The sequence below is a fragment of the Saccostrea echinata genome, unplaced genomic scaffold (assembly GCF_033153115.1).
Source record: "Saccostrea echinata isolate AGI-Se365-2 ecotype Australia unplaced genomic scaffold, CSIRO_AGI_Sech_v1 ptg000054l, whole genome shotgun sequence".
In the NCBI taxonomy this organism is placed as follows: Eukaryota; Metazoa; Mollusca; class Bivalvia; order Ostreida; family Ostreidae; genus Saccostrea; species Saccostrea echinata.
Window position 1 is genome coordinate 45,302,536 of NW_026889803.1, and position 141,955 is coordinate 45,444,490.

The 141,955-nt window shown below is 32.7% G+C and overlaps 1 protein-coding gene, 1 long non-coding RNA gene and 2 pseudogenes across 2 annotated transcripts; all 4 read right to left on the reverse strand.

Annotated features, from left to right (window-relative positions):
• Positions 1-5,490: 5,490 nt before the first annotated feature.
• On the reverse strand, positions 5,491-6,595 carry LOC133205705 (uncharacterized). Its single transcript, XR_009723644.1, has 3 exons — positions 6,557-6,595; positions 6,022-6,070; positions 5,491-5,534 (listed from the first exon to the last, which is right to left on the reverse strand). It is a non-coding gene; the product is annotated as an uncharacterized LOC133205705 (long non-coding RNA).
• Positions 6,596-58,503: 51,908 nt separating this feature from the next.
• LOC133204929 (protein O-glucosyltransferase 2-like) lies at positions 58,504-73,729 on the reverse strand (annotated as a pseudogene).
• A 15,418-nt stretch (positions 73,730-89,147) lies between these two features.
• Positions 89,148-107,692, reverse strand: LOC133204930 (protein O-glucosyltransferase 2-like; annotated as a pseudogene).
• A 10,247-nt stretch (positions 107,693-117,939) lies between these two features.
• LOC133205884 (protein O-glucosyltransferase 2-like) lies at positions 117,940-140,774 on the reverse strand. The gene is made up of 10 exons (XM_061341772.1): positions 140,414-140,774; positions 133,825-134,030; positions 133,168-133,379; positions 132,185-132,262; positions 131,290-131,462; positions 126,990-127,224; positions 126,638-126,847; positions 126,379-126,468; positions 122,351-122,467; positions 117,940-120,180 (listed from the first exon to the last, which is right to left on the reverse strand). The coding sequence occupies exons 1-10, from the start codon at positions 140,617-140,619 to the stop codon at positions 120,163-120,165; spliced, it is 1,545 nt and encodes a 514-aa protein (XP_061197756.1). The 5' UTR covers positions 140,620-140,774; the 3' UTR covers positions 117,940-120,162.
• Positions 140,775-141,955: the final 1,181 nt, after the last annotated feature.

The window sequence follows — 141,955 nt, forward strand, 5'->3', positions numbered from 1 at the left end:
GATCGGAGAAAAATTGCCCAGATTAATATTAATATTTTCAAATACACGTACTTTAGATGTTTTATTTCCACATTCTAACTAAATATACTAAATATACTGGTGTCATTTCGATACTTGTTACTCGATCTTTCTAATGTTGGAAAAGATAAAAATCTGCTATCAAATTTTATGACCTTAATAAGTTCTGTTTTTATTCCAAGTGTTTAGTTTCTAAAAAGGAAAGTAAACAAAAATATCCTGTTGAACGTTTTAAATGTGAAGTCAGGCAATTAAACAAATATAGTTTATGATCACGTTTACAATCAAGTTTCCTTATTTGTAATGACCATAAGTGTGAAATGACACTCCCCGAAGGAAATCTGGCATTGTGGTGGTGACGGGGGTGTTTGATAGTCTTAATGACAGTCGGGTTTGACAGTCAAACACAGGATGCTCTCAATCAGTGATAGGGAAAGAAGATAACAAAAAAAAAAAAAAAAAAAAGAGAAGAAAATCTAAATCAATTGGACATAGCAAATATAACAGTCTGAAGTACATATGAAATTATTTTCTTTAAATATTTTCTACGTTACTTTACTTTTAAATGTTTTAAAATTAAAATTTATGAATTATTATGACCTTTACACATGTGGGCCTTTATATATATATATATATATATATTTAATTCAACATTGGGGAGAAAAAACAAATCGATATATCTGCTTTGTGTACGTTGCAGTTGAAATGAAATTTGATCATATCTGATACGGTATATAATTTTATCATAAGAACTGCTGTTTCTTCATAATCTTAACCTCTATCTTGATTGAATTTTCCTCTAAATCATTAAATCCGTATCTATGTATCAATCTCGTACACTTTAGTACTACATGTATTTGACAAAATATATGTCAGTGTTTCTTTTTTATTTTGTTTTCAATTTTACTAGACATAAAAACATCAAATTTTGATGGTGAGAATTACCTGGTTTTTATTTTTGAAAGATATTAAGCAATTGATTGAAAAGATATGCTGTTTATCACATAGAAATTGATTTAAACGAAGTCTAAGCTATAAATAGAACATCGAGCTATTAAGTCCTAAATCAGCAGCTGAACTTTTTCAATTTACTGCCAGATTCTTAAATGCGTGTCTACGAGAAAACCATGCAGAATGCTATGAAAGCAAGTTTTTCAAAATTTCTTGAAACTTTGCATACAAAGTGAGATCAAGGTCACTTACTTACTGCGTAAGTTTGGTGACGTCATTTGATTTGTTACCATGGATACAGGGAGAATTAGTTTATCGTCAGCCTATTTCTATACCCAGTAGGGAAAAATAACACCTTTTGTACATATTCTGTTTGTGTATAAAAAAATTCCATAATATCTTCATAACTAATGGATTTAAGGAATTAAAACCTTTGAAAAAAATATTTACAGAATTTTTTTCCACATACCTTTTTGAATGTGAAGAGCTACGAGTGCAAAAAGGTCACGATAATTGTAAGAAATAAAGATATTTGAATAGTCTGCAGAAAAACAGCTATAAAATTCCAAGAAACGCTTCCATTGATTTCATATTTTTAAAAAGTGATTGTTTTTAAATATATTATTTAGTATTAATGGGATTTTGGTTGCAAATTTAAATTAATGGAGTTTTCACTCTTGTAAGTGCAGAACTGCAAGTGCAAAAAGGTCACAATAATTCTAAGGGATATTCTGTAGAAAAAACAGGCATAGAATTTCAAGAGACACTTCAGTGATTATATTTTTTATCAAGAAGTATTTGTTTTAAGATATTTAAGTAAAAATAACAGGCAATTTGGTGGCACATTTGAATTAGTTGATTTTTTCACCTTAGCAAAATTACACTATATCTGGGTAGAAAAGGCATACTGGACTACTGGAGTGATTACATTTTGAACATTAAATCATTTCAGGCACATGACCTTCAATCTTCATGACTGAAATTAGCTTATATTTATCCAGAATGTCACAAAGATGCATGATTTGAATATTTGTTTAACCAGAAGTCTTTTTCGAGACTGTAGCTCTACTGGTTTGTACTTCTAACAAAGGAAGAGATAAGTAGCAGTTGGACTTGAAACTTTGCAACAGAAATAAATAGAATAATGATCCTTGATTTGGTCTCTTTTCATGGAAATCTGACTAAAACTAAAGGGGGAGTAGATTTTAAAAGAATTTTACAGAAATTTCTATTTTAGTAACCATAGCAACACCGTTCATCAAAATCAAAATCTGATAAAAAAAATTATGTATCTCAGTGTACTTTACTTGTGTGCCAAGTAATATTGAAATCAGACCAAAACTGTAGGAGGAGTAGCTTTTGTTGACGGACAGACAGACGACCAACCCCTTACTATCGCATAAGGTCTTCTGGTCTCTAACCAGTAGAGCTAAAAATCATGAGTTTTTGACAAGGCTTAATGTATTATAGCAATGAACTGGCTATACATGTAGCTATGGGGCTCATTTTACAGGATCCCTTAGCATGAAAATGCACATTGCAAAAACTGCAAATACATAAAATTGCAAGTTTAACAGAGAGAGTGTTCAAAAGTGTGAACACATCAGTAAATAAAATCCACTTTTTCACAGTGTTGCCCAAATTTCATACAGTTCTTCATTGCAAAAGTTGTTTTTAAACATGCAAAACATTTTATACAAATGCTGATTTTGTTTGCCCTAAAATTATACAAATGAATGAACAGAACAAAGTTTATGTCTTTTTTAATATCATAAAGTCATAAAAACACAACTAGTATTTAAATGAAATATTTGACAATGCTCAACTAAATTCCTTCAACTGCATTTGAAAAATACCAAATGTATCATGTACATGTTACTTTTACATAGAAAATTTAAAGACAGCAACATTATAAAAAATTTTATTACTAAGATGATCTCTAATTTTAAATTGTCAAAAAAAATTAAAAAAAAAAATTAAAAACTCATTTGAAGCTACTACACTGAAATAAAGCAAAATAATAATATTTGAATTAATATAACAAATAATGGCTATGCTGTTCTTAACAAGATGATTTTTATTGATATATCATTTGTATTCCTTTGAATAACTTTGATCCCCTGTTATGGCCCCCCTATTCTCTGGGGGGGGGGGGGGGGGGGTCATGATTTGAACAAAATTTGAGTCTACATTACCTGAGGGTGCTTCCATTTAAATATGACTAATTATGGCTTTGCTGTTCTTGAGAAGAAGATTTTAAAAGGCTTTTTCCTATGTATTCCTATGTAAAACTTTGATCGCCCATTGTGGCCCCACCCTACCCCTGGGGGGAGGGGGGGTCATGACTGGAACAAACTTGAATCTTCACTACCTGAGGATGCACCCATATAAAAATGACCAATCATGGCTTTGCTGTTCTTGAGAAGAAGATTTTTACAAATTTTTCCTACGTACATGTATTATATGCAAAACTTTGATCGACCATTCTGGCCCCACCCTACTCCCAGGGGTCATGATTGGAACAAATTTGAACCTACACTACTTGAGGATGCTTCCTTTTAAATATGATCAATCATGGCTTTGCTGTTTCTGAGAAGAAGATTTTTAAAGGCTTTTTCCTATGTATTCCTAAGTAAAACTTTGATCACTCATTGTGGCCCCACCCTACCCCCGGAAGTCATGATTTAAACAAACTTGGATCTACACTACCTGAGGATGCTTCCATATAAGTTTCATATTTTCAAGCACAGTGGTTCTTGACAAGTTTTTAGGTGATGCCATCAATTTTTCACAAATTCATGATTATCTCCCCTTGGAAGAAGGTGTGGCCCTTCATTTGAACAAACTTGAATTCCCTTTACCCAAGGATACTTTGTGGCAAGTTTGGTTGAAATTGGCACAGTGGTTCTTGAGAAGAAGATGAAAATGTGAAAAGTTTACAACCACGACGACAGACAATGGACATATTTCGATCATAAAAAGCTCACTTGAGCCTTCGGCTCAGGTGAGCTAAACTAAAGTTTCATCCTTTTCTTTTGGAATGCCGTCGACAGCTTGAAGCATCACTTCTGTACCTTGGCATGGTGCAACAGGCCCTATTGCTAAATGTACTGACATATGTAAAATATTCCTGAACAGTATTGCAAATAGTCCAATTTCTGAGATACTTGACACTTTAAGGGAGGGTAATCTCCATTTGACAGGATATGCTTTGCATGATTGAACAATTTATGCTGAGATCTTTCATCTTTTGACCAATTTAGATGCACTGATGATATGAATTCAAAATCTGTAAAAGCAATGACAAATTGATGTTTGAATTAAAGTTCATAATTGATATTGCAATAATTATGATAATCAAAGAAGACATTTTAGTACAGTAAATTTTCATTTATACCCAAAAGCAAAAGAGCATGTATTTTGATGTTCTAAATGACATTGGGAATTAGGGAATAATTTCAATTTTACAACAAAGGGACCTTGGCAATGCTAGCCTGAATCACCTTTATTTCCTATTTTGTAAGATATCCAAATGCCTTAAATGGCTAATTGAGTTTAATGCAAACCTGCAAATGATCCAAATATAAAACAAGCTAATTCAGAGAATTGTGGCCCCCACTTATGGAAAAAAATGAGGATGGAAGAACTGGACAAAAAAAACATGCAGATGGAAAAAGAAAAAGGTCAACCTTAACCTTTCAGCTTTTGGCCTTAAAGTCAATTGGTGTCTTTTTTTATTAAAGAAATAAATTCAAGACCTCAAAGAGAACCAAAGTTATCACCAGGACATTATTTATTGCAAGATATGAATTTTTCAACTAAACCTTTTAAGGACATACGCAACGTACCTTACCTACTGATAATTTTTCAAGATATTCTTAATTTAAGATTATAGTGCCATCAGATGTTCGTAGACAAAAAATCAACAAGCATTACCAGGGGTTTTGAAAAGATATCAATTGATGAAAATTCTTGTGTAATTCAAAGAAAAATATACAAAAATTACTAAACATATATTCAAGATGTTTTGTTTATCCAAACTTGTTTTAGAAGAAGTGTACAATGGCATACATAGACATTAAAATGTAGCACACAGTTCCTTTAAGTATTGGAACTCTTCAACTCCAGGGAAAAAGACAATAAAGTTCAAACTACGTTGCGTATGTCCTTAACTTTGAAATCAAAGGGGATTTCTTTAAGTCATTGGGAATTATGATATAAAATTTAACAGAAAAAGCTCAAGGGAAACTAAAGTTATTATTTGAATTTTTTTTGTATTGTAGGAATTTCCAACCTTGACCTTTTGACCTCAAATCAATAGGGGTCTTCTCTAGGCTGTAAGGAGTTGTGATATGAAATGATATTGCAAATGCTCAAAGGCTTTAAGAGATATTGTTCCCAAATTAAAGTGTTATAGTACATACATGTACAGACAGAATGACCAATGGACAGACCAATAAACATTTATTGGGGGGTTGGGGGGTTGGCGGCTGTTACCTGCAGGTATTAGGTCATATGTTTTCTGTTATGTCCATGACTTCCTCCATTTTCCTCCACTCTTTGCTCTGTAAAATAATTGAAAAAGCCATGAAGTATATATACCCTTATACATTACAGTTAATGCTAAAAATGCTAATGCTGAAACAATTTGAATGAATCATAATTAAATAATTTTAAAGCTCAAAACTTGAACTATATGGACTGGACTTTTCAGTTTATCAGTCACATATTCAGGCATCTTCACCATTTGCACCTATCTTGACGTAAATTGTTCTTTGTTATTTTACTTATCGATAATGTGATGAGCAGTTACATGTATATTATCATGATTATAGTAACTTGTATGTATACATTATAAAATGTTAACCACATGTACAAACTCTGGTTCATGTCATTGAACTGCATGATAACAATGTCCACTTAGTTATATTTTTCAGTGTGGAAATGAAACATATTTGTTAATTTTATTTTTTGAGATATTAAACATTGACATTATCTTTATTATTATGTAGTACCTTAAAAATATTATATTATATTACAGTAAGTGATCACCTGTTTGGTTTGATTCAATTGTTGCCTTGTCAATAGGAACACATTTCTGCTAAAGAATAAACATTAATTTTAATATTAACTATACAATACTTAATAATCCTCATAGTTACATGAATACTTATAACCAGTTATGTACACATAAAATGAAACAGAAATCACACTTGAGATTTTATTTTTAGAACTAATTCAAAATAATATGCAATTGAAATTTTATTTCCAAACAGGATTGGATCATTTACATGTGAAATCTATCAATATTATGAAACTATTGAGTGTAAAATCCATTCATCAACATTTACTGTAGAATCCTTAATATATGTGAGTACTAAATATACTCGAATGAGAACAAGAATTAACAAGTGGACTGCTGCTCAAGAGTTTTCACTTTTTACATGTATTTCAGCTATAACATAATAAAAGCAGGTAATTTTGCTTCATAAGTGAAACTTGATGTATAAGCTACTGAGTAAATTTTAGAAATAATTTGATAAAACTTTTACATATAATTATAAACACACAGTATATGTATATGTACCTTTAAGCTCTTCCTTCAGCTTTACTTCCATACTGATTTTTTAATGTGTGTTTCTATACATCTTTTCCATATACCTGTAACAATTAGGAATCAAATTAGTTGATAGATATAAATCATCATAGATTGGACATGTAAGTTGTATAAACTTGATATCAATAGGTTTTCACAAACTATAAAGACAAAGTCAGTAAATATTTCCAATTATGATATCACTTTGTGATATTATATTTACATGTATAGGGTTGTCCTTAAGACCTGTGGGACTGGGGAATTTCTTCACCTATAATGACATAATTCCCCAATTACTCTGGTATTGCCCTCTCAACCCTCACTAAGGGGAGGAACCCCCAACATGCTTTTTTTTTTTAAAAATCTGTTTCATTTCTTATTGACAACCCAAATATCATGTACAGTGTCTCTCTGAAAACTTTAAGGTCAGAAATTAAGTTAATTTCAATGGTTTAGCAAAATTCCTTAAGTTTTTAAACTGCATAATGTTCTTACCAGTTCCAACAGGCAAAACCTCATTCAGCTTGACCCTCTCGGTTAACGGGTTTGCATAATAGCGTCTCCCCTATCAGGTATGGGTGACAACATGTTCTTTTTTTCCTTTTCCAGTGCAGACCAAGTATATTTCTGTGTTTGACACATGCATGTACATGTAGGTATGTTTACAGAAATTAGACTGTCCAAGTCCCATAACAGCTGCATGGTTCAAGATGGTTAACGATAAGAAGCGTTTCAGGGACAGAAATGTCTTCTGTGCTACATTTAAAATACCTTGTATATTCAGCTGAATCTATTTTACAATCTTTCAACAAAGCTAGAGCTCTTTTATCATAATATTGTCCTTAAATCAACACTTCATCTTTTCGTCTGCCATTAAGACATCACACTTTTAATTCCTTTAAATAAGGAGAGTTCCACTAAGGGAGATAATTTTTCTAATAGTTTCAGCCAACTTCAATCTATTTTTAAATTAGCATAATGCCATTTGCAACCAAATTCCTTTTAACTATATATTGATTTTGAAGGATTTTTGCAATTAAACTGATATTTATAATGTTTTAAGCGTTTCTTGGGTTTTTACAGCATTCTAAAGATAGTGGTATTTTAAACACATTGATTTAATCTAATTTTAGACCCACTTTTACAGAATCAGTGTTGATAGAAGGAATTAAATAAAATATTTCTAGTTAGAGCACTTCCTTTAAATTTATTTAATATGTAACATATGAATAAAAGTGCATTTTTTCCTGCAATTTTTTTTCTCTTAATCTATGGGTGTTTTTCAAAATATTTTCATAAAATGTGCTAAAAATAGAATATAGGGCTATAATAGGGATCTCCAAAGGTACCTGACAGTTTTGATACCGTGATTTATTAGAGGACACATGATGCTAATCAGAAACAATAAAATCAGTCAAAATGATCACAATGCCTTTCATAATAAAATTCGGATTTTGCATGGTTTTCTCGTAGACACGCATTTAAAGAATAAGAAATTTTGACAAGTTTAAGTTTGATTTAATCTGTGAGATGTTTAAACTCTTTTTTTCTGGTCATCATCCCGCGGAGAATAATTGCAGTGGTCTGAGTGGCAAGGAATCATGGGGATAAGACATCGATCAACCAATCGATGAGTGCGAGGAAAAAAATATATTAAAATGTATACTTTTGATTTCAATACCAGACCGACATGATCCCTCCATTTTTTTTTTACCATATGGATATTCAAACTTGACATAAGATAAACAATAAAAATATCTTTCACTTTCAAAATTGGTGCTTAGGTGGCACCGCTAGAACTAAAAATTTCCTTGAGTTGATTTTTGGAGTTTCCTGATCCTTATCAGTAAGCAGTACAAATTGCATTGCGGTTTTAACATATTTTGTTTACCATCAAACATCTTTAAATTTAGATCATTTATCTAACACACAAATATAGATAAAAATCTCAAATCTTTCTCAAATAAGGACACGATATGTGTCTCTTTCTTAAAACAAACAGGCAGAAGATTGCAAAAGCCATTGTTGCTTAGATATATACATGATGGTGAACAGACGAGATAACGGGCTGGCGATAAGATAAGCTATTATGACACATGCGCGACCGCGTGTGTCGGTAAAATATGGTACGGGGAATAGTCAGTACTCAGAAAGCACAGACAGACAGACTAACAAACCATGTATTTATTCTATGTTTCTTGTATCTTTTTATCAAATATCAAATAGGCGATGGATTTGATATTATCATGACTTTTTAGTTATAAGAAAGGTAGTTGACAAGTTTGGAATTGACGTTTTTACCCATAAATACCCCCCCCCCCCCCACACACACACATTAGACGCATATTTCTAGTGTATTCCGATAAAGTTTGGTTAAATTTTAAAGATTTGTGGTGGAAAAACGCTAAAAAGCATATATATATACAATCCTTAAGATGACGCCGTTCACAATATTATCGTTTAAGATTTTAGCGAAAATGAAACAACTTCTCGGAGAACGTTTACGAAATTTATAGAAAAAAATCATCAAGACTGAGTTCATGAAATATTATAATTCCAGATTTTTTTTTCTACCTTAAAGAGATGAAATGTTTGCTCAATAAAGACATTAGTTGGACAAATATTAGTAAAATCTTTCATTTACAACAATATTTTATTTATTGATAAATTTATTATTCAGTTTATGAATCATGCTGATCGTTGAAGGTTTTGAGTACGACATGTGTTCCCCACACCCACCCACCTTTTTGTTTGAATTTTAGCGGATGAGCGGAACATATAGATATTTTTTGATTTGTTTTGATAAAATCAGAAAATAATTGTTCAAATTTCTCTTGATAACCAAGTGGAAATCCGTTAGTTTAAATGATACTTATTGAAACTAAAATTATTTCTATTGTAACACAAGATAGAGAGGGGGGGGAGGAGAGAGAGAAGGAGAGAGACGGGTGACGGAAAAAAATATAATCGAATAATTATTCTGGGTTATTACAAGATTAAAAACAAAGTATACCAAATATTCCATTAACTTCGATATTTTTCCCTTTCGTTGTTTTTTGTTTGTTTGTTTGTTTGTTTTTGATTGGGTTTTTTGATGATAAGTGGGTTTATCTTTTTTTTTCTCTTCTTTTTGTTGAGGGGATTTGGGATTTTTATATTATAATTAACTTTAAAATGTAAATTTAAAAATGTAGTGTATTTAAACCCCCAAGGTCATAAAAGAAGATTAAACCAATTGATTTGATCTGCAATGTGCCCATTCTTGATGTCTAGATGCATGCTTAGAAAAAATCTCTGTACTGCTAGGAACTCTGTGGCAGAATAGTCAAGTTAGGAAAAACGGAAAAGAAAATGTGCATATTCATTCGAAAATATTAAAAAAAAAATGATAAAAAATTCTGGTAATATATATACAGGTACAAGTCATCAAGACTATCATCAATGATGTGTATGCGTCATGCAATCTAATATTACAGCACATATTGTGATTTATTACAACTACAAATATGGGCGGTGCAATAGAATTTTGAAACCCGTTTTTAATCCAGTTCATACCCTGTTCCTTCATTGTTTTTACTTCATATATGAATAGAGCTGTCGACCTAACTAAAGTACAGTTTGAATAAATTAATTCCCTTTTCTTCATAATATCTCAAATCATGGGAATTGCGTAAAGGAAAATTCGGATAAATTGATTGTCAAATGCAAAGATATTATCAATGGTTGAAATTGCACCAAATTTTCTTTTCTGACCCTCGAACAAATGGACTTCAAGATATTTCGAAGAAATATAGGAATTGTTTGTTAAGAAATAATACTTTTGATGGAACTTCGCTCCATGTTTTAATTTCCAGAAATGTCTTTATCATGCTGACTCATATTAAAAAGATATACTTTATCAAAGTAGAACTGTAGCTCTCTGGAAAAGGAAATTCGGACTCGCAAAAATATCATGATGCAGTGTTAGACTTGAGTCAGAATGTGTACATTGATTTAAAGTTTTATTAAAAAAAAAAACAAACATAAAAATTGAGATGCTATTAAAATTGCTTTCCTTTCAAGATGTCAATTTTAATTTTCAAGTGTCAATTTCCAATAAATATTCATTTTATGAATTACAGAATTTTTCCCCTAAGTCTTAGACTGATCCTGGGGCCTAGTCAGAAATTTTCTTTCCCAGAGAGCTACAGTTCTGCAGCTATCTAGGTAGGAAATTTTTATGCCAAGTATTTTCTACACTGAAATATAAAAAATAAATGATAAATAAAACAAAAACAAGTTAAAGACCAAATAATCCAAAGGGCATTAAAAATTATCTACCAGTTCATATAATACATGTAATAGTTTGTACTTAGTGGGTTGGGATGCCCTGTCAATGTCTCTTGTGTAATATTGGTTATTTTAGAATTTTCAGAATCTTGTAAACAGTCCCTATGTGGTAGGGATGGGGGTGGGGGATGTGGTCTAAGTTGTGGAGGGACACCAGACTGGGAGGGACCCACAATGAAAGACAACTTTTGAAAAGCTTCCGTGATTGAAGAATACATTATTTGACTTACAATGTATATGTTTAATAACCATTATGATGTGTGTAATTAAGTTGTACTGCTAAGTCATTATAAAAGTATTTAAGATAACGTTTGACCCACTGAAATTACTGTAATAAACCTAATGTGAAATTTGAATAAAAAAGCAATCTCCCTTTTTGATAAAACACGAAATTTGATTTAGTTGTGGACGATAATTTTAACTTATATGGGTGCATTTTATTAACAGTCTGTTACGGCGAGATAAACTCCCGTTCAGGTGGAACTATCTCTACTTCAGATTGTGTGTTTTGTTTCTTCCCCAGATAATCCCGACAAGGTGACAATCTTGTTGGACCGTTATCAAGAACCAAGAGAGGGGGCTCAGAAATGGTTTCTCTTCTAAGATTAGATGGGGGTGACACAAACCTTAGTTCATTCAATTCATAAGATGATATGTTCTACTGTCGCAGACTGATAGATTAAAATTAAAAGAAAAGATTGTAGATGAATCTAGATTACCCCGAAATGTCAAAGATAATCAAAGAATTATAAAATTTGTAATATCTGTTTAAAATATATAAATGGTCTCGGTTTATTCCATTTATAACGAAAATGAAATGTTAAAAAAAGTTAGTAAAACACACAAGTATGATTTCCAGCTCAATTTTTCCCAGGGATAATTTTAAAAAATGAGCAAGGAAGGAAAAAATTCTACCATCGCTAAAGGAAATCTACAACTAAATATCTAACCATGGAAACAAGATATAGTTTGATAAGATTACTTTCAAAATGATTAAATTGATTTAAGTTTAATCTTACTTTCTAGAAATGTACATATATATAAAGAGGATAAAGTTGAATACTAGAGAAAGAAAGACATACCTTCACGGGCAGTAGATGCAATCGTAAAGAAAAATCGGAATGTTATTCTTTAATATTAACTTGGATCCTGCAGTTTATTGCCAATCTAAGTCTATCTTATATAAAAGCCGATATAGATAGGTGTGACACGTCACCATATCATTCATTAAAGTCATTAATGCATTTACACCAGATAAAAACGTATGATATCAGATTAATTCGGAGGGAAGAATTGTCTATCAATGCTGATGCATATGACCACTGAGGCACAAACCGACGATACCGATGATTAACGCGATAACATTGTTGGAATTTCATTCTTCAGCCGTCGGATAATCATCGATTGAACGATGGTCAAGCAAGATGTTCTTTCCGTTATAATAAGGTGATAAGTTGCGAACAGATCTTTTCTTCTCAGTCCTAATATCAAAACAGAACATACGAAATGCACATCGATAGAGCGGTTTATCAAGGTCGGCAATGCGTAGACATTAATTATAATGACAAAAGTTAAAACCCATTATAAACCACAGATTAACATTGATTTTGTCGGTTATCTAAACAATTTGAATTAACTAGATGCGAGGACAAACTATTCAGCACTTTATGTTATTTGGCAGATAAATGGCGGCCTTAAAAAGTATGCAGAGCCTTGTTTGGACACTGACGCATGAGATCCACAAATAAAAAAATTGAAGTGTAAGAAAAGTATATGTGAAATTAATAGATAGAATCTGACACAGAGGTGAAAAGCTTTACCTTATCTCATAATACTCTATTATAGTTCTTTTGGTTATAGAAATAATAAAAGGACTTACAGAGTTACTCGATTTTTAAGAATGTAGCGATTTCCCTCCACCTAAAATACGAATGTCGCAATCAATGAAAGCAAATTTTAATGTATTTTCATAAAACAATATCAAAGATATTGGTCAAAGAAAGAAATTGAATATAAGTAATCTAAGGTTTTACCTGGCGTTGTGCAGTGACAGTCTGTAGATACTGAACGCACCCTTTATGGAGTCCGCAACTCTGTTTCCCGTGATATCATTAGAAAGTCCATCTTATCGCCAGAAGACGGAGTATTCAATTTTAAGATAGCCTTATCGCTGTCATATTTACTTATCTGCCGTGGAAGTTTGTGATCACTTGTCCTTTTTAGATAAGTTTTATAGCGTATTGATATATTGCCTAGTCCTTGTCGAAGTCTGATACAGACCGGCCAAGCGGTGATAAGGACGAGATAGTGGGGAATATTTCTGTATCACCGATACCAGGATAGATACTGATCTCGCATATAGTCAGGCCAGTTTTGGCGCCATATGCCTGATTCTAATATCAGTAGTTATCGCGAACTGAATTCTTATCTCCGGAGTTCCATCGATCGGAACACCTTTGGGTGTGTCCCCCATCCATCAGGAAAAAGGGGTACTCTGGAGCTTTTTTAAACTTTCAGTTTCATACTTTCTTTTTACTGATAAAACTCGGCTGTTTACAGAATATGTTTATGTATGCAAGAAGGTATATGTTCATTGGAGCTCAAGTATCTTCCATCTTTTATTGATTAAACCTTATCTATTTGGGTTGCAAAGATTATAGAAAGATTAAAGTGTTTTTGGTTGAGGATATAAAATTTGCTCAGGTGAACAGAAATTAAAATTTATCAATTTCTAACAGATCAGTAGGTAGTTAGTACCCTAAGATTGCTACTTGTAATCAGATTTACCTCAATGAGATGTTCTTTTGTCACTTTTTGTCATGTCGCTGTTGGAAGCAGGAATTATTTTATAACACAGTCGAGTCATATGGAAGCACAACGTCAACTTACTGTGTTTCCGTATAATGATGGCAAAAAGCTACAGTATGACCCGCAGCACTTTGAAAAAATTACGCACTTTGAAAAAATTTTTCAAAGTGCGTTAAAATTGGGACAAAATCAACGCACTTTGAAAAATTTTTTCAAAGTGCGTTAAATTTGGGACAAAATCAACGCACTTTGAAATTTTTTTCAAAGTGTGTTAAGAGTGTACATTAACATTTTTTACCATGGAGACACTTAACGCACTTTGAAAAAATACGTATAAAACAAAAATTCTGGACTTAGATTTTAGTAATAGACAGCAATAATTTGTTATATTTCTTCCGAAGAACTGATGAATTGATCTACCCTCATCGAGAACGAGAAGACAGGTAGAAAGTCCCTCAGCCCAATTCTCTATCTTTCCTACACAAAAAGATGTACATGTATTTACATAACTGGTATGAAATTGATATTATTTCTCTCAATAAATTCTGTGAATAAATTTGAGTTAATTTAAATAGATAAAAAAGTTGAGATGAGTATTCCTGAAAAAAAAAAAAAATTACGTACCCTATTATATGAAAGAAGAGAGCTGCATAACCTTTATTCAAAATGTTTCCACAATGATTCCTCAGAAAAAGGCATTTACGTGGTTATTAAAACATACTATTTAACTTGTCTAGCGTTTTTATGATATAAAATTACAGATTTAGAAGTAATCTGACTGCATAACTTTTTTGAGAAAAAGCCTTAGTTATTAGTGAACGAGGTAAAATTTCAGTGGAGTGAGTAATGTGGCTAAGGTTTATTTTCTTACTAATCAAACAAATGAGTCAACCAATGTTTCATATATGTTCACAATAGATAGATAGATGAATATGATAGAAAGATAGATGAGAGAGAGAGAGAGAGAATTTTCATGGAATGGAAAAATCATAATTGCTCCCTTTTCACTAAGAAAAATGCGATGCTTTAAGTCACTTATCGACATCTATGTCTACCGAACTTATTCTGGATAAAATTTAAAAAAGAAAAGAAAAACAGGAAACGAAACTGTGCTATTTAACAATCATTCTTCCATTATTTGTAAATGACCCATTTCCCTTTTAAAACAGTCACGAGAACTTTGGAAACAAGATAACTCCTAAAAATTTTTAAAACGTCTATATCTCAGATCCTGACGTCATCATTAAAAAGTCATCCAACCAGGTTCAAATAATTATTTATCATATCTAAAATTTGCAAGAAAATTGACCAAGCCGTGAACTTTTTTTTTTCAAAGTGCGTTAATATGGTCGATATTAACGCACTTTGAAAAGAAATATTTTTTTTTTCAAAGTGCGTTAACGTGGTCCGAAAATTAACGCACTTTGAAAATTTTTTTCAAAGTGCGTAATTTTTCAAAGTGCGTTGTAACAGACCCGACTGGAGCTTATGAATAAGCAGCAGAGTATGGCTAGTCGATTTACATACCTAAATGCATTCGGAAAAAATATATCTCCACATTACGGAAATATCTCTTTTTATAAAGAAAAATCTCCTGAGAAATAGAGATATCTCAGAAGAAATATCTCTCGATTTTGAGAGATATCTCTTTAAGAAAGATTTGTTTGTTTGTTTGAATGTTGTTTAACGTCCCTCTCGAGAATTTTTCACTCATATGGAGACACCAACACCCGCCGGTGGAGAGCTGCAAATTTTGTCCTATACTCGGCACTTACGGCCATTGAGCAGTGAGGGATCTTTTTCGTGCCAACACCTACTGCGACACGGGACCTCGGTTTATACGGTCTCATTCAAAGGATGGGTCTCCACGTCCCACAGTGGGACTCGAACCCGTGACGTAAGGATCAACTCCTTACGCCGCGACTCTAGAGCAGACGCTCTAACCACTGCGCCACGCGGGCGACTTTAAGAAAGAAAAAATATCTCTTTAAGAGAGAAAGAGATATCTCTCTAAGACTGAAAGAGATATCTCTCTTTGAGAGGTATCTCTTTCAAGAGGTATCTCGTTTATTGAGAGAGATTTCTATTCTATTTAGAAAAAAATCTCAAAAGTTAAAAAGATATTTATGGAACTCCTTTTTTTAGCTTATAGAGATATCATTCATTTAAAAAGAGATATTTCTCTCACTCAGAGTGGTATCTCTCTAATTTAAAGAGTTATCCCTTAAGCAAAAAGAGAAATCTCTCTTATTTAAAGAGATATCTCTAAAGCAAAACGAGCAAAAAAAGCCAAAAAAAAAAATCTTTAAAAAACACGTAGTAAGAATGGCTTGTCATAATAGAAACTTACAAAAATCAAAGAGATTATTTATTCGAAAAATAAGATATCTTTAAATTACAGAGATATCTCTTATTTTACTTAGAGAGATATCTCCTTTACCTAGAGAGATATCTCTATAATAAAGAGATATCTCTTTTACTTAGATATCTCTTTTACTTAGCGAGATATCTCTTAATTTCACTTAGAGAAAGTCATCTTTTTCACTAAGAGATATAACTCTTTCTCTTTGAGAGATATCTTTTAACGTTATATAGACAACTCTTTCAGTTAGAGAGATATATTTTTCACTTAGAGAGATACCTCTTTTACTTTGTGAGATGTCTCTCCAAGTTAAAAAGATATCTCTCTAAATGAAAGAGATATCTCTCTAGGCTTGTCATTCGTACCAATCGAAGGAGTAGGTTGAGAAGACCCGTGCTACATACCATTCCAGGCTTTCGATGTATCAACTAATGTTCAACAAATACCGCTTTACTGGTGTAGCCTTTAGTCCCTCGTCAAAATATCATCATAAATTATATTTATTCATTATTCAAAGTCCTAGTTACATGTGTAAAATTTCGCTATAAGACAAGCAGAAAAAATTCCTGAGATCACATTACAATCTAAACATAGAAATCAGTATAGCACAACTACTTGCTGTACTGGTAACAAAGGAAAGTTTTTTGCAACCAAAACGTTGGCTGACGTATACAATTTTAATGAGCTGATTGATATATGTGTTTTGGATTTTTTTTTTTTAAAAAAAATCTTTCTGTATAAAACAATAATATGCCCCTGTCAATGAGAATTTAAAAACATGTAAAAGTTAATGAGCCTAAATGATGACAGAATAATTTCAAAATTATTATTATGTTTTATTTTCAATATTTCACCACGTTTGCAACGTTTTTTTGTCCTGCCCTACCACAAATTACAAATCAATATTTGTGCATATCACTGAGCAGAGATACAGGGCCATTCACCTTTCAATCAAGCTTCAATTCATCCCAACCGTCACGGTAGCTCAGTCGGTAAAGCGCTCGCTCCGTGTTCGGTAGGTCGTGAGTTCGAATCTCGGCCGTGACTGACCTAAGTCGATAAAAAATGGGTAGCAACTGGTAGCAACTGTTCCTTCGCCATGCACTCGGCACTTTGAAGTGAAGGTTGCGGGTCCTTCGGATGAGACTTTAAAAACCGAGGCCCCGTGTCACGGCAGGCGTTGGCACGATAAAGATCCCTCACTGTTCAATGGCCCTGAGTGCCGAGTAAAGGTCAAAATTTGAAGCCCTTCCCCGGTATATGGTGACGTCTCTATATGAGTGAAAAATCCTCGAATGGGACGTAAAACAACAATCAATCAATCAATTCATCCCATGTTTTCTATGGAAATCCTGGAAGTGTGATTTGTGATTTTAGCTGTATTGTATTTCAGTGACACTAAAGTGTTATATAAATTAATAAAATGTTAAAGGGAGCCACAACCTTCAATATAACGTAGTATTTTTCTAACATTGTTGGATCTCAGCCAATCAGAGAGATGGGAATTATTCAATCATATATATATATATATATATATATATATATATATATATATATATATATATATATATCGAATTTAAAAGTCGAGGTGACAGAGTTACACTCTCTCTGATTTTATAAATAAAGTACACTGTATATATACTAGTAACCAAATTTTGTACATGTATTACTTTTCTATTGGCTTCTACACAGCGACATCAGATATTATTGGAAGTGTACATGTTTATCAACGTTATTATGTTTGGCAGTTACATGTAAAATATACAACCATATATAGTTTAAATCCCTCATAATCATCCAGCTGGTATGGTCGATTATAGATAATATTAAATGTCCGTATATTTTGCGAGGAAATGTCCATTGGTAAGGGCCTTCTATACACTGAATCAAAATATTATTTGGATATTGAGAAAGTTATATTGCATAAAAGTATAAATAATTAGCTTATGTATTTTATTTTCAACAATGGGTACATGGCATTTACCCCCAAGGAAATTATAAAAAGACATTGAAATATTGACGAACAGAAATCACTGTTGTTTACTAAAGTGGGGAAAATACATGGAAATAAAGTGTTCAGTTTAATTATCTTGGACTATTCAAATGTTTAGAATGCTTGCACTAACTACAGATTGAGTAATAAACTGTATATTTCAATTTATTTAATTTTAGATCTGAGGGCATATTACTCTAACTCCATAAAAATACCAAAGAATCAGAGCTCTTTAGTGTGCAGTGTATAGAGGGTTCTTAATCGAACATATCGATTTAATGACATGATCGAAAAATTATTTGAGTTTTACAACTGTGTAATTGTTAAGATGCAGATTCAATGTTCTCAGCACAGAAGTACGATAGCCATGATTTGACAACGTACAGCGAGTGTAAAAAGATTCCAAGGGGCATTATGTCGAGGTGAGACTGTATCAAATATACTCGTGGCATAGAATGTTTAAGGTATTGCATCTTGTTCTTCTTAGCATACATGTATAAAATGATCGAAGACTGAACAGTATATAAACGTCAAACAAGTCAAATACTCAGCAAAATCGAGAAATTAAATAAAATACTGCTTTCCTATTCATTTTTTTTGTAACTGGGCATGGGAAAGGGGGAGTCACAGGAGGGGGGGGGGTGCCCCCACTAATTCTGCCGATATAACATACCATAGAAAATATACCTAGTTAATTTATTCTTGGGTTCCCTCAAAAATAACGTCTGATGACCTTTTTTTGCTTGTCAGTAGTGCCCCCCCCCAACTGATAATATTTGGTTGTCCCCCAAAGCTGAAATTGCTCCTACGGGCCTGATGGGTGTGTATTATGTATTAAGCTCTGTATTCCCAAGGGGAAAAAGCGTTTACCGCTATTTATAAATCTAAATTATATAAATGTGTGAACAAGCGATTGAACCTATCGACAAAAGAACACATGTTTTATGTTTTATGAATTTTCCGGAAAAAAGAACGATACAATCAGTGGAAACTTCACTCCTATTCTGGAGAAGGCCAAGTGATGATTATTCAGAAATATATTCTTTTTATACTTTACCTGAAATTTCATATTCAATAGGATATACAGTGAAACACAGCTATACAGAATCACAAGCTGAAGTTGCTCAGTGATATCCATAACATTATTTTGCATCACTTGGGAAAAAATATCAGGACTTCAGTAAGCATGAATTCACTAGATTTGTGTTCGCTATAGACACAATATTTTTTAAATGTCATAAATAATGATCATATAATAAAATGTCGTAATAAATATATTCCTTGTTGAAAAAATAACAACTTTTATAAAACTCGCTAAAAGTTCCATTACGAAGTCTTATGCTGCACTAGCTGTTTTATTTTTTTAAAGGCCATGACATTTTTAATTTATTCTCAAAAACACACTCAATTTTTATGCACTTAAAACACTTGTCTTTTCTTTCTTAAAGTTCTGTAAAACTATACAATGGTCTTACGATGACTAACCTAGCATATACAGGGGTAGACAAATAGAATTTTTCAGTACTTGCCCTCGGACAGGTTACCATCGTAAAATTACTTGTCCTACCAAAAAATATGCTTGTCCCACTTTTTTCTTAATTAACATAAAATTAAAGCATTATCGTTAAACATTAAATTATTTCTCAACTGATACGTACACTGCATGGAGACGAAACTAGAAATAAAATCGCTTAATTTTTTGCACGGAAAAATTTAGGGGTAAGTCTTGTTCCAGGGAGATTTCTTAGCTTGTGCAGTGCGCATAATTTAAACTTTTCTCTGTATTACTTTAACATCCCAAAAATACTGAAAGAGAAAAAAAAATTTTTTTGAATATTATAAAGTATTTGATTATGAAAACCACCACTGCATGTCGATTGTGACTTTCAGTGATCGCCAGTCAACAGCTCCAATTTTAATATCAGTATAACACGTTTGTACTCACGGCATGAATTTTTACATTATTTTTAACAATACCTAAAAAGGTCTAAAATCCTCTTCAACTTTTTTGACATGGAATCGATAGCTGCTATGTTTTACGTCCTGTGTGTATTTTAACTACACATAAATGGGTAAATTCTAGAGGAGTTCCGACCGAGTATTCGATGTAGTGATGAACAGCAGCGAAAAACAGGTGCTCTACTGTGATTCATTACATTTCAACAGCGATAAAACAAACAACATTTGATTTTTTGTTAACTGGAGAAGCACTTGTCCGCGGGCAGGTACCACTTATCAAATAACTTGCCCGCCAAACAAAATTGGTTGTCCCGGGCGTCGGGCAATGCTATTTGTCTAGCCCTGATATATACACTTAATTGATACCAATAAGTTTTGAATATCGCATAAAATATTTGATTAGATTCTGATGTTACTGTAAATCCTCCATTTACCAACATTCAGGGTAGGTCTGGGTATTGGCTAGATATTTCGTATTGTGATATACTGCGGTATTTCTAACTGTATTGTGATATGTGTTGCAATATTTTCAACGAAAATTAAAATGGTATTTCCTTCTTTTATTAACTTCCATTTACATGCATTTACATGCAGAATGCACATAACTATGATAAATGACCAAGAAAAAATGTCTTGTTGATTTAATTACAATTATCCACTGAAAAACGCTCACTGCAACAGCTTTTGCTTTGCTGTGTGGCACGATTGAAAACGTTTCTGACAACTTCTACTTTATATTTTTTGTTATAGAAATCCGAGTCCAAGCATTATGCCGGTATATCGGTACTACAAAAACGCATTGCAATACGATATTTTTTTTTATTATCGTACTGCAATGTACCGGAAAATAGGCATTTTTGTCCAGCCCTAATTCTGGGGATTCCTTGTTGCTTTGAATGCTATGAGTGACCTATATTTTCTCAGATAAATGTTAAAACAGGGATCTCAGAACGAAGTCCCGTTCTGTATTGCGTATAAATTTTGAATCTCAAAAAGGAAAATTTTTAAAATCTTAAAAATGGAAATCACCTTACCCTAGATTAAAACAACATGCAGAGTATGGATATCAAAACAGCAGAGTATGGATATTAAAACAACATGCAGAGTATGGATATCAAAACAGCAGAGTATGGATATCAAAACAGCAGAGTATGGATATCAAAACAGAAGAGTATGGATATCAAAACAGCAGAGTTTGAGTAATAAAGCAAAGTATGGATATCAAAACAGCAGGGTATTGATATCAAAACAGCAGAGTATGGATATCAAAACAGCAGAGTATAGATATCAAAACAGCAGAGTATGAGTAACAAAACGGCAGAGTATGGGTATCAAAACAAAAAAGTGTGGATATCAAAACAATAGAGTATGGATATCCAAACAGCAGAGTATAGATATCGAAACAGCAGAGTGTGGATATCAAAACAGCAGAGTATGACTATCAAAACAGCAGAGTATAGATATCAAAACAGCAGAGTATGGATATCAAAACAGCAGAGTATGGATATCAAAACAGCAGAGTATGGGTGTCAAAACAGCATCGATATCAAAACAGCAGAGTATGGATATAAAAAAAACAGAGAATGAATATCAAAACAGCAGAGTATAGATATCAAAATGACAGAGTACGGTAATTAAAACAGCAGAGTATGAATATGAAACAGCAGAGTATGGATATCAAAACAGCTAATTATTGATATCAAAACAGCAGAGTATGGATATTAAAGCAGCTGAGTATGAGTAACAAAGAAGAGTGTGTATATCAAAACAGCAGGGTATTGATATCAAAATAGCAGAGTATAGATATCAAACAGCAGAGTATGGATATCAAAACAGCAGAGTATGGATATCAAAACAGCAGAGTATGAGTAACAGGGAAAGTAGAGTATGGATATCAAAACAATAGAGAATGGATATCAAAACAGCAGGGTATTGATATCAAAACAGCAGAGTATGGATATCAAACAGCAGAGTATGAATATCAAAACAGCAAGGTATGGATATCAAAACAGCAGAGTATGGATATCAAAACAGCAGAGTATGAGTAACAAAACAGTAGAGTATAGATATCAAAACAATAGAGTATGGATATCAAAACAGCAGAGTATAGATATCAAAACAGCAGAGTATGGATATCAAAACAGCAGAGTATGGATATCAAAATAGCAGAGTATGGGTGTCAAAACAGCATGAATATCAAAACAGCAGAGTATGGATATCAAAAAAGCAGAGTATAGATATCAAAAAGACAGAGTATGGTTATTAAAACAGCAGAGTATGGGTATCAAAATGACCGCAGTAGTGTTGTCATTCAGTTGCAATATTCAGTTGCTTTAAAATATGCTTCATCAGTTTGCTATCTCAGGGTTATCGAATGCTCTGATGACTTACTACATGTGTATATAGCATGAATTTCTATGACGTTTTGTCAATATATATGCATTTTTTCATAGGGTTTCACATTTCTTAAATTTGAATTCACGTATAATAACTCAAAAACGCCATAACTATATTCAAAGGGCGATCTTGATTCCAGATCTTGATAAATTATCATTATTCAAAAATATATTGATCAATCGAAATTTTGTTTGTTCAAGACAAAGATCATTGTGGTACCATGTCTGTATCTCTTTTGTGGGCTACCATGTATAGATATGCTGCCTTACATGGTGACGTCACAACGGCACAGCCGCCGATGTCACCCTGGAGATAAGGGGTGCACAAGAGATGTGTATCTCCTTGAGATATTGACAGTTGTACGGGGAGGTCATTGATTGTGATAAATGAAAAATTGCAAATAAATTCATCATTTTGTAACAGCTGTTTGGCATGGATCACATAGCGGCCTCGAGGTCTACATTTACATGAAAATGTAAAAATGATATATATGCAAAATCACGATGGATTATATATATTTATAAAGTGATCTTATTTAATATTAGATTATAGACGTAAATAAACAGTATTCATCTTTCTAAAGAAAAGGTACAAGTAAGCATATGAAATACGTTACTTTTTTCTGATTTTATGTTATTTTTCTGTTATTTTAATTATTTATACATCAATTGCATTTCAGGGGTCCGTTTTACAAAGGAACTTACGACTTACGACTAAGTTCAAAATTTAATTCTGCTTATTACTTCCTATTTTACATTTATTTGAAAATGGTTTTAATCTTTTTTAAAAAGAACCTAACAGTATATTTTTATGCTAGCAATTTCAAACAGAATCATCAATTTTACAAAATTTTATAATCAACTTAAATTTTAGTCTTAGTCGTAAGGTTTTTTTTTGTAAAACGGACCCCTGGGCTTGAAATTGGAACACTCGAAAATTTTGCCTGTTTATATTGATAAATATTGTAATACTATAATGATTGCTTAATAAAAGAGAAAATACCAGTCCAGGCTTTCTCTTCCCTAGAATTTTTCATTGAGCTATTTGACATTATGAAAACGTCCAAAAATTGAAAAGTTTTTGATAAATAAAGAAAAGATAAGTACACGGAAGAAATAAAGTCCAAAAATAAAAAAAATCTCATATCTTTAATTCCTGGCGTCTGTGCGATCTGAAAGTAAAACATGATAAAGCTCTTGTTTAACGCCAAAATTAATAAGTATTTTTATCAGATTCTCGGAAAATTATGCATTATACATTAAGGAAATAAGAAAAGATATGTACAATAACTTGTCCAAGGTGCCATTTATTTTACTGTAAATTAATGTCATATCTAGTTTGAAAGTTTTTTATACTAACTAGGAATTATACATGGCAACACTTGTTTATCACGTAGAAGGTCGTCGGGTTGATATTGGTCGAGAGTTAATTGTTATGGGGTGTGATATAGATTTTGACATTTAGTTTGTTTTATCATATATCTGAAAATAGTGTCCAGAATTTAAGGATGCGTTTTTAATCATCGATTACTATCTGTTTCTCATCATTCATTTTATCTAAAGGCAATGCTATATACAGGGAAATTTTTGTCTTTGTTTTATTTTCGTCCCTTTCGACCTCGTCGCAAGTGGGCGAATTTAAAACGGGACGAATTCAAAAAGCACAGCATTATTTCTTTAATACAACTGTGTATTAACAAATTTAAAACGGAGCAAAACCGTTTATAATTATGGAAGGCGAAAATAGCACGGGGCGAAAATAACCCTGTATACGGTACATTGATTCTATCAAATCACTCAGTTTTTTTCAATTCTTCTCTCTAAAGATTCCAATGTTCTCTTCCCCATTTCTAACTCTCTTTCTATTTTTCTGTTTCGTTTGTTTGTTTTTCTTCTTGTGTAAAAATGCAAAGCAATATCTCCGTTTTTCCTACCAGCACGGAAAGTCAATTATAATGAACAAATTTGGCGCAGTTTCTGACCTCTCTATAGACTTTCGGTGCAATTTTGGGACGCCTCTACACCTTACATGTTTAGAAATCATCACTTCCGGTGCTTTCGACGTCAGCACTAGGTATTGAGGACGTTTTTGGTTCACTGCATGTTTTATACAACATATGCAAATTGTGGCAGGGAGTTATTAAATCAATTTTGAAGCTAGATCTCACCCTACGAGGGTAGGAATAGTGTAGATATTGATTGAAATCGAGTGTGAACCGACCCCCCCCCCCCCCCCCCCGGAAATCAAAGATGGCGAGTGCCAACTCTTGTTGTTGTTGTTTTTTGTACATTAATATTATTTTTTTTAAACTACAAATTTTAGCGATTTTCGATTTTTTATTATAATCAGTGAATTCAAACACGCACAATACACAAAACACACTCTCCAGAAACCGAGCCCCTATGGAGAAAACATCTTAAAAATAAGATCCGTTTAACTTTAAATATTCTTAAATGACTTAAAAGTGCAAAAAAAAAAAAAAAAAAAAAAAGAAAGATTTTGAAAAAACTTACATATCAAAGTTTTTAATTCTATGAGAAATAGAAAATTTATATCATATGTCATATCAATCCAATTGACCAAAAATGATACGGATCATAGTATGTAATATATTCTTTATACCATGTATAAATGATACACGACTATGTAATAGACATGTGGGGCCCCGTTATCACTGCTATTTAAGGATACTTAACACGTTTCCTTAGTTCGAGAAGACGGAAGAATGAAAAGCAGATAGAAATACGGAAAACAAGATATGTGATAGGTGTGATATAAATATGAATCTACCAAGAATGTATAATAGCAAACACAAAACTCAATATATCATTGACAGTAAATACGATGACATGAATTTATTCTTATAAACTGCAGATGTGAATAATCTGAATATTGAACACAGCTTTTCACGTGGATTAATATTTATAGTTTAAAGTTTATAGTTTAAAGAAATGATTCTCAGACTACAAGAAAAAAGCAACCGTGTCCACGACTCTTGTCTAAATACATGTATTGCTATTTTACATGGTGCTGGAAAATGTAATGAAATGTTTTAGTGCAATTTAAAGTTACAACTTTAAGAAAACATTCTTTAAAAAAAAATTCAAAATAAATTGCTTCTCTGTATAAAAAAGATAAGAAAACATTCTTTTAAAAAAAACCTCAAAATATGTTGCTTCTCTTTATAAAAATTAGTTCCTATGATACATTTGCACAAAAACTACATGTATCATACCCAAAGTGCAAACAATGACGATTGTGTTTGGCTAAAATTAGGTTAATACCTCTGCTATTGAACAACAATAGTTCTCACCGCCGCGGTGAAAAATATGGACGCTACCTGGTCATGCTAAACTTCGGAAAGGATTCACACACCGCGGTTAAATATGTGGGAACCGAGTTGACTGTACATGTATACAGTAGTTATTCTTCAAACAGACACACACACCAGACCAAATACCTAATTTCACTGACGGATTTTAATCTGTTTAAAGTACTGATTTTGCGTAATTATATTCAATTGAATTTATTACATATTATTTTCAATCAAACTGCACCTAAACACCAGAAAGATCATTGATTCCATTTGATCTTGTCACGATAAGTTACCGTCTAAAACGCATCACATGTACATGGGATTATCTGGTGCCAAAATCACCGGGGCATCAGGTAAAATAGCCACAGAAAAAAAAAAGAATTTAACCCCGATGTTGAAAAAGCAAAAATTAATACAGTGAATAACCTGGAATTGTAGAGTACCGTCTTATTTAGAAACTTCATCAAAATTCATAGAAACATACCGAATTTTTATATATCAAGGAACAATCACCGACTAAAAGTTTCCTGATAATCATTTGTTTAATTTTACTTAATTCATAGCATGATAACATCAAACATTTTGCATAATATTGACAAATTCAAATTCCCTACCAGTTTTTATTTCAGTTTACGCGCGCGATAATATCACATATTTGGCATTATTGGTTTCCAACCTCTTTGGAATCTTAGAAAACTCACAAAAAGTGTCAACTGGATTTTTACGACGTCATCCATAAGAATGAATGTTTTCCGTATTTGTCCGTGTAATTAGGCTTTCGTTAAAATGTTTTTGATTATTCACCCACTTAAGCACAGGGGATAGTAGGTGTAGAACGGAGATCAGATTGCAGCAGATCGTATCTACAAAAAAAGGCTTCTAGTGCGAGTATGAAATGTGCCGTACTCATATTATTAATTGAATTCGGTAATATTACAATTCAACAAAACCGAGTCGGAAGAAGTCCCTGGGCCCCGATCATATGATCGGATGCGGAATCAGAGGATAATTTGTTATCGGAAAAAATCTGTCGGATGCTGTGTTTATTTTACATACTCGTTCGTTCATATTCGTATCTTGCCATCTAATTTCCATGGCTACCAAACGAAACAATACTCTTCTGGGACAGATAACAAAAGATTTCTCCGATACGCGGCGCCTGATTGATCACGTGATAAGATAGTCCTGTTGATAAGCTCTCTCAGTCGGTGAAATCGATGTTGATAAGACGCTTGCACATAAATGAAAAAGATGGCAGAGATAAGTATGCTGAAACGAATTTCCATATAGTCCAATCAATACAAACTTAAGATGGAGAACGCGATATCGAGGCTGATATCCGTTTTGGAAAAAATGAATATTGGAAAGCTAAAACAGCCAACCAAAAGATAACGAACTGAGCAGTTGGCTTAGAACGTATGGGGGACATCAAACGTTTGCCTCGTCATTGTTCAAAAAAAAAGAGAGAAAAAATACCCAATCAGAATCATTTTATATCTATTTACAGTCAAATTACCATAAGTACTAAAAGTAGTTACAAATTATCCTCATGGACATTTTTTTTTACTTTAGTTAAAAAAGGTGGGGGTTCGTGGAATCAAAGTGAGCTGGGACAATTTTTTTCTTGTAGCGGGAAGTCGTTTGGATTGAATAAATTCCTGCGTGGAATAGAAGAGTCAAAGATGTGGTGAATACAACCAAGGGATTGTTCTACAACTGACAAAGATTCAACTCAGATAAATAGTATTATCAGTAATGAGTACAGCAGGATGACATGTATATCAAAGGCTTGTCATCACTCTGTTTCAGCTGTAGACTAGTGTGATTGTATCAAGCTTCAGAGTGCTAATCAATAGATTAAACTACAAATTAGTACAGATTAAATTATGGATTTGATTCTTCATAGATCGACTTTTAGGTCTACGCTTGATGAGATTGTGAGAAGTATATGTATACGCACTTTAGTACAGAACATAGTCGATATGTATTTGTAGTTTGTTTGGGAGGTTCGATCCTGATCTTTTAATCTCTATGTTATCTGTTACAGTTTTCTGTATTTTCATTTCTCTTTGATGTTTTAAAATCGTTAGAAATATGTTTTTGTTATTTTTTGCTGGAATTCTTCGCCCTTTGGGGTCCATGATAGCTATGATTACGCGTCGAACATTTACCTTGTCGGGATGAGCTTTGGTGGGATAATGTAACGTTATCACCAACCTGTACTTGTTTTTCAATTACTTCTATCTTCTCCAAGATAAAAAGGATGCTTTCGAGATATTTTTATCATTTTTCATCAATTCTAACAGATATAATTTTAATCTCTTTTTTTCCTTGAAAATATTTGGACTGAATTTATCATTTCATATCTGAATCAAACACTGATTTTAAAGGCTTTAGAGATTTCTTCTGTAACATAAATGTTGTAGTTTATTTTAAATGAATTTTTTAAATTGATATTAATGCACGTGACGCATGTGTTCTCGATGACTCACTATTTTGATTTATAATTAAGACAGTTTTGTATTTATAAGTCCCTTCATTGACATTTTTTTCAGAGGAAATATTTTCACTTATGACCTACTGATGACAACAAATTAAAAAAAAATATATAGCAATCTTTAAAGTGAAATACGTGTTAGCTATAACTTTTACATATCTCTTTCTTAATTCATTTGATGGGAATGTTTAAAAATTACTGATGTTTTATAGAAAATCAACTTCTTTGTGAAAATGCTCCAAATCTGATTGTGCAAGGATTGTGAAATGTATTAGAAAGGAAATTCTTCAAAATCCTTTGTCAGTTTTGAATATTTTTAATATTCTCAACAATCAAAATGAATTTGAATTACCATATTTATATTGGATTTCGAAACTTCATAAAAATCCTTACAAACAAAGATACATAGCGGGTTTCAGTAAATGTTCTACCAAGCCTCTCTCTTTGCTCCTCACTAAAATATTGACAGCAGAGGAGAAACTTCAGGAGCACTGTGCAACAATATATTCGAGAAGTAGTGTAAATCAGATGTGGATACTTAAAAATTCCAAGGAAATTTTGGAAAATTTGAAATCTAAAAATTTCTGATTGACAATATCTATCTGGTTTTTGGAAACAAGGTCTTCCAACAATCCGTTGGAATTTCCATGGGTACCAATTGCGCCCTGTTATTAGCAGACCTATTTTTGTATTCATATGAAGCAGAATTTATTCAAAATCTTATGCATAAGAAAGAGAAAACACTTGCTGTGGCCTTCAACTCGATATTTAGATATATCGACGACGTATTATCAATTAACAATAGTTATTTCCATTCATATGTCGACACGATATATCACAGTGAGCTTGAAATAAAAGATAACACAGAGTCTGACACATCTGTTTCATATTTGGATATTTTACTAGAAAAAGACTTTAATGGTAATCAAACAACAAAGCTTACAACTTCCCTTACTTATGCAGCAATATATCCTCGTCACCTGCATATGGGGTTTATATCTCTCAGTTGATTCGATACGCAAGAGCATGCTCTACGTATAAACGAGGTAAGTTATTGACAAACAAGTTGATAAAACATGAATATCAAAAGTCTCGTTTAAAGTTTCATTTCTTAAGTTCTCTGGTCGATACAATGACCTTGTCAGCAAATACAATCTATGTTAAGTCAAATGCTGACTTACGTTTTTCATACTAATTGCTAGGCCATTATTTACACACTTTTTCCGTTATTTCCCGATCATGACAAGGAACACACGGCAGGGAATGCTCACTCCTTCATGACATCTGATCCCACCTCTGCTGTTTTAGAGGTCCGTGTTTGCTCTCCTCCTGGTTTGTATTGTTTGAATGGACTTCTGAGCTGGAATACTGTTCGTTATCTCCATATATTTTATTTTTCACGTTTTGCGACTTTATGATCTTTATGTATATATTTATTAGTCTGTAAGATCTTGCTAGTAAAGAAGATCTTTTTTAAAACGAATGTGTTTTCACTGTATATCAATTTTATCTGAATCTGCATGAATCCCTTTTGCAGGGGTCATGGAATTCAATATCTAAGTTGAGGGACCTTTGTTTGTTTATCGTATAGATTGATGCTACAAAACAAATTCAAAGATGAATTTCATTTTCAAAATATACTAAATGTAGCTCCGCCTGGGACCAGAATCTTCAGCATATTTAAATGGGTAATAAATTTCACAATTTATGTTGAGGCATACATGTGCTTGCTTGTAATAGCTATGTACTACATTGTCTCCTATATGCCTCGTAGTAAAGATTTTCGAAGACGAAATACAATGTTTACTTATACATGTATATTGCTTTAGCTCCACCCTAAGGACTGACCCATTGAACAGGGTTCATACATCTTACAATTTAATGTTGAGATCCCCTTGCTTGTTCAGTTATTGCCATGCACATTACTTGTTATATTAGTAAAGATGACTAAATTGTTAATGATGAAATGTGACTTGACTACATACTGCATAATAGCCCCTCCCTACAGCCTGGTCTCCTTGGGCAGAAGTCGGGAATTTCACAATCTATGTTGAAATCTCTCTACTTGTTATTGCTATGCAATTGGTTTTCTCCTAGAGGCCCGTAGGAAGCAATTTCACTTTGAGGGGGCACAACCATACATTTTCAGTTGGGGGGCTCTATCAACTACTCAAATTCCTTGACAAGCAAAAAAAATTAAAAAAAAAAAAAGGTCATCAGACGTTATAATTGAGGGGGCACAGGCATATAGTAGCTATGTTTTCTATAGTATTCTACATATCGGCAAAATTATTGGGGGGGGGGCACAGCCCCCCGTGCCCCCCCCCCCCCCCCGGTTCCTACGGCCATGTTCTAAGTGCTGGCTATTTTGACCATGAAATACATTAACCACAATATACTGCATATATCCCCAACCTGGAGTCTGAACGCATTGGTTAGGGGTATGAATTTAAATTTTGTTTTGTTGGAATTTGTTTGTTATAACAATGCACTTTGTCAGTATGTCTTCTAGATGCCAGCTTGTAAGGAAGCTGTTTAACATAGCATAATTTTAAGCATTTTTGCCCAACCAAAGATCCTTCCCAAGTTTCATAAGAGCTGTATGAAACTTATAATTTTGGTAGTCCTTCACATCTAGAGGTTCCACACTAAAATTGATTGAAATGATCAGCCCGGAAGTTTCAGAGAAATCAAGAACGTTCAAAAGTTAACAAAGGTCAATGATAGCAGTAGTCACTTGAGTGACTAAGGTGACCTTAAATATAATGCACATAGAGGGATCTTTAGTTGTATACTGAACAGTTATGACAAAGGAAAAATTGGAACTGCAATGCATATTATCTTCATATTCTTATATATATATATATATATATATATATATATATATATATATATATATATATATATATATATATATAAATTAATAAATTTTGCAAATAAACTCCGAAAGGGATGCACCAGAGTTTTTACTTACTCCTCTAAGAATACACTAGATACAATATGATGTCCGTAAACTATATTTAGATTTCACTCGCATTGTAAGTATCGTACATTAAATTAAAAGTCTGCTTTTATTTTCTATAAACAGCCATGAAATAGCAAAAACGTGAGTACGGTGGTGTTTCCGGTTGGCGGATCTAAGCTTCTGGCAATTTTCAATGAAACTGACAACAATCGATCGTTTATTTATTTCATAAAACGTCATCACTGAATTATTCAATCAAAACTTGATTTAAATGACATAAAAGAAATAAGTTGTGATAACCGATTATAAAGGGAAATGTGCAAATTATTTTTGTCATTCACCGATCTTAATATTGACGGAAGCCTCTAAAACATCATATAGCATCGAGCCCGATGTTAAAAAGAAAAACGAGACAATCGTAAGAAAAGCTTATGTGTGAATGGCCATTGAAATAATGGTAAATCATTGATAACACTATAAGTTGTGAATATATTTATATATCGAAAGACTATTACATATATGTAGCAGGTTTTCTTAATAAATTTATCGGTAAAATGTGTATATATTCCTCACTGCTTACATGAAAAGAGAAAAATAATGAATAAGATATTGTTCAAGTACAATTAAAGCTGTAAAATTTTGTGCTTTAATCAATACATTTTACTTTTTCTGTTGTTTTTTTTGTTGTTTTTTGTTTTTGTTTTTTTTTAATACATTCTTTTGTGTCAAATACTCGGCCTATTCATAGGGCTTTAAACAATTAAAACTGAGCTAATTTTTACACAGATACTTGATGGTTTATATATATTTATGAACCTTATTGATATGTATAAAAGGTAAAGTACATTTTTTACATATCAATAAGGTACATACATATTTATAAACCAAGACACAAGCACCTGTGAATTTTACCCCCTCCCCCCCCCCCCCCCCCCAAAAAAAAATAATTTATCCTTGACGAAAATGAAATAAGAGCATACAATATATCCATAACATAGTATAACAGGTTTCACAATAAACATCAATGAATGAAATTGTAATTTTTTTCAACTTTTTTACAAAAAGGGGGGGGGGGTGGGTGGAGACGCACATGCGGGATTTTGAACAAAGTATTTCTTCCTGCTATAACCCTGTAGGCTGTCAGTAGAAACTACAATATATTTTCTATCGGTTGTGGTTTAAATTCAATTCCCCGCGCTTGCGCGGGATTTCATCTAGTATATATATATATATATATATATATATATATATATATATATATATATATATATATATATATATATATATATATATATATATATATATATATTCAATGTAACATCTGTTTATCAGACTCTTTCCTGAAAAAAAAAAAGTCATTTAATATCAGGAGCCCAAAAACTTTCCACTATTTCTCCAAAAGAGTCATGATTCTTTTTATTATTATTTTTTTTTACGAAAAATGAGTACTTGTTTGTGTTCTTTTTCATGTTCAAGTATTAAAAGATAATATTACATTATCTATTCTAGGTCAAACCAAATACATGTAAGTCATGTGACATTAATATCTGTGTTTGTCCTCCAGCATGCATTATTTGCAAACATCTACACATTTCTGACCTGCTCTCTAAGGCAGATGACAACTCTCAAGCAAATTTGATTTAAAGGCATCTTTGGTTTTAGGAAATTCAATTGTTCCAGGGGCCAAAACAATCACCCAAGGTCCTGCTCTTTATCATCAGAGTTCTGTCTTCTTTATTCCCATAAAAACTTAATCCATATTGTGGCCTAAACCTAACACCAAGGGATCACTACACAGCAGTATTTGAAACCACACATTTTTCCCTGCATTTTGAGCTTTTGGCTCAGGTAAGCTAAAAATGCACCTTTTAAAGGTAAGGGAGGTAAATGAAAAATACATGCACTGAAAATACGCATGGTCATTTGAAGATTTAAGAAATGAAAAAAAAAAGAAGAAGTTTTGATTCAGTTTTATATAATTTTAAATCTATAGAGTAGTAAACAACAGCAATGGAATAAAAACTGTAGAACTAGGAATACATGGGCCACAACACTCAACTGAGAAAACACTCACCCTGGTCCTGATGACTATGACCTCAGCGACATTAAAGAAAGGATGTTTATAATTTAGTCCGATTATTTTAAGCCTTCCTATTCTAAAGAAAAACATTTTTAAAAAAAAGTTTTTTCTTTCAGATTCAAAGAGAAATTACCACCTATTTTTGCCCCTCATTAGATCTAAGGTCGTGATTTTAATAAACCTGAGCAGTACAAATCGGTATTTATACATACATATAAAATGAATTACATGCACTGGTATCATGTTGTTCTGTTTTAGTTTTCCCCTCAATGTATACATGTATTATCCCTTCTAAAGCCCAATCCCTGGAGACTATCATGTTGAATATTTTGAAGAAGAAGGTACAGTTTGGGCTTTGTTGTGCCCTAAAAATTTAATGTTTTCAAAAAGTTATGGTATTGGCTTAAATATGAGTTGAGTTTATGAATGTGATAAATCATGAACGAATACAGCATGAAGGAGGACCATTCTGGAAATATGACGTCATTAATTTGGTACATTTCTAAGTTTTTAACAGAAAAAGCCTCAAAATGACTAATTTCTGGGGTTATTTTCCTTCACAAAATAGTGTCCACAGCCGTCGCCCACTGTAATTTTCGGATATGTTGTGTAAAATCCTTTGAAAAGTCATATTTCTGAAAATCTTCGTGGGCGATGCATGTGCTCTATATCATCTGAGAGAAAATTTAACTGAAAAATGATGTCTTCTGCAATTATTTAAGAAAACTAGAAACTCATTGCGAGCAATGAGAGGTCTTCCGTCCGATTTTGAAAATAAAACGTAAATTCAAGCTGAAAAAGTGAAAAAAAAAATCAGACACTCTGGAGATTTTACACTGGTCGTCAGCGTGAAAATCCAACGCACTAACCATTACACCATTTCAACTCCCGCTTCAAAGTGAAAATGACGAATATCAAGAGTTTGGATTTATCAATTCGAAAACAAATTATATATTTAGTATTTTGAAAAGAGGCTCTCTTTACCCTACAAATATTACAGAAAAATATTGAAGTTGAAAAAAAAATTTTTTTAAATTCGCTTCCGGTAGCGACCGGAACTAACGACGACGCATGAAAAGGTCCCTTCGCCAATCTAGAAATCATGTTCTATCATCTCTTAAAAAAACCACTCAACATCATTTATAAAGATGAAAACGTAAATTTAAGCAAACAAATTAAGGATTAAACCCTGATCGCCTTTGTGAAAATTCTATGGAAACCACTATACCAGCGCAATTTCACCAGCCATCATCGATGTTTACTTTCTATTATTGCCTGAAGTAACGAGCGTCAGGGAGGTTAAAAGTTTTTTTTATATAGTGCGGAATTATAGAATAAGAGCTAGCTAGACAAATTTTGTGCAAACAGATTCACATCGCAATTCGTTACTTGAGTTTAAACAATCACAAATAATCTATTACTGATGAACTGATGATACTGTTTACTTCCTTTATTCTTTGTGTATTCAACTTTTTATTCCATGCAATTCCATATACCGGTACTTGTATTTCATACAAACGTGTCCGTGTAATCTTTTTCTGCACTTCTGCATCAGACCATTTTTCTACTGTGAAAGAAGAGTCACGATACATTATTTTGCACCAAAAGTCACGAGTAATTCTTCGCGCCTACTCTTTGAAATGTATGTTCTATTGAATGGTCTCCATTCTCATATCATTGTGTGTACCGTCCAAATTACTCATTTTATTGCATTTGGAGGTCAGAGTATTTATGTTTCCAAAGACAGATTATCCATTTCATAATCTGCCAGATTCAAAAAATCCTTCATATTTCATTGATCCTTATGGTAGTTTCGTTCAACAAGACACTCGGCTGTGTCCGTAAACTCCGACCTGCCAATCGGCAATCCTCGACTGACTCCGCTACGCTACATACAAGCCTCGGAAGTGATTGGTGGAGAAATATGCATCAAATCGATTACATTTCTCCGCCGGAAACTGCCTTGTAACTCATTTTATATTTTACTCTATATTAAGTTCCTCAAACATTTTTTTCTCTTGTCTAATTCTTCCTTGTATATTGGTTTTGATCACAACATCATGTAAGTAGTCTTTGAAAGCAAAACATAGTGTTGGGTGTGCTTCAAAGTAACTCCGACTTCTAAGGTATAACATTTGGAGGAATTTCAAATAAGATCACATGACTGTATCAGCAACATGGCAGAACACCATTGACGTCCGCGAGATTAGTGTGCGAGGAACGAGCCATCCGAGGAGCTCCGAGTGCCGACTTGCTCGTCGGAGTTTACGAAGACAACCGCCATTTTGGACCCGCTTCAAATTTTAAAATGCGAATATCTAGAGTTTGGATTTATCAATTTTTAAACAAATTATATATTAAGCCTTTTTGGAAATGCCTTTATTAACCCTACTAATATCAAAGAAAAATATTGAAAAACAAAAAAGTTCGAAAATACAACTTCTTAAATTCGCTTTCATTAACGACCGGAAGTACCGACGACGAACGAAACGTCGCGTCCCGGCTAGGATTTATCAAGATTTATAATCCCTGAAAGTTTCACATTGATATCTTTTATTATCTGCGGACAAAATGTCTTTATAAATTCAGGAAATGGTCCGTAACTTGGCACCGGGAGTGATTTTCCAAATAATCTCTCGGATAAAATAACTTCAGATTACAACACAATGTTCCTGCAAATTTCATTAAAATCCATCGAGTAGTCTTCGAGAAATTGCGTGCACAAAATTAGATGGTCAGAAAAAAAAAAAAAAAAACTAGAGCAAAGCTCGTTGCAAAGCAACGAGTAGGTCTTCCGTCCGATTTTCAGAAGCACTGCTTGTAAGATGGGTAAATGAAAATAAACCATTCGTTAAAAAGAAGGCATCCAGACAAAATGATGTCGATCTGTATGTTGTATTTTTATGATTCAAATTTATTCTGATTTTTGTGAATAAAAGCAAATTAAGACTACTTCCGGTTTGACCGGAAGTGACCCCAATCGACAGAAAATTCGGTCGGAAGTCTTGGGTTAAGTAAATCATTTGATTTTATTTTAATATCTGCAGAATTAGGTCATTTATGGTTACTTCCGGTTTAACCGGAAGTTATCAAAAGTGACGATACTCGACAGGAAATACGGTCAGACGTCCTTTGTATTAGGTATAGTTCAATTCAATGCCGATATCTATGAATAAAAGCAAATTTGGACTACTTGCTGTTTGGCCGGAAGTGACGTCATTGGACGGATTTTGACGATCTCACAAGCTCCTACTTGTCATTTTTAACAACTTTGCTTCTTTGATGTATAACAAATTCTTAATACTTTTGAGATATCGTGGAAAGACTTTCGGCCCCTCTAGATCCCTTATTTTAGTGTCCAGCCCCTTTTCCTAGATATCATTTAAAAGATCTTGTTATTCTGCATTATTTTTGTTCCATATGTCTTAACAAGATATTTTAAGGTAAAAAGATATACAAAATGTGTTAGAAATTTAGAAATTCTCGATATGACTATTTTCGGGCCATAGCGAGCGTCGGCGCTTCCTACTTTCGGCGGTAATGATATACAAAATTCACTTCTCCATAGGTTGCTCTATCATCACTGAAAATTTCATACTTCTACGTTTAGTGTTGTTTTAGAAAACTGCCGGACAACGTGACCCTCTTAAAATCATAAAATCGCTGAAATCTCCGAACCGGAAGTGACGTCATCAAAATAAAAAAAATATATGTCTAGATTTTTTGATGCTCTATCAGACCTGTAAATTTCATGAAAATCCCTTGAGCCGTTTCCGAGAACTCGTGTGCACAAAATCGGTAAGAAAAAAACAATAATAATAAAAATAGTGGAAAAGAAACCTAAGAATAACAAAAAGGTCTTCCGCTGAAGACGAAAGACCTGAATAAGAAACAGTAGAATCACTATAAGGTCTTCCGTGAAGACGGAAGACCTTAATAAGGGAAAAGGCACAAGTTCATGACGTCACAGTTAGCCTTTAGGAAGTCATATGAGAAAAACAATTTGTATGTTCTTACTGCATGGAATTTCAACAACTCATAAAGCATGAGTTTTAATTTCTTACATCACTTCCATATTTTTGAAAAATTCTGGGCAAGGTTTGTACTGAAACCGTACCATGTTCTTTATCACATATATTTACTCCTTTACAGGCTATTAGTATCGTTTTTGAAAAGGAGATGAAATATTTGAAAACTTGACAAGCAACCAAAAAAAAAAAATTGTCCAAACTCCAAAATCATATTTTGGTTTGAGGCTGTATGTGAGACTTTGTTTGTTTGTTTGTGTGTGTGGGGTAAGGGTAGGGGGTAGGTTCCAACTTTTTCACAACCAAATGTTATTGATACGTACATTGTATATTACCACATTATCATTATTTAACTATACCGCTTCTACAAGTGGAGGGCCAACCAGCCTTTTAATGAACATTTTCAACAGTAAAAAGTTATGTTTGAGAAAAAAGGGGACAGACCCCCTATACTACGTGCCTGCTTTATACAGTGGATATAGCTCTTAGGATATCGTTTTCATATCCATGATTGTGAAGTCTCAGTGGTTTTTGCGTGAATTAGATCAAGTCAAATACTGTGGATTTACATGTATAAAACAATGTAAAACCTGAAAAAGCTATGTGTAAAACATGTGAAAAAAAGAATCTCATAGAATCTTCCAACTCGTTATGTGTTATTATTCCCTCACACATCGAGTCGGATAAAAAATCATACTCAAACACAAACCATGGGAAATCCTATATTTACCGGGTGGCAGTCTATACAAGATTTACAACACAACAGGTCTAAGGTTAAATTAGAACATCATTAATAAAAAACCTTATGCAGAATATCTTAAGTAAGTAAATTTCCTCTCTGGTCTAGTGGTTATTTAGATGTGTTTTTTTTTCGCAACTTTTTTTTTAAAAGAATTATTGACCTTTTGATTTGGAGCTCCAAGTAAAGGAGATATTTAAAAAAAAGATTTTCAATCTTTAAAAAAATCGAGAAAACGAATAAAATTGGATTAAATGAAACTTACAATTTAATTTTAAGCTTTTTAAGAGATTTTAAGACCATTTTAAGAGAGATAAGGAAAACAATAAAGATTTATAATTTTCCCGAAAGACATTAATTGCTGCAGTCAGCCCGTAAGATATCTTATGAAAATTTGTCAGGGGTCTTACGGCAACGAGTTGACACAGGACCCCTAACGTTGCAAAGATGATGCAAACGATACAATCTGCGTTTTATTCTTTTTTCCTTGTTTTGCACTTTCCTTCATATAGGGGCTAATCTCTGAAAAAAAGCTGTTGCAGAAGTACAAGGTTAAGAACTACTCAAGAATAATTCAGCCTGATACATGTATGTCAGTTTCCTGTTTAAGATTGTTCCTAAAGACGGTAAAGCTTTTTGAAAAAGTTATATTTGTTGAATAAACTTGAATTGTCTTTATTCAGGGATTGAAATAAAGACCCAAAAACGGGGGGTGGACAAACTTACATCTGAAAAGCTCACTTCATTTTTCAGGCCAGACAATCAAAAAAGTTGTTTGATAAAAGGACCAGTGAACTACAAATCTACAAAGCACCAATACATGAATCCAATAATCAACAATATAAAGGGATTCCTATAATTTAAAATCTTTTCAAGAATATCAATGATAAAATGGTTGCAATGTGACATATAATTCTGCAGACATTATAATGCAATGTAGGTTCATTTTTGTTCACTCCAGGGTTCGATCCTCATTTGTATATAGTTTAAGAAGCAATTTAAAAAAATCTTCTCGGCACGACAAGACTATGTTTTGTAAATTTTGCATACAAGAATCATTATGCTTAATCTTCCCTTAAGAATTCCTGCAAGTTTCAAAACAAATTGCAAAAAATGCGAATTAAAGATTGCTAAAGACATGGACTCCGTGCCCAGAGTTGATCCAAATTAAAGTAGGGATAAACGTTTACAAAAAAAAAAAAAAAGTACAGACGTCTTATTTGTAATCTTATATTGATTGGGAGAGGACAGTGCACCTTTGAAATCATTTCTAGATTGAAGGAAGGAATCTTTTCTTTGAAATAAAAGGCAACGCAATAAAAGAGTAATGACCAGGGCCTGTGAACCGGGAAAGAACCCAATATGTCGTACATTTGTTTTCTTAGGGAAAAAATCCACAATTATTTTCAGCTTACGGTACAAAATCAATCTGCTTCTTACTATGCAGAGATCCTAATATCGTATATAGACAGAAAACAATCAAAGATTTATTACCAGCTCTTTAACAATTTATTTGAAAAAGAGATATTTCTTTTAATAACAGAAATCCTTCTTTAACTTAGAGAGATGTCTCTTTAACCTAAAGAAATATCTATTTAAACTTAAGAGAAATTTCTTTTCGCTAGAAAGGTAGCTCTTTAACTAAGAGAGATATCGCTTTAAGCTAGAGAGAAGTCTCTTTATCAACATTAAAAGAGATATCTGTATTACGTAAAGAGACAATTCTCTAAGTAGAGATAACTATAACGGTAAGAGGTATATCTCATAGTGAAAGAGATATCTCCATAAGTAAATGATATCTCTCTTAGTGCAAGAGATATCTCCTTAAATGAAAGATATATCTCTCTAAGTTAAAGAGATATCTTTCTAAGTGAAAGAGATATCTCTCTAAATGAAAGAGATATCTCTTTCTTAGAAAAAATATCTCTCTTAGTTGAGAGATATCTCTTTCTTTTAAAAAGAGAGAGTTTTTAAAAGTAAAAGATATCTCTGTAATTTAAAGAGATAACTTATTTTTTGAATAAATAGTAACAGGGCTCACCATAAAGATTGACTGGATTCAGGATTGCTCAATCCGTCTTTTTAAATCTAATTCAGAATTTTGTAATTGATCGATTTTTTTAATGAGTAAAAGTCAGTTTCACAAAAAATAATTTATTTTTTTTCATTTATATCAAAATTTTTTAGAAAAATTTTTAAACATATAAATTCTTTTCATAGGAACAAGAATTGCTGATTTTTTTTTAAAGCAATGTTCCAAAGTTTCCTGTTAAAAAAAATAATTTGGTCTCATTTAAATATATTTATGATCAAGTCATGAGGCTCGGGTCCAAAATAGTTTTTGTTAAAACCTTTAATTTGGGAATGAATGAGGAATTAATTGATTGATTGTATTTTGTTTAACGTCCCATTCGAGAATTTTCATATACATGTAAAGACGTCACTGTATGCCGGTGAAGGACTTCAAATTTAGACCTATACTCGGCACCTAGGGTCATTGAACAGTGAGCGTTCTTTATCGTGCCAGCCTACCGTAAAACGAGGCCTTGGTTATTAAGTTCTTTTATTATACCTCTGTGAATTTTTTCTATATAAAAATATGACGAATAAACCGGCTATTTTTTTAAACCGTGGAATAGTTTTTGTGCTATTAGCCCATGGTGAAATAGTCATCAAACTATTCACCGGCAGCATTCCGTTTCCCTCGCTTTTCATTTCGAAGCTCTTCTGGTTTTATCCAGATTGTGACGTAACACAAGTAAAGTCGGCTTCGATATAATAAAACACCTATTTACTGACTATCGGCTGCGCCTCGGGAAATAGTTGCTGTCTTGGGGGACGATAAACTTGCTATTGTCCTCATAGCCAGTAAATAGGTGTATACTAGTGCCGGGCGCATGGCGAAGGAATAGTCACTACCTATGTTTACGTCATAGGTTTGACGCGGGTATGACGAACGAGAATCGGACCCAAGCCTCCCGATCACGAAGCGATCACCCTACCAACCCTACCACTAGGCTTCCGTGACCGGTAACGAGGAATTGAATTCACTACATGATACTGGTGCGGATCCAGAATTTTTTTTACCGGGGGGGGGGGGGTTTCCATCCCAGTCAAAAAAAATTCTAACCCAAAAATTTCTTAAGAAGGAAAAAAACCCCTGTAGTATCCATTTCCCAAACGTGAAAAAGACCTATTTCGTGGTGGTGATGGTGGGGTTCACGCTTTCTAAGGGGGGGGGGGGTCCAAAGTAATTTTTTATTTGCTTCAGTATTATACTTTTAATAACTCTGCAAATTCCAGGGGTGGGGTACGCCCCCTTCCCCTCTAGATCCGCGCATGTGATATGAAAGACAACACATTCACCACAAAGAATCTGCCTTAGATAAGAACAAGAAACAATTAAATAAATCAGCATTATTATCTTCTGAATTGGCAAATATTGATAAATTAAAATCATCGAGGAATTACAGTTTAGCAATTACCTACTTTTCATAAAAAATTTGGATCCGGATATTTTTCAAATATGCCTATACAAAACATCTGAAGAATGCAAAAAAAAAAAACTAAAATAAATGGAAAGAAAAGCTGTCTAGAGGATTTAAATATTAAAAAATAAAGACATTTTCATCATATATTATTTCATTCTTTATTACACGCAGGGTTATCTTGTACAAGGCTGCAGACCGATCAGTTTCTTCGCCTATCATGGATGATGTATAGTAACCATAGACTAGGGGTGTAATCATTATGATTGGGGCGATGAGAAGACATATATTAAGTGTAACGAATTTTATTCTTCTATCGAGATGCACCAAGCTGAGCACAGACTAAGGTTGAGTTATATAATATGCGTGCGAGAAAAGCATTTTCACTTTAGCCTGAATTCTACATGCAATGGGAAGTAACAACGACACAGTGCATTTCTTATTATCACAAAAAATGACTGATCACATAATGCAGGTATTTCAAGTGAACAGTTTCAATAAAGATATAAAACCAAAATAAAAATTGCTATTTATCCCCGTGAGAGATTATTGTGAGGAAAATCACAGATCTACAGAAACGTTGCATACATTTCGTATTTATAAAAATCATTTAAGTTTAATTCAGAGTTTGAAATCATCGAACCTAAACTGCAAGTTTAGAAAGCTCATCCTAACTATACTTGTAAGTTTTATTTCAAATGCTATGTTAATATTAACCAGATTTATGATTACGATGATTAAGTTAAATAAATAAAAAAGAAAGAAAGAAAAAAATCTCCCGTTTTTCAATTTCCTATCAGGTTATCATTCTTTGAAAAAAAAATAAACCACTCTGTCGTAGAATGATAACTCATTTTGATTGAATGGATGGCATTTAGGATTAGGACTTATAACCATTAAAACAACAGTGTTTAAAAATCTCGTGAACTTCAATTGCACAATTACCCTCCCGAATAATTTTATGCAAGTGGAAAATTAAAAAAAATATATATATACAGAATAAAGAATGTAGAGTTTCTTAAAGAATATAGATTTTCGATATATATTTTTTAATGTTCATATGATATTTTTAAAGAAGTAAAAATTATGTAAGAAAATCAACATCAAAAGCTCTCTGATAACCGCAGTTTCGAAACCTCCCAATAATTACGGCACATGTAGGGATGAGAATCAATTTATTTTAAATCGTTATCACAACTGCTGTCCTCTTATCATCTTCATTCTCTTGACAAAAAATTCAGAAAACTTTATGTAAGAGTGAAAACAATAAAAATCGCGATCATTCCTCGATTTTGGCGGATGACAAATGATGTCTGGCCTGGCAGGCTTTAGGGAAGATAAAAGACAAGGTAGAATTTGGAGGTGACCCTCTACAGTGCGAAACACTAAATATATAGAGCATATTATTGATTCTGAAGATAGCGTGAGTACCATGCAGTAAGAGATAGCAATATACCACGATAGTCGGATTGTTGATAAATTAAAGAGCCCCCCAACTTAATCCCGAAAAGATAATTTGTGATAAACTTTAAGAAATCATGAAATGCGAAATCGTTTTAAAATATCAAAATTTCCACTGGGAATCGACCGATGTTAGATCTGTGAAATATGCGATGATAAGAAAATGTTCGGTAAGATTTTGAAAATTGATTTCGTTCAAGCACCTGCATATCTCGGCAAAAATCGAGTAATAAGTTTTAGAGGAAAAAAGATAATTTCAAAATTTGAAGATTATTTGATGATTAAGGACGCAAGTACACCCCGAGGGCTTTATGTATTGGACATTAAAGCCTGCGAACTTTATTTACATCTTCAAAAAACTAATGATAAGAAATGTAGATATATAATATTGCTGTGTTGTTTTAAAATCATTAACAAGATAATACACTCTTTTTTCAACAACAGAAATACATCAATTCTATGCTATGAAAGCAAGTAAACTTGAAAACAAATTTACTACATTTGTTCTTCGTTATTCATAAACATTATGTACGCAAATTTATGAATTACTGTCAATTAATCTGTCTTCGCGTCAGGCCTTATGTGCTCAAAGCACGAAGAGGACTAAGTAAGCAAGTAATCTGTCTTCGCTGTTCTGTAAACATGTACTATTACTCCATGAAATTTAGTTACATACCCATATAATTTTGCATATTTTTTATGATGTCATTTACTTAAAAATATTCTTCAAATTTATTCCGTGCCCCAGAAAATTATAAGTGATGTCAATGTGAATTATAAGTAATTTCAAAGTATATAGTGAAATGCATGACTTACACAAGCTTGTTGGACAATATTTTAACGGATATGTTAAGCTCAGTGGATGGCCACAAGCACATCCTTTCCGTATATAACTAGACCTGACAAGTAAGATCACCAAATTGGATTTTAATTAACTTAACTTATTAAACTTTTCTCATGAGATCCAATGCTTTAAATATTGAATTTTTTAAAATTTAATTTAAAGATTTAGAACTACTGATTAAGTCATAGAAGTCAAATTATATTTTAAAATCACTATAATTAATATTCTGACTAAAAACGAAAAATACACTTTTATGCCATTATCCAAATACATGTACACACAAATTACAAATCATATCAATTTAAGATTCCCTTTGAGGTTAGGTGACTATTATAACTAAATTTATAACTGAAAATTGAGAATACATGTTCAGTATGAAGCCATATTTCGCTACATATTTATTTTCTAATTTTTTGCGGAAGGTCAGAATGATGAATTCAAATACATGCCACTAATGTTATTGCATGCGTATAGTGAATTTTCCATTCTTATACGACGGAATTTGTCAGAGTATGATAGCACAAATTGAAAACATTTTTGGGGGGAGGGGCTCTGATAAGGGAGATAACTTCCAAAGTAAGTAATATCCCCCCTTTTTTTTTGAAAATTTTGAATGCTAATTGTACATTGTATTTCAATGTCATACGCATTTTCCAATATCTTCTAACAACCATTGCTGATCCTAGCACACTGGTGTATTCTTAACAAAATGTCTATTTCAATATTATGTATATTTTCATGTACTTTTTTGTTTATCTCTTAACGTTTGTAAACATAACGTGTACATGTACATATGTCACTATGAATAAATAAATTACTAAGTTACTTAATCCTAATTTATCTTAACAGAGTTTATTTACGGAGGCCTTAAAATAGTCAGTTGCATAAGAAGCAAACATTGACATGTTTTCTTTTGCCTATATTTTTAATAGTTATTGATAAGATTTGACCTAAAATATTGGCATCCAGTTTTTAACTCTTACATATTGATATAGTTCTAACTTTTTATAAACAATATTATAAAACTGCAGTATTATATCGTGTATCATATGTATAATTTTCATTTGTACTAAAAAAATATTTTAAAAAAAGATAACTCCTGCTGATGGATGCATTTTTTTTAACAAGCATAGATAACAATGTAATATTCTGACTTAAAAATCAGCGCATTATTTTTTTCTTATACGAATTTAATATGTATGACACTTATGTTATATGTTATTTTCATATAAACATGTACTTCATATTTTTAATTTTATGTTGTGATTATAAATTATTGTCTTCCTAGTCTCTGGAACAAACTTTCTTCACATCATAGTCAGACCTAGAAAGTAAGGACCACTTCGTACTTCATATTGTTTTCCATTTGAATCTATGGACATCTTCAAATTCGAATTAAATAAATAAATTAATTAATTTTAAAAAAAATTAGACAGAATAAATCAGTCATTCCTCAAAAATATATAAATTATTCCAAGAATTTGAGATTAAAGTATTGCTACTTTGAGAAGTTTCCTCGCCTAAACCCGAGTACATATACCGGGCATTTGTGCAAGAATCCTGTGCGCAAAATTTTATACAGATTTACATAGAAAACGGCACAAAGTCCCATATTTCAGCACCAACGAAAAATTACGATTTCATTTCATTATATATCTTTTAAGAATTTATCATTTGTGTCATTTCTATTCAAAATCAGTCAAAACAAATATATCAATCCTAGCATCAATTTTTTTCTTTGTGTTACATGTAGTATCATTAAGAGAGTGTATAGATACTTGTAAACATACCAACAGTTATTTACGCGGTTTATATTGTCAGAACTAATTATTTGTAATTACAACCCCGAATACTGAAGAAATTGTTAGCCATCCATCACAACAACTTTTATATCCCGTTGGGCGGATCTTAGTGGGTGGATTCAGCACTCCGTTATCAGTGACACCTGCGACAGGTGTACTGAGCGTGTTCTTCTCATAATAATATCATGGTCACATTTCATGACTAAAATGTATTTAACTTTGTATTACTGAAAATTATTAACTTATTTTCGGTGACCTCCAAACTACCTGATGCTGTGCGTGATTTTGCAGAAAGATATCCATCTCCCGTGTGTCTACGGAGCAATGTTACCGACATCTTATCTCTAATCCCAGCTCGGCTTGATTTCATCTCGCGACTAACCGAGAAAATCTCTTTTTCCAGGTATAGATGATACACACGGTTGATGAGTCGGGAGACTTTGTTTTATCATATCAATACCTTAAAAAAAATCAATATTTTATTTCCTTTGGTAATTAAATCAAAGTTCACAGGAAAGTAATACACATCCAGTTGCATACATGCACAGTTAACCTGATACCTGAAATCGGTTAATTTCAGTAAATTATAGCATTTGTGTATATTGTTTGAACTGCATGAGTGTTCGCAGAAATTTTTATGATATACTTTTCTCAAAAAAGCATTTCTTTTTAAACAAAGCTTATAAGAAAGACATTTTAAATGATTTAAAATGATTTCGATAAAAAAGATGGCTATGTACAAGGACGTCTTGTTTGACAAACGATATAGCTGGGGTAATCGTGGACTCTACTGCCGAATCTGTTTTTGTGATAAATAAGTGATTAATTAGTTGTTTATTAACGATTAATAAGTTTTATCATTGAAGATTTGGCTCGGTGAAATACGATTAGCACACCTGTGATATTAAACTAGGGGAGCATTGTATTTCATCAGTCACTCTCCGATTGTTCTGTATCAGTGGATTTCAGGCATGCTACTATCTTCCTCCCCCCTTAAACAGATAAAGCCACGAATCCGAAATACAACCATTTGTATACTATCGCAACAATACATGAAGACATTCTATACTAACGATTTCCTATCAAATTCATTTAATTAATGTGCATTTATCTATTTTTGTAGAAAGAAAATGGATGATACGAGCTGTTTCCATGATTCGCATTCCTGCTATGCTCCGATACCGAACTTTTTCACGTCTTCTTATCAGGCGCACTTTCTTTCGATATACATGAAAGCCTGGATTGTGGAAGCTTGGGTGATACCATCGCTTATCAACCTACCCCACTGTCTCACCGCTGCCGTATTATCGCACGATGCAGTTATGAAATGTCTTTTATCAAAGATAGGATGCTCGTCATTTCCTCAAATCAGGCGTGGAGGAATAGATAACGACTCGTAAAAAGATGACTGTTGAATCTGCTCATCAGGACCGAATTAAGCCGATACATGCGGGGGATATCGTCGGTACTGCACGCGCTCGCATGCCCAGTGTAGGAGACATGTCCGTAAAAAAATGATAAAAAACGACAATATTAAAATGTTTCTGCCTTTATTATCAGAACATTAAAACGGAGACCAGTATCTTGTTAAAACAGCGATATCAGGATGCACATAAGACTCGTTTATTTTGGAACCTCTGATTTATGTAACAAATGAAGAAACATTTTCTCATTTACAAGCGATTTAACTTGTAATAAATGTAATAAACAGTGCGAATATCGAGGATCGCTGTTTTCCGACAGATAAGATAGACCAGGCTTTAGAAATCCCCTTATCGCGCTCAATTACCAGTTATCGGCGGTGGTGATTGGTGAACAGTTTTGCCCCCCGATACGTTCCATAATTACGGACTCTAGAGATAAAAATCAAATTTTGACTTATTTGAGAATTCCGAGTGACGTTGCATGACATCCAGGAATGAGATCGCCAGTTATGCATCAAGGGCGATAACTCTAAATTGATGGACATCTGCGCCTATGTGATAGATGGAGAACAATTTTTTTAAATATCTCCCAAAATAATTCTATTCCCGTTTTTTCTATAGTTTCACCTTTCCGCCCATTGCAATAAAATGATACCGCAATCACGAAAGAAGATAGTAATCACAATAATCAAAATTTGGCAAGATAAAAACCTAAAAATAATGAAAATATATCACGTCAGATCATTTATTAAACAACCACAGTACTCACATCATAAATCATATGATTAAAAGAATAATATGAATGCTTGTAATTATTGTTTGTCAATATATAATAAAGACAAATAATAATAAGATTCTCTGTTAGTATTAGCATGATTAGTAGTTAATTTATATATAGTATGAGTCGACGAAGAAAGTGTTATGAAGTTATTTAAGGACATACGCAACGTAGTTTGAACTTTATTGTCTTTTTCTCTGGATCGAGTTTAAGAGTTCCAATACTTGAAGGAACTGTATGCTACATTTTAATGTCTATATATGCTGTTGTGCACTTCTTCCAAAACAAGTCTGGATAAACAAAACATCTAGAATATATGTCTAGTAATTTGTGTATATTTTTCTTTGAATTATACAAGAATTTTCATCAGTTCATATCTTTTCAAAACTCCTGGTAATGCATGCTGATTTTTTGTCTACAAACATCTCATGGCACTATAATCTTGAATAAAGTATATCTTAAAAATGATCAGTAGGTAAGGTACGTTGCGTATGTCCTTAAATCCACATTCCTTCAATATAGCTTCGATGCGACAACGAAAGTCAAGGTACCAAGTTCGACTCCCGGAAATGCTTCATTTTTTTCTGAATATGAAAACATATATAAAAATTTCTAAATTCTTGCCCCCGGTAGAAGCACGGGAGGGTAAATTTTTGCATAACAAACATTGCTTTCAACTGCAACACCTGAAAAGTAATGCCGCGCTCAAACAAGAGTGACGTCACTTTAATTTCGTCACACATCTGGGTTATTTTGGACAGATCCAGCTTCAGAAGTAAGTCTAGTAGTATGCATCCCTAGATGCAATATCCATGCAAGTTTTATCGACATAAAGCTTATATAGTAACTTGCTCCAAAAAATTAAACCTGGTCAATCATCAAGAAATGTACATCAGATCATTTGAAGAAAGGCTCATTATTGTGCATCTGTAGATGTATTTTCCATACAAGTTTTGTCCAGGATTTGTCATGGATTTAACCGAAGCGCCAACGCTAACACCAACTCTGGGGGTATAGCATACGCTTATCGCTACTTCGTCGAGAAAAGCTTAAAAATTGTTACTGGAAGGAGACATGCTGCCTCAAGAATTCAATCCATATTAGAACAGCTGTGTTTAAGTCAATACTACAGAATAGCATACTCTATAATATAATAACACAAACACAGGATTTCTAAAAATAAAATAAAAATCATGGATTTTCTATACTGTTTAGGTTTCCACTGATTAAATAAAAACATATAAAAGGGGTGACTATAATGCACCATTTCAGCTAATGCATGTATACTGTCCCAAATAACAACAACAAACAAAATCTGTAGCCTTTATGTATCTTGTAAAACATTTATCTCATTTATCTCTACCAAAAAATGGAACAAACATATCTGTAGGCCACACACAAATAAAGCTATATGTCATATAATGCACAATATTTGGAAAAAAAATCATAATTTTTTTCAATGTCAATTACATTGCACATGATAATAAGATCCACACAAATACATGTAACAAAAATTAACCAGGACAGCCTAATAATAAAACAAGTCTGAGATGAGAATGAAGCTCTACTTATAGTGGACGGAAAAGTTCACAGGAAGAAACAAGACCTTTCAGTTAAAACTGAAAGGCGGCTTTCAGTGACTTTTCAGTGTCCATTCAGTCACTGAATGGCAGGTACATTTCAGTGACCTTTCAGTTATCTTTCAGTCACAATTCAGGTACCTTTCAGTCACCATTAAGCGGACACATTTCAGTTATCTTTCAGTGACCTTTCCGTCGTCTTTCAGTCGCATTTCAATGACCTTTCCGTCATCTTTCAGTGACCTTTCAGTTGTAATTCAACAACCTTTTCATTGGCTTTTCATTAGTTTATCAGTAATTATTCCTTAACAGTTTTTAGATAAAATTATTCACATCTTTAAATGTTTTTTTTTGTTTCTCATTCTGATAAAATTCAAGTACGTAGAACAGGTAATGGTTGGATGTTCCATTGTCCTTAAATTATTTACTACAATGTTAAATTGTGATTATTAACTACAAAGACGATTGGTGAACAAGGCGGGCGAAGTGCCTATAGTGCGACAAACATGAAGTGAAAAATAAAATCTCAATTATATCCAAAATTTCTTTGATATTTCATCTAAAATTAAAGTATACTTTATGTAAAATCTCTATAATTTACAAAAATCTCACAGACTGAAATTATTTGCCTACGAAATAGCATACACACACTTAAGAGGACAAAAAGGGTCATTTTCTCACACTTTAACAAAATTTTTCGATATGAGTGGGTCTTCTCTCCATTTTTTTGAAAGTTAATCCTAAAAGTTTGCATAAAAATATGCATTTTTTGGTTTACAAAAAAATGGAGCAAAGACCCACTATACATTAAAAGTACACTTTTATGACAAAGCATTCGCATCTTTCCGAAAAATACTTAAGTCCATTAAGTCAAGGGTCATATCACAAACATGATTTAAATGCCACAATTCATCAGGAGTTGTGAAGCTTAGTTGGTAGCGTGTTACTCTCAAAGCAATATACTCCGGATTTTTATTGTTAGGGGTTCGAATCCCACGAATACAATTTTATTTTTGTAATAAAGGAATAATTTTTCCGAGATTTTTTTTTTCTCAGAAAAGTTTTGATGATCATAATTTCATAAATTTCAACAATGAGAACTTTACTTTAAATACTTAATTCACAATTTGAATATGATTTTTTTCGATATCTGAAGCTATAGGCATTCTGCACGCCTTGTTCACCCATCTTCTTTAGATCTAAAATAATTTTATTAATAGTAAAGGTTACAATTCAACTGTGGACTCATAAATTTCAAAATGATTTTCGAAATTTTTTTTTTTCGAATTAGTTGCATGAAAAATGATTTAGAAAAAGAAAACTATTCAATGAGAAAAAATTAATAATGATGAAATATTCGTATCAGAATTTAATTAACGGACACAGAATTATCTTATTTTTTCTTTCTGTAAAATCTTTAAATCAGCGATAAATATTTAATTTAATAAGTTGTTAATTGAATAAACAATCAGTCAATCTGAATAAAAAAATTGAGAATATCGGTCAAAATGCTCTCAATATAAACAATTGCAAGAAAGAAAAGGATTTCTTTTTTTTTTTAGCTCTTATATAGTTTTTTTCAATATTTTTATGTCCATCTAACACAATGTATAATGCAGTTAGTTTTCATGGAAACATCTCGTAGTGAAAGACGAAACAGAATTTATTATTTCTGCCTCTTGTGGAAGAAACTTAATATTGTTAATTTTGTTTCTTAATAGTTAATCGCATAATACGAGTATTTTAGCTTATTAAAATATATTGTTTTAGAATTATTTTACATAATTTTCTAGATCTATAATGAATTTACAACGTTCTCCGAGGTGAAGTTTCTTTGATAAAAAAAAAACAAACAAAATAACATGCGCCCGTAGCCGATAATTGTCATCCCGCTAAGAGATGTGTAATTAATTATTTTGTCCCACAAATCCACGCAATTAACATAGAATATACAAAATGTATACAAGATATATACACATTGCCCAGCTCCTCGATACAACAGGTGAACTGGGTGTCTCAATACGATTTCTACAAATTTATTGATTTTAAATCTGGTAGTATTCCTCAAGACGCCGTGACATAATGGATAAGGTTACAGACTACTACAAAGAGAAAAAAAAAAGGTTACAGACTACCACGTGGGTGGTCGCGGTTCGACCCCAGCTTTCTGCAAGATTTTTTTTTTTTATCTAACATCCACTTTTTTCATTTTTTTTTTATGCCCCCCGTAATCGAAGATTCGGGGGCATATAGTTTTTGCCCTGTCCGTCCGTCTGTCTGTCTGCTGTTTGTCCTCAAAAACTTTAACCTTGTCCATAACTTTTGATTGATTGGTGCTATGGCTTTCATATTTTACATGTGTATTCCTTGTGACAAGACCTTTCTTTGGGTATCATCATATTTGACCTTGGAGTTTGACCCACTTTTGCAAATTTTTTGGAGACTTTAACCTTGGCCATAACTTTTGAACAGTTGGGCTTTCAAACTTCACATGTGTATTTCCTATGACTACACCTTTCTTTGGATACCAACATCTTCGACTCTATGACCTTGACCTTGGAGTTTGACCTACTGTTGAAAAAAACTTTAACCTTGTCCATAACTTTTGAACAGTTTGAGCTAGATATTTCATACTTCGCATGTGTACTCCTTGTGACAAGACCTTTCTTTGCATACCAACAATTTTGACCTTTTGACCTTTGAGTTTGACATACTTCAATTTTGAAAATTTTAACCTTGGCCATAATTTTTGAACAGTTAGTGCTAGTGTTTTCATACTTCACATATGCAATCCTTGTGACAAGACTGTCCTTAAGATACCAACAACTCTGATCCTTTGACCTTGACCATTAAGTTTGACCTACTTTTGAAAAACTTTAACCTTGGCCATAACTTTAAACAGTTGGTGTTAGGTCTTTCAAACTTCACATGTATATTCCTTGTGACAAGACCTTCCTTAGGATACCAACAGTTTTGGCATTGACCTTGACCTTGGAGTTTGACCTGCTTTTAAAGATTTTTAACATTGGCCACAACATTTGAACGTTTGGTTCTAGGGCTTTCACATTTCATGATTATGTGTATCACTTGTGACCTCTTGGACTCCAAAAAAGAGTGGAAGCTGACACATTTGTTTTATATTTTGATTTTTTATGCCCCCGTAATCGAAGACTCGGGGGCATATAGTTTTTGCCCTGTCCGTCCGCCTGTCTAGCTGTCTGTCTATCTGTCTGTTTGTCCTCAAAAACTTTAACCTTGCCCATAAATTTTGATTGGTTAAAGCTATGGCTTTCATATTTCATATGTTTATTCCTTGTGACAAGATCTTTCTTTGGGTATCATCACATTTGACCTTTTGACCTTGGAGTTTGACCCACGTTTTCAAACTTTTTTTGAGATAGACATTAACCTTGTCCTAACTTTTGAACAGTTGGAGCTTGGGCTTTCAAACTTCACATGTGTATTTCCAATGACTAGACCTTTCTTTGGATTCCAACATCTTTGATTCTATGACCTTGACCTTGGAGTTTGACCTACTGTTGAAAGAACTTTAAACTTGTCCATAACTTTTGCATACTTTGTGCTAGGTCTTTCATACTTCGCCTGTGTACTTCTCGTGACAAGACCTTTTTTTGGATACACACAACTTTGACCTTTTGACCTTTGAGTTTGACCTACTTCAATTTTGAAAAATTTTACCCTTGGCCATAACTTTTGAACAGTTAGAGCTAGAACTTTTATACTTCACATATGTTATTCTTGTGACAAGACCTTTTTATGGATACAACAACTTTGACCCTTTGACCATGACTTTGGAGTTTGACCTACTTTTGAAAAACTTTAAAACTTTAACCTTGGCCATTACTTTTGAACAGTTGGTGTTAGGTTTTCATACTTCACATATGCCTTCCTTGTGACAAGACCTTCCTATAGATACCATCAACTTTGAACCTTTGACCTTGGAGTTTGACCTACTTTTGAAAAACCTTAATATTGGCCATAACTTTTGAACAGTTGGTATTAGGGCTTTCATACATGTATATTCCTTGTGACAAGACCTTCCTTTGGATACCAACAATTTTGGTATTGACCTTGACCTTGGAGTTTGACCTATTTTTAAAAAATTTAAACCTTGGCCATTACATTTTAACGTTTGGTTCTAGGGCTTTCTTATTTCACGATCATGTGTATCACTTGTGACAAGACCTTCCCTTGGGCCCCATTTGACCTTGACCTTGCCGTTTTACTTACTTTGAAAAAAACTTTAACCTTCACCATGACTTTTCAATGGTTTGTACTATGGCTTTCATATTTCACAGGTATAATCCTCGAGACAAGACCTTTCTTTAAGTACCAACATTTTTGATTTCTTGACCTGGAGTTTGACTTGCATTTGAGGAACTTTACCCTTCGCTATAAGCTGCCATACGGGGGCATCAGTGTTTCACAAACACATCTTGTTTTATATTCGAAAATAGATTAGTTTAATACCATTATAATAAGAAAACGTAAAATAAATTTTTTTTTACTTAAAAAATAAGCCGATTTTTCAATAAAAAGATACAACTGAAAGGCGACTGAAATGTATCTGTCATTCAGTCGACGGAATGGTAACTCAAAGATCACGGGAAAGGATCTTTTCAGTGACCATTCAGTAGGCATTCAGTTACCATTCCGTCGCCTGAATGGTGTAATTTCATCCTGTGGTTGCATCTGGACCAAAAATATTTTTAGTTTTATAATTAAAGAATTAAAAGGTATTTTTTAAGTTTTTACCAAGTTTTTTTTGTAATAAAACCAAAAACTGTAGGAGAATGTAGCAATTTAAAACATTTTCAAAGATTATTTTTAGTAATCATGGCAACACACATCAGAACCTATAAAACAATAAATTGAGTGAATTTTTGCTTAGTTACTTGTATACCAATTAAGTTTTACTGAAATCAAAGCAAAACGTTTTGAAAATTTGCAAATATTACTATGTTTTTCTATAACCATGGCACCATTTTTCATTGAAAGTAAAAACTAATATAAAGAATTACATCTTATTGTTGTATATCTGGATACCGAGTTTTCTTAAAATAGGATCAGAATAGCGTTTAAAAGATTTTCAGGAAAAAAATTATTGTAGCAATAATTTTAAAATTAATCATCGAAATGAAAATTAAATAAAAAATAAATATAATTATAAATCCTGGAGTTATCCAGTTGTACATTTACACAAACTGTCTTCAAATCAGAACAATACGGTAGAAGGTGTAGCATTTTGAAAGTTCGCTTTAAGACAAACAGACAGACGGATGGAAGACATTTTACAGAAAGACAGACAATTAAGTAGATTAACAACAGACAGCATAACTATTGCACATAAGCTCTTCTGGAACCCGTTTTACAAAAAGAAAAAAAAAAGCTTACGACTAAATCCGAAAACTGAAGTTGATTGTAAAATTCTTGCAAAACGATTCTGTTAAAAATTGCTAACATAAAAATACTTCTCTAAAATTCTTTTTAGAAAGATCAAAACCATTTTCAACATAATGTAAAATAGGGGGGTATTCGCGGAATTAAATTTTGGCCCGTAGTCGTAAATTTTTTTCGTAAAACGGGGCCCTGGTCTTTTATTGGTTCGGTGAAAATGAAATTCAAATGTATTTCTCCCAGGTTTTTGGTTGTCCAGTCTTCTAATTTAGTGTTAACTGTTAATTCAGTAATACTGGATATCACATTTCATCATGTTTCTGCAAAGGAAAAGTTTTAGTAGTTGTAAAAGTGTTAAATTCAGTTGCTAAACTACTGTGAACAAATGTTGAACTATCAGCTATAAAAAATATCTAGTATATAAGTATATTTTAGTACCATCATCAGTTAGATACCTGTGAATAATTTTTCTCTTTAATTTAGACAGTGAAGGTTTGAAGCTAAGAAAATACCTCCCCCGAGGTATTCTGAGATTTGAAAGCTAACGTTTTATCCCGTTGTTATACATATATAGCTGTTGAATTATCTGTGCTCATCAGCTGTGTGCAACTGCTGAATTCATTTCCCCCATTCTATTAATAATTTATGATAGGATTTTACTATCTCATCCCTCACAAGTTCTTACTTAAATTAAGGAAAAAAACCTCTAATTTACTTATGTAACAAGTGACAAGATGTTTTTTATCATGTTGAAAGAGTGGCTAAAATTTTAACCATAGAGCATTTGGGAGAAGTAGAATGGAAATCCATTGCAATGCTTTAATAAGTATACAGTAACATATGTTCATTGCAAAACTGGGTATTCAGATAAACATTATTATCAATAATATAATAATTTTTTTTATTATACGTGTATACATGCATTACATAATAATGAAACTGAATTGAGAAGATGATCATATATTAAAAATGGAATGAAATTGTTGAAGATACTTGTCTTTCATTGTATTTATTTATTTTTTTGTTTTGCATCTAGACAGCAATTTAGCAGGTGGACATTCACTCTGCTACACATGGTGCAGTCTAGGGGAGTTAATTTTGGTTGGCGATTATAATCCAGACTGATAATGCCTCACAACATCATGCTTTGATTCTGTAACCGTGATAACCCAATTCTCAAAATACCCTACATGTTGATTCTATGTTACATTGATAAATGATTTTTATTTCAAGAAAAAGGAATTCAGCACAGAAGCCCCTGTGTTTTGATTGAGACTGTGTCCCAGCCAGCTGAATTAAGTGATAGATAGAATACAACCACTTCTTGTTGTCTAATGACATTGCTGTCATCAAATGATAATAATACATGTAAAGGTTTTGAAATTCTCTACCACAGCTATCTTAATTAAGATAAGGCCCAGCTTAGATATAAACAAAATATATATTTTATAACCTCATTCAATGGAAACAGGTGTTTTAATAAGATATGGATTTTGTCTGTTATATGACAGCACATGCAAAGAAACTTAACTCATACTATTAGAAATAGACTAAAACAGATTCTTTTCGATTGGGAATCCAGAATTTACTGAAACACTATTTACATGACAAGGTAGTAAGTCAAAGTGTAGTGACAAGGGAAACTTCAATCTGTCTTCAGAATGACTTACCTCGACCTTTTTTACTCACTTACAGTCACATCTGGAGTCCTCAGAATGACTTACCTTGACCTTTTTACTCACTTACAGTCACACCTGGAGTCTTCAGAATGACTTACCTTGACCTTTTTTACTCACTTACAGTCACACATGGAGTCCTCAGAATGACTTACCTTGACCTTTTTTAATCACTTACAACATTGTCTTTGTTTGTAAGGCTCATTATATTAAATGTATTTCAGATGAACTTGGATTTAATTCTACAAGTGGTAATCCAACTTATACTCGTAGTTCCCTTTCTAAAGAAGAAATTCTCCAAAATCATATGTCAGTTTTGAATATTTTTAATATTCCAAACAACCAAAATGAATTTGAATTACCATATTTATATTGGATTCCGAAACTTCATAAATATCATTACAAACAAAGATACATAGCGGGTTCCAGTAAATGTTCAACCAAGCCTCTTTCTTTACTCCTCACTAAGATATTAACAGTGGTGAAGGAGAAACTTCAAGAGTACTGTGCAACAATATATTCGAGAAAATCAGATGTGGATACTTAAAAATTCCAAGGAACTTTTGGAAAATTTGAAATCACAAGATTTTACCAAAATCAACAGCTTAAAAACTTACGACTTTTCTACTTTATACACAACCATTCCCCACGATAAATTAAAGTCCAGGCTTTTTGATATAATTGACAGCTGCTTTTTCAATAAAAATGGAACTCGTAAATATACTTATCTTGTCATTGGTCATCTGCAAAATTATTTTGTTCAAAAACATTCTGATTGTTCACACAAGTACTCTGAAGTTGACATTAAAAAGATGCTTGAGTTTCTGATTGACAATATCTATGTGGTTTTTGGAGACCAGGTCTTCCAACAATCTATTGGAATTCCTATGGGTACCAATTGCGCCCCGTTATTAGCAGACCTTTTTCTGTATTCATATGAAGCAGAATTTGTCCAAAATCTTGTACGTGAAAAGAAGAAAACACTTGCTGTGGCCTTCAACTCGACATTTAGATATATCGACGATGTATTGTCAATTAACAATGGCTATTTCCATTCTTATGTCGATACGATATATCCTGGTGAGCTTGAGATAAAAGATACCACAGAGTCTGACACATCTGTTTCATATTTGAATATTTTACTTGAAAAAGACGTTAATGGTAATCTAACAACCAATCTTTATGATAAACGTGATGACTTTAACTTTTCAATCGTCAACTTCCCTTACTTATGCAGCAATATACCTTCATCACCTGCATACGGGGTATATATCTCTCAGTTGATTCGATACGCAAGAGCATGCTCTACGTATGTAAAATTTCTAAAACGAGGTAAATTATTGACAAATAAGTTGATGAAACAAGAATATCAGCTGTCTCGTTTAAAGTCATCATTTCGTAAGTTCTATGGTCGATACAATGACCTTGTCAGCAAATACAATTTATCATTGAGTCAAATGCTGACCGACGTTTTTCATATTAATTGTTAGGCCATTATTTACACACTGAATTGTCGACGGATTTTTCTGTTATTTCCCGATCATGACAAGGAGCACACGGCGGGTGTGACCGGTCGGCAGAGGATCCTCACTCCTCCATGGCACCTGATCCCACCTCTGATGTTTAGAGGTCCGTGTTTGCTCTGCTCCTATTTTGTATTGTTTAATGGACTTTTGAGCTTGAATACTGTTCGTTATCTCCATATATTTCATTACAGTCACACATGGAGTCCTCAGAATGACTTACTTAGACCTTCTTTAATCTCTTACGGTCACACCTGGAGTCCTCGGAATGACTTGCCTTGACCTTTTTTACTCACTTACAGTCTTACCTGGAGTCCTCAGAATGACTTACCTTGACATTTTTAATCACTTATCTCACACAGTCATACCTGGAGTCCTCAGAATTCCTTACCTTGGATTTTTTTAATCACTTATCTCTTACAGTCACACCTGGAGTCCTCAGAATGACTTACTATGACCTTTTTTAATCACTTATTTCTTACATTCACACCTAGAGTCCTCAGAATGACTTACCTTGACCTTTGTTAATCGTTTACAGTCACAACTGGAGTCCTCGGAATGACTTACCTTGAATTTTTAATCGCTTACAGTCACAACTGGAGTCCTCAGAATGCCTTACATGTACCTTGACCTTTTTTAATCGCTAACTTGCACACATGTAGTCCTTTGACCTTTTTTAATCGCTTACAGTCACACCTGGAGTCCTAAGACTGACTTACCCTCACCTTTTTTAATCGCTTACATACAAACCTGATGTCATCAGAATGACTTACCTTGACCTTTTTTAATCGCTTACAGTCACACTTTGAGTCGTTGTCATTCGGCTGTTCTACAAGCTCCCAGGAATTATCTGGCCTTTCAGGCTTGGACACCAACAAGTCAGAAAATTTCTTTTAAAAAAACAAAACAAAACATAACTTTCCTTGAAATAGATGTTGAACATTTAATAATAAAACTGATCTTTCAGATGAGTATTGCTGTATATCTTGGAGTACCACATATACTTTTAGACTACAGTATTTTCGGTAATTTTAACCCCGTTCATAGAAACCAGGGATTTAATTGAAAATCACAATATTTTGTCTAAAACTTAAGATACTGTATATCAAAAACGTATTTGTTCTATTGTGCTACAGAACCTGAAAATGTTCAACCGTTACTCGCTAGTTTGGAGGGACATAGAACACCATAATTAAATCACATGAAAAAGTCTCTCGCGTACACTTTATAAAATTGCAAAGTTTCCCCTATTTTTTGCCATATAAATTAATTGTACTCATGCGAAATTTATTGTGGCAATTGGACTTCATGACCTTATAAGGGAAAAATGTAGTATTTGTTCGTTGCTTATAGTTTTTTTTTTTTTTTTTTACTATTTTGAATATAATTTCTTTTTCAACTACAAAATCAAGTTTGCCCCCCCCCCCCCCCGAAGAAGACAATTTTGACTAAATTTTGAATCATGAATAACCCCCAAAACATCAGAAGTGTTTACACAAATGAAATAATTTCAGAATGCCTGCAATGTCTTCCAAAAGGATAATTGTGTTAAAAACCATCTTTCTTTTTTTAAGGAGCAAAATTATTTTTCTTGTTAATTTCTTGACATAGTGAAGTACATGAAAAAGTTATTTTGATTTCATAAATGGATATAGGCACAAAATAACAATAGAATATAAACTACAAGATCTTTCCCGTAAATATGATTTTTTTTTCAATTTCTAAAATTTTAAATGCGTTTTATACTCAATGATAACTTACATTAAACAACTTCACATAATAGCAGAAAATGTCCTTTGGGAATAAATTATCTCGGACAAATTCTTGAGCATTTCTAGATATTCTCTTTGCCTAAAATTCACATAAAATGTACATGTAGTTAAACAAGTTAAAAAAAAAACAATTGATAGTTGAAGAAATAAAAAATAAATTACAAAAATATCTTAAATTTCAAGACCACAAAAAATAACTAAACTCATAATTTTTGTACGAAATAATTACCTTACCTCCTCATCATGGCTCTTTGCCCATAATATTTTTTGTCGGAGGTCACTGAGGTCCCCTTTGAATGGAATGTAGTGTTTATTTGGCTCTTAGCTCTTGTAAAAATGTTCATAATATGGAGAGTCTTGTTTGAGCACAACAGAGTTACCTCCCATTAAATATGGAAATCTGTAGGCAGCAACAGTGCCATCTAAATTAATCTGATATTTATACTGAAAATTAAAAAGAAAAACACTTGGCACAAAACACAATTCAGTGGACTTGCATTAAATATTTTCATTTTTTTCTCTCTTTTATTTCGAATTTATTCATTTAAGGGTTGAGCAAACAATCAGTATTTTTTGTATGTGGCATGTGCATGCATGCTTACATTAAAGAAATCAAAGAAAGATGTATATTTAACGAGCTCTCCATATTTTTTTGGTTCCTTTTTGAAATAAAACATGCGAGTTAGTGCTGCATCTAAAAGGTGCGGTTCTTTTCGTGACATAACAACGACGTCAAGTCGCTCCTGTCGACTATCCCATCCCCTCCAGAAAGCTTTCTCGGTCTTGTTCTCCCAGGCCACTGTTGTTGACTGGACGGACAGTATGTCAAAATTTACCCTTCGAAACAAAAGGTCATAATTACTACTGTTTCGAAGTCCATTTATTATCACTTATCTTACAGAAAACTTAAATACCCTCTGTTTCTACGGAATGCCGAAATAAAAACGATAATTATAATGAAGTGAAAGTACATTTAACCTATTTCTATTTTCATATGAAGATAATGAACAGTAATCAAAGCTCAAAATCCATTGAAACAATATAAATTGTGAGCAGAGCAAACGCAGCCTTTTAAAAACATTAGAGGTGGGACCAGGTGCCACGGAGAAGTAAACATCTTCTGCGTGCTCCTTGTTATGATCGGTAAACGGAAAAATCTGTCGACAATTCAGTGTGAAAATAATGGCCTAACAATTTGTATGAAAAAAAAAAAATCAGTGAACATTCGACTTAACGATTGATTGTATTTGCTAACAAGGTCATTGTATCGACCATAAAATTGACGAAATGTTTAGTTTGAATGAGACTGTTATTATCCTTGGATGATCATCTTATTCTTATTGTCAATAGCTTGACCCGTTTTAGGAATTGCCCGTACGAACTACAGAAAATGCTCTACTGGGACATAAACTCCATATGCAGGTAATAATGGTATGTTGTTATGTACATATGAGAAAAAGGGGGAAAATGAAATCAAAATGGTAAAATTGAATTTTTTATATAAGAATCATAAATTTATGATATAATCAAAATAGAATGTTAGCTATAATATATGTCTTATATTTTTCGTTACATAAATATAAAGGAAAAAACTTTTTTGTTTTTGACAACAAATCTTTTTTCCTTATTTTGATGAGCTTTAATTTTCTTGCTTTTGCCGCACGAATGACCAAAAAAAGTTCGTCTTCTCCAGGATATGTTATATACAAAAAGATTGAAAAATAAGATTATAATTAACTTAAAAATGAAAGTTACAAAAATTTTACAACTAAATGATCACTTACTTTTCTTCATATTATTTACAGTATATCTTAATAAAGAACAATTATAATTAAATCTTCCATTGGTATCATTTTACCGGGACATCATTTTGAGAGTGGACCAGGTGAGGTCATAGGTTGGCATGACAACGTCCTTGGTGTCATCTGATCCACACCAAGAGAATATTGGGATTGGATCTTCTGCTATAGTTTTCTTCTCAAGTGGCCAATCACCAAGGTTTACCAAGAATTCAGTGTCAGGAAGAACAACCTACAAAACACATTATTTAACTTACCTGTGTGCAGAGCATATGTAAACATAAATAACAGGTAAAGAAATATTATATCACTATGAATCACATTTTATAAAGTACTAAAGGCAGTCTCAAATTCCCTCAAATTCTTTTTTAAATTATTCCCACTGATAAATTGCTAATAACTGAAATCATTTGGAAAAAGGCTTAATTTTCTGAAATTGTACATTTTTTTCGCAAGATATAATAAAAATCGTGTGAAGATAACGAGGAGTGATCGATCTAAAAATAAATCTACAAACAATACAGATCTGTTAACAGGGAATAGAATACGGACCCCAAGAAATTCAAGAGATGAGATCAGGTGCCCAGGAGGAGTAAACACCCCCCTGTCGATCGGTCACACCCGCCGTGAGCCCTATATGTATTCTATAATTGATCAGGTAGGCGGAATATTCCGTAGTCAAATATAGTATAAAAGCAAAGGCTTTGCAATCGGTATGAAACCCGTTAGCCCAAAAACGACTCAGTGTTAGGAATATTTGCTAACAAGGTCCTATAACGACCAAAGAATTTACGAAATGCTGACTTAAAACGAGGTTGTTGAAATCACTGTTACATCAACTTATCTGTCAGTAGAATGCCTCGGTTTAAAAACTGATTTTATCAGAACATGCCCTTGAATATCGAATAAACTGGGAGAAGCAAACACCATATACAGGTAATAACGGAATACAGCTACATAAGTAAAGGAAGTTGACGTTGGAAAAACCGAAGTCATGTCGTTTGTAATACAATTTGGTTGTTATTTGGCCCTTATTGTCTATAAATGTAGTAAGTAAAACATCCAAAATGAAACAGATGTGACAGACTCCGTGATGTCTCTTATTTCGATTTCCTTGGGACATATCGAAATGAATGGAAGTAAATATTGGTAAGTGACGAAATGTCATTGTTATATCTGAAGTCGATTTGAAAGACACCAATATGTTAATTTACATTACTTGTAAATATATGATTATCATGCTCGGGTTAATTTTACACTATGAATTCATTACACAAACAAAATTTAAAAATTGTCAAAATAATCCATTCACACAAAAATAACGTGTACGTAAATAACAAGATAGAATTTTTTTCTTCATGATGTTGCAGCATCAGCATTGTAACATGGAAATATATGTGTGTGGGTGAAGACTAAATAAGTGATAAGAATTCTTTTGAATAAGCAAATCCTGCTTTACTATATATTCATTCATTATAAATTTAGAACTAACAATTCATTATATATTTAAAACTAACAATACATAATCTGAAATTCTTAATTAATAAGGGAAAACATCCACCTTTAAAGTAATACATGTACCAAGAATAAAAATTCATCTGACAGATTTACAGAAACAAATGAATAGGTTGTCCAAAACTTGATGGATCGGGAGCATGAAAGAGGATGTATGTAAATGTAATAAATATCATTTGATTATACCTTTCTGGTCAGAGAAAGTAAAATAGCATCACTAAACTTTTTGTATACAAAATATCCTCCGTAAGCTCTCCTATATATCTGAAATACAAAACCAAAATCCTGTTCATTTTTTAACATTCAGTTTTTGTCTTTATTTTCTTGCTTGGAAAGTGTTCAGGAAAAAGTGTCTGCTTCCTAGTATAAATATTCAGCTAAACGAGATGAAACATTCAAGAGAATTTTTGTCTGTACAAATAATTAGTTCTCATGATGTGTGTGTATAAAACTGCTTATCATGTTTATTTTGTTGCTGAAGATGACGGGGTAGACTGTACAACTGTGTATGTGATATTTATTTTGTTTCTAATGATATAGTGGAATGTAAGAATGTAAATTAAGCTGCATGTTATATTTAATTTTGCTGTTGATGATGTGGTAGAGCTATTTTGTTGCTGCTATGTACATGTAGTAATCAATGACCTTGTTGTTGATGATACAGCAGTGATTAAGATTGATATGATATCGTTTAGTTTGTTGTTTACATCAATATGATATGTCTAATATGTCTACTTTGTTGTTTACATTACTCTGATCTGAAGATTACCTCGTTGTTTATTATGATTTGTTTACATCTCTTTGATGTGAAGGTTAACTTGTTGATGATATAGTAGTGTTTAAGACTATGTATGATATGTTAATATTGATTACATCAATATGATATGTTAACTATGTTGTTGACATCACTCTTATGTGAAGGTTACCTTGTTGTTGATGATACGGTAGTGTATGAGACTTTGCTTGCAACGTGTAAGACCTTTCATGCACGGCATGTACAAGCCTTTGTTAATAAAACGATCAATGGCTTCTGTTGCTACTTCAGTGAGGTTGACTTTTTTAAATATGGACAGATCTTTGTCTATCTGTTTGTAAGAGTCAGGGCAGTCATGTGATTTATACCATTTCTCTTTATTACTCATTGGGCAGTTACAGTCTTCATGATATACCATTCCTAAAGAAAGGAAAAAAAAGAGAAATCTCATTATATTGCTGATCATTAAAGGACTTATCGCATGATCTTTCAAAAATCGTAATTTTATGAAAAATATTATCTACAACCTTGTTTATTAAAATACTGAATAGAATAAACGTTGTTGAAAGCATATTTTAAGAGATATTAGGAGTTGAAATTCAAATATGGCAATATGCATATTTCAGTCGGATTTCGGCGAAATACTGCTCTGACGTCATAGGCGACAATTCAGTGATAGAGAGATGAGAATATGCACATTATTTACGGAGTTATCAACGACAAATGCAGCTTAATTACGAAAAATGCTGAAAAAATTAATGTGCTTTTCAATTACTATAGAAACATTAACTAGTTCTATGGTATAAGGCTTCTGAGATATTTTCGTTTTTTATTCCAAACATTTAGAATCTGTAGCTTTGATTACGGCAATGTTTCGTGATCGGGAAATTATTTTTCAAGATCGCCATCCTTTAAAAAAACATATGAAAACTTGTATAAATTAATATTATGTTAAAAACAAAGAACAACAAAGTTATATAATGTTAAATTTGTGAATCAAATAAGTAAATACGTGTGATAAGATGACAAATCGAATCGTATTCTGATGGCGAGTTTCTTCGTCTTCGCCGCGTCTCCCTCGCTATCGTCGATGCTATTTAAATACAATGTAAACAAATTTTTCAGATTTTTTTCTTGCTGCAATTCTAACATATAAGGTTGGATATTCAATTTCATATCGATAAAATAAGCGATTTGGTCATCCACAACGCAGAAAACTCAGGTTGTATCGCGTATATTTTCGTAAGATTAACGTGAGGAGCTGATCAGCCATTGTCGCCTTTGACGTCACAGGGTCACGTGATAGCTATCTAATTAACTTGGATTTTTAAATCAGGGGTTTTCATTTGAGTCAATAATTGATTAATTACCGCGGTTTATCTGCAGTAAAAACACAAAATTTATAAACTGTGGTCATAAGGAACGTTTTATGCTTTTAATTTCAAATAATTTAGAAATATGCAATAAGTCCTTTAAACAATACATGTTTTTAGCAGGTTGATTCATGTAATTTACCCCCTTCCCCTCCCCCGGTTGATTATGACAACGGACTTGCACAACAGTGTCTAAATGTTCTCAGGGAGACTTACCAGTCTGTATCACGAAAATAAAGATCACTGATAGCCAAAGGTGTATCTTCTGATTTTTCATTAAATATATTTTCCCCTGGGTTGATTATCAACCCCAAATCAAAACAACCTCGTATGTTCTTACAGCGACTTACCTCTCAAGTAGTAAGGGGATTTAGATACATGGTTTTCATTGTGTAGTAGGTTTATTTTAAGACTGCTGTAAGTGACAACTGGACGGAATCGTACGACATAGCTCCCATCAAATAGGTCCAAAACCTGGGCATAAATTCGAGCTCGGTTCCCATTCGTCTGAGTCACATTTACTTCAAAAGCTTTTTCACCAAGGGAATGGGTAAAACTACAAATATATTTTTATTGAAAACGATAATAAAAATGTGCTAATGAAAAATAGATAAAAGTACTGATAATTTTTATAGCTTTTCATAATCCCTCTACAAAAACAGTAAACACAGGAAGTTCATGAGTATTACCTGTAGAGTGTACATTTTTATAATATAAAAGATAAAAAAGTAGTCGTAAAGAAAACAATTAATATTCATCAAGACAAAATATAATAGTAATTACAGTCATTTTTCGTCCGTTACTCTATATCTAAAATTATTTTTAAAAAACAAAACAAAAACAACAAACAAACAAACAAACAAAAAAAAAAAAACAATTTCGTCGAAGTAATTGTTACACGAACACTTTTATCGTGATATTAATGAGTTGTGAACATGCAGTCTTTGTTGTTCGTTAGAATTAATGAATTAAAGTTAGATAAATTAATTTTGAATATTCTCATTCGCGCCCATCCATCTTAGATATTTACAATCAACATTTTTTAATCAGCAATATTCAAAGTATTTGTCTAAATGAATAAATAAGCGTCAATACCATCGCCATATTTAGAGTTATTTCAAATTTGTGTGAAAAGTCACGTGGGGCTATTTTTTGTATTTAAACATATGCCAAAATGCTGTTGATAATAACAAAAGACGTTTTATTGCAGAGCATTGCCATCGTGCATACAGTTTGCTGACTAAATATTCAGGTTTAAATAAGATTTTCAAAAGTATTTAAATTTATGACCAACTTAACCATAATTATCATAATACATAGGGGGACTTGGATTTTATAATTGTTATTAGAGAGTTAAAAACTCAATAAAATCATGACGGTTTTCCCGCTAGATTAAGAAGAAGAAAAGGTCCTTTGGAAACACAAGAGGTGGGATCAGGTGCTAGTGAGGAGTAAGTTTCCCCTGTCGACCGGTCACACCTACCGTGAGCCCTCTGTATTGATCAGGTGTAATCTGTAGTCAAATTTGTATAAAACAATGGCCTAACAATTGGTAGGATTTAAGTAAGCTATAATGATCCAATTATATTTGCAAACAAATAAACAAGGTCTTTACAACAATCATATCATTTGCGAAATGCTGATTTTAAACGAGAAAGTTGAAAAACCCTGTAACAACCGACCCCGGTTAAAAAAAAAACTCAGAACATACTCTTGCGTGCAGAATCACTCAGGAGACTTAAACACCATAAGCAGTTGATAGTGAAATATTACTACAAAAATATGGAAAGATGGAAAAGTTGCTTGAAGCAACTTAGGGACCTCAGGTTGAACATTTCAATTTTGAAGAGGCAGCAGCCCTTTGGAGGAATTTTAGGCCAAGACTTGTTGATGTTTAAATCAATTTGAATTAAGTTATCATTTGTATATTAAACTGTGGAAAGAATATATCCTTTATATTTCTCTCCATTCATATACCTGTATTACAGTATAGTATAATGATTTCATCAAAACATTGTGAAAGTGTTTCTCGCACAATCTCCTTCACAATCAAATTTAAAATGATGGAGAACCCTGCTGAAGTCATCCCGTTTGTCATATAGTTTAACTCTAAGTTGGCTATTAAAGTCCACATTCAGTAAACATCCAAGTGCAAAACAGATGTGGCACACTCTGAGGTGCCTTTATATAGGGTACACCTGGAAATATTCGAGTTAACATATGAATTAAAATACCTATTGTTTATTGATAAAACGTCGTGGATATGTCAAAATGTTGATTTTAAATCCACAGCAAGAGTTCTCTTCTTTTCATGTGGAAGTTTTGACTAAATTCTGCTTCATAAGAATATAAAACAGTTCGGCTAATAATGGATTACAATTAGTCATTTGGAATTCAAACCGATTGTTGGAAGAGATGATCTCCAAAGACTACATAGATATTGTCAATGAGAAACTCCCAATATAATTATGCAGGTGACAAGGGTATATTGCTACATAATTCAGGAAATTTGACGATTGTAATCAATGTCATCACAAAGCTTTGTTGTAGGTTACTATTTCAACGTATTTTTCTAGTAAAATATCCAAATATGAAACAGATGTGTCAGAATCTGTGGAATCTTTTATTTCAAGTTTACTGGGATATCTCGAGTCGACATATGAATGGAAGTAACTATTGTTAATTGATTATAAGACGTCGACATATCTAAATGTCGAGTTTAATGCTACTGCAAGTGTTTTCTTTTTCTCGTGTATAAGATTTTGTATAAATTTTGCTTATATGAATACGAAACAGATCGATCTGCTGATAACTGGGCACAACTTTCACCCATTAGAATTCCGATAGATTGTTGGCAGACCTGGTCTCCAAAAAACTACTCAATCAGAAACTCAAGCATCTTTTTAATATCAACTTCAGAGTATTTGTGTTTGCAATCAAAATGTTGATTCAAATGATCAATGACAAGGTAAGTAAATTTACGAGTTCCATTTTCATTTAAAATCTATGATGTCAAAAAGCCTGTTCTTAAATTTGTCGTGGGGTCTTGTTGTATAAAGTGTTGAAAAGTCTTACGTTTTGATGTTCTTGATTTTGGTAAAATTCTGTGATTTCAAATGTTCTTAAAGTTCCTTGAATTTTTGAGTATCCACATCTGACTTACACCACTTCTCAAATATATTATTGTACAGTACTCCTGATGTTTCTCCTTCACTGCTGGTAATATTTTAGCGAGGAGTAAGAAAGATGCTTGGTAGAACATTTACTGGAATCCGCTATATATCTTTGTTTGTAAGGACTTTTATGAAGTTTAGGAATCCAGTATAGGTATGGTAATTCAAATTCATTTTGATAGTTGGGAGTATTAAAAATACACATGTATTTAAAACTGACATATGTTATTTTAAGAATGTCCTCCTTAGAAAGTGAGCTATGGGCATAAATTGGATTACAACTTGCAGAATTAAATCCTAGGTCCTCTAAAATACAACCAAAATAATGAGCCTTACAAACAAAGACAATTTTCTTACCCGCTTTGTCATCTGAAACCATTAAATACTGATCGTTTAATCTAATGAAATACCTTTTTACTTCTGAATAATTGATCACAGAAGGATAGATGGTTTTCATATTGCCTCTCCATCGCTTAATGCTAGATTTAAACATCTATCTGATCCATTCTGACAGTCAACGTCTTCTTTTTCATGTTTTGCCCATCGCCTGGCGTAATCTTCTATAGAATTCATAACATTTATGTAATTATGACGCCAGTTGAAGGGTTCCCTTAATTTTTGCCCTTTTAAAATAAGTAATTTACAGTCCTCATTGTTAACTATATTTACGTCCGAAATAATGATGTGTCCGGAAGGATTATACATGTAGTTGAACACCTTGGAGTTTTATGTTTCAGATGTTCGATATTTAGGCCCTGTGAAGTTTTCTTGTAATTTGAAAGTATGGAAGCAATAGTCGAAGTATTTATTTATGATTTATTCATCATGTAGACTTTCAAATGCGATTTTTTAATATTCTTCTAAAACTCTTTATCCATTCTGACAGTATTTATGTGTTCCCTTTCATATATATTTAACCCATCGTCTACAATAGTCATAAATCGAAAAAAAAACCCACCTCAGAATTCATAATAGAAATTAAGTTCTGTTGCAATTTGAAAGATCAGAGCTAGCTCAAGTTTGAATCTTTTAAAATGTCTTACTATATCTACCTCACCGGTAATGATGTTTCCAAGTGGGCTATAGTGGACAAAAAAGGAAGAACGCTTAGGAGGATTTTAATTTAGACAGTTAATATCTGGGCTCTATTGAGTTCGTTCATAATTGGAAAGTGTGGATGCAATAGTCGAAAAACATAGGGAATGTAAGATGTAGACTTCAGCTTAAAATGTTGTAGAATACAAGACTAAACTTTTTACGATTAAGAATATTACTTGTGTTTAACGCATCTATACCTTTGTGTGCAAATTCAGCTTAAAGAACCCATCATCTTCCAACACCCGTGGTGTTTCAAAGAATTATGTTGGGCAACTAGTTTGCATTCTGGTGTTGAAGAAATCCAAATATGGACTTGCTTTAGCTTTTTCGGATAACACATATACATCGTTCCAAAAAAACAAAAACAAAAACAAACAAACAAACAAACAAAAAAGTAGAGTATTGAGCGAATGTGCTGTAGACCATATTGTTTATTGGCAAAAATTATATATATATATATATATATATATATATATATATATATATATATATATATATATATATATATATATATATATATATATATATATATATATATATATCGAATCAAACATCCTGTATATTTTGCTCATTGTTTGACAACCTTTACGTTCCTGCGTACTGTTAAAAATGCATTCACAAATGGCACACCTTGGGCAGAAAAGATTTCCCATTCTACTGATTTGGTCGTCTCAACCATATGGGTACACAGTTTCCTGATCCAGTATACTTCCCGTTTTATACAAATTAAATTGATTTTTAAAGTGGGGTTATTTGGGGGATGATAAATTCTTATCCACATTGAAACAATTGAGTGGTCGGGGGGAAAATGAAATGTTCAAGACGATAGATGGTCCACATTATATGTTTCAAACCAATGTCCCAAAATGTTCTTGTTGAGTGAACCATTGGTTTCCAAAATATAACTAGTTTACAAAAAATGCATTTAATACCATAGATAACGGTTCAAAAATTTACAACTCAGGATTTCCCAAGTTTAGTATAGAATCATTGTCTTGTGCAGTTGCAAATAATTGAATTTCTGGTTATCGTTTTACAATTTTTGTACAACATTTAGTAATTGAAAGCATGGCGTCCGAAAAAGGAATCGTCTAAAATATCTGTGATTGAAAGCGTACAATTTTTAATTCTAGTAAAAGTATATATCAAAATATGTATCAAAACTTGCTATTTAAGGAGTGTGTAGTCGACTTGAAGGACAATCTAAGGGGCACCAATCGTTCTATTAGAGCTTTTGCCTCATATAAACTCAACAGGTGACACCCTTTTATACACATACATGTATTCAAATACTTTAAAATGTTCTTAGGAATGATCAAAGCGTGCAACTTACGTGTATTCTCTTACCCGTAGCATCATGTATACGCTTACTAGAAATGAAAATTGCTTTCTGGAACAAATTGCATTAATAAATTGTATACGGAGCTTATCCACCAATCAAAATTCCTTAATAAAGGTTCTAAAAGCTTGAATATTAATTAATTCTTTGATAAATATTTGATTAGATTACGCATTAATTAATGTTGTTGTCATTGGTTGGCACGTTTTCATTTTTCTTTTAACCAGTCTTTTAACTCACCTTGAATAGTACTTATCTTATAGAACTAAAGTTGAATATCAAATATTGATAAAGTTTGTCTAAGAATATAACACTGTTGCTTTGGTTACCTCGAATTGAAAATGTTCTATTTTGTTAGCAATATTAACCCCTACTTGTAGCTTCTTGCATCCAGACATCTCTAGATTATGTGGTAGTCAACATTGAAAGTCAGGTTAGTTGTTCTTAAGCATTAATAATAAAAGTTTTGGAAACATCTACAAACAAGCCTTCGTACCCAAGGAAACAAAAAAATTAGCTTTTTATATAAATTTTATCTGCATAACAAAGCTCTATTTAAATAATTTAATTTGATTTTTTTTTTGAAATGTGAAAATTATGACTGCACCAATGCCTTTAAAAAGTGATCACCAGTTATATAAAAATGTGGAGTTTTTTTTCCAAAACAAGATAGGATTAGATTAAAATTTACAGAGAATAAACTTGAAATCCCTTTGCGGTATTAAAAGCATTGCAAAACAATAAGACATATAACATTTCGTCCTTGGTATATATTACAAGGATCTTTATTATTTGGTTGCATTTCAACCTATAATTGCTTTTAGCTTTGAGTTTTTGACTGTAAAAATGAATGAATAAAATAATTTCTTTTGAATACATTGTTTCCATTGTAACATATGTAATAGTTGAATTCCCAGATATGTTTATCTTATCACCTTATCATATTATGTTATGCTTTCACCTGTATATGATGTTTTTGTCTCCGAACATATTCGATACTCAAGGGCATGCTCTGAGTACGATGAATTTTTAAACAGAAGCAAGCTACTGGCAGACAAGTTTATGTTACATGGATTTTAACAACCTCGTTGAAAGTCAGCATTTCGTAAATTCTATGGTCGTTATAATTAACCTTATTAGCAAATATATCCTGCCATTGGGTCGTATTTTGGCTGAATTGTTTCACACCAACTGTTGGATCATATACTAGTAATTGTTTTATATTAAATTAGAGTACAAAAAAGTTCATAAATAAAACTATGACATAAAATAATTTGTTTCAATAAACAGTATTTCTGTATTTTAAAAACTGTTGTTGTTTTTTAATTAAACAAGCAGCTGTGGTAAACAGTTGAATATAATACAGACGTGTGTAATGAAATAAAAACACGAAATGCTTGTATTGAAGTTCATGGATAAAATCATTTTGCGTAAAATATAATTTGTTTGATAAATAGATGTTTTTTTTATTCTTTAAATTGTTGCGCTTAATTAACTTATTAGAGTAAAGTCGTTACTTTTCCTATTATACCTGAACATGATTGTTGGCGTTTCAATTTTAATGTCACATTAGTCCTTTATGCATTAGTAATCATAGTCAAATACACGAACATACACATGTAACCTAATGGCCCTGTGTTGCAGTTATTAAAATATAAATTCTATCACTTTAAAATGATGTTTTATATCAACGATCCACCAGGGGCCATGATTTGAACAAACCTGAATCTACACTACCTGAAGATGTTTCTATAAAAATATGACTAATGATGACTTTGCTCTTCTTGTGATAAAGAATTTTACAAAGAATTTTTCCCCATAAAATCCTATGTAAAACTTTGATCAGCTATTTTGGTCCCACCTTAATCATTGATCATTGATTCCTTGAAACAAAGAGAAGGGGGAAACTTGTATTCTTATGCATTAATCTACGAAAGTTTCGTTTTTGGTACAGGTAAAAATGAGCAAACATGCACTTCAATATTATACAAATGATTCTCAGAGTATTTGAGAGAGTTATTGATCATTTATCATTAATCAAGTCGGAAAGCAAGAAACTAGATGTTGCCACAAATTACAGACAAGCTCAAAATTTCAGATGTAACATGCTTTAAAGGGGCATAAATACACTTGCATTCTATTTTTTTTTAATACAAATTTTATTTTTTCTACTTACTTACTTTGATGTATTGATCTCCACTTTGATGACAATTCTTAATATTCAATGACATTCTTTACAACTTTTAGCAAACATCTGTGTTTGTAAACATAGGCTCAAGCTCGGTTATAATTGTTTAATGTGTTCAATTTGCTAACATTGCATCATGCACTGAACACGAACAGAAAACATTTGTTTGTTGTGTTTGCTTTCTTACAATTCTACTCGACTTTTCTTGATTATTATTTTAATATCTTTCATTAGTATACCACAGATTTGCCACCTTTCTTGAATATCAGTGATAAATTTGAGTTGGTGAAAGTGCAAAGATGTGTGACAATCAAACACACCCGAGATTCGTAGTTCTGATATTTTTTTGTAAAAAGGGGTATCTAAACACGCTTTCATAATCGGTATGGCACGCTCTTGCAACATTGTATAGAAAATTTTGGTGGATATAAACTTCAAATCTGTGTTTATGCCCCTTTAAAATAGAAAGGAATACATACATACTTTTTTCCAAACTGATCAACAGCCTGAACAAAGAAATATCTGACAGGTAACGATAACCTGGCCTTAAGACCGGGTCCCCAGACGATAGTCTTATCTAGGGAAAGGGTCCTCGCTCTCGACTGTTCGACTCCTTGTACAGACGATCTATCAGTTACGAGCAACAAAGCGAGCACAAAGTAGAGGTGAGTTGACCTCGCACACATGTTAAACATCAGTGGTAGGACACAAATTTGGCTTGGATATATAATATGTTGAAGGTGTGACCATTAGTATGGCGGAGCCATCGCGAGAGCACTTCTACATTTCATTGTTACAGACCCAAATACAACATGCACGTAGGTGTAAATAATCAGCGACAGAAGGAGACCAGAATACATGTACATAGGTGTAAATAATCAGCAACAGAAGGAGACCAAAATACATGTACATGTACGTAAGTGTAAATATTCAGTGGCAGAAGGTGACATGTACATAGGTGTAAATATTCAGCGGCAGAAGGAGACCAAAATACATGTACCTAGGTGTAAATAATCAGTATCAGAAGGACAAAGTCTTTGTTTTTAGAAACGAACCCACCTTTTACTTGAATGAGCAGCGTGGTGATTATAATACGGTAAGGCTTTAAGAGCCTTTATTCGGATGTTTCATTACGAGTTGTCCTTTCGGGGCACTGCGTCAGCTCTTATATATAGCAGGAATGAAAAACATTCTGGATTCTAGAAAGTTTCTCTTCCAACTAAGTATCTATCTCCAACTGTGAGCGAACTGGCCCGATACCTTTGTAAGACACCAGTCCAGGTAGATCGGGACACGTTTCCAGGTTATGGTAATAACACCAAATATAAATAAGAAAATTACCATGAATCATACCAGGAGTCGAACTTAGAACCTTAAACTATATATAGACAGGTGATCTACCACTGATTACATGTATCAGGTCACTGTGAAACAAACCCGACTTTCCACAACATAATCTATAATTGTGTTACATTCCCTTTGAACACAGTATCAATGCATTCATAAAATAATTATACATTTTTTATATTTCAGTACTTGCGAGTGTATGTCGGTATGAATGTCGTATATAACTTACAGATACTGGACAGAATTTCAAATGGCTTTCAATTCTATTTTCCAAATTCTTGTTTCTTTTCACTGACGACTCGCACTCCTAACCACTGCATTGGTTGATGTTTTCGTTTTATTAGTCCCCTACCGGTGAAACCGGAGGGGACTATAGGTTTCCTCTGAGTCTGTCCGTCCGTCTGTCTATCTAGCTGTCCAGTCTGTCTGTCTGTCTGTCAGTCTGTCCCACTTGGTTTTCCGCACTTTTTTCCTAAACGCTTGCAGATATTGAGCCGGTTTTTGGTATGTGAGTGTGTCTTGATGAGTTACATATCAAGTTTGCATTTCGTTCCGCTTCATTGATTTTTGACGAAATTACGGCCTTTTCATTTTTTACGGGTTTTCCGCAATTTTCTTCTAAACGCTTGTAGATATTGAGCTGATTTTTGGTATGTGGCTTTACCTTGATTAGTTATAGATCAAGTTTGCATTTTGTCCCGCTTCATTAATTTTTGACGGAATTATGGCATTTTCAATTCTTAACAGGAACCAGATTACACTTGCCGGTAGGGGACTAGTATTGCTAATGCAATACTCTCAGAATGCTTGTTATTTTTATTTTACTAAATTATTAACTTTTAAGTCAGGCCCATAGCAACGGTCTCAAAAGTGGGGGGTGGGGGGTGGGGTGGAATGGGGAAGTTCCCAAAAAATCTGACAAAAAATATTCTATGCTGGACCAAGAAGTGGTCGGGCCAACTTCTAAAAATAATCTGACAAAAAAAGTGCTCGACCTTACAGCAACAAAATGTGGGGGAAAGGGACAGCATTTAAAGGAAGATTTACTATAGCATAAATACTATACTCAGAAAAGAAGGGGGCGGGTCCCCCTCTACTGGCCTGTAAGTCTAGTCTTCTTATAATTGCTTTGAATATCATATTTTGATAATTAAATGTATAAAATTTTAATATTTCAGTTTTTATTGAAATCTTTATATTAAATCTTTAGATAGAGTTTTTGACTGATAAAGGTGCTTGGACACGGATTTGAAGTTAATATTTTCTCAAGTTTTCGGTATAATATCATGACTTATATGTTGCTATACCATTTCAAACGGAAATATAATAAAAAACTTATTTTATCTGGAAATTATTGAAACTACAAATTTCGGGACGCGTTTGATTGACACATCCTAGCACTTTCATTAAGCAAACTTTATCATTAATACTTAAGAAAAGTAAAATTTTTGTTGTGTATTAATGAAATATATTCAAACTATAATCCAGAAAATTCGGAGTAGAAATGTAAGAAAGCAAAACCAACTCACCAGTATTGTCAGTGATGTGTGCAGAGTTTAACAAATTGAACACACCCGTTGAAACGTACACATTAACAATAACAGAGCTCGTGCCCTGTTTACAAAAAAACAGTTTACGATTCACGAATGTGTTCAATTTGTTAAACTCTGACGCTTTTCATACTAATTGTTAGACTTTTGCAGACAAGGTCATTGTATCGACCGAAAAACTTGCGAAAAGATGACTTCAAACGAGACTGTTGATATCATTGTTTCGTCAACTTGTTTGTCAATAGCTTGCCTCGTTTTAGAAATTGTTCATACATAGAGCATGCTCTTGCGTATCGAATCAACTGAGAGATATAAACACCAAATGCAGGTGATAAGGGTATATTGCTACATTAGTAAGGGAAGATGACGACTGAAAAGTTTAAGTCATCACGTTTAACATAAAGCTTTATGATAAGGTTAGGTTACCATTTACGTCTTTTTCTAGTAAAATATCTAAATATGAACAGATGTGTCAGAATCTGTGGTATCTTTTATTTCAAGCTCACTGGGATATATCGAGTCGACATATGAATGAAAGTAACTATTGTTAATTGATAATACGTCGTCGATATATCGAAATGTCGAAGTGAGGCTTTTTAAGGCCACAGCAAGTGTTTTCTTCTTCTCATGTAGAAGTTTTTGAATAAATTCTGCTTCATATGAAGTCCGATTTGACAACACTACTTTTCTTTAATTTTGTACATACATGTTTTTCCGAGATGAAAAATATCATAGTTTATCTTGGAAGAAAGAAAAAAAATCTTTTTTTTCCCTCACATTTTTCCTTTTCGTTCGTTGTAGCGTGTCGTCCATAGATTGACTAGTTTTTTTAAGGATTGTTCAATCCATCTTTTCATATATAGTAGTTCATTGCATGAATGTTCGAGAAAAAAATCAAAGTTCTTAACTGTACAATAAATTTTCAATACTTGACAAACTTTAGAAAAAGATCACCACGCTCTCATGTCGTGTAAAATCGTTTTTAAAAAAGTATTCATATCTGATTGCATCTCCATAAACGGTGTTGTACTCATGCTATCGTATCATTTTGCTTCCACATATACATGTAAGGCAAACCTGTCGCAGTCACCAAATTGAATTTTAATTTTTTTCCCTGCACTTTTCAAAATCATCATAGGATTGGTTCAAGAACAAAATATACAGTTCTATGCCAATATCAAAATACACATAAATTTGGACCATTAAATTTGCCACCTCAAGATTCTCTTTGATGTAATTTATGGGTGAATTAAAAAAAAAATACCAAACATATTTTTATCAACAAAAATACAGACAATGGGAATAAATTTCTATGACCAAATATATGTCTTTAGTTAGACATAGTGATATGTCTAAATACCTGCCAAATATCTCACTGATATCTCAATTCACAAAAAAAGTTATGCCCAAAAACGATGCTAAAAATGTCAGGAGTGCAACACTTTTTTGTGACATTTTGAAAATTCAATATTATTTGAAGATCTGTGAAATAAATAATAATGGTTTATATTGGAAAGAAAGACTTTCCTAAATTTTTCTAAGTATTGATTTTTTAATGTAGACTGTAGCAACTTTTGTTTGACCAAGTTGTGATCATGGCTGATATATATTAAAACTGATATTAATTTTAAAAAAAGTTATACCATGACAGAAAAAAATGTAGTGTTACCAAAACAAGAAAAAACCCATAGATTTTAACATTCTGAAAGACAATTAATTCAAAAAGGAATTTTCAAAGTGTAAACAATAACTGGTATACAATTTAAAACTTAACAATGTTATATACCTCACAAGCAGCATTAATGAGAGTCAAGTATCTGTACATACTAAATAATGGAAGGAGTGCAACATTTGATGTTTTGCTTCCTAGCATGAAAAAATACTTTCATTAGTATATGATTCTCTGATTTTTATTCTGGAAAATAAAGACACAGAGAACATTTTACCAAATACATGTAGATTTATTAGTCTCAGGGTCTGTCTGTGTTTCAGATTTATATTTGTATGGTTAGGAGTGCAACACATTTTTTTTAAAGATTCAAGTTATATGATGAAAAGACTTTTATTCATGCTAAGAAATAAATGTATTCTTTAATCAATAATGATCTACATGTATTTATATAATTTAGTACTAAACTATTGACAGTATTATTATTAAAATCTTTCTCTTTTTCAATTTTATCAATTCAGATGTTTTTTTTTATCTTTGATTTTTGTTTTATGAATGTAAACGATAAACACAATGAAAAATGTTATGAAAATCAAGTAATTCCACCTCAAATCCACTGAAACAACAGAACAAATTCTGATGTAATTTTTGCTTCATAACATTGTCGTAGAAACCGGGGGGAGGGGGGGGGGGTGTCCCCAATAATTTTCCAATATATAGATAACTATAGAAAACATAGCTACTACAGTCCCTGAAACGTTCTACTTTCCCACTTGAACGGTGAGCGAACGCTGAACGAACGGTGAACGAACGCTGAACGAACGCAGAGCGAACGGTGAGTGAACGGTGAGCGAACGCAGAACGCGAACGGAGCGCAAACGCGAACGCAAAGTGAACGGTGAACGAACGGTGAACGCAAGATGAACGATATATTCGGAATGCCTCTGATCTTTTCCTTGCATTGAAACTATTTTATTGTATTATAATGTCAGGTGCCAAAAAAAAAAGAAATAAATAAATAAATAAGTAAACCAATAAATGAATGAATAAATAAGTAAATAAAATAAATTCTCCAAAATTGTCCTAAGAAAGACGATTCATGCACATTAAGTTTTTAATAGTACGATTTTTAACGCATTAAAACATTGCAATTGTTGCCGAACGCTGAAGTATAAAAGATATTTTTTTAGTTGGAAAATAAAAATGTTTATTCTTATTTGATAACAAATCAGAGAAAACTTCTGACTTATAGAATGAATTAAAGCGATTGTAACACCCATTCATATATCTCCGTGTCAAGGCGATTTCATGTAAAGTAATGAAAAAAAAAAATTAATTACAATGGTCAGTGGACGTTTTGCATTTATACGCTCGTATTTTAAATATTTAATACAATAATATATTATGTGTCATTTCTATTTTTCATGATGATTTATTGAGCAGACTTCTGCATGTATCTGTAGATGGCCGTGATTATACTCGGACAAGATAATACAAAGATACATATTCATATTATTTGTTATAAATTCAATTTTCAGAACTTGATATTTAAGTAATATGCTGTTATAATTTTTATTAAACAGACAAATGAGAGAGAGAGAGAGAGAGAGAGAGAGATTCCGTTTCATCCCCCCCTTCCTTTCAGGCTTCACTAAATGTTTGTACCTATATCAAACAATAACTCTGAAATTTTTTTCTAAATATATTAGACAGTGAAAGTAACTTCTTTTTTTTTTTTATCAACAAATCATATCTATCTGTTTGACAGTATTACTCGTTTTTATTTTCCTGCTTCAAGTTCACACGAAGTCCACGTGCTTGTCCTGTCAATCAAAATCATTCGACACTGTGCAGGTGTGAAAGTTTCGTCACATCGAAAACGAAGTGCGAGTATTTCCGAGTTATAACATTTATTTTTATCATTTCTAGATTTGATACCAACATTTGAATAATAAATGAATAAAATATATTGGGCATTAACACTTGAATTTGAAACATACTCTCTGCCAATTTCAAATACCACCGCCGACACGTGTACATTGTGAACTACTATTGTTTTGTGACTTTTTTAGATGCATGTTTGTTTTGAGACTGAAATTTTTGTTCTAAAAAAGACCTTAACTTTTTTTAACAGGTTAATTAAAATTTTCTGGAAATACAGTACTGACTAAGTAACCGATTTAGGGGAAAAGGGGGGGGGGGAGTATTAATCATATCGAATGGCAAACATATAAAGTTACGGTGAAGAAAGAATTTTTTTTCTCTATAACTATAGACTTTACATACATGTATTATAGTAGCGAAAATTCTGTAGTGCGTTTCATTTTAAATAAATATTTCCTTTAAACACACTATCAATTTAATTCGCTCCAAAGATAAAAATTAACGGGATATCCGCAGTACTATGTATAACTCTCAGAACTAGTTCTATCATATTTTCTGTAGTAACTGAATAAAAAAACGCGTTAGAAATAAATATTTTCGTAATTTTGCTGCGTAATTATTTGACTTGGATAATTATATCTCCATTAACGATTTGTCGTCTTTAACAAAACAAAATGTTGCAATTCTTGAAGTATTTGCACATTGCCCTTAGTTAAATTTAATATTTCAGCATCGTTCTACATAGGTACAGAACAACATTTATTTTCCAGAGTAATTTAATAAATAACCTAATAGCTAAGTTAGAATAATAAAAATATATATCTTAGATATTTTCCCCCATGAAATAATGATTCTTCAAACACGATATGTTAGTTATTAAATTAAAAAATCTGTAACTCCTTACCTACAAAAAGATAAGTCCTTTCACTTGGGAGTTCCGAATGGCAATGAAAACTGAACGATAGGTGAACGCTGAACGCAAGGTGAACGCAAAGTGAACGGAACGAAGAGCGAACGCTGAACGCTATGTGAACGGTGAACGCGAGCGCACGGTGAACGGTGAACGCAAAACTGTGAACGGAGAGCGAACGGTGAACGCACGGTGAACGAACGGTGAACGCACGCTGAACGAACGGTGAACGAACGGTGAGCGAACGGAAAAATGGGAAAGTAGAACGTTTCAGGGACTGTATATGCTTGTGCACCATCATCAAAAACGTCTGATGACCCTTTTTGTGCTTGTCAAAGAATTTTTGGTTGTTGATAGTTGCCCCCAACTGATATTGTATGGCTCTGCCCCCCCCCCCCTCAAGCTGAACTTGCTTCCTTCGGGACTGCAAAATACTACTTTAGAGACTCCCCTGCTCTTGGTAAGGAGTGCAACAAATATGTAAGAATTATTGCTGATCAAATATGAATAAAGAAAAGACTGATGAGTAGAATGCTTCTGGTTGACCTCGTTTGCTAACAGTGTTTGTCCTGTGAAGGAAAATATACTATAAAATATATTTTATCGTCTAAAATATATTTTAGCTAGTATTTTTGACATAAATAGGGAATAACTCAAGATTTAAAGGCAAGTTCAAATACTTTCATGTGTTTTAATTATGAGGTATTGCACTAGAAATATTGTACAATTTCGTTACCACTTGAAGTTGCCAACACTTTTTGTGTTCTATGGTTTTAATTTTTAATTTTACTGCAGTTAGGAGTACAACAAAACTGTTTTATAAATGATCTTCATCTTTCTTTACTAAAAAATAAATTTAAAAAAAGTTTTATCAAAATGTTTTTTTTTCAAAACATTATGTCTTTCAACTAATTACAGATATTTTACAGTCAATTCAGAGAATACATGTAGTTTTCATCACTTAACACGTATATTTAAATACAATATATGTTTACTACACAATGCAAAAAATCATGTTTTGAAGTCTTGAAATTATGAAAAAATTTGCCGTAAATTATAAAAAATATCAAAACAACGAACTGATTTACAAACTAAAAATGGGTTATTTTGTGTTATAATTTTTTAAACAATGTTAAATAAAATACATATCAGATGCAACACAATAATGTATTATATGGTCACTTCAAAATCTAGTACTCTTTGTAAGAAAACTTACATATCAAAATTCATTTTTGGCTTAGATTTAAGGAATTGACTGAAATGGACCAAAAAGTGATTTTTGGGGAATTTTATTATTTCATATTTCTTTCATATTAATACTTTTCAAACCAGAATAGAAAAAAAAATAATGTAAAATAACAATCAAAAAGCAATTTTTCCCCACATATACAAGAGAAAAAAAAACTCAATCAAGGTTTAGATTTAATCATATATATTCCTGATATACCATTTTTAAGCATAAAAAATATAATTTCTTTTGATTATGTGTATTAGAAAGTCTTTTAGGATATATTGCTATTTACTTTTTCAAATTAAGTTTTATTTACTAATAAAACTTCTGAAACATTTTTTTTTTTATCCAGTTGTCTATTTTGTTGCAACTTCAGGAATTTTAACTAGAATGCACGTACAATATGATGATGTAAGTGAAAAACTATATTATGGGTAGTTGAATTTTTTCAAAAAATTTCAATTTAATGGTCCTAATTTTTGAATTCACCCTAATAACATCATGACAGATCATCATGAGTCCAAGGTACAACTATATAACGAGAAAATTCAACAGAGAATATTTCTTCTGTATATATTTATGTTTTTGGCGGTAAACCAGTATCAGAATACTAATGGCGCTAACTGTATTGCATGCGTAACATTTTACGTATATTTTACGTGTATTTGACGGAAATTATAGTAGGAATGTGTTCAGAATTCGAATTAATAAAAACTTCACAATATAAACTCTAAAAGAGCAAATTCCAGCAGTTCTTTGGAAATTCTTGAATTCGAAAAATGCGTATGATTGAAGAATTTTAGTCAACGTGTTCGCGGTTAAGATAGAATGCAAGGCCAAAAAGTTATTTTATGGATTCTTAAGACATATCTTTTGAAACAAGGTTTCAGCATGGAAATCTTGATACATGTATTAGTTCTTATTTATTTGTATGATTTTTTTTTTGCATTTTTTAAAAGAAAATATTAAAATCGCTTTATTTACAAAAAAGATGCTTTAGAGTTCTTTTTCAATAAAATTCAATATAAGACTCCGTGTGGCTTATAAAAGACGCCTATTGATTGTAAGGTCAAAAGTCAAAGGTCAGAAATTCCAACCATTCTGTGTGTAACACTTTGTTTCAGGCGATATAAATATCACTGATCTCAATGTCCAAATGACCCCTATTGATTTTGAGGTCAAAAGGTCAAGGTAAAAAGTTCATACATTCTGTCTGTGTTTAACACAGACAATATCTTTAAAAGTCTTTGAGTTTTAACAATGAAATTATATATCACAACACCCTCTGGCTTAAAGAAAATCATTATTGATTTTGAGGCCAAAAGGTAAAGGTCATAAATTGCAAACAACGGTTTCCAGATGATAACATCAGTTTGTTTTCTTTTCAGCTTTTTTCAATGAAATTTAATATCAAAACTCCCTGTGGCCTATAAGACTCCTATTGATTGTGAGGTTAAAAATAAGAAAGTTTTAACATTTTGTCTATGTGCAACACTTCCTTTCTGATCTCAAAATGCTTTTGAGCTTTTGCAATATTTTATATCATAACTCCCTGTTGCCTATAGAACATCATTAATTGTTAGATCAAAAGGTTAAAGGTCAGAAAGTCATAAGGTACATTGCAAAAAGTGGTTTCCAAAATAGATCTAATAACAAAAGTTTTCTTTGAGATTCTTGGGTCTTATGAAAGATCCCTAATGATTTTGAGGTTAGAAGGTCAAAGGTCAAGGTCAGAAATTCATATATTGCAAAAAAGAATTTCAAATGATAAAGTCAATTTCTTTTTCAGCTTTTTCAATGAAAACTTTTATAATAACTCTCAGTGACATCAAGAAGACCCCTATTATTTTTTAGGACAAAAATCAAAGGTTAAGGTCAGAAAATCAGACAATCCCCCCCCCCCCCCAAAAAAAAATGGTTCCCAGGTGTTAATTTTAATTTTCCTTGAGATTTAATGAAATCTTTTATCATAACTCCAAAGACCTCTATTGAAATTGAGGTCAAAACGTCAAGGTCAAAAATACATATCTTGCATAAAATGGTTTCATGGTGAAAACTTTTTGTCTTTAAGGTTTTGCAGTGAAAATTTAAACCTTTAGTACAAATGTCTTTCAGAGGACCCGTATTGATGTTGAGGTCTAAAGTCAAAGACCGAGGTCAGAAATTTATATATTGCATGCATAGTATTCAGATAGAAAATTAAGATCTCTCTCTTTGCAATGAAACTTAAGATCATGAATTTCTTTACCTTTAAAAAGACCCATATTGTCTTAAGATCAAAGGCTTGAAGGTCAAAGTTGAATCTTTTTTCTTCATCTGAATTTTTTCAGGTCTTCCACCCTTTTCTAATTTTCTAGGTTTGCTTTTCATAATCATCCCTGCAGGACTGAGTAAATCCCTTATTGCTCATCCGTGGGGGTGATTGATCAGTGTTGCCCCCAGTATGTTCTATAATTACACAGTCTCATACAAAATTCAAATTTTGACTTATTCAATACTTCCAAGTGATCTTGCATCAAGGATTATAACTCTAAAATGAGACTTAAATGATAGAAATTTGTACCTAAACGATAGATGAACATATTTTCTTAAGATCTCCCAATTTAATGCTATTTTCTTTTTTAATCAATTGAGCCTTTCTGCCATTGCATTAAATGATACTGCAATCACTAAAAAAAAGAGAGCAATCACAACATATGGTAAAACAGACCCTGAAAATCATAAAAAAATATGTCAGATCATTTATTAAACAATCACAGGACTTATAGCATAAATCATATAATTAAATGAATAATATGACAGCACCTTTATTTATACAATAATGAAAAATGGCTACTGGTATGGAAGGGAATTACCGCCGAAAGTCTATTTATCTTGCTTTTATCCTTATTCTGCCTCCTTCTTTATTCTTTGTTATTATTGTAACTATATGTCACTTTATTGTTTTCATATTCGTCTTTATTACATTTCACTTTGAACTTACTTCTATGTTGCTTTATTCTTGTAAATTCGTTCTTCTTTCTTTTAAATTGATAGTTTCTTTAATAAATAATTATGATTATCTCTGTTACAAATGTAAATTCAGTCACGCAAACCATGAAGCGCATTCAACGAAGACGAATACAAGTAGTGTGAATTTAATGCGGCATTATAACGCTAGGTGGCAGGGTGTTCGCTGCGAGTATTGGTAAAATAAGGTACTTAAACCCGGGCCAGGGTTATTCGAGATTTTTCAAATTTCTGCCTTAATACTTTATCAATCGTACCCAAATTTTCAAATATGTATGTTATAGGTTCAGACATGTACCTGGTGTCGTATCCCCTGAAGACTGCCTAGATGGTAAGACTTTCCCCGGAAAACTAGCTATTAAACTAGCTATATAGTGAGACTTCTCCAGGGGAAAGTCTCACTATATAGTCAGTCTTCCCCCTTCATAGCGAAACTTCCCCCTTTAATTTAGTTTCCGAATATATTTTTATAATTAAAACTTCTTAACAATGCTGGTAAACATAGGTAAACTGCACGTTTCTACGGGTAATGACCTCTTTACGGTTAAACTAATTATGTATTTTTTCTTTTGATAAGAATCGTCTCGGAACAATACTATAATCTGCTGTGCACGATAAATTTTTAATGCGCACTTTTATATTGATTCATTTGAAACTATTCATCTTTTTTTTTATATATAAGATCATTACCTAAATATGCAATATATACATCGTCGATGTAAATAAAATCGAAACTGACCAAACACGGAAGGGGAAGTCCCACTATGGTCGTTTAGGGCGGAAGGCTCACTATATAGTCATTGCCCCCCCCCCTCCCCGCCCGAAAGGGAAGTCTCACTATATAGCCAGGCTTCCGGGGGGGGGGGGGTAGACACCGGTAGCGGGGGGGGGGGGGGCTGGCCACCAAACATTTTTCTAGCCATAACTTTTGACTACTCAAAATGTTCAATGAAAGTCTGGTTGACCCCCTCCCACTTTTGTTGTAGTTTAGTCAAATAAGGGCCATGTACGTAGTGACGTATGAGTAAAATTTGGTACTGAAAGAAGTTGGACCCCCCCCCCCTCCCCCCAAATAGAATTTTCGAGTTTGAAGAATTTTTTCTCTTTTCTATTTTGTTTTTTTTTGTGTGTTTGTTTGTTTCTTTTCTTTTGGTTTGTTTGTTTGTTTGTTTGTTTTTTCTTTCTTTCTTTTTTTTTTTTTGCTTGTCAAGATTTTTTGGTGAGTTATTTTTTTTTCTCTGGCTGCCCCTTTCAAAAACAATGCTACGTCTCTAAGTTTTATCTATATTCGCTGTAAAAAATTGCCCATATTTATATTCATGTATTTATATTTTGAAAATCTCAATATTTTAGATTTCCAATTTTCTAAGATGGGTAGACAATACATGTATCAAGCCGACATTTTACGTATTTTTTGCCAAACGAGACGTTGACAAAATAATTTTTTGAGTTATTCTGATGTCAAACACTGTGTGCTTACTAGAGATATTTATTTCTTTATTGAAAAGTGCTATTTCTATACAAAAAATTAATACATATTTTCATAAAAACCAGGGGAAATTTCTAGTATGCCCCGGTCTAGCCTGGTTCCGGCCACGCCTACCCATGACGTTCCGCACTACTTTGCAGAGCATTATGGGTTGGCCGAAACCAGACTAGCCCAGCGGTCTCCAGAATCAAGCGACTGCGCATGAACAGTTATTATCCTGAAATAAAGAAATGTCAGTTCAGTGGAAGAATATATAGGGGTCCTGAAAAACAACTCAATTTATAAGGGTATTCTAGCAATTATCAAAATATTTAATTTTTTTTATATCAATAAAACTGAAATTCAATCATCCAACAAATAACTTGAATAGAGTTACTTATTTTTTTCAGGTGACAGAAAATACACAATTATTTTGGAGTTTTCATCATTGGTCCGGTTTTAATGACCCGGATTTTCTTAAAACGTGTTATTTAAAGCAACAAAAGCATATTTGAAAGAAGAAATGCTTATAAATAGTTAAAATATAATATTTAGCATCAGAATAATTTATAAATTTATTAGCTTTTTGTCAAAAAACCCCCACTAAATGTCAGCTTGATACTGCCTTCCAAAAACATTGAAATCAAATAATTCTCTTCGAGAAAATCTAAAGTATTGAGCATTTCGGGGCAATTTTACCGCGTATACAAATAAACCTATAACTAACATAACTTGAAAATTTGAGTTCGATTGATAAAGTATGAAGGCAGAAAAATCTCGAATAACCTCGGCCCGGGTTTGCGTACCTCATTTTACCAACACTCGCAGCGAACACACTGCCACCTAGCGTTATAATGCCGCATTAAATTCACACTACTTGTATTCGTCTTCTTTAAATGCGCTTCATGGTTTGCGTGACTGAATTTACATTTGTAATAGAGATGATCATAATTATTTATTAAAGAAACTGTACCAATTTAAAAGAAAGAAGAACGAATTTACAAGAATAAAGAAACATAGAAGTAAGGACAAAATGAAGAATGAAAAAGTTCAAAGTGAAATGTAATAAAGACGAATATGAAAACAATAAAGTGACATATAGTTACAATAATAACAAAGAATAAAGAAGTAGGCAGAATAAGAATAAAAGCAAGATAAATAGACTTTTGGCGGTAATTCCCTTCCACATACTGGAAGGTATATATGCTGTATGAAGAATATAAATCATAATAGAACAGTTGTGTGTCAGTCATAACTACAACCCTACATAGCAAACTTTATCCTTTAACACGCCACTATGCAGTAAGATCTACATATTGTACATGTACCATACATATCATGCAAGAGGTAGACTAGATAGGTTAAACAATAAAATAACAACAACAAAAAAGAAAATAACTATCACAGAATTGAGAGCAAATAAAACAGTGTAATACTTTGTATATGTTTATCTTCATTTTTTACAAACATATTTCGTAACCAATAATTGTGTAAAGAGAAAAAAGCTCTGAAGCCATACAAAGTGGACATTTGGTTGGTATACCTATTCCGTCCTTTTTTTTTTTTTTAGATAAAATAAGCCATATTTCATGATTTAAAAAAACTATTTTCAAATCTTTGGTTTCAATATAAGGCTAAGGAAAGTTTTGATTTATCAAACAAAAAACTGAGCAGTTGTAAACATTCCATTTTCTGGGACAGTGGTTATAATTATGTCTCAGTGTAATATCCAACCAATATATGAAGTGAGTAATACATTTCCCATATGCATTGTACATGCAAGAAATGGCACTCTAGAAGTAATACACATATACATGTATCTATTAAGAGAAAATGAAAAAAAGTCAACATTGCCATTGAATGATCACCTTTAGCATATAATTCTACCAATGATCCATTGTACGATATGAAAGCCAAAATATCTCATTTATCTATATACTTTGAAAAAAAAAATGAAATGAAATTTCTAGTCATAAAGAAACATTTTTTCTGTGTGCAATGAATTCCACAAATTTAAGAATATATGAACCATTACTGGAGAGGTTTAACAGATGTAACATATGTACGTAAAATAAACGTTCATAAGCCCAGTATTGCTTGCAATATGGCACTGTATCCTTGGTAACAATAACATTTACATTGCATATGCATTTAGAGTAAGATTATAAGATGAAACACAAATACCAACATTTAATAACTGGAATAAACATTTACTCAGGCCAGCCTGATAGTAACACCAGAAGTCTGAAATCAGAATGTAGGAATGTAGCTCTACTGGTCTGTACAAGGAAAAACCTGAAATACTTTTTATTTTAGATTTACATTTGCAAAACAGTCACCAAATTTTACTGAAATCAAACTTAAACTGCAGAAGGGGAAGCATTTTGAAAAATTTTTGCCGATTATTCTATTTTCAGTAACCTTGGCAACACTGTACATGTATACCCTGGTGCAGTAAACATTGACCAAGTTTTATTAAAATAGGACCAAACTGTATTAGGAGATGTATTTTGAGAAATTCTAACCTCAGTAGCAAAACTGTTCATTGGTATCAAAAACTCTTGAACAGAACTATGTGTCCTGGCCCCAGGATCATGAAACAGACTTAAGTGAAATTTGAATCAGCTGTAAAATATTTATTAATTATTGAATGAATCTCAAAATTTGCAGATAGCAACACTTTTGTGAAGCAATACAGAAAAATATTTTAATTCTGGTCTTCTTGACGCTTACAACATTTAAATACTACTTAAAGAATTTGACTTAAGCTAAAGATGTTTCATGATCCCGGGGCCAGGTGTAGTACATAATTGTGTATCCTGAGGAAGAATGTATTCCTGGTGAAGTCTACTTGTATTCAAAATTTATTGAAATCAGACCCAATCGTGTACAGATAAACAAAAGGACAAACCAATGGACAACAGTTTAGAAACAGGCAGATGAATGACAGACACATTACCATTACATAAGCTCTTCTGGTCTTTAACCAGTACATGTAGATATGAAATTCAGATGTATTCCCCCATATTTTTTGTTTCCCAGTCTTCTCCTTCAGGATTAGCTGTTAATTCAATAATACTGGATATCACAGTTCATCATGTTTCTGTAAAAGAACAATATCAGTAGTTTTAAATTCAAAGTGTCCTATTTATTTGCTGCCCTGCTGTGGGAAAATGTTGAATTACCTGATTACCAGCTATATTAAAATGTCCAGTAGTGGTAAATAAATGATTAATGAAAAATATCATTTTTACTTGTTGTTTACATGCGTGTACAACTGTTGACTTTTTAGTGTCATTATTTTTAGATACCTGTGGATAATTCTTTTTAAATGAATAGTATATCAGACTTTCAAGTTATTTAAGAAAAAACCCTCCCCCAGTACATGTAGAATCACCTTTTTAAATTTTTTTTAATCCAGATCTTGTGCATAACTGTTAGCTGTGTGCAACTGCTGCATTCATTTTCCTTTATAATTTCCAATGGGAGTAAAATATCTAAATCCACAGAAGTGCCTACTAATATTTAAGAAAGTCTCTAATTTCCATTTATGCCACATGTACATACAAAGACGGATTAATTTCACCACATTGAAATAGTGACTTATTTTATTTAAACTACAGGCACAGTGTATTTATGGCAAGTAAAGCATTAATCAGTACACAATGATCGACATATATGTATATGTTCATAGTTAAGAAGAATATACAGAAAAACTATTAACAAAACCTTTTCTTCATTATATGCATCATGTTTAGCAAATATACAAGATAAAAAAATTAATTGAAAAGGAGACTGCATATTAGAATGGACTGAAATTGTTTTAGACACTTGTTTTGTTCTTTGCACTTTTTTGCCTCTAGAGTCTATATATAGACGTCAATTTAGCAGGTGTACATTCATTCTGGTAATCATGTACAATCTCTAGGAATTATAATTTTGGTTGGTGTTTGTAATTAGTCTTATAATCCTTGCAACATCACAGTGTTAGCACATTCTCAAAATAAATGATTTTTATTTCAAGAAAAAATTAAATTAACACAGAAGTCCCTGAGTCTTGATTGACACTTTGTCCCAGCCAGCGGAATTAAATGAAAGAATACAACCCACTTCCACCCTACAGGTATGTCTAATGACATTGCTGTTTTCACATGAAAATAAAACATACGAGTATAAAGGCTTTGACATTCTTTACCACAGGTATCTTACTTAAGATAAGGTCTAACTTAGATATAAAAAATATATATATTATAACTTCATTATCAATGGAAACAGTTGTTTTAATTCTTGCACGTCTGTTTATGACATGCTAAGAACCTTGACTCCTATTATTCCAAAATGGATGATCAGATAGTTTGCCATTTTGAGTTTACAGTATCAAATTATATTTCAATTAATAACGTAGCCAAAAACTACGCAAATAAGTTTATTTTTCAGAGCTGCAAATCGAACAATTTGGATAATATATTAATGAATCTTTGTAGACAAGTAGACCTTATTATACCATTTAATTCTGTCAAAACAGTTATACAACTCCAATATTTTTCAATAGATTCTTTTTTTAAAAAGTCATTGTTAGAATTATCAGAATTTCACATTTTAGGAGCCATACTAGCAAAGTAGATGCAAAAATTGTTATAAAACTTGCTAAGTACCTTAATCGTGCCATTTTGATTATTTTCATCCTTGCCTGGCCTTGCCTGGCCTGCTTTTACTTCAGAGTATTAAAAAACTGAATACACCATTACATTGTATTTATAGTAACAGTGACCTTGTTTTAGATTGGATCAAAATGAAAAAAATTGTAGAGACTGTACTTATATAAATAACTGAAAGTTTCAGAAAGTTAGCTCATTAAGTAGTTTCAGAGGAAAAGATTTTTGAATACGTTTATGTTGAAACTGCAAAATCAGGAGATATTGACATTTCAAGGGCCATAACTCCAAGAAGGTGCACAGAATTGAATGAAACTTCCTAGGTAGCTCAATTTTGTCATTCTGATTATTTTCTACCAGGAAAATATTCATGTCTGAGTAATTAGTAAAAAATTGGATATCCCCTATATTCTATTTATAGAAACAGTGACTTTCATTTCATTGGATCGAAATGTAGAGGATCGTTTGGAGAGGACATGCCCCACATCATTACTAAAAAAATTAAGAAAAATCTACCGAGTAGTTTCAGAAGAGAAGATTGTTGAAAAAGTATACAACGAATGATGCTGACGACGGATGTCAAGTGATGGCATAAGCTCACTTGTTCCTCTGTGCTAGATGAGCTAACAAAAGAATTTTTTCAGAAGCCAATACTCACTGAAACAATAAACTGCTTTCCAAACGTCAACAATTTTCATCAACCAAGACACTTCATCTTTTCATATAATTTCACCAGGTGCTAGGTCTCAGTGGTGTGACAAAGGAAACTACTGGCACATACGCACAGAAAAGCTAGACATGCAGATACCGAATGCTGAAAGACACCCGGAATGACTTACCTTGATCTTTTTTAATCACTTACATTCACATCTAGAGACACTAGAGATGACCAACTTTGACCTATGCAATCACTTATACTCACACCTGGAGTCCTCAGAGTGACTTACCTTGACCTTTTTAATCGCTTACAGTCACACCTGGAGTTCTCAGAATTATTTACCTTGACCTTTTTTAATTGGTTACAGTCATACCTGCATGGAGTCCGAACAATAACATACCTTGACTTTTTTAATCGCTTACAGTCACACCTTGAGTTCTCAGAATTGTTTACCTTGACCTTTTTAAATTGGTTAAAGTCACACCTGGAGTCATCAGACTTACCTTGACCTTTTTTTAATTGCTTACAGTCACACCTGGAGTCATCAGAATGACTGACCTTGACCTTTTTTAATCGCTTACTGTCACACCTGGAGTCATCAGAATGACTTACCTTGACTTTTTTTAATCGCTAACAGTCACACCTGGAGTCCTCAGAATGACTTACCTTGACTTTTTTTAATCGCTTACAGTCACACCTGGAGTCCTCAGAGTGACTTACCTTGACTTTTTTAATCGCTTACAGTCACACCTGAAGTCCTCAGAATGACTTACCTTGACCTTTTTTAATCGCTTACAGTCACACTTAGAGTCGTTGTCACTGGGCTGTTCTACAAGCTCCCAGGAATCATCTGGCCTTTCAGGCTTGGACACCAATAAGTCAGAAAATTTCTTTAAAAAAAACATAACTTTCTCATTAACATTGAAATAATAGAGGCTGAACATATAATAATAAAGTTTTTCTTTCAAATAAGCATAATTTCTAAATATAAAGGGCAAAAAACACATTAACTATATGAATAAAAAAGTTTGTAGTACTTAGCACTTTGTAAAATATTAAATATTTCCTATCTTTTGTCATATAGTAATTAATTGTCTCACATGAGACATATGGTGGCAATTTGACTTGATGATCCATATAAGGGAAAGATCTAGTAATTACTGTGTGCTTATTGATCTCTTTTATCCTAGCTGTAAGTTGTTTTCTATTAACAGAATCAGATTATTAAAACAAAAATTATCAAACTGCATTTCAAAATGAATTAATTTAGGTGTCTTCTTTTATAGAATCTATAGAAAAACATCAGGAGTGTTTTCAATATTACACAAATGAAATAATATCAAGTGCCTGCAAAGCCTTCAAAAATAGAACGCTGTTGAAATCCATTTTTCTTTTTGAGAAGCAAATAATACTAGGGCTAGTAAATGAATCAGGCTTAGTTTAAAAAAAAAACATAACCTGAAATTCTACATCAAATGTTTTCTTATTAATATTAATGACATTGATTAATGACATTGTGAAGTACGGGAAAATTTCATTATGCCACAATAGACATTCACAAAACAGACATTCAAGACGACGAATTACTAGACCTTTCCCTTAAATATTAATTTCTAAATTAAGTAACCTATAGAGAGTTCCTTTAGCGGATGTAAACTTTGAAGTTTTACTTCTTCAAAGGCATGCCAATAATTTTTGTGAACAATTTTTGATGGACACATATTTCTACGAAGTTGTTAACCAGCTGCTTAACATAAGTGCATCAGGTACCTTCGATATGTTAAGAAACTCAAGAAACAATAATTTAATGCCACAAAATTCACATTATAAATAACCGTAGGATTGAAAGGGGTGCAAGGGATGTCACATGACACAATTGTCTACGTCATAATCCATATAAATAAAGATGCCAAAACGTTATTAAAATTGCCAATAGTTGTGTAATTTTTGTCCAAATTTTTGTGCTTTATCATCTTGTATGAAAATATTTCAATGTTTTTAAATTCTTATCAATATTTACAAATTGAGAAAAAGATTCCTCTGTTTCTCCCACACTGCGCGTCTAACAATTAAGTCAGTGACGTTTTATATAATCTGTTAGTGCAAGCGAGATCAAGTACACTTGATTACACGGTCAACTTTATTATTAGAAACAGATGACTGTCAGCCTGTTTTGAAGTAATAAGTGAAAAAGGAAACACAATCATATTATTTTCTTGTATGTAAGCGTTTTTAAAAAAATATTTTTCATCTTTAAAAACGCTCGCAAAAGTGTTCGTGTGACGTCATAGTTGTTTTTTCCCGTCCTCGGAAAATATAAACATACAGCGTTTTCATCACGACTACGTCGTGTTTAACGATGTCGTGTGCAATATTGGGGTAAGATTCACCTTTTGATATTTCTACAGTTAATTATTAAAACGAAGGACTTCAGTTTAGTCGAAAATTTCAAAATTTTCATTGACAGAATATTTTCACAAATAGGTTTTTTGTCGTTCAAATTGGCTCGAAAAGTGTGTAATTAATTCAATCCATATGCAGTATGGAATAAAAATCTTGCTTAAAGAATATTAAACTTAATTCTTATGGTAAAATATTTGAAGAAATACATGTCCTCATACATGTCTTTTTATTTGTACGTTATAATTTCCGCTATGGACTCGGTAATGGGACCGTAAACATGAAGAATCTGAACGTCATACAACATGATACGGAGCAATATTTGTTCGGCGATATCTCTTTAGAAAGTCAGGGAATCTGATGAAAGAACTGCTTTAAGATATGAAGGGCATTCTAAATTAGTGATATACACAGTATGAAAAAATTGATTTACAAGATTTTTTTCAGCTCAAAGTCCTGCTCCTCCTTAATGAGGAATCAAACACACCGGCAGAGAGGAAGTTCATCTTCCACACGAGTTTTCAGTACGTTTGTACCAATCATACCGATTTATGCAAGTGTTCAAGTAAAACTAAAAGAAAATAATTATATTTTTAACAACAGAGTGATTAAAGTTATCCTTCTTGTCTGCAGTACTTGTATGCAAGGTGCAAATTTAGCGATTAAAGCTTAAGCAAACTACTATCAAACCGCTAAAGTAAGCTTACTTTGGCACTCCGCTGAAATTGTCGGTATATATACAGTATTTGAATTATCAAAAATCATTTTATATACTTGTACTTACATCAAACAACTTCACATGATAGCAAAAAATGTCCTTTGGTAACAAATTTTCTCTGACAAATTTTTGAGCATTTCTAGAAATTTTCTTTGCCTGAAAATGCAAATATAACGAATTTTTAAAAAAAAAGTTTTTTTTAAAAAAATAATAAAAAGCCGAAGATATAATGAACAAATAACGTACTTTTTAACAATTTCAAGACAACTTGCAGTAAGTTTATAATTGATAAGTGTTGTACCTTCTCATCATGGCTCTTTGCCCACAATATTTTTTGTCGGAGGTCACTGAGGTCCCTTTTGAATGGAATGTAGTGTTTATTTGGCTCTAAACTCTTGTAAAAATGTTCATAATATGGAGAGTCTTGTTTGAGCACAACAGAGTTACTCCCCATTAAATATGGAAATCTGTACGCAGCAATAGTGCCATCTAAATTAATCTGATATTTATACTGAAAAAAATTATAGGAAATTATAATTCAGTGGACTTGCATTAGACATGATCATTTTTCTTAGCTTGTAACTGAACTATATTAATCATTGTGTTGTGCAAATAATCTTTTAACTCTGAATAAGCTATGCATACTTACATTAAAGAAATCAAAGAAAGGTGTAGGTTTCACAAGCTCTCCATATTTTGCTGGTTCCTTTTTGAAGTAAAACATGTGAGTCAGTGCTGCATCTATAAGCTTTGGCTCTTTTCGTGACATAGCAACGAGGTCCAACCGCTCCTGTCGACTATCTCGTCCCCTCCAAAAAGCTTTATCGGTCTTGTTCTGCCAGGCCACTTTGGTTGACTGGATGGATAGTGTGTCCATAGTTGCGCTTCAAAACAAAAGATCATAGTTACCAATGTTCAGACTATTTTTTTATCATTAAACTTCTAGAAAACTGAAATTTCCACTGTCTTATGGAATGCCGAAATTAAGAAGTGTTTATGTATATTGCAGTGAAAATATATTTAACCAATTTCTAATTGTAAAAGAAAAAAAATTAACTTAAAATTGTGAAATTGAATTTTTTCATAAAAATTGCAAGACTGTGATGTAAATCATGTACGGTACCAACTTTGATGCACCAGATGTGCATTTTGACAAATTATGTCTCTTAAGTGATGCTCATGTCGAAAGGTTGAAAATGCAAAATATTAAAATAAAAAAAAAGACTTTGAAAAGCTAAAAAGAAGTGCCAAAGACTGGAGCTAAATACGTCGATGGATCAGAGCTATGCATGAGGGAGATAATCCTTAATTTTGAAATAAATTTCTAAAGTTTACCACAGCAGTTAAATATATATCCGTATTTTTAAACTATTATCGAACTACTTAGCTACTGGGCTGTAGAGACCCTCGGGGACTTACAGTCCACCAGCAGAGGCCTCGACCCATATATAAAAAATGAATGCTATGTGTATGCGTGTCTCCATATTTTTCATTACATAAAAATAACAAAATTTCATATGGAAAAAAAGAAAAATTTGTGAAAACACGTATTTTCAATTTGTGTGAATTTTCGTTGTTTTATTTATTTTTTTGTCATATGAAGATTGAAAAATAAGATGGCAATGAACTCAAAAATAAAACATTTTTAAGATACAAAAATTTGACAACTAAATGATGTTATTTTTCTTCATATTATTTACCATACATCTTAATAAAGAACAATAATGAAATCTTCAATGTGCATTATTTTTACCGAGACATCATTTGGAGGGTGGACTCTGTTACGTCAAAGGTTGGCATGACAATGTCCTTGGTGTCATCTGATCCACACCAAGAGAAAATTGGGATTGGATCATCTGCTGCAGATTTTTTTTCAAGTTGCCAATCACCAAGATTTACAAAGACTTCAAAGTCAGGGAGAACAACCTTCAAAACCCGTTATTAAACTTATTAGTATACCAGAGCACACATGTATTTATAAATAAACGGTACAAAGGGTATTATAGCATTATGAATCACAATTTCATATGAGTACCCTTATCAGTCTTAAATTCTATCAGATATGAATAATGCCCATTGATAATTTGCAAATAACTGAAAGCAAAAAATCATTTGGAAATAAGATTAAAATACTGATACTAGTGTTCATATTTTTTTAACATCTCGAGGTATACTGTAGATTCCTTATTTTACGCGAGTACTTAATATCGCGAAATGGCCCTCAGACGACAAATCGCGAGAAGTATAATTTGCGAGTGGACATTTGATTAAGATAGTTTACATGGATTTCAGTACCACAAAAATTAAAACGAGTAATTTGATTTCGCGAGTAGTTCTTCTCGCGTAATTACGCGATAATTAATTCCTCGCGTATATTTAGGAATCTACAGTTACTAAAATGTTAATTTATATCACCTGTAAATACATGCTCCTCAAGTTCGTGTTTATTTTACTCTATGGATTCATTATACACACAATAGTTAAGAATTGTATCCAAAAAAAAAAAAAAATAATGATAAAAAAATCCAATTACACAAAGATACACGTATATATAGATAACAAGTTAAAATTCTTTCACATGAAAATTTACGCATGGGGGTAAATTTCGCTAAATAAGTGATCAATAAAAATATTTTGAATAAACATCACATTATTAATACGAAAGGTTTATATCCACGTTTAATGCAATACATGTACCAAGAGTAAATATTTATCTGACAGATTTAGTTGGTAGTCGCCCGCGTGGCGCAGTGGTTAGAGCATTCGCTCTAGAGTCGCGGAGTAAGGAGTTGATCCTTATGTCGCGGGTTCGATTCCCACTGTGGGACGTGGAGACCGGTCCTTTGGATGAGACCGTATAAACCGAGGTCCCGTGTCGCAGTAAGTACTGGCACGAAAAAGATCCCTCACTGCTCAAAGGCCCTGAGTGCCGAGTATAGGTCAAAAATTTGTAGCTCTCCACCGGCAAGTGGTGGCGTCTCCAAATGAGTGAAAAATTCTCGAGAGGGACGTTAAACTATAAACAAACAAACAAACAAAACCTCAGTTGGTAGAGCGCTCGCTCCGTAATCAGAAGGTCGTGTGTTCGAATCACGGCCGCGACTAACCTAAGTCGATAAAAAATAGGTAGGAACTGTTCCTTCGCCAAGCGCTCGGCACTTTGTAGTGAAAGCAGTGGGTCCTTCGAATGAGACCTTAAAAACCGAGGCCCCGTGTCACGGCAGTCGTAGGCACAATAAAGATTCCTCACTGCTCAATGGCCCTAAGTCCCGAGCTAACGTCTAAATTTGAGGCCTTTCACCGGTATATGGTGAGGTCTCTATATGAGTGAAAAATTCTCGAACGGGACGTTAAACAACATACAATCAATCAATAATTCTGAGAGTTTTACAGGTTGCCTACCAATTGCTTAACTGTGAGCATGAAAAGGGTGTCTTAAAATGTTAAAGACGTGAAAAGTTTCATTTGATTATACCTTTCTGGTCAGAGAAAGTAAAATAGCATCACTAAACCTTTTGTATTCAAAATGTTCTCCGTAATTTCTCCTATATATCTGAAATACAAAACAAAACCCTGTTCATGATTTAACATTCAGTTTGTCTATATTCCCCTGTTAGGAAAGTGTTCAGAAAACTTTCTATTAGTAATTATTTATGCGAGATGAGACATTCAAAAAAAAAAAATTGTTTGAAAATAATTAGTTCTTATGATGTGGAGTTATGTATGAAACTGTACTCATCATATTTGATTTGGCTGCTGAAGATGACGTAGATGACTGTAAAATTATGCATGTCCAATTTCTTTTGTCGCTGATGATGTGGTGGTATGCAAGACTGTAAGTCATATCTGATTTGTTGCTGTTGATGAGGCAATGTGTAAGACTGTACAGTGTATGTCATACAGTATTTATTATGTTGTTGATGATGTTGTGATATGCAAGGCTGTATGTCATACTTATTTCATTGCTGTTGATGATGTGGTAGAGTGTTAGACTGCGTATATCAATTACATTTTGTTGCTGATGATATGGTAATACGGAGTACCATTTAGGACTATCAAAAAATATTTCTAAATTCGATTATGATAACTATTTTAAACGAATTTCATTCGTTATTTCAAAGTTTCGTTTAACAAATATTGTAAGAATAAGAATAAGAAATTTGTTGAATCAGTTTTTAGCAAATTCTAAAATTTGTTAAATCGAATTAAATTTGAAATAACGAATTTCAGATTTCATTATTTTAAATTGATCATTCCGTTTTCAGAATAAAAAAAAGATCTGTAATCAGATTACATGATAATATGCTGCAAATTCCATGAGAACATTCAACATAAAAAAGTGTTCCTGTTGCGAAGATGCAGTGGAAATGTAGAGATTATCTGAAGACTAAGTCCGTGGACAATAGGCACAGGGATTCAAAAAGAATGAAAGATAACTGTGATAAACTGCAGTTATGGAATCTTTACCTTTCCAAATTTCAATTCAGAAGGCAACCGCAATTTAATCCTGTTAACAGGCCATAATATCTAAACCAACCAAACGTGTTACAGTGTTACAAACAAAATCCCTTCCTCCCGCCACTAATACCAACCAAGTGGGTTTGGAACCAACACATGCTCATCTATGGCAATTTCCGAGACGAGGACGCCTCAATTTCGAAGCGCGAGAGAATTAAACAGTATTTTTTTTGTGATGAAAACATTTTTAGTGAAACGAAAAATTGTCTACTTAACTGTTTATATCATATGTCAAAACACCTATAATTACTTCTAACAACTTTAAAGACAGTACCGGTGATTATATCAACACCGTGTATCTTTCACGCATGCTCATTGTGCTAATTGCCATTGTTATCTTTTTTTTATTTATATGTTACATTCTTTGTTAATCATGCAAGTCCTAGGTTTGGGATTGCTCGGATGTAAGTTTTGCATTTCCAGAATTCGCCCTACAGACTTAAGTTTAATTAAATGCTATGCCATGCATCGACAGCATTCTTAAATGTCATTGTTACCGGAAAGTTTTATACCGGTACACTTATTTCCCCTGGTGATAAATCCGTAGAAATAAATTGAACAATTTTAATTTTGAAATTCGTCAATTTAATTTAATTTTACTCGATATTACAAATTTTAGAATATGCGAAAACTAATTTAACAAAGTTGTTATATCAGATTAAATTTGTTATAAAATTTAAAAAAAAATTATGACGAATTGAATTAATTCAAGCATTAAATAATTTTTGAAAAGTCCTAAATGATGTAATGTGCAAGACTGTATCCCAGATTTTGGCTGTTGATGATTTGGTAGAGTGCAAGATTGTTTATATCATATATGTTTTGTTGCTGATGGTGTGGCAGTATGCATGAAGGGCCGTGTGTCATAACTAATTTTGATATTGATGATGTGGTAGTGTGTAAGACTGAGCATGTCTATTTTGTTGCTGATGTGTGAATGCGTCAGACTATATATGACATCTTTACTTTATTAAATTACATCAATTTGATGTGAAGGTCACCTTGCTGTTGACGATACAGTAGTATGTAAGACAATGTAAATGATTACTTTGTTGTTTAAATCAATATGATATGTCTATTATGTTGTTTACATCACTCTGATGAGAAGGTTACTTTGTTTATGATATCGTAAGGTGTCCTATATATGATCTGTTTAATGTTTACATCAATATGATATGTTTACTATGTTGTTTACATCACCCTGATGAGAAGCTGTTTATGATATGGTAAGGTGCACTATATATGATCTGTTTATGTTGTTAACATCAACATGATATGTTTACTATGTTGTTTACATCACTCGGGTTGAAGGTTACCTTGTTGTTAATGATACGGTAGTGTGACAGACTTTGCATGCAACCTGTAAGATTTTTCATGCATGGCATGTACAAGCCTTTGTTGATGAAGCGACTTATGGCTTCTGCTGTCACTTTAGTGAGGTTGACTTTTTGAAATATGGACAGGTCTTTGTCTATCTGTTTGTACGAGTTAGGACAGTGATGCGCTTCATACCATTTATCTATATTAGTCATGGGGCAGTAACAGTCTTCATGGTACACCATTCCTAATGAAATCAAGGCAAGAGTTATCTCTTAAATTTCTGTTCAAACAAAATTCTGTTGATTGATTTATCAAATACATTCCCCTGTTTGATTATGACATTGAACTTGGTCAATCCTGTCTAAATTTCTCAGGGTGATTATTCAGTCTGTATCATAAAAATAAAGATCATGGCCAGACAAGGTGTGTCTGCTGGTTGGTTTATAAAATATATTTCCTCTGGGTTGATTAACGACCTCGATCATGAGATCCCCTATCAATATGTTCTTTGGGCGACTTACCTCTTAAGTAGTAGGGGGATTTAGAGACATGGTTTTCATTGTGTAGAAGGTTTATTTTAAGACTGTTGTAAGTGACAAACGGACGGAATCGTACGACATAGCTCCCATCAAATAGGTCCAAAACATGGACGGAAATCCGAGCTCGGCCTCCATTGCACTGAGTTACCTTTACTTCAAAAGGTTTTTCACCAATGGAATGGGTGAAACTACAAATATATTTTAAATGAAATGAAAATAAAGATGTACTAATAAAAAAATAGATAAAAGTACTGATAATTTTATAGCTTATCATAATCCCTATACACAAACAGTATACACAGAGGTCCATGAGTATTACATGTTGAGTGTTCGTTTTTATAATATGAAAGAAAAGTAATGTTGAATTTTAAGCCACAACAAAAGTTCTCCTCTCAGGTGGAAGTTTTTGCCTACATTCTGCTCCATTAGAATATAAAAAAGTTCGGCTAATAATGTAATACACTTAGGAATTCCAACAGATTGTTGGAGGACCTGGCCCCAAGACCATAAACTGAGAACAGACTTAAGTCAAAATTTTGATTTTTAATATCTTGAGTTTTATTCAATGTATTTGCTTAAAAATTTGCAATATTGTGTAATATTTGAATTCAAATATATGATGAAAATTTTGTTTAAATATCAAAATTATTTCATAAGTTATAATAGTTTGAAATTTTGACTTAAGTCTGTTCTCAGTTTATGGTCTTGGGGCCTGGTCTCCGTAGACTACGTAGATATTGTCAATGAGGAACTTCAACAAATTTTCGATATCAACTTCAGAGTACTTGTGTGTAGAATCAGAATGGTCCTTAAAAAGGTAAATTTGTAGAGACAAGATAAGAAAATTTAGAGTTCTATTTTTATCGAAGAAACAGTAATCAATGATATCAACTAGATGCGTCGATAACGCCACGAATGCCCCCGCAAGCAGCCAAAATTTAGTTTTAAATTTGTTAGAGAGCGGAAACTGAAAATTTCTTATTTTTTTTAAGTTCAAGAGAAATAACTCTTTCAAAAATAATCTGACCATGACCAAATTCGAACTTGACCAGTATTTTCTGGCAATATTCCTGAATCTGTAATTTCAACCTTATACATACATCCCTACAAAAGTTAGAGTGCGGAAACTGAAAATTTCTTATTTTTTCCCAAGTTCGAGAGGGATAACACTGTCGAAAATCATCGGACCATGACCAAATTCGAATTTGCACTTGTATTTTCTGGTAGAATACATGTATTTGCAATTTCAACCTTATACATACATCCCTACAAACGTTAGACAGCGGAAACTGAAAATTTCTATTGTTTTCCTAAGTACAAGAAGGATAACTCTGTCATAAATCATCGGACCATGACCAAATCCGAACTTGACCTGTATATTCCTATGATGTATCCATATGTCAAATTTGAGTTGAATGACTGCAACTGTTGCAGAGATAATGAACTGAAAGTGAATGATGACGGAATGAAGGAACAGGGTAACACTTCATGTATATGCCCCGCCATTTTATGGGGGGGGGGGGGTTAAAAGCTTAGTCCTTAATTTATTGTGAGGAATGGTTGTATATAGCGTTAAAAAGTCAAACGTTTTGATGTTATTGATTTTGAGAACAACTGCAATTTTCAATTTCCAGAAAGTTCTTTTGATATTTTGAGAATCCACAATTGATTTACACCACCCCTTGACTATATTGAAGCACACGTACAGTACGGCTGCATGTTTCTTCTTCTTAATAGTTATTATTTTGGTGATGAGTAAAGAGAGGGGTTTTACTGAGCATTTACTGGATCCTGAAATGTATCTGTAATTTTTTTTTAAGTTTTTGGAATCCAGTATACAAGTAGGTAAATGACATTCGATTCAATTGACAGGAATATTTAAAGTATTTAAGACTGAAACATGATTTTGAAGAATTTCATGCTTTGAAAGGGAATAGTAAGTATAAGGTGGATTACTAGATGTGGAATTAAAATCATTCTCTAAAATGCAGTTCAACATTAAAAAAAAAGACTATATTGTTATAAGATTGATTGATTGATTGTATTTTGTTTAACGTCCCATTCGAGAATTTTTCACTCATATAGAAACGTCACCATATACCGGTGAAGGGCTTCAAATTTTGACCTTTACTCGGCACTCAGGGCCATTGCGCAGTGAGGGATCTTAATCGTGCCAACGCCTGCCGTGACACGGGGCCTCGGTTTTTAAGGTTTCTTCCGAAGGACCCGCATATTTCACTTCAAAGTGCCGAGAGCATGGCGAAGGAACAGTTGCTACCCATTTTTTATCGACTTAGGTCAGTCGCGGCCGAGATTCGAACTCACGACCCCCCGATCACGAAGCGAGCGCTCTACCGACTGAGCTAGCGTGAACGGTCTATTGTTATAATTTTTTTCAGATGGAATCATGATTTATTCATCATGTAGACTTTCTAATTCTTTTTATCATTTCTGGTGTACTGAAAACGGTGGAAAGGTGATTTGCATTTTGCCCTTTAATTGTCTAATGCGATTCTTTTATATTCTCATAGACCTTTAATCCATTCTGGTAGTGTTTATGTCTTCCCCTTCATATATATTTGCTTGGCATTTGAAAGATCAACTTTGTACCTTTAAAATTTCTTACTTTATCTACATCACCACTTCTGATTTTTCCAGCTGAACTATAGTGGACAGAAGAACAAGAACACTTTAGATTGTCAATATCTGGGCCTTGTTGAGTTTGTTTATGATTGAAAAGTTTAGATGCAATAGTCGGAGAAAAACTATTGGAAATGCAAGACGTAGTCTTCAACTTGAAATATTGTGGAATACCTGCGTATGATTATATTTTTATAGGATCTATACCTTTGCTGACCAACTCAGCTAAAAGAACCCACCATCTTCCAATACCGCGGTTTTTAAAAAAAGTCTGCGTTGGGCAACAACCCTAATCACGAACACTAGTTTGTATTCTGGTGTTCAAGAATCTAAGTATGGACTTGCTTTAGCTTCTTCGGATAGCCTAATTCAAAGCTTCAAAGAAACAGAGTAGGGTTTTGTGCTGTAGACCTAACTGTTTAATGGCGAAAGGATATATAAAGCGAATCAAATGTAACATCATGTATATCTGGCTTATTGTATCATAACCCTCACGTTTTGGTGTACTCTTAAAAAAGCATTTACATCGGCACACTGTGTGCTTAAGAGATTTCCCACATTATATAATGATATGGTCGTTGGAACCATCTGGGTACGCAGTGCTTTGTTTCCCGATCCAGTATTCGTCTCCTGGTCTATGGAATTGAGTTTTAAAGTGGGGCTATTTGGAGGATTGTAAATTTTGAATAAAATGGCCTGGGAGAAATAAAACGTCTAAAAAGATGTTGGTTGTGTAAACAGACTGTGTGACAAAATATTCCAGTATTTATTCAGGTATTGTATTTCTCTTGATACACTGTCAGTTTTGTAGCTTTTAAACAAGACTCAACAACAGTACCAATCACGGCCACCACTTAGTGCGACTTTATCACTCTTAATACCCAATTTCAAGGGTTTAAGAATGATGCCACGGGCCAGACATGAAAAAGAAGACCTTGCCACGTTGTAAGAATGGATTAAATGTATCGGATGTATGTTAAAATCTCGCATTAAGCGATTTATGAGCAAAATGAAAACCAACTATCCTTCTGTGTTCAATAATTCAGAAGTGAAAAAGAATTAAATAGATTAAATGATCAGTACTGTATGTACTGGTCCATTCTGACAAAGCAGGTAAAAACATTGTCTTTGTTTGTAAGGCTAATTATTTAAATTGTATTTTAGAGAAACTGGGCTTTAATTCAACAGGTGGTAATCCAACTTATACTCATAGCTCCCTTTCTGAGGAGGAAATTCTTCAAAATCATATGTTAGTTTTGAATATTTTTAATATTCCCAACAACCAATTATCTATATTGGATTCCGAAACGTCATAAAAATCCTTACAAACAAAGATACATAGCCGGTTCAAGTAAATGTTCTACCAAGCCTCTTTCTTTTCTCCTCACTAAAATATTAACAGTAGTAAAGAAGAAACTCCAGAAGTACTGTACAACAATACATTCGAAAAATGGTGTAAATCAGATGTGGATACTTAAAAATTCCAAGGAACTTTTGGAAAGTTTGAAATCACAAAATTTTACCAAAATCAACAACATAAAAACTTACGACCTTCAACTTTGTTTTCAACAATTCCCCACGATAAATTAAAGTCCAGGCTTTTTAATATCATTAAAAGCTGCTTTTTCAAAAAAAAAAAAATCGAACTCGTAAATTTACTTACCTTGTTATTGGTCATTTGCAAAATTATTTGTTAAAAAAACATTCTGACTGTACACACAATTACTCTGAAGTTGACATTAAAAAGATGCTTGAGTTTCTGATTGACAATATCTATGTGGTTTTTGGAGACCAGGTCTTCAAACAATCTATTGGAATTCTCATGGGTGCCATTGCGCCCCTTATTAGCAGACCTATTTTTGTGTTCATAAGAAGCAGAATTTGTTCAAATTCTTGTACGTGAAAAAAGAAAACTCTTGCTGTGGCTTTCAACTCGACGTTTAGATATATTGTATTGTCAATTAACAATGGTTATTTCCGTTCGTATGTCGATATGATAGATTCCAGTGAGCTTGAAATGAAAGACACCACAGAGTCTGACACATCTGTTTCATATTAGGATATTTTACTAGAAATTGACGTTAATGGTAATCTAGCAACCAAGCTTTATGATAAACGTGATGACTTTAACTTTTCAATCGTCAACTTGCCTTACTTATGCAGCAATATACGTTCATCACCTGCATAAGGGGTTTATATCTCTCAGTTGATTCGATACACACAAGAGCATGCTATACGTATGAAAAATTTCTAAAACGAGGTAAGTTATTGACAAACGATTTGAGGAAACAAGAATATTAGCAGTCTCGTTTAAAGTCAACATTTCGTAAGTTCTATGGTCGATACAATGACCTTGTCAGCAAATACATTTCATCATTGAGTCAAATGCTAACTGACTTTTTTCATGCTAATTGTTATGCAATTATTTACACACTGCATTGTCGGCGGATTTTTCTGTTATTACCCGATCATGACAAGGAGCACTCGGCGGGTGTGACCGGTCGGCAGGGGATGCTCACTCCTCCATGGCACCTAATCCCACCTCTGATGTTTTAGAGATCCGTGTTTGCTCTGCTCCAAAATGTGTATTGTTTAATGGACTTTTGAGCTTGAATACTAGTTACCTCCATACATTTCATAGAATGCTATACGATACTTGCATGTTTGTGAAAATGTGTTTGAACTACTGTTAGTAAACACATACTCAGTATGAGAATAAATATATAATCGGGTTACTGGATATATATTACTTCAAATAATATATTTTGCTTAACCCCCCCCCCCCCCCCCGGCCTCCATTCTTTCATTTTCAACTTTCAAAGTTTCTTTGGAGTTCTAAATTCCCTGAAATTCTTAGTTTGTACTTTCTTTTTCTTGACATTTCAAGATGATTTGAAGAGATTTTATTGCAATAGATATATGTACATAAATACTGTATATATAGAATATAAATAATGTGATTATGCACAAGTTCAAAAAGAAAAAAAATTAACTCGCCCTCTCCCTAATTAAAGGGGTAAAGATTCGCCCCTCACCGTTGCAGTTTATTTTCATAGACATTTTATTTTAGCGTTTTAAGGGCCCCGAAATATTTAGTTTATCCCCCCCTTCCTCTCTTTTTAAAAGTTAAAAGTTTCTTGGTCTGCTCTTGACCACTTGACCTTAGCAGGTTATTATCATAGACAGTTTATTTTATCAATACAGTAAGTTCCTTTTGATAAATCTAACCATTATGCTTTTGAACATGTATCAAATTTTGAGGTGATGGAAACAATAACATGTCATCATTTGTTATATGAATTTCCTACATGATTAATGAATGAAATGCATAAAATGAACAGACTTTAAATGTGCAACTTTAAGAAATATCAATTTGAAACTGTTTTGCAACTAACTAACATTATCGAATAAAATGTATATCACTGACATTGAGGCATCATGTGATGAAGTGATCTGTAAACATGCGTGAATCAAATTTCATATGCTTTTAGAATGTCTTTTTCTCACAATCATTGATTCTTAACAAAAAAAAAAATGGGCTCAAACTCTGTTATTGTTCATGTTTACTTTTTACTAGGGGTGTTCGATTTGCCAATATCGCATCACTTAACACGGACGGACAACACCTGTGTGTTGGTTTTGTTTTCTTACCATTCCATTCTATTCGACTTAACTTGATTATTGTTTTAATATATATTTTTTAAAATACCACAGATTTCCCACCATTCTTGAGTATCAGTGATAAATTTGAGTTGGTGAAAGTGGAAAGATGTGTGACAATCAAACACCCCGAGATTCGAAGATCTGATATTTTTTTTTAGTAAAAAGGGGTATCTAAACATGCTATCATAATCGCTTTGACATGCTTTTGTAAGTCTCGAAATAATATAGAAAATTTGATGGATATAAACTTCAAGTCGGTTTTTCTGTCCCTTTAAAAACAAAAAAGATTAAATACATACTTTTCTCCAAACAGGTCCACAGTCTGGACAAAAAAATATCTGACAGGTAAAGATAATCTGGCCTTAAGCCCGGGTCCCCAGACGATAGTCTTATCTATCTACCCCTAGGGAAAGGGTTCTCGATCCCGACTGTTCGGCTCCTTGTGCAGACGATCTTTCAACCACGAGCATAAAAAACGAAAGCACTAAGTACAAGTGCGTTGACCAAGCACACATGTTAAACTTCAGTGATAGGACACAATTTTTCGCTTGGATATGTAAAATGTTGACGGTGTGACCATTAGTATAAGGGCGGAGCCTTCACGAGAGCACTCCTACATTTCATTGTTATAGACCAAAATACAACATGTACGTGGGTGTAAATAATCAGCATCAGAAGGAGACCAAAATACATGTACATACTAGGTGTAAATAATCAGCAACAGAAGGACCCTGTGCTTTTTTAGAAACGAACCCACCTTCTACTTGTCCGTCAAGGACTAGAATGAGCAGTGTGATGCTTATAATACAGTAAGACTTTAAGAACCTTTATTCGGATGTTTCATTACGAGTTGTAGTATCAGGACACTGCGCCAGCTCTTAAATATACCAGGAAGGAAAAATGTGTAAAGAATTTAAATGACCCAGGCTCTGGACTTTAGAAAGTTGCTCTTTCAACAAATATCTATCTCCACCTATGTACAAACTTGCCTGACACCTTTTTAAGACATCAGTCCAGGTAGATCCGGACACGTTTCCATTCTATGGTAATACCCCGGTAACACCAAATATAAAAAAGAAAAATTACCATTAATCATATCAGGAGTCGAACTCAGAACCTTAAACTATATATAGACAGGTGATCTACCACTGATTACATGTATCAGGTCACTGCAAAACAAACCTGACTCTCCACAACATGATTCATAAATGGGTTACATTTCTTTTGAACACAATATTAATGCATTAATAAAATGGTTATGCATTTTTCTTAATATTTCAGTACTTGCGAGTATATGTCTGTATGAATGTGGTATGTTACTTACAGATACTGGACCGAATTTCACATGGCTTTCAATTCTAATTATCAAATTCCTGTTTCTTTTTACTGACGACTCGCACTCCTAACCAATGCATTGGTAGACGTTTTCGTTTTACTAATATTGAAATTATTTGCATTATCAGGTAAGAGTAACTTCTAAGTCAGGCCTGTAGCAACGGTTTCAAAAGTGGGGGGAGTGGGGTACTTTCCAAAAAATCTGACAAGCAAAAAAAAAAGCCTAATTAACTATGCTCAAATGCCAGAATTTGCCAGTACTTGACCTTACAGCAACGAAAAGAGGGGGAGGGGCAGCATTCAAAGGAAAATTTACTATAACATAATGCTATAATCAGAAAAGTAGAGGGCGGACCCCCGCCCCCCCCCTCCTTTTCTACTGGCCTGTAAGTCTAGTCTTCTTATAATTGCTTTGAATATCATACGTGCTTTTTTGACAATTAAATGTTGTATAAAATTGTAATATTTTTTCTTTATTGAAATCTTTACATTAAATATTTAGAACCTATGCAGTTTTTGACTGTTTAATTCTACCACTAACTTCAAAACCTATTAAAAATCCTCAATCATATTAAAATTCTATATATGGTCTGTTCAAATTTATCAAGGTAACATATGTTTAAACAAATGAATATCTTTTTAAAATAGATTTTAGAGTCATCTGAGGAGGTTTGGGTTTCAAACCTTTAAGAAGATTTTTTAATATTTGTTTGGAGATTTGCAAGTGTTTTTAAAAATTATCCGACCTTTAAAAAATCAAAGAAAGGAAAAACAAACATTTACTAAATAAAATCATGAAAACATTAAACCAGTACCAAGGAATAAAAAATACTGAAAAAAAAAAATTAAACTGTTTTATCATATACTTAGTAGTAAATACACCGATTCTGCACTGCGCGATACGGGTGACGTCAGAATACCCCATATCAAGGACCGATCCGAAAATCCATATCACGTATCGGACCGGCGAGCAAAAATCCGTATTAAACCGGAAGTAACGTTTGTATAGAGTTTAAAAGTTAATTAACTTGATTTTATTTAAATATACATGTAAAATAATTCCTTTATAACATTTATGTGGACTTAATTTGTTTTCAAAGACCTAAAATTGACTCTATTATATTTTAAAGAAAAAGGTCATAAACATGTACGAAACATTCTTCAATGATTTTATGTGAACTCGCATATTAAGTATTTTAAATATATGATAAATAGAATACAACATACTAAAATCCATATCAAATGTCATATCATCCCGAGTGGCCCCATATCAGCCCGAGGATTTTTGCCCAAAGTATTTTTCACGCAAAAGTTTTGTTTGTCATAACTTCACACCTTTCAATTTTAAAAATTATTAACCTTAATACTCAATATTAAATTCCCAAATTAGATACGACTTTTTAAAAGTAATAAACATTTAAATCAATAGGCATTTTGCACTCTTTGTTCGCCCATCTCCTTTTACGTTCAAAACGTCTTGGGGGAATTCAATTAAAAATCAAAATACTAAAAGTACTGAAAGTTGGCTTTGATAATTTGTGCACATAGCGATTTCCGAGATGAATAATATCATAGTTTATCTTGGAAAAAGAAAAAAAAAATATCTTCGTTATTTTTTTGGTTTCATTATCCTTTTTCGTTAGTTGTAGCATGTCGTTCACAAATTGACTAGTTTTAGGATTGTTCAATCCTTTTTTTTCATAGTAATTCATTGCGTAAATGTTGGAGAAAAAAAAACAAATTTATTAACTGTAAGATAAATTTTCAATACATGACAAACTTTTTAAAAAAGATAACCATGCTCTCCCGACGTGTAAAATCTGTTTTTAATCGTATTCATATCTGATTGCATTTCCGTAAACTGTGTTGTTCTCATGCTAACGTGTCATTTTGCTTCCATATATACATGTATGGCACACCTGTCGCAATCATCAAATTGCATTTCAATTTTTTCCTGCGCTTTTCAAAATCATCATAGCATTAGTTCATGAACGAAAAAAACAGTTCTATGCCAATGTCAAAATACACACAAATTTGGACCAATCTCTTTGATGTAGTTTATGGGGGAATTACAAAAAAAATTACCAAACACATATTTATCAACCAACAATAAAAATACAGGTAATGGGAATAAATTTCTATATCTTCAGATAGTGTCTAAATACCTTCCAAATATCCCATTGATATCTCAATTCACAAAAAGTTATGCCCCAAAATGATGCAAAAAATGACATTAGTGAAACACCTTTTTGTAACATTTTGAAAATTCAGTATTTTTTTAAGATCTGTGAAATAAATGATAATGGTTTATAAAATAAAATATTATAAAATAAAACTTTCTTGAAAATATTTTAAGTATTGAGCTTTAAATGTAGACTGTAGCAACATTTGTTTGACCAAATTGTGGTCATGGCTGATGTTGAAAAAAAAGTTATACCATGTCAGGAGTGCAACAGAAAAAATGTAGTGTTGGCAAAAAAACAAACAAACAAACAAACAAACATCGATTTTAAAAGTCTGAAAGATAATTAAGTCAAAAAAATTCAAAGTGTAAAATAATAACTGATATACAAATTAAAACTTAAAATGTTATATAAATCACAAGCAGCATTAATGAGAATCAAGTATCCGTGCATACCCAATAATGTCAGGAGTGCAACATTTGATGTTTTGCTCCCTAGGATGAAAAAAAAAACTTTCATCAGTTTATGATTCTCTGATTTTTATTTTGGAAAATAAAGACACGGAGAACATTTTTGCCAAATAGATTTATTAGTTACAGGGTCTGTCTGTGTTTCATATCTATATTTGTATGGTAAGGAGTGCAACATAGTTTTTTAAAGATTCAAGTCACATGATGAAAAGACTTCAAACAAAATAAAAAAAAACACATCGATTTTAAAAGTCTGAAAGATAATTAAGTAAAAAAAATTCAAAGTGTAAAATAATAACTGTTATACAATTTAAAACTTTAAAAAATGTTATATAAATCACAAGCAGCATTAATAAGAGTCAAGTATCCGTGCATACCCAATAATGTCAGGAGTGCAACATTTCATGTTTTGCTCCCCAGGATGAAAAACCTTCTGAATGAAAGCTTCTATACCAAAATTTGAGAAAATCTGAACTGCAAATCTACTAATGTTGTCTACGAAATAGAGTGTAATCTTTGTGGACTTGTTTATGTTGGTGAAACCAAGGGTTCTCTTCATAAAATAATATCGAATGTCGAAGATTTCAAATCAACAACGGGGGCCGGCAGCTTCTCTATAAGCACTTTAATTAATTTTGTCAATGAAAGAAAAAATTTACCACCATACAAACAGTCCATCACTGAGTACATCTTTCCGTAGACAACGAGAAGAAATTTGGATTAGAAAACTAGGGACAGCCGTTCCCTATGGGTTTAATGACAATGTCGATAGTGTTGAAAATCTTTCCAGTCCACGGTGTAACAATGTAAATGTGATGGGACTTTTTAACCATACACAGACGTAAGCGTAGTCATGGGCATCGGTCTTACAATAAACCTTTAATTCACGATGTCTCTTGATTCATTACTACCTTACGTAAATCAACAGTTAGGTCTACATCATATTCGCACCAAACTTTACTATGTCCCTTTGAAACTTTTACATAGTCTTCTTGAAAAGGTCATGGAAAATCCAATTTTTGATTCCTCCACACCAGAATATAGGCTCGGATCTTTGATTATGGATATTGCAAATCATAGGCTTTTTAAACCCCCACGTTTTACTAAAGAAGTAGCAGCTAAAACAGTCGTTTTTTCCTTAAACTTCAATATACCAACGAAGGAATTGACGCGGTTAATATAAGTAATATTCTTAATCACAAAAGGGTCCAGTCTTGTATTCCACCATATTTCAAGTTAAAGACTACACATTGTATTTCCTACAAATATACATCAACTGTTGCTTCCAAACTTTTTAATTACAAGAAAACTTTACAGGGCCTGTATATCGAATATCTGAAACATAATCCTCCATCGTGTTCATATTCTTCTTCACCCTATAACTATAGTCCTGCTGGACACGATATTACTGGTGACGTAAATATAGTTAATAATGAGGACCTTAGATCACTAACTTTAAAAGGTCCTAAATATAGGGAACCCCGATCCTTCAACTGGCGTCGGAATTTCATAATTATTATGGATTCTGTAGAGGATTACGCAAGGCAATGGGCCAGACATGAAAAAGAATACCTTGACACTTTGTCAGAATGGATTAAATGTATCAGATGTATGTTAAAATCGCGCATTAAAAGATTGAGGGGCAATATGAGAATCATCTATCCTTCTGTATTCAATAATCCAGAAGTGAAAAAAGAATTAGATAGATTAGATGATCAGTACGTATTGGTCCCTGCTTACAAAGCAGGTAACAACATTGTCTTTGTTTGTAAGGCTCATTATATTAAATGTATTTTAGAGGAACTTGGATTTAATTCTACACGTGGTAATCCAACTTATACTCATAGTTTTCTTTCTAAGGAAGAAATTGTTCAAAATCATTTGTTAGTTTTGAATATTTTTATTATTCCCAACAACCAACATGAATTTGAATTACCATATCTATATTGGATTCCGAAACCTCATAAAAATCCTTACAAAGATACATAACGGGTTCCAGTAAAGCCTCTTTCTTTACTCCTCACCAAGATATTCACAGTAGTGAAGGGGAAACTTCAAGAGTACTGTGCAACAATATATTCGAGATGTGGTGTAAATCAGATGTGGATACTTAAAAATTCCAAGGAACTTTTGTTAAAAAACATTCTGATTGTACACACAAGTACTCTGAAGTTGACATTAAAAAGATGCTTGAGTTTCTGATTGACAATATCTACGTGGTTTTTGGAGACCAGGTCTTCCAACAATCTATTGGAATTCCCATTGGTACATGTACCAATTGCGCCCCGTTATTAGCAGACCTTTTTTGTATTCATATGAAGCAGAATTTGTCCAAAATCTTGTACGTGAAAAGAAGAAAACACTTGCTGTGGCCTTCAACTCGACATTTAGATATATCGACGACGTATTGTCAATTAACAATGGCTATTTCCATTCTTATGCCGATACGATATATCCTGGTGAGCTTGAGATAAAAGATACCACAGATTCTGACACATCTGTTTCATATTTGGACATTTTACTTGAAAAAGACGTTAGCGGTAATCTAACAACCATGCAAGCTTTATGATAAACGTGACGACTTTAACTTTTCAATCGTCAACTTCCCTTACTTATGCAGCAATGTACCTTCTTCACCTGCACACGGGATTTATATCTCTCAGTTGATTAGATACGCAAGAGCATGCTCTACGTATGTACAATTTCTAAAATGAGGTAAATTATTGACAAACAAGTTGATGAAACAAGAATATCAGCAGTCTCGTTTAAAGTCATCTTTTCGTAAGTTCTATGGTCGATACAATGACCTTGTCAGCAAATACAATTTATCATTGAGTCAAATGCTGACTGACGTTTTTCATACTAATTGTTAGGCCATTATTTACACACTGAACTGTCGACGGATTTTTCCGTTTTTTTTTTATCATGACAAGGAGCACACGGCGGGTGCGATCAGTCGGCAGGGGATGCTCACTCCTCCATGGCACCTGACCCCACCTCTGATGTTTTGGAGGTCCGTGTTTGCTCTGCACCTATTTTGTAATGTTTAATGGACTTTTGGGCTTGAATGCTGTTCGTTGTCTCCATATATTTCATTTCATGCTCAAAAAATAATGATCTATTTGAATAATTTAGAACTAAATTAACAGTTTTATTGTTGAAATCCTTCTCTTTTTTCAATTTATAAATTCAGATGTCTTTCTTTTATCTTTGTTTTTTTATGAATGTAAAAAATAAACACAATGAAAAATGCTATAAAATTCAAGTAATTCCACCTCAACTTCACTGAAACAACAGAATAAGTTCTGATGTAATTTTCGCTTCACAATACTACTTTAAAGATTTCTCTGCTCTTGGTCAGGACTGCAACAAATATGTTAGAACTATTGCTGATAAAATACAAATAAATATAAAGAAAAAATTGATGAGTATAATGTTTCTGGTTGATCTCAGTTACCACTTGAAGTTGCCAACACTTTATGAAATCTTATGTTCTATGGTTTTAATTTTTAATTTTACTACAGTCAGGAGTGCAAAAAATCTGTTAATAATTATCAATGATTTTCATGTTTCATACTAAAAAAAATAAATTTAAAAAAGTTTCATCAAAATGTTTGTTCAAAACATGTCTATCAACTAATTACAGATATTTTACTATCAATTCAGAGAATACATATAGTTCTCATCACTTAACACATATTTTTAAATACAATGTATGCATACTACAGATTGCAAATAATCAAGTCTTGAAATTATGAAAAAATTGCCGTAAATGATAAAAATATCAAAACGACGAACTGATTTACAAATTAAGAATGGGTTATTATGTGTTATAATTTTTAAAACAATATTTAATAAAATACATATCAGATGACAGGAGATCAGCACAATAATGTAAAATAGGGTCACTTCAAAATCTAGTGCTCTTTGTAAGACAACTTGTATATCAAAATTCTTTTTTGGCTTAGATTTAAGGAATTGACTGAAATGGACAAAAAAGTTATTTGGGGGAATTTTATTGTTTCTTTCATATCAAACCAGAATAGGAAAAAATAATGTAATGCCCTGTTCACACGGAGAGTTTAATTCGAATTAAACGTAAGTTACTGCGAATTAAATTTGATCCGCGTTCACACGGAGAATTTAATGCGAATTAGTTTAATTCGAATTAGTTTACTGCGCATTAAATTACTTCGCATTAGCTCCGTGTGAACGCTAAGCGAAGCTAATTCGAATTAAATTTTGACGCATGCGTAAGGGCAGAATTAAGTCACAGGCCACATGTTGATGGTCAAATATAGGTACTTATGCTATTTTTGAGTGGAAAACAAAGGAAAATTATGTTAATCACTAAAATGTGTACAGACACTATGACATTATGTCAAATGTATATCTGCTCTGCACAAAATGACGTGATTTGTAAATGACGTCATAATAGCCTTACTGAATAGCCTTGTTGTAGAAATAAAATTTTAATTCGCATTAGGTTTACTTCGCATTAGCTGTCGTGTGAACGCAATTTAATTCGCATTAGTTTGATTCGCACCATTTTACTTCGCATTAATTTACTGCGAATTAAACTCTCCGTGTGAACAGGGCATAAAATAACAATCAAAAAGCCATTTTTTTCACATACAAGAGAAAAAAAATATTTACATTTCCAATGTCTTTGTCCGAGATAAAATTACAAATTGTAAAAATACTTTATTTCTACATAAATCTACTGGTTCATCGATAGGCGCGGTTAAAAAAAAATAACGTGCTGGGCGGGACAAATAGAGACAGAAGCGGGGCTATTAGCACGGGAATTTGCAGAATCAAGAGCATGTAAATATAAGGAATAACTGTCAGATTTTTTGGATTCATGACGATGATCAATCGATTGGCTTGCGTGATAATTTTATGCATAAACGCCTTCGGCGTTTATGCAAATTATCACGCAAGCCACTCGATTGATCACATCATGAATCCAAAAAATTAGACAGTTATTCCTTAAATCAATCATAGCTTAGATCTAATTATTTATATCCCTGATACATGTACTATTTTGAAAAAAACTATAATTTCTTTTGAATATCTGTTTTAGGAAGTCTTTTTAGATGAATTGATATTTACTTTTTTCAAATTAATTTTTAATTACTTATGAAAATTCGGAAACTTTTTTTTATCCGATTGTCTATTCTATTGTAACTTCATTAATTTAACTAGAATGCATGTACAATATGATGATATAAGTGAAAAATATGTTACCGAGGGTTGAATTTTTAAAAAAAAAAAAAAAAAAAAAAATTCAATTTGGTGGTCATTATTTTTGAATTTACCCTTATGACAATTATGATATGAAGACCAATGTCGCAATATACAACGAGAAAATTCAAAAGAGAATATTGTTTCTGTATATATTTATGTTTTTGGTGATAAGCCAGTATCATAATACTAATGGTGCTAACTGTATTGCATGCGTAACATAGTTTCAATTTGTATTTGACGGAAATTAATGAAGGAATGTGTTCGGAATTCGAATTAATAAAAACTTCACATAATGAATATAAACTCTAAAAAAGAAATTTCCAGCAGATCTTTGGAAAAATGCGTATGATTGGAGGTATTTTTGTGAACGGGTTCGCGGTTAAGATGGAATGCTACACCAAAATTTTATTTTATGGATACTTAATTAAGACGTATCTTTTGAAATACGGATACAGCATTGAAAGATTGATATTAGTTCTTAACTATTTGTATGATTTTTTTTTTTATTTGTAAAAATCGTTTTATTTGCAAATAAGATGCTTTAGAGTTTTTTTTTCTTCAATGAAATTCAGAAATTCCAAACATTCTGTGTGTAACACTTTTGTTTCAGACGTTATAAATATCACTGCTCACTATGGCCCAAAGTTTGAGGTCAAAATGTCAATGCCAAAATTTCATACCTTCTGTCTGTGTTTAACAGTTTTGTTTCCGGACAGTATCTTAAAAAGTCTTTGAGCTCTAAATGATTTTTTTTTTATCACAACACCCTTTTGACTTATTCAATACTTCTCAGTTGAATATATCTCTCAGCTGATTCGATACGCAAGAGCATGCTCTACGTATGTACAATTTCTAAAACAAGGTAAATTATTGACAAATAAGTTGATGAAACAAGAATATCAGCTGTTTCGTTTAAAGTCATCATTTCGTAAGTTCTATGGTCGATACAATGACCTTGTCAGCAAATACAATTTATCATTGAGTCAAATGCTGACTGACGTTTTTCATACTAATTGTTAGGCCATTATTTACACACTGTATTGTCGACGGATTTTTCCGTTATTTCCCGATCATGACAAGGAGCACATGGCGGGTGTGACCGGTCAGCAGGGGATGCTCACTCCTCCATGGCACCTGATCCCACCTCTGCTGTTTGGAGGTCCGTGTTTGCTCTACTCCCATTTTGTATTGTATAATGGACTTTTGAGCTTGAATACTGTTCGTTATCTCCATATATTTCATTCCAAGTGGCATTGCATCAAGGATTATAACTCTAAAATGAGACTGAAATGGAAATTTGCACCTAAGCGATTAGATGAACATTTTCTTGAGATCTTCCAAATTAATGCTATTTTCTTTTTTAATTAATTGAGCCTTTCTGCCATTGCAATAAAATGATACTGCAATCACAGAAAAAGATAGCAATCACAACAAATAGCAAAAAAGACCCTGAAAATCATAAAAAAATATCATGTCAGATCATTTATTAAACAAGCACAGGACTCATAGCATTAATCATATAATTAAATGAATAATATGACAGCACCTTTATTTATACAATAATGAAAAATGGCTACTGGAAGGTATATATGCTGTATGAAGAATATAAAACATAATAGAACAGTTGTGTCTCAGTCATAACTACAGCCCTACATAGCAAACTTTATCCTTTAACACGCCACTATGCAGTAAGATCTACATATTGTACCATACATATCATGCAAGAGGTAGACTAGATAGGTTAAACAATAAAAAAATAAAACAACAAAAATAACTACCATAGAATAGAAAGCAAATATAACAATGGAATACTTTGTATATGTTTATTTTTTCATGTTTTACTAACATATTTCGTAACCAATAATTGCGTAAAGAGAAAAAAAGCTCTGCAGCCATACAAAGTTGTCATTTGGCCAGTATAGCTGTACTGTCTTTGTTTTATATAAATTAATCTATATTTCATAAAGTTCAAAAAACTACTTTCAAATCTTTGGTTTCAATATAAGGCCTAAGGATAGTATTGATTTATTAAACAAAGAAACTGAGCAGATGTAAACATTCCCCTTACTATGACAGTGGTTATCAATGATCTAACAATGTAATATCCAACAAATATATGAAGTGAGTGATACATTTCTCATGTGCACTGTACATGCAAGAAATGGCATCCTACAGTAATACACATATAACAATTAACAGAAAATTTAAACTTTATCAGTGGATGATAATTTTTAGCATATATATCTACCAATGACCCATTGTATGATATACAAGTCAAAATATCTCAATTATCTATATACTTTGAAATGAAATTTCAGGTCATAAAGAAACAATTTTTCTGTGGCCAATGAATACCACCAATTTAAGAATTTTAATACATGAACCATTATTGGAGAGGTTGTAAATGTAAATCATGTAGATAAATGAAAAAGCCCAGTATTGCTTACAATGTGGCACTGTATCCTTGATTACAAACTCTATATTATATTGACTATATCATTATATTGTGTCTTACATTAATTGCATTGCTAATGGTGAAAAGGAAAAATAAAATCATTCTACATGTAATACTTGTAATACTTTCAAAAGATGTTTATAAATGTACAAAAAAAAAGGATTTCCAAAAATTGAAATACATGTATTCAATTCATGTTAGGATGAACTTTCTTCTAAATAAATTAATTCTAATAAATTTCTTTTGATGAAAAGCATATAAAAGGGAGTGATTAAAAAATGCACTGCGTCAGCTAAAATGTGGAAGGAATTTGAACAATACTGCCTAAAAACAATAACAGCAAACATACACTTTAATCTACATGTAACATATAAAACATTTATCCCTGCCAACATATATCCTTGATGCCTAACATGTGATAAAGCTGTATATGGCATATTTTTCTTCCAAATAAATACCATGCACAAAATTTGTGTTAATCATGTCATAATTTTTTTTTTCGATGACATTTAAATTACATTGCACATGCCTTTAGAGTAAAATTATAAGTTGAAACACAAATACCAAAATTTAATAATTGGAATAAACATTTAATCAGGCCAGCCTGATAATGTCACCGGAAGTCCGAGATGAGAGGTACTGGTTAGTACAAGGGAAAATTTGCATTTTGACCTGAAATACTTTTTATTTTAGTTTTAACATTTGCGAAACAGTCACCAAATTTTACTGAATCAACAAACTGCAGAAGAAGAAGCATTTTGAAAGATTTTCACAGATTATTATATTTTCAGTAACCTTGGCAACACTGTATACCCTGGTGTAGTATACATTGTACCAAATTTTATAAGAATCGGACTAAACTGTATAGGGAGGTGCATTTTTGAAAATATCTAACATAAATGGCAAAACTGCTCATTGGAATCAAAAACTCTTAAACAGAACTATATATGTGTCCTGAAGTAGTAAACAGAATTATGTATCCTGAGGAAGAATGTATTCCTGATGAAGTCTTCTTGTATGCAAAATTTATTGCAATCAGACCCAATCGTGTACAAATAAACAAAAGGACAGACCAATGGACAACAGTTTAGAAACAGACAGATGAATGACAGACACATTACCATTACATAAGTTCTTCTGGTAGTTAACCAGTACATGTAGATATGAAATTCAGATGTATTCCCCCATATTTTTGGTTTCCCAGTCTTCTCCTTCAGGATTAGCTGTTAATTCAATAATACTGGATATCACAGTTCATCATGTTTCTGTAAAAGAACAATATCAGTAGTTTAAATTCAAAGTGTCCCATTTATTTGCTGCCCTGCTGTTAAAAAATGGTATATAAATGATTAATGAACAATATTATTTTTACTTGCTGTATACATGTACAACTGTTGACTTTTTAGTGTCTACTTAGATGATACCTGAGTATAAATCTCTCTTAAATGAATAGTATATTAGGCTTTCAGAACAATTAGAGTACATGTATAATTAACTTTAAAAAAAAAAAAAGTTTTAGCTAGCTAGTCCCAGCCAGCTGAATTAAGTGATAGATAGAATACATTATTATACCATTTAATTCTGTCATAACAATTATACAACTCCAATGAATAGTTTTCAAGAGATTCTATATTTTAAAGAAGAAATTGCAAGAATCATCTGAATCAGGTGCCATACTGACATAACTCCCAAATAGAAGCAAAAATTATTATGAAACTTGCTTAGTAACTAAATCATGCCATTTTGATTATTTTCACCCTTGCCTGACATTGCCTATCTGCTTTTACTTGGAGTTAGCAAAAAACTAAATATCAACCTGACACCCTTAAACTTTTTTTAAGTAACAGTGGCCTTGTTTTACATGTAGACTGGATCAAAATGAAAAGTGGGAAATTGTGTAGAGGACACGACTTATATTAATACCTCAAAGTCTCAGAAAAATTAATTTCTGAGGTGAAGATTTTTTAACATTGTTTACGCTGAAACTGCACAATCAGGAGAATTTGACATTTCAGGGGCCATAACTCCAACAAGGATTCAAAGAATTCAATGAAACTTGCTAGGTAGCTAAATCTTGCCATTATAATTATTTTCCATGAAGAAAGCTTTGCCTATTTGTATTAATGACTGAGTAATACCTGGTAGGCAAAAAACTGCAGATCATCTCCTTTATTTTATTTATAGAAACAGTGACCTTGTTTTGATTGGAATGAAATAAAAAGTGGATTGTTTGTAGCAAAAATCATGCACCACATCATCACTACAAAGTTTAAGGATATCCGATCCTCAGCCATGAAGGATATAACTCTTAAAATTATCATTTAATTAAAAACGTCTTAACATGAAGCTTGAAATTTAAAACAATTCATGCAACAATTTTTATTTTATGCATCTTAATATGATTCAAGGTTCTTTGAAGTTTTAGAAAGGGTCTTGTTAAAAGTTGACATTTGTACTCTATAAAAGTAAAAAATAAATACAGATTTAGAGAAATGGGATTTTCTTGAATCTAGCCTTAGTATATGAAATAAGAAGTGATCTGTGATGTCTTGCATTGATAGCACAAACTATTTACTCTACGTAATATGTAATTATGGAAGGAAATATAAGACCTAGAATACCGAAAAAGTATTAAATAAATATGCAAATTTCTCTGAATGCCCAGATACCTATAGTTTTTTTTTAACCTTAAATATATTTGTTGATCAATTTTCAGTTAGAAAATGAACAAAAGGTTGTTTCTATTCGCCATTTCTGAATATATATTGAAGATTTCATAATTTTCCCTATATAATGTGATTAACTATAATGATTAACTTTGAAGAAATACTTTGGGTAAATAAACATTACTTTGTGAATTCAGAGATATTTTTGTCAGCATTTTAAATTACTTACCTGCTGATTTTTTTAACCTGAGGATCGGAATACCTTAGGAAAAATCTGCCTTGTAGGTCAGAGGAGAAGATTTTTAAAAAAGGTTAATGACAACAATGGATGATGCTGACAGATGCCAGGTGATGGCATAAGCTCACTTGGACCTCTGAGCTAGATGGGCCAAAATTTTTTTTTTTCTTTAGGAAATGAAAACTCACTGAAACAATAAACTGTGTTTCCAAATGTCAACAATTTTAATCAACCCAGACTCTTTTTCTTTCCATATAAATTCACCAGGCACTAAGTCTCAGTGGTGTGACAAAGGAAACTACTGGTACATACACACAGAAAAGCAAGACACGCAGATACCCAATACTGAAAGACGTCCAGAAAAACTTATCTTGACCTTTTTTAATCACTTGCAGTCACACCTGGAGTCATCAGAATGACTTACCTTGATCTTTTTAATCACTTACAGTCACACCTGGAGTCATCAGAATGACTCACCTTGACCTTTTTTAATCACTTACAGTCACACCTGGAGTCATCAGAATGACTTACCTTGACCTTTTTTAATCGCTTACAGTCACACTTAGAGTCGTTGTCACTGGGCTGTTCTACAAGCTCCCAGGAATCATCTGGCCTGTCAGGCTTGGACACCAACAGGTCAGAAAATTTCTAAAAAAAAAAAAAAAAAAAAAAAAAAAAACTTTCTCATTAACATTTAAATAATAGAGGCTGAACAAATAATGATAAAGTTTATCTTTCAAATTATTAAAATTGCTACCGTAAATATCTAGGGGCACAGAACATAATAATTACAAGACATGAAAATGTATGTAGCTAGCACTTTACAAAATAACAAAGTTTTTCTATCTTTTTTGTCATAGCAATTAATTGTCTCACATGAGACATATGGTGGCAATTTTCACTTGATGATTCATAAAAGGAAAGATCTAGTATTTACTGTATGCTTATAAATCTCTGATATTCTTACCAGGGGTTGAAATATATTGTAGCCCCATTCCTGCATGAGGCTAGTCATTTTAAAACTCTGGATAGCTAATTTAAATGTAACAATAGTCTGTTGGACTAGCAGAATGGAAAAAAATTCTCGTCAGTTTACTTTGGCTTTTCTATGTAGACTGGTTTCTTTTGACTGAGAACTATTTTAATTTGCTCCTGTCACCAAAGCATTTGAAACTTTATTAACTAAAATATGTTTTCATTTTGCAAAGGCTCTAATTGGCGACTAATTTAGTCGCCATGGCGCCTAAAATTTTTGATTGGCGACTAAAAATTTTTCACAAGTTGCCAAATTGGCGACCATTTTCAATTGACTTGGCGATCATTAAATTCCGGAAATTTTCACATTTTTAACAATTTTTCTAAAAAAGCAAAAAGAAATTTAAAAGAAGAGGAAATTATTTTTAGCATGTCATGTTTTCTTAAGCACGTCATGGGTCCCTATATTTTATTAACTTTTAAGGTAAAAATTGCCTGGCAACTAAAAATTTGCATTGACGACTAAATATTTTTGATTAGGCACCAGCTGGCACCTAAATTTTATAGGCCACTTAGAGGCCTGTTTTGCATAACAAGAGGCCCAAGGGCCTTAACGGTCACCTGAGTATAATACAACAATTTAGAGAATCCATAGAGTATAAAATGAACTGAAAAGTGAAGCTTTGTTGCCCAAAAGCAAGAAAAATAGGGTGATCAGGTTCAACAAAATAATTAGTCTAGTGTTCATTAACAGTTCATAAATTAGGTTCTAATCTGTACCCCATTTATCACTATCACCATACAGTATATTAACAAACTATCAATGCTTCTGTACTATTTTAATTCCTTGTTGAAATCTCTTACATTGGACTCTCTTGGTCTTTGATGAACATTGAATAAGACAAGTTATTTTTGTCTCATTTTTATTTATCTATTACTTACAAGTCTACCTGATCATTAAAACTATGAAAGTACTTTTTGTATTATACAATAAAAAATCTTGCAAAATTCTCTTATTCTATTAACCTTTCAAGTACATTATTTACAGTGACTAATTATCAAAAGTAAATGGCAAAGGGGAATAACTCCCCTCAGTAGAATACAAATTAATAGAGCCCTGGCCAGGACCAGAACACTTGACAAAATGGCCCAGATGTTCAAAAATATTTATTAAAACTTTTACTCTTTTTGCCTCTGATATGCCCAGGTGCAGAGAAGATTTTCAAAGAAATAATGCAGTTTTTACTACAGATTCACTACATTATCAATAGAGCCCCCCAGCCCCCCCCACCCCCCCCCCCCCCACCTCCCATCCCCACCGAGAAACACCAGAGTCTCTCACCCTGGGACCAGAAGTTTATTCATCATACATGTAAGTAATCACTTTGTTTATCTGATTAACACTAAGGAGCAGACAGGATTATTTAACAGAATTAATGCATTTTCACTACATTATCAAGAGCCCCACCCTTACACCAGCACATCTGACCCAGGGGTCATGCAATTCACTACTCTGGAAGAAGTAATCATGCTCATCATAACTATACACTTAGCTTCTTTGCTTTTTAACCAGAAGCAGAAAAGAATATTTTCAGAGAAATTTTGCTTTTTCACTATATAATCAATAGAGCCCCCCCCCCCCCTTTTCACCAGAACCCTTGACCCTGGGGCCATGAAATTCACAATTTTGGAAGGGGCATACTTGCGTATCATAACAATGTACTAATAGTTTGTTTAAATAATACCCAGGCGCAGAGAAGAAGATTTTTAAAGAAATAATTCACCTTCACTATAGGATATATATGGCCCCACCCTAGCACCAGAACCCCTGATCCAGGGTCCATGAAATTCACAATTTTGGAAGAGGCATCCTTGCTTATCATAACTATGTATTTAATTTGTTTAAATAATACCCAGGAGTAGAGAAGATTTTTAAAGCATTAATGCATTTTCACTATATGATTTATATAGCCCAGCCCTAGCACCAGAACTCTTGACACTGGGGCCATGAATTTCACAATTTTGGTAGAGTCACCCTTGCTTATCATAACTATGTATTCAATTTGTTTCAATAATACCCAGGAGTAGAGAAGAAGATTTTCAAAGAAATAATGCACTTTCACTATATGATTTATATAGCCCCGCCCTAACATCAGAACCCCTGCCCCTGGGGCTATGAATTTCACAATTTTGGTAGAGTCACTCTTGCTTATCATAACTATGTATTCAATTTGTTTAAATGATACCCAGGAGTAGAGAAGAGGAATTTTCAAAGAAATAATGCACTTTCACTATATGACCTATATAGCCCCGCCCTAGCACCAGAACCCCTGACCCTGGGGCCATGAATTTCACAATTTTGGTAGAGTCACTCTTGCTTATCATAACTATGTATTCAATTTGTTTCAGTAATACCCAGGAATAGAGAAGAAGATTTTCAAAGAAATAATGCACTTTCACTATATGATTTATATAGCCCCGCCCTAACACCAGAACCCCTGACCCTGGGGCCATGAATTTCACAATTTTGGTAAAGTCACTCTTGCTTATCATAAATATGTATTCAATTCTGTTCAATAATACCCAGGGGTAGAGAAGAAGATTTTCAAAGAAATAATGCACTTTCACTATATGATCTATATAGCCCCGCCCTAGCACCAGAACCCCTGACCCTGGGGCCATGAATTTCACAATTTTGGTAGAGGGCTCAATGCTTATTACAATCATGTCAACAGTTTGACTGCTTGATGTCCAGGAGTAAAGAAGAAGATTTTTAAAGATTGCATTAATTTTGGTGGTTTTAGCCCCACCCCTCAGGCCCCAGGGGGGCAGGGACCATGAAATTCACAATTTTTGTCCCCCTTCACCCATAGATGCTATATGCCAAAATTGGCTGAAATTCGTTGAGCGGTTTCAGAGAAGAAGCTGAAAATGTTTAAATGTTAACGCACGACGCACGTCGCACGACGCACAACGACAGACAAAAACGGATAGCAATAGGTCACCTGAGTGACTCAGGTGACCTAAAAAAAGGTTGTTGGGCTAGTTAGGTTTGGGCCAGTAATTTTTTACTGATCAGTAGCCCCAGGGCTAGTGGGATTTCCAAGAAAATTTCAACCCCTGATTCTAACTATATATAAGTTGTTTTCCAATCACAGGATCAGATTATTGAAAAAAAAATTGTCACACCTGACAGCATTTTGAAATGAAATAATTTAGGAGTTTTCTTTCAATGAATCATAAATAAAACACCAAAAATATCATGAGTGTTTTTAATATTGCACAAATGAAATAGATTTTTTTAATTTTGAACACTGTTAACAATCCATTTTTTCTTTTTAATGAATTGGGCTTAAATTTTGAGAAACATATGAAATGCTATAAAAGATGATGTATGTTTTTACTTGTTATATTTTGACAATGTGAAGTACACTGTGACGGGAAAATTTCATTATAGCAAGATGAACAATGGCACAAAACAGCTACAGTGTATTCAAGATGGAATTACAAGTTCTTTCTCTTAAATATTAATTTCTCAATTAAATATTTGAATTTTTAAAGTTCCTTTTTACACTTGTACTTACATCAAACAATTTCAAATGATAGCAGAAAATGTCCTTTGGTAACAAATTTTCTCGGACAAATTCTTGAGCATTTCTGGAAATTTTCTTTGCCTTAAAATGCAAATAAAATGAAGTTCAAAAAAAGTTTTTAAAAATAATTTTAAAAAATAAAGAAATAATAAATAACTTACATAGTTTTCAACTATTTCAAAAAACTTAAAATGACTAAATCATGTAAATTGCAGTAATTTTATAACTAATTAATAGATAATTATTGTACCTCCTCATCATGACTTTTTGCCCATAATATTTTTTGTCGGAGGTCACTGAGGTCCCTTTTGAATGAAATGTAGTGTTTATTTGGGTCTAAGCTCTTGTAAAAATGTTCATAATATGGAGAGTCTTGTTTGAGCACAACAGAGTTACCTCCCATTAAATATGGAAATCTGTAGGCAGCAACAGTGCCATCTAAATTTATCTGATATTTATACTGAAAAAAAAAATATACATGTAAAAAACACAATGCAGTGAACTGGCTTTAGACATCATTTTTACTATCTTGTAGCTGGAATTTATTCATTATAGGGTTGTGCAAATATTTCTTTAACTCTGAATAAGCTATGCATACTTACATTAAAGAAATCAAAAAAAGGTGTAGATTTGACAAGCTCTCCATATTTTTCTGGTTCCTTTTTGAAGAAAAACATGTGAGTTAGTGCTGCATCTATAAGTTGTGGTTCTTTTCGTGACATAACAACGAGGTCAAGTCGCTCCTGTCGACTATCCCGTCCCCTCCAGAAAGCTTTCTCGGTCTTGTTCTCCCAGGCCACTTTGGTTGACTGGACAGATAGTGTGTCCAAAGTTACCCTTCAAAACAAAGGCCATAATTACTACTGTTCTAAAGGTCATTCATTATCATTAAATTTGAACATTTAATTTAAATTGTCACTCTTTCCTTGAAATGTCAAATTCAAGAAATTTATGCTGCAGTGAAGATCAAATAATTAACTTGGTTCTAAATATTATACGAAAAAAAAAATAGAACTCAAGATTTTCTTCCCAAAGAAATTGCAAAAATACTAGTAACCACCACAAGCAGTAAAACTGTATGCTGCAATACATATCTTCTTATTTTTCATTACATAAAAATAGAAAATTAAAAAAAATACTACAAAATCACTGAACTTTTGGTACATGTGTATGGAGAGACTCAAAAATGAATGTCCTCCAATGTTGAAGTTTCAAATTACTGTATCATGTTCATATCAATCAAATCCCCAAATATCAATATTTATTCCTCAAGCCATGGGAATTAATTTCACACCAGAAAATAATTGACTTTACAATTAAACTAAGTCTATCAGAAAATTGTTTATTCTGAAATAAATGTAATATGAAAATACGATAGTACTGAACTGAAAAATAAAACTTGATCGATTCTTTGAAATTTAAACAAGAGGCCCAAGGGCCTTAACGGTCACCTGAGTATAATACAACAATTTAGAAGTTAAATACACTGACAGATGAAGCTTTTTTGCCCTAAAGCAAGAGAAGTAGGAAGATCAGGATCAACAAAAATAATTAGTCTAGTATTCAGTATCAACTCATAAATTAAGTTCTAATCTGTGCTCCACTTAACACTATCACCATGCAGACTATTAACAAACTATTAGTGCTTCTGTACTATTTTTAAACCCATATTAAGACCTCTAGCATTGACCTCTCTTATGGTCTTTGAAGAACTTTTAATAAGATAAGTTATTTTTGTCTCATTTTTATTTATCTATTACTTACAGGTCTACCTGATTATTAAAACTAAGAAAATACTTTTTGAATTATATGATAAACATTCTTGCATAATTATTTTATTCTATTTACCTTTCAAATACATTATTTACAGTGATTAATTATCAAAAGTGAACGGAAAAGGGGAATAACTTCTCTCAGTAGAATACAAATTAATAGAGCCCTGCCCAGGACTAGAATGCTTAGACAAATGGTCCAGATGTTCAAAAATCTGGTAGAAATACGCTTACTTATATCATTTAAACTTTTACTCAGTTTTCTTCCGATATGCCCAGAAGCAGAGAAGAATTTCACAGGTACAATGCATTTTCACTACAGATTCAACAAAGCCTTACCCTAACACCAGAACCCAAGACCAAGGGTCAAGAAATTTACAGATTTGGAAGAGTTACCCTCATCATCATAACTATGGACTTCGAAGAATTAACACTTTTCCACTATATTATCAAAAGCCCCCCCCCCCCCCCTCGTTAATGCCAGAACCCCTGACCCTAGGACCACAAGATTTAAAAATTCTGTTCAAAGCTCCCATTTTCATCATAGCTAAGCAATTTATTTATCAACTCAATGCTAAGGAGCAGACAGGATTAATTAATGATTAATTAATAGAATTAATGCTTTTTCACTATATAATCAATAGAGCCCCCCCCCCCCCCCCCCCCCTTCCTCAAGAGCTCCGAAAACTGAAGCCACATATTTAAAAATTTTGGAAGAAGCATCCTTGCCTATCATAATCATGCACTTAGTTTGTTTAAATAATCTCCAGTAGCAGAGAAGATTTTCAAAGAATCAATGCATTTTCACTATATAATCAATAGAGCCCCGCCCTAACACCAGAACCCCTGACCCTGGGGCCATGAAATTCAAAATTTTTGAAAAGGCACTTTTGCTCATCATAACTATGTACTTAGTTACTTTATTTAATACCCAGGAGCAGAGAAGAAGATTTTCAAAGAATTTATGCTTTTTCACTATATAATCTATAGAGCCCCGCCCTAACACCAGAACCCCTGACCCTGGGGCCATGAATTTCACAATTTTGGAAGAGGCTCTCTTGGTCATCATAACTATGTACTTAGTTACTTTATTCAATACCAAGGAGCAGAGAAGAAGATTTTCAAAGAAATTATGCTTTTTCACTATATAATCTATAGAGCCCCGCCCTAACACCAGAACCCCTGACCCTGGGGCCATGAATTTCACAATTTTGGAAGAGGCTCTCTTAGTCATCATAACTATGTACTTAGTTACTTTATTTAATACCCAGGAGCAGAGAAGATTTTCAAAGAATTAATGCACTTTCACTATATGATGTATATAGCCCCACCCTGGGGCCAGAACCCCTGCCCCTGGGGCCATGAATTTCACAATTTTGGAAGAGGCACTCTTGCTCATCATAACTATGTACTTTGTTACTTTTTTTAATACCCAGGAGCACAGAAGAAGATTTTCAAAGAATTAATGCATTTTCACTATATAATCAATAGAGCCCTGCCCTAACACCAGAACCCCTGACCCTGGTGCCATGAATTTTCACAATTTTGGAACAGGCACTCTTGCTCATCATAACTATGTACTTAGTTACTTTTTTTAATACCCAGGAGCACAGAAGAAGATTTTCAAAGAATTAATGCATTTTCACTATATAATCAATAGAGCCCCGCCCTAACACCAGAACCCCTGACCCTGGGGCCATGAATTTCACAATTTTGGAAGAGGCTCTCTTGGTCATCATAACTATGTACTTAGTTACTTTATTCAATACCCAGGAGCAGAGAAGAAGATTTTCAAAGAAATTATGCTTTTTCACTATATAATCTACAGAGCCCCGCCCTAACACCAGAACCCCTGACCCTGGGGCCATGAATTTCACAATTTTGGAAGAGGCTCTCTTGTTCATCACATCTATGTACTTAGTTACTTTATTTAATACCCAGGAGCAGAGAAGAAGATTTTCAAAGAATTAATGCACTTTCACTATATGATGTATATAGCCCCACCCTGGGGCCAGAACCCCTGCCCCTGGGGCCATGAATTTCACAATTTTGGAAGAGGCTCTCTTGGTCATCATAACTATGTACTTAGTTACTTTTTTTAATACCCAGAGGCACAGAAGAAGATTTTCAAAGAATTAATGCATTTTCACTATATAATCAATAGAGCCCCGCCCTAACACCAGAACCCCTGACCCTGGTGCCATGAATTTCACAATTTTGGAAGAGGCACTCTTGCTCTTCATAACTATGTACTTAGTTACTTTATTTAATACCCAGGAGCAGAGAAGAAGATTTTCAAAGAAATAATGCACTTTCACTATATGATCTATATAGCCCCACCCTGGGGCCAGAACCCCTGACCCAGGGGCCATGAATTTCACAATTTCTGAAGAGGACTTCTTGGTCATCATAACTATGTACTTAGTTACTTTTTTTAATACCCAGAGGCACAGAAGAAGATTTTCAAAGAATTAATGCATTTTCACTATATAATCAATAGAGCCCCACCCTAGCACCAGAACCCCTGACCCTGGGGTCATGAATTTCACAATTTTGGAAGAGGCTCTCTTGCTCTTCATAACTATGTACTAAGTTACTTTATTTAATACCCAGGAGCAGAGAAGAAGATTTTCAAAGAAATAATGCATTTCACTATATGATCTATATAGCCCCACCCTTGGGCCAGAACCCCTGACCCTGGGGCCATGAATTTCACAATTTTGGTAGAGGGCTCAATGCTTGTTACAATGATGCCAACAGTTTGACTGCTTGATGTCCTGGAGTAAAGAAGAAGATTTTTAAAGATTGCATTATTTTTGGTGGTTTTAGCCCCACCCCTCAGGCCCCAGGGGGGCAGGGACCATGAAATTCACAATTTTTGTTCCCCTTCACCCATAGATGCTATATGCCAAATTTGGTTGAAATTGGTTAAGCGGTTTCAGAGAAGAAGCTAAAAATGTTCAAATGTTAACACACGACGCACGCCGACGGACGAGAACGGATAGCAATAGGTCACCTGAGTGACTCAGGTGACCTAAAAATTTGATGAATTAATGATTTTTTTTTCTTTGCATTATGTAGCAAACAGCTTATTACAGAAGAGTCATTAAATCTTCCATGTGAAGGTTACCGAGACATCATTTGGAGGGTGGATTCTGTGAGGTCATAGGTTGGCATGACAATGTCCTTGGTGTCATCTGATCCACACCATGAGAATATTGGGATTGGATCTTCTGCCAGAGATTTCTTCTCTAGGGGCCAATCGCCAAGATTTACAAAGAATTCAGTGTCAGGAAGAACAACCTACAAAACCCATTATTAAGTTCATGTATACAAGAGCACATGTACACATCAGCAATAGCAAATAACTTTAAGGGTATATGTATTATAGTAATTATAAATCACAATTTCATATGAGAACTCTAGCAAGTATCCCTCATTAATAATACAACCAAAAAACTCATTTGGAAAAAGGCTAAAAATACTGTACATTTCTTTTGTTTTTTTTAACAGCTCCAGGTCTGATATTACAAATATGTTTATGAACACTACATATGATACCTCAAGCTCTGGCAAGTATTCTACTATAAGGATTAATTATAATTCTCAGAATAATCCAATCGCCTGTAGATTGCATGTTTATAAGAAGTATGAATTCCTTTTCGTCAATGGTGTTGCAGCTTTAGTACTTTTAACATGGAAATTTACATGTTGAGGTATAATTAAAGCTAAATATGTAATAAGAAATCTTTCACGAAAATAATTCCAAGTTTACTAGTGCCTTTGTGATTTTTCTATTTATTACCTTTAATACTCCTCCCCCCATATATGGTTTTTGCTGTAAATATGCTTACTTAACATGGGTAACTAATCCACATTTATGTTCCTTAGATTCATCTGATGGATTAACAGAAACAGATAAATATACAATGTAGGTTGCCTTCTACTTGCTTAATAAGGAGCATCAAAGAGGATGTCCAAAAACTTGGTAAATGTTGATTAAAAGTTTATTTTTTTAATCATACCTTTCTGGTCAGAGAAAGTAAGATAGCATCACTGAACATTTTAAATCCAACATGTTCTCCGTATGTCTTTCTATAAATCTGTAATGCAATACAAATTTTGTTCAGGATAAAAAAAAAACATTCAAATTGTCATTGTTTTTTTTTAAATGTGCAGAAAAATGCTTTCTATAAATATTCACCACATCAAGACTTAAAAAGATTTCAACTGCAACTACTTAGCTGTTATGATGTTGTACAAAGTGTATAAAACTTTGTCTGTCATACTTGTATCTATCAAATTTTGTTGTTGATGATGTGGTTGTGTGTAGAACTGTATCATATTTTGTTGTTGATGATGTGGTTGTGTGTAGAACTGTATCATATTTTGTTGTTGATGATGTGGTTGTGTGTAGAACTGTATCATATTTTGTTGTTGATGATGTGGTTGTGTGTAGAACTGTATCATATTTTGTTGTTGATGATGTGGTTGTGTGTAGAATTGTATCTGCCATATTTTGTTGTTGATGATGTGGTAAGAGTGAAAGACTGTACATGTCTAATTTATATATATTTTGTTGCTGATGATGTCATGATATGTAAGGTTGTGTATCATACATTGTATTTATTTTGGATATTGATGATGTGGTAGTATGTAAAACTATACATGTCATATTTATTTTGTTGCTGATGATGTGGTGGTGTGTAAGGCTGTATGTCTATTTTTGTTGCTGATGAAGAAAGTTTGTTAGAATTAATTACATGTCGACTAAAAATAATTTTTCTTAATGATGAAATGGTTATGCATGTCATATTTATTATGTTGCTGATGTTTGAATGTGTAACACTATATATATGTTTACTTTGTTGTTTTATATCACTCTGATGAAAAGGTTACCTTGTTGTTGATGATACAGTACTGTGTAAGACTATGTATGTTGTGATTATGTTGTTTACTTCAATATGATATGTTATTAAGAAGTTGTTTAAATCGATGTGAAGGTTACCTTGTTGTTGATGATACGGTAGTGTGTAAGACTGTGCATGCCCTTCTTGTTGAAGCGACTAATGGCTTCTGCTGCCACTTTATTGAGGTTGACTTTTTTAAATATGGACAGATCTTTGTCTATCTGTTTGTAAGAGTCAGGGCAGTCATGTGATGTATACCATTTCTCTATATTACTCATTGGGCAGTAACAGTCTTCATGGTACACCATTCCTAAAGAAAGGAAAGCAAGAGTTATCTCTCTTGTATTGTTGATCATAAAACAAAATTGATGTAATGATTGCACTATTAGTGGTAAAATATGCATGTTATCTATCATAATTGCATTGATTTTTGACATGTATTGGCAGTTTTAAGGACCTGTATCTCTGTTTCACATCGATGATAACATTTGGCATGATCAGCTTTAAAATAACCTTTACATATTCTTACTAAAATGACAATGCTGAAACTGACAGGTTGAAACAATTAACAGAGGGTCAAATGCATGTCATAGACTGCATTTACCAGTCTGTATCATGAAAATAAAGATTACAGCCAGCCTATAGGTGTATCTGCTGGTTGATGTATTAAATATATTTTCCCCTGGGTTGATTAACGACCCTGATCATGACAACCAACTTAGACCACCCTGTCTAGATGTTATAGGACGACTCACCTCTCAGGTAGTAAGGGGATTTAGAGACATGGTTTTCATTGTGTAGTAGGTTTATTCTCAGACTGCTGTAAGTGACAAATGGACGGAATCGTACGACATAGCTGCCATCAAATAGGTCCAAAACTTGGGCGTAAATGCGGGCTCGGCTCCCATCCTCCTGAGTTACCTTCACTTCAAAAGCTTTTTCTCCAAGTGAATGTGTAAAACTACAAATATATATATATATAGTTTTTTTTTTTTTTTTTTTACATGAAATGACAATAAAAATATATAGTTAGAATTAGATGCAAGTATATACACTCTACTAATTAATTTTATCTTTTATAATTAGATTTCAACATATTTTTTTTAAAGTATGTTTAATATATGTACTAATGTGTACAGAGATTTGAAGAATTCGTGAACGAATAAAACATAAAATTTTGGAGGTCACAGGGTTGCAAAAAACAAGTTAAAAATTAGACTTTGAAGATCATGTAAAAAAGCTTATGTTCTGAATTTATTATCATAAATATACCAATTAGCATACATCAATGTATCAAGTTGTATTCTATTTTGAGAGTTATGCTAGCATATTTATATTGAATAGGAAAAAAAAACCCAATCCTTTGGTTTCAAAATATTTTCACAAAATTTGCACCTTGAAAAATTGTATGTTAATGTAAAATAAAAACCACAAAATCAAAAGCAAATAAGAAAAAAATCCCACTAAAACCACATATGTAACATGCAAACTCCTCATTATTCAGAAATCAAATATAGCATTTAACCAAATGGGAACATGTTGACAACTTTAGCATTGATCTGCTAGTACTCACACACTTAGTGCAGATTAATGTATATAATGCATTGAAAAGAAAGACTAAGATAAGCAGCTGCTTTCTCTTCCAACATTCAACTTTTTAAATTTCCTCTTACATTTTAATTAATTAATTCATGAAAAATAAATAAATCAATCTCCCAAACAATTTCTTTAATTCTATTTACTAATCAGATACATCATTTCTTTTCACTTTTTATGTCTGTCATTTGTTGTGGTAAATTGTTGATTTAATGTACAAGCTGTCATTCTTCTGTCATTTTGGATGAAGACTGTATAATCTATGTCCCACACACCATTTTACGTAAAATAACCGGTCATATGATAATACCTGCTACAATACCTCCCAGTATTTCCTTTCACTTAGCAGATAAAAACTACAGATATCTGATCTGGAAACCAGGGCCATAAGATAGCATCGTGAACTTTTTCAAAGGTCTCTCCCCTTAAGGGAAAAATTCACATGTAATCCTGAGGCAGTCAACATTAATGAAGGACAAATTTAGCCATCTTGTTACCCGTCAGCTGGGATTTACAGTTATGTTTTATCAGTGGCCCAAGTCGGACAGTTTTCTTTTATGAACACTGTCATCTATTTATCATATTTATGTAATAAATTGTACAGAAAAGAACAGACATATGGCACACAAACTGCTTAAACCCATTACTCATTACACAAAAAAATGTATATATCAGGATTCAGATAAAAAAAATAAATTTGTTGACTTAGCCTGTGCAATGAAACTTTAAAGTTGTATATATTCATGTCCATTTGAGAGTTTGCAATAGGATCTATCAATATAGACTGTACATTAATTCACATAATTATTATATTGAGAGAATAAGCTGGATCAGTGATGGGTATAAAACACCTGACCTCAGCTAGAAATATGCAGTCAAACCACTAATCATAACTCACATCTTAATATTGAAAATCAGAAATATATATACAAGTGACATTAGAATTGAAGAAATTAAGTCAGAGATGGTAAGAAATGAGATGGAAATTCAAGCACTCTTTTGTACAATTTAGGTACAATTCTACATAAAAAAAGGTTAGGCATATTTGTTACATACATAACATTTACCCATAAAGGTTATCATATGTCTTTACAAATTATATAAATTTGTATTGCAGATAATTTATTTACTACATTTGTGTATTTTAAATAACATTAATTAACTTAAATAAAGAAACATGTGTGATACTTGTATTAGTACATACTGACACCAAACTTCATATTTGTAATTAAGACAGGGTTTTTTCACCTGTCTGTATGGAATTCACAACATTATTTATTAATTGTGAGGTAAAAATGAATGTTTGTTTACACGCTATGCACGTAGTAGTGTATTTCTATTCAGTTGTCATTCAGCAATTAATCTTGTTTTTAATTACTGCAGCTTGTTATTAAACTAAGGTAACTAAGGTCTTAGGCCTGTGTTAGATGCTGTTTGTTCTGAACTACATCGTTCATATTAGCTTTGCTTCCTGTTGCCTGAGGATTCTATTACTTAAAATACCTTGTCCTTGGACACCCTTCTTTACCTTGTATCTTTAATGGCTAATTCCGTCTACTGAATTCTTTATGATTCATATTCTGATCTTATCCTGATTTAAATGTTATCAAAATCTTTGGTTTTTCTTTTCTTTGTGAGGATACCCTACATTCCTCTGTTACACTACATTGACAACTTTCTAATTCTTAAAGGTGAGGATTAGGGAGTTTCTAGAAGTTGGTCCAATGATAGATACGAAGTTAGTGATTATGTCAAATGGGTCAGGCCAATTTCAATTAATATATCTACCCTTCTTTTAATCTTTGAACTGAAAACTAATAGCAACAGAATTCAGATGCATAAATTAGTTATTGAATATGAGATAATTTAAGCTAAGACACATGTTCATATCAAATATTCCTTACGGTTAAAAAAAACAACAGAGCAAGTGTCTTGCAAAGTTGGAAACTGAAAAACCAAACTTCTTTCTCTAACAGTTCTTGATTCTACTTCGTCAACGCTATGATAGACTATACTTCATCAGTAGCAATTAAAAATTATCTTAAATATATGTCACTATTCAATATAAATATATTTTTTTATATATTTTTGTATTATTAATATTTATGGAATCTCGATCATCTACCATGCAGTTATTAACAACATTGAGATTGGCTGAGATTTCACAAAAATTTCGGAGGATGCCTCATGGTCTAGTGATCTTTTTGTCATCAAACAGAACTCCACCCAGATTTAATATTATCTGTATAAAATGGGTGTTAGGAACTGAAAGCTTTAAAGTGATTAAGAAATATGAAACCCACCCTCAACCCTATTTTGCCAAAATAAATACATGTGTTTTTTAATTCATATATTAATGTCGCAGAGACATTAGTTCCATCCGATACGTAGGGTGTTAAAATGTTAAAAATCGACACTTACTTTTAGCAAGATCAATGGGTCTATGAGCGTAAATGTTTATCATACTACTAAAAATTGATTCAGCAGGCCAGAAAAAAAGGCCCATCAATGTAACTTAGCAATAATGACTCTTATCATAAAGGGACTGCTTTGATATTTTTTTGTCATTCAATAAGAGTAAAGCATTGAGAGATGAAATAATGTATACATAAAATTTGCCTGTGCAATGCAGCTTTAAGGAAACATATTGAGTTATTATGATCGATCTCTTATAACTAGCAGACTGTTATATTCACTAAATACCCAAGTACAAGTTTATAATATTGAGGGAGGAGGGGTTGACTTTCATAACTTTTCAAAATTTCCAAAATAGCAAAGTTTAAATTAAAATGGGACTTCCTTATGTTTGCCAAAATCTGAATCTTGCACATGTAAATGACATTATACATGTATGACACTGTATGGTCCTTTACCAGTTCAATGGACTGCAACACATTAAAACTGCTGGGTTGTTATTATTAAAATTGGATACAGCGCCACATCAAACAAATGAATATTAAAATGTGAACTCTCCTGACCTCTTTAAAAAGTCCACAATCAATATACAAATAATATTTGTATCAATTCTGGTAAACAAAATTTACCTTAAAAAGTGACAAAACTCTGTTAAGAATATTATTAATGAACTAGTGAAACCATGAAATTGCAAATTCAGTCTTAGCACTTGAACATTTTGATGGATGAAGTTGGTGCTTAAACTCTTAAAGTCTTCTGCTGAACCATCATTAGGAGTGTTACATTTAAGTTGTCAATATAGCATACAATGTATGCTGTCGGAGTAATCAATACAAATTTTGGTTGATGGGGTTACCATACACAACCTGTTGCTAAGGAAATTTTTTTTACAGACTTTAAACACCTGCTTAGATCAATATAACCTGGAATGGTGGATGTATTAATATTTAACCTGATGAATTTAATGGAGCAATAAAAATTAAATACCAAGCTGAATTACTTTTAAAGACAGAGAAAAAGGGCTAAAAACAAATGTTAAAACACCAATTTTTGACAAAGTGACAGAATCTAAATCATACATATAAATGATTTATATATATTTACACGTGTGATATTACATGTAGCTGGCCATCTTCCCAATATGTAAAGGCTTTGTGGTTACATGTCTATATATCTCAGACAAACAAAGCCTTAATTGACATTTTGAAGATGCTACATGGACCATGCATCAGGTATAATATACATGTAAGGGATTCATGAGAATTTTTTAGAGAATATTATACATTATGAAAACTAATACAATGTACTTCCTAGAAATGCCACTAAAACTCAAAAAAATATCTACAGCTTCGTGTAATCACTTATAATGATGTCTGCAGGGTAGCAGAGTGGTTAACGCATTTGTGATCCGAGTTCGATCCCTGTGATCAGGGTTGTATGTCACAGTGAGAGGGTAAGGTGGTCGCCCACTTGGACACATGGGTTTTCTCCATGCAGGTACCATTGTCTCCTCTCACAGATATGACCCAACATCCGTGCATTAAAGGACCCATTGGAAAAATGTTTTCAAATTTCCATGGGCTGATTCCTTGGTATCATAAATATGTATTTATATATATATACTAAATAAATATATCTTTTTTAGGGTATAGGTCTATATGAATATTTCATAACCCCAAAAATTTAAGGAATGCTTAACAATCCTTACATGTCATGGAACAATGTGTTTTAATAAAAGTGGACATAACTTTCCCCTATCTTTTCTTTTCACCTTCTGAAGTTATTTTTGGAGTTGTAAGTCCCCTGAAATTCCTAGTTTTCCCTCTCTCTTTTTGAAATTTCAGGATTTATCCCTCACTTTTACAGTTCATTTTCAAAGACATTTGAGAGTTTTAAGGCCCTCAAATCTCCTAGTTTGCCCTCTCTCTTTATAAACTTCTGGATCTACCCCTCACCATTGCAGTTCATGTATAAAATTCTTAGAAACATTTTATTTTATAAATATGGAATTCAAGTTCTTTCTGTGAAATAATATTAAAGAAATTTAATATCAATTAAGATTTCTATTTCTACAGTTTCTGAGTAATAAGATGTTTTATATCAGATGTCACATGACTTTAGACCTTAACTCCTTAAGGCTTTATGCTTTTGAACATGAATAAGGAGTAAATGTGATGGAAACCATAACCCTGTCATCATTTGTTACATGTATATGAATTTCATATGTGATTAATGAATGAAATGCATAGAATTAAGAAAAAACTTTAAATTTCCAACTCTTAGAATTATTAATTTGCAACTGTCCGTGACACATGGCAGCACTTAATTTGTATCTGTGTATCATTCTATAATGAATTAAATACATGATCATCATTAGAGGGGGGAAAAAAGGAATGAAATGAAATTTTTTCAAAAATATATTCTTTGGTATAATTTATCAATAGAAAAGTTTTATGAGGAATAAAAATATTATAGACTGTATCACATACTCTTTGTTAAAAATTCTGAGGTAGTAAAATGTCTCAGACGACAATACATGTTTGCATAGGAATTTAATTAAAATGCATGCTTCTTCTTCAAGTTCTTTTCAAGATAAAAAATTGAACACAGATGACACTACAGGTGGCATAAAGCATTAGTGAATAAGTAATCTTTAAAGATATGTGAATTAAATAAAATTTGTCATATATATTTAAAATTTTTATTCAGAATACAATCTGACTTCTCAGGGCTTAATTGACCTTTTTTTGTAACAGGGACCCCCTTGTACCCTTTCAATAGTGAATTTTCAATTTTAAAAAAAAGTGGCAAAATTGGAAATATTGATTTCTTTTATTTAGTTTTACTGTTAAATAAATAGTTACTTTGTCAGCTTATTTCCTATTCAAATCTTAATGAATCATTAAAATCCCAAAATTCAAAAAAAAAAAAATTTAAAATGAAAAGCACTTAAAAATTTAACCTGCATGTCATTTGGAAATTTTTATTGAAATTTTTTGGGGAAAGAGTAAATTTTCAATTAAGACTGATTCCTTTTACAGGACCTGGATGCAAGGGTTATTAATTAAGCTTTAAAAAACATACCTCTAATTAAAATTGAAGATTCAATTTTCAATCTGACATGTTACTGATGCAATGATTAAGAAATAAATTGACATGCACTTGTGTATCATATTTTTATATGTTTAGCTATTTAAGAGCATAATGCAATCTGCACTCTGTATCAATTATCAAACTGGAAAGTGAAGAGACAATAGATTCTGATAAATGTTGCCGCTAGGGCCTAGTGACAGAGAAGATATATACGTGAGGGGCTTTAGAATAAATACATACTTTTCTCCAAACTGGTCCACAGCCTGGACAAAAAAATATCTGGCAGGTAAAGATAACCTGGCCTTAAGACCGGGTCCCCAGACGATAGTCTTATCTAGGGACAGGGTCCTCGATCCCGACTGTTCGGCTCCTTGTGCAGACGATCTTTCAACCACGAGCATCAAAAACGAAAGCACTAAGTACAAGCGCGTTGAACAAGCACACATGTTAAACTTCAGTGGTAAGAAACACAGATTTTCACTTGGTGATATGTTAAGGAATTTCAAACTCTCAAAGATACAGCTTATTCATTGCGTCTCAAATGTCAACAACGTTGTGTGTCAACATGTGGTGCGTACGATTGTCAACTTCCGCTGGCTTTTCCGAGATAACTCCCTATAAAATTAGCACTATAATGACTCTCGGACCAAAACGGTTATAAGTGTAATTTTTTTCCACCCAAACAATATTACTATTACAAATATAGACAAAGTTTATGGGAAAAAACCTAAGTACATGTATGCTGCATATCATTTGTTAAAAAAGAGAAACTGCATACAAAAAAAAAATATATTGAAAAGATACCACAAATAATGATAACTTGAAGCGATATTTTGATTGATTATGGTTGTTTTACGCCGAGATGGCAATTAATATTTCAGCCATATTAAGCAATATGAAAATTGCTACAAAATGTTAAAATGGTATATTCTTTGATTACAATACGGTAAAAAGAGGGGGAAAACATATAAATAAATTTTCGTCTTTAAGAGCAAATTAAACACACAAGATATTAGTTTTAGAAAGATGGAAAATTAATTAATTTGATAGAAAGACATATTCGATGCTAAAATATATAGTAAGACTCTTATCATTCGATAGATTTCACACAATTTGTAATTTTTTTTCTTCTGCATGGGCGAAAAGTTTCATGCTTGTCAACGAAAAATAGCACCAAGGATAGGCAACGCGCAGTGCTTTGAATGAAAACGATTGGCATCTGTCATCCATCGAACGTATTCAAAACACTATTCCTCGTGTACATGAACTTTTACAAGACTGCTCATGTATACTATCCCCCCTCCTTTTTTTTTCTTTTTACAGATGTAAAACACCGAATAAATAAGATGTTTAATGTACACATTATGACTTGATAAAGAATAACACTACAAACAATGGTATCTAAAACTTCAAAGAATAAAATCATTGCAGTTATCATTTGTAAGCGTGAGCTCTTCATTAGACATGCGTCGAAACGGGGGGGGGGGGGGGCTGTGTGTACGTATATGTATGTATGAAAATTCGAAAGGGGGGGGTTATGCCTGTCCCACTTTTTAGGACATAGTCCCCATTTTTAAAAAAAGTACGTTGTTAAATGAGCCCCCCCCCCCATTTTCCCATTTTTCCAGCACTTATGGATACATAATATGAAAATTATATATAACTTCTATAAAGATCGGCAGTTCTACACCATGTGGATTAATCAACTTACCCAGAATTTATTTCCATGTCATCTTGTTACATGTATTTCCCTCCAAAAAAATTAAGGTTAGGACCGGTACC

Excerpts from the sequence above, each read along its gene's own strand:
- LOC133205884 (XM_061341772.1), bottom strand. The coding sequence starts at position 140,619 with ATGTGTGCTTGTTCAACGCGCTTGTACTTAGTGCTTTCGTTTTTGATG. Across the intron at positions 133,380-133,824 it reads ATCCCCTTACTACCTGAGAG|GAATGGTGTACCATGAAGAC; the intron begins GTGAGTCGTCCT and ends TCCTTTCTTTAG. Across the intron at positions 122,468-126,378 it reads ATCATTTGAAATTGTTTGAT|AAATTTTCTGACCTGTTGGT; the intron begins GTAAGTACAAGT and ends TTTTTTTTTTAG.